This window comes from Panthera tigris, chromosome A2 (genome assembly GCF_018350195.1).
Source record: "Panthera tigris isolate Pti1 chromosome A2, P.tigris_Pti1_mat1.1, whole genome shotgun sequence".
In the NCBI taxonomy this organism is placed as follows: domain Eukaryota; kingdom Metazoa; phylum Chordata; class Mammalia; order Carnivora; family Felidae; genus Panthera; species Panthera tigris.
In genome coordinates this window covers 75284767-75428945 of record NC_056661.1, presented here as the reverse complement: position 1 = coordinate 75428945, position 144179 = coordinate 75284767, and the positions used below count along the sequence as shown (strand labels likewise).

The 144179-nt window shown below is 37.7% G+C and overlaps 1 long non-coding RNA gene and 1 pseudogene across 1 annotated transcript; both read right to left on the bottom strand.

The window, feature by feature from the left end:
* Positions 1-51615: 51615 nt before the first annotated feature.
* LOC122236430 lies at positions 51616-117064 on the bottom strand. Its single transcript, XR_006214482.1, has 3 exons — positions 116951-117064; positions 64813-64880; positions 51616-51647 (listed from the first exon to the last, which is right to left on the bottom strand). It is a non-coding gene; the product is annotated as an uncharacterized LOC122236430 (long non-coding RNA).
* A 24569-nt stretch (positions 117065-141633) lies between these two features.
* LOC102951085 lies at positions 141634-142525 on the bottom strand (annotated as a pseudogene).
* Positions 142526-144179: the final 1654 nt, after the last annotated feature.

Genomic DNA, 144179 nt, shown 5'->3' with positions numbered 1-144179 from the left:
TGTGAAAATACAGATTGATGGTACAATACCCTAAACTGTTGATTTGGGGTAACTCCAGTGATTCTTTCTTTTGCAGTTTTCTGATTCCCTAATAGGCATATATTACTTCCATAATTAGCCTTTTTAAACTGTATGAAGGGGTGAAAAGCAGTACTTATAATGTACAAGAGGTGTTTATGATTTATGACAGGTGAATGGGGAATCAGAAAGAGCACACGGGTATCATTTTGGTTGCCTTGAAAAGCAATGCCCACATAACAGGTGAAGAGCAGTCCAGTTTTGGTTTTTGTTTTTTGCAGAAATGAGGAACAAGACAAAATATCTTTGGCCCTTTTTCAGGCCTTTGGATTTACTCATTTCCAGGCCTGAGCCACCTCTTGTGTTTTCCTAGTTGAGTTTGGTTGGCCTAATGGTTCTTCCCAGGATCTGGCACCAGGCTGGCTGCCATCCTTGATTTTCCAGCACGGATGTGCCACTCACCCCGGGTCTGGGTCTACAGGGGTGTTATAGAGACAGGCTGAGTGAGGCTCCATCAGGGACTAGCTAGACATCTCTTACACCAGAAATATTTTTAAATGTTCTTGTTAAAAGGGTTAAAAGTAAATGTCCCTTAGAAGTTGAGGTCCTTGATGTCTGCTTTCAGAGTGTCCTTAGTCACTCACTATTTGTCTTGTTAACAGCTATGGCTGCTATTTTTTAAAATTTCAAATCAAGATCATTGTTCCCAAAAGACATTTCAGAGATAATACATCGTTAGGAAGGGGTTGTTACTAATTCCAAAACATTTTCACCCTGTTAGACCTTGTATTATTAGCTCATATGTGCTTTTATTTTGACCCATGATAGATGGGATGATGAGTGGGGAATTTCAGGGCAACATTTTAAAATAAGTTCCTCTGTGCAATTTACCCTCATCTTTCTGTTGAAATCTTTATTGGGATCATAAATCTCAGTTCTCAGAACAAGATGTGAGAATTAGATCCTGTGATTGCTAAAACACCCCATGGAGCTCAGCTGTGTGGGCGCAGAGGCAGTAACTCTGCATGGGGTTGTGAGGTAGGGTGTGTGTTTGGAACCCTGAGGGTGGTGAATGGAAGACCGCAGAGCCAAGGGCAGCTGTGGGAGCCAAGTCCAGAGCTTAACATCAGGGAAAAGGGGTGAATATTTCTCTTGTGGCGGAAATAATATTTAACTTAACCATATGCATTTGTATCATGTTACTCTTCACAAAATGCACCAACTCGTTGATAATTAAGTTCCTTCATAATAAATTTTTTACATAAGAAACCTGTTTGATAAATTTACCTACTATTCATATTCATACCTGAAAGTAAGTTCTTAAAAGGACAGAACGGTTACCTAATATTACTTTATGTATACTGCTATTGAGAACAAAGACAAATTTTACTCTCTGAGCACTGGGGTCTAATTTGAAATACATAGCAAATTAAACATGGCTTATGTTTAGTGGAGCTATCTACAAGTCAACCGAAGGGAATTAGGTGCAACTAGGCAGTTCTTTTCCTGAAGAAGTGTCTGTAACTTCTTACATTAGATGGACTGAGATGGGAAGTAAGAGTTGTTGTGGGTGAAAAGTTCAAGATATGCTTAGAAGCAGATGTTTAGAATCTTATGAAGAAAGGTTAAAGAACAGCATGTTCAGTAACTGGAAGTTGATGAGCTGAAGATAAGGAGTTTTCCCGAAGGCACCTGAGTCCTCATTCAGGTTGGCTGGAACTGTTGACAGTCAGTCAGGTGAGCGTAAATTGGTGGCTTTGAGAAAAAAAAACAGTGAAGTCTCATTTATCACATCTGTGTAATGAAAATAACACCTACCTTATAAGTTGGTGAGATTTAAATGAGAAGATATTATACACACACTCACATGCATCCTGGATATAGCACAAGTTCAAAACCCTGCAGTGTGTGATCAGGTTCATGAGAGATGCCATATGTGGCAAAAGAATCATCAAAACTAGCCCTCTAGTTGGCTTCAGGGACAAGAGAGGGGTCCAAATACATGCAGCATGTGTGAACGTGCCCTCTCTCTTTTTTTCATGGGTAAAACTGAAATTCGGTTATGATCGAAAGACCTTCTCTTCAGACCTGCATTCCTAGGTGATTTGGGACACTTATGGAGTTTTTTCCAACAGTGGTAAAATAAAAGACTGCAGTTCCCTCTTCTTTCTCACAGCTAGCACAGAAAACTGACCTCGGGCTTTTTTTTGGTGGGGGTGGGGGTGGAGGTGGGGGTGGTGGTTTTCATCTGAGGATGAGACCATGTAAGTCACAGAAGACTTTGTCAGTTGGGTGGAGGGTAAATGCAGGCCCTGCATGGCTGGTCGGGGACTCAATCACCGGCTCAACTCCAGCCATCCAGGGGTCTGGCGGTTGAGGAGGATCACAGGGTGATCTGATAGAGAATTGCCGAAGGGGAGGATCAAGTCAACCTCTTCCAGGTTCATCACAGTCCCCTAAAGCATTGATGACCTTTTTCTTAATACTTATATGGGGAAAATTTTAGTTCATTGACCTTACAAATAATTATGATTCTTTGGAAAGCTTTTGTTCATGGAAACCGGGCAGCACTTTCAGACATTTCAATGATGTTTATTATCTTAATAGCACCTGTCCTTTACCCTGCCTGCATACTCCAAAAAAAAAAAAAAAGTTAACTAAAAGAGAGCATGATTCATTTTATATCCTCATGTTTTCTTATGACCACAGCTGTGGCCACTTCAGTGTCCAGCAAAGTATTTCTTTGGCGAGTGATTTAGGGAGGGGTGGAAAGTGAAATGGAAGCAGTCTCTGGAAAATCTTTAACACCGGGGCGTATTCTCTCCCTGTTTGACTCCAAGGAATTCCCACTCGTGGAATCTGGCCTATCATAAAGAATTTCTCTTTTCTGTATTTGATTCAACTTCAATAAATTATGTCAACCAACTGTGGCGAATGATGTGTGTCCTTCACGCTACAGAACAATAGTCTTCCTAGTTAAACTTCTGGAAGGGTCTGAATCTATCAGTTCCAGTCCCCCCATGCTGGGCACAGTCTTCTGTGTCAGCTGGATCCGCTTGTTCATAGCCCCTCCCCTAGAACAAGTTCTTCTTTTTTTCTGGCACCTAAGACACCCTGACACTCATCCCTCCTCGAACTGCCTTCGTTGGCCTTAATTCTGAAATAACATCTCCTCAAGATACAGAAAATGACTCTTGTCATCAAAAAAAGCAAATCCTCAGTGAGAATAATTTGTCTTTTAAAAAAATCATGCCCAAATCAGCCAGATTTAGAAAATGCAGAAACTCTTCCACCCTTTTTAAAAGTAGGCTTTAGAAAATAAATTTGTCCCATGAAAGAAATGGTAACTGGTGCATGAGATGGTATGAGAATGAAAAGTATTTCCTTTATTCTTATCAATAACAGTCTGTGTGTCTGTTCCAACCATATTGCAAATCGTCCAATTTTGTGCCATCATAGCTGATATATCTGAATCTTTCCTAAATAATCACACTGTTTCCAAAGATCACAACCCTTTATTTCTAAACCAAATTTCTCCTGGAGTCTGTGTCCACACAAAGGTTCTCTTACCAATTTTCTTCCAATAACTTTGTGCTTAGTTTGGCTCCCCGCTAAACACACCCACCAGTATCTCCAGCCTTGTACTTCATAACCACTCAATCACGGTCATTGGAATTTTACTTCATTTCATGTCTACCATTTTGTTTTTCTTCTGTCATCATCCTGGCTCAGATATACAGGTGGTCCCCGTGTGCATGGAAATGAGAGACCATTAAAATGACTACACGAACAAAAACCATGCAAAGCAACCTTACCAACCAAAGGAGGGGTGGGGATTACAACTGTTTTGGGACCTTTAAGATTTTTTTGTCGACACATTAAAACCTCTTTTGCTGTAGGTTATAAACCTGTAGGGAAATTTAAAGATAGTAAAACTAATATTTAGTACACTGTAATGTAGTTATGTTTTATTTTAGCACACTGTAACTTAAAACATTAGAAACACTTAGCAGTGAAGTGTTGGCTTTTTCTGTGTAGAAGTCATACTGAGCAGTTTGAGCAGTGCTAACCCTCTTGTTCCCATTGTATTGCATACAGTATGGAGTGAGCATCTCCATTAGGCCTTGGCAAACTGTCATACTCTTTTCTAAATTTGGATCGGCTTCTGACTATCCATTGTGTCTTCAATGTCAGGGAATACCTCTGAGAGTTTCTTTAATGCAAGTGTTGTGTGTGTGTGTGTGTGTGTGTGTGTGTGTTTCCAGTGTGTTTCTTCTGGGATATCTTCATCCTTGTCATTTTCTTCATTTGTGTCACTAAGTTTGCCTTTCCTGAGTTCTTCTGGTTGCACATCTGCGAGTCTCTCACACAGTGACAACTGTCAGCAATTTCTTCCAAATCTCCATTATGTTCAATTTGAATTTCACTTGCAGCTTTATCAGTTCTTGTATCTTTGTTGCACTTCCTCTCTTAGCCAATTTCCTTTTATGGTTACCTGTCTTTTCAAACATTGTGTAGGTTCATCTGGAAGACAACTGGGTGACACAACTTCATGCTTTGCTACCTGTGAGCTTAGTAATAGATATGTGGTGGCCAATCATGGGTAGACTTTGCAAGAAGTGATGTGACTGGTCACTGATCATGATATGCATTTCTTATTTATGCAGTGGTTTTCACCTTGATGATGCAGCAATGAAGTTTCTACTTTATGCAGTTAGAGTGGTAACTGAAATCTGTGAACTGTCTTGTTGGGATACTGGTATCATTTAACTAAACTAGTAACTGAAATCTGCCTATTATTGGAACTGTGCAAAGCAAGCATGGCCTGATGATAATACTAGGACAAATATCTGCTTTCTTTTTTCATCTTTAGTGTTTCTAATACACCTGCTATTCACTGGTCCAGAGTTTCCTCTAGGATAACAACTGCCTTATTCATCATATAGCCATATCTAGCAAAATTTTACATGTAGTTTTTACCCCAACATAGGCGGTGTATAATTATAACTTTCTCCCTGGTTGGCCTAAGCCCCTGTACTTACATTATGAGGTTGCATTATGGGGTTGCTCTTATGCTCCCGGGGTAACAGGTGTTCCTCAACCCTGCCACAGGATTACAGAATTGAGGGTGCTTTGTTGCTGTTGTTCATGATGACTTCTATAGGAAGTGAGTTAGAGGACTCTTTGCTAAACCTGTGTTTTCTGGCTGTCTTGTTTGAGTGACATCTCCAGTAAGGTGGATCCCAAGAACTGTCTCTTTGGTTTTCGAACCTTCTGCACAAGACTTGGTCTCCAAATACCCCTGAGACTGTGAGAGTGACTGCTGAGCTCCCAAGTGATAAACACACAGTTAGACTTTTCAAACTTGTTGCTTTGTAGTCAACAGTAACAGAGGCACTCTGTGATGGTTTGAGAGGCCATCTCCCAAACCAGAGTCTGGGAAGAGTAATTTCGCCTCGGTTGTTTACTTCAGCTTACACCTCTCTTATGTACTGTTGTAGTGAGGTACAAATGCCTCCTTTTTCATGGTCTCTTTTTGGTTCCTGGGAAACAGGACAATATCCCTGAATTTTTCTTTGTATATACTGTAAAACATCCTCTGAGAACAAGAGGTGAAGAGGAAGAAGCTTTCTGTCTTCTTATTCTGAATGCCCACAGGAACACTTGTAGAGTCAAACTGGACAGACCTTTGTGACTATCTCAGCCAACAGAGTATCATGGAAGTGATGCCACATGCCTTCTGAGGCTAGATGATAAGAACACCTTGCACTTGTGCCTTGCCTTCTTATGACACTTATTCTTAGAACCCAGTTGCTATGTATGCTGTGAGGAAGCCCAAATTAGCGCACAGGCAGAGGCCATGCATAAGTAATTTGGCCAGTAGTCCAGCCAAAGGCAGCATCAACTGCTAGACATTTGAGTGAAGATGTATCCAGATGATTCCCACCCTCAGCTGTTAACTTATCCCAATCTTTGAGTCTATCCAGCTAATGCCCCAGACATGGTACAGCAAACATAAACAGGCTTCCCTGTGTCTGGACTAAATTGCTGACCCACAAAATCAGTGAAAACAACTGTTATTTTTAATACAATTATATGCCACTAAGTTTGGGGTGGTTGCAATAGTAACCGGAACAGAAATGCTGGACTCTGTACAACTCTTTAAATGATCTGAGTGGCGAGACAGGTGAATTTGTCTCTTCTTAGCTATGCTTTCTAACATATCCACAATGTACATGGGTAATGAGTGCAGTCAATAGGGACATAATGAAGTGACTGATTAGATGTGGTTGAGAAAGGGAAGGGTCTGGGATGCTGCCCAGATTTCATGTCCTTGGATGCTAGCAAGAAGAGGCTGTTATGTGTTGTTTCCCTTACCTCATCTATATAAAGGACACTGATAGGACATTATTTCTTGTTAAATAATTTCTTTAGAAATAGCCCCCAAACTGTTATAAAATGTGATCTGGTAATTTTCCACCCTCCCCAAATACTGCCAAGATTTAGAAGTTCCTTATCCCTTGTAACAAAATGGTTAAACAGAGGAGGGGCCCATCTGAATTCTATATACCCCACTCAGTGGTCCAACTGTAGACCACCTTTCATTTTCCCTGTCTCATCTCCTGATTTTGTGGTTGAATTGATACACATGAAGATTTAGGGTCTTTGTGACAAAAATCAAGTGAGTCAGCCAGATAACTATGGCCCTTAGAAGGCAAACAAAGCCATCCGACTAACAAGTTAAGGATCAATTTGACTACTAGTTCACCAAAGTCAAAACATTACCATCCAGGAATAATACAATTGCTGGCATAAGTGCAGGTGCCAAGAGTTGCTGGTTTCAACTAATAGCATTCAGTAAATCACTGCAACTAGATGGCGAGGTGATTCTAAGTACTTCGTTTATCCTTAGTAAGTGAATATAACTTACTCTTCCATCTCATGGGGGGAAAAAGCATTTTTCATCTCTGAAATGGATTAAGAGGAGACCCCCACAGCATCAGCAGAAAACAAATTCCATGGGCAAGTCTCTCGACCATCAGCACTTTGAAATTATATTCTTTTGTTTTTTAAATGTTTATTTATTTTTGAAAGAGAGAGAGAGAGGGAGACAGCGTGAGTGGGAAGGGACAGAGAGAGAGGGAGACACAGAATCCAAAGCAGGCTCCAGGCTCTGAGCTGTCAGCACAAAGCCTGATGTGGGGCTCGAACTCAGGAACCGTGAGATCATGACCTGAGTTGAAGTCAGATGCTTAACCGACTGAGCCACCCAGGTGCCCCAAAATTATATTCTGATGGTACAGTTTAGAAAAAAGAAAGAAGTAAGGTTTTACCTATATGATAAATTAGAGGCCAAATGGTTTCTTTCCATATTCTTATAATCTTAAGGGAGATAGTTTGTGACAAATCTAAAAAGTTCTATCTTGACCATTTGGGCATAAAATAGGTGGAGATTGAAGGCAGGAATGACAAGGCCTTGGAGGGATAAAAAATGAAAATAACCAAAATTACATCTTTGTTACATGAGTGGCCAAAACCAGAAAGCTCCATACAAGTTTTTTTGTCTTGGCAGAAATTATTGCCCTTACACCATCGAATGTCATTGCAATCATATGGTATCAATAACAAATGAATTGTGGCCAGAATGTCTAAGGTCTGTTCTTACAGACATTAGATCTGAATTCTCCTTCTCACAAATCTCAAAAGCTTTGTTCATTCTGAACTCTGGCCAGTTTTTTGACCTTTCTGCTGACCTGAAAGGGTTATGCAGCAAGGGTAAGACACAAACTAGTGCTTGGAACACCCCTCAGAGTGGCCAAAATATTTTCTTTATGACTATGAAGCAATTTCCAAATCACATTGCTTTCTGTTGCAGAGCTTTCTGGAATTGTACCGTATATCCCAGTATAATGGTTTTCAATTTCTGTCTCAAGACTTGCATTATGCTCTTTCAAGATGGCCTAAACACTCTACCAATTGATAGCATTATGCTGGGCCTACTGAATTAGATTTTATCCCAGAGGCTAGACATGGGAGCCTATGTCTATTACTTACACCATTTTTATTGGTCTTTGTGTGCAGCATGGTTAAGCCACAAAAACTTTCACCAAGGTAGTAGGAATGGAGGAGAGAAAATAATGTGAGAACTTAATGACATTCTGAATGTGGGCTGAAGGGGAAAAGGAAACAAAGTTGACTAAGTCTTATGGGTAACTGGGCTAATAATAACATACATTAGGTAACTCAGATGATTTAGTTTTGGATAGTCTCTTGCCAAACTAAAAAATAATGTATTATTAATAAATTTTATTAATAATAAATACTATTAACATGCTTTAGCCAGGTCCTAGATTTATTTTAAAAACATCCTTCATATAGCAAAACTGTTGTCAAACACTGTTGTAATTTAAACACCTCCTTCTAAAACAGTGACATATATTTCATGAAGAGTGTATATTCCAGAGTTATTTCCTGCTGGATCTCAAAACTAAACCATCTCAAAATTAGGTTACTCACCAAGTGTTCTAAAACTCAGAGCCAATGAAAATGTCCACACTTCCAGCTTTTATAAAGGCCCCTTTGCTTACTTAGCAACCCCCAGTGCAGGAAATTCTCCTGTTACCACCAAAGACAAACCACTTTTTATTTATATTTAAAAATACTGTATTAAAGTGAAACTAAACATTTTTAAACTTACATTGATTTAAAACATTGATTAAAAGTCTGTTTAAACATCATACTTACTGGTGAATTATTAAAGGAATTCCCACTGGGAAGAGGAAAAAGTATGACTACTTTCACTGATATTCAATATTGTTCTGATTTTATTCCCAATGTAATATGACAAGAAAAATAAGGTTTATATTAGAATTAAACACAGGGGCACCCGGGTGGCTCAGTTGGTTAAGTGTCTGACTCTTGGTTTCAGCTCAGGTCATAATCTCATAGTTTGTGGGATTGAGCCTTGAGTTAGGTGCCATACTAACCGTGTGGAGCCTGCCTGGGATTCTCTCTCTCCCTTTCTCTCTGCCCCTCCCCTACTCTCTCTCTCTCCCTCTTTCCCTCTCTCAAAATAAATACATAAACTTAAAAAAAAGAGAATTAAACATAAATTACTTGGCACTGATATGATTTCCAGGATGTGAAAAAAGCAGTAAGTTAAGGGAACAGATAATACAAAAGTCAGTTCTCAGACTTCTGGGAACATGGAAGAGTAGGAGGATCCTAAATTCACCTCATCCCATGGACACACCTATGTAACAGCCCCAGCAGTGCAATTAACCCAGAAAACAACCCAGAGACTGACAGAACAGACTTTCTACAGTCAGTCATAGAGGGGCCATGGAAAAGAGTAGGTGGGGTAGAGACTCAGTTGGGAACCAAACTCCTGGACAGAATAACCACAAATGGGACAGACATCACAAACATGGAGAAGGGAGAGGAGCAGACCTCACCCTAGGCACCCATGGTGTGGGGGAACTACACTGAGAAGATGAGCCCCCATAACATTTGGCTTTGGAACACAATGGGGCCTAACTTCATGAAGTTTCACAGTCATGAGGGCCTAACTACAGATACTTTAAAAATCAGCAGACTTAACTCTGGGAGTGCTAGTGGGTGATAGGAAACTTAATCCTCACCCTTAAAGGGCCAGTATAAAAAACAACCCTGCCAAGATACAGCATAAGAGCAGAAGTTTGAAAAGTGCCTGGGGTATACATGAGGAAGATTTATTTACTAATCTCAGAACATTCACTGGATGGGCAGGGATCTCTAGGAAACTTTATCAATAACAAAAGAGCAGGTGGGTGCCATTTTTCCTCCCTTACCCTCTACCTCTTGCCTAGATAGCTGGATACTTGTGGGAACCAGCAGTAACACTCCCCACTGACCTTGCTAACAGTTGCTATATCCTGCCCTGGCATTCTCCAAAGGATGTATCCCATCCAACCTGCCCCACTCATGATGTATCCCTCCAAAGTGGCTCCTGCCCTGGGGAGAGGAGAAGATAACCACACACTGGTGCAACTGCAGCTACAGCAGACTGGGGATAGGCATCTGGTCTGCTAGCCCCACCCATCAATAAAAACCACTCAGGGGGTAACACAGGGAAAGAGCCCTGAAGTTTGGGTAATTGCAGCTCTGGCAGATGGCCTGAGGGCAGGCATCTGGTCTGACTGTTAACACCATACAACTACAAACCCATGGCATTCCAAGACTGGCCCCTTAACAGCACAGGGACCAAACTTGTCCAGTGTGCCTGCTAAAGGCAAACTGGGCCATTGCAATATATTGGACTGAAGATAGAAGACATCCCTAGAGCACCAGGTTCTGATGAACAGGGGACATTGCGCTACAGGGCACATAGAAATGTTTCTTTTTCTTTCTTTTTTTTAAAAAAATATTTTATCGTTTTTATTTTTTAAAGCTTATTTATTTTGAGAGAGAGAGAGAGGGAGAGAGAGAGAGAGAGGGAACATGAGCGGGGGTGGGGGCAGAGAGAGAGGACAGAGAGAATCCCAAGCAGACTCTGTGCTATCAGCATAGAGCACAATAAAGGGCTTGATTTCACAAACTGTGAGATCATGACCTGAGCCGAAATCAAGAGTAGGATGCTTAATTGATTGAGCCATCTAGGTATTCCCAGAAACTTTTCTTTATAAGGCCACTACTTTCAAGATCAGGAGACATAGATGACTTTCCTAATACATAGAAACAAACAAAGAGAATTAGACAAAATGGAGAGACAGAGGGATATGCCCCAAATGAAAGAAAAGGATAAAACCACAGCAGAAGAGCTAAATGAAATGGAGACAAGCAATATTCCTGATAAATAATTTAAAGTAATGGTCATAAAATACTCACTGGACTTGAGAAAGAGTGGAGGATCTCAGGGTAATCTTCAAAAAAGAGATAGAAAATTAAAAAAAAAAAGAACCAATCAGAGATGAAGAATTCAGTAACTGAAATTAAAAATTCACTAGAGGGAAGCAACATCAAATTAGAGGATGGAGAATGGATCAATGAGCTAGAAGATAGTAATGGAAAGCAACCAAGCTCAACGGCAAAAAGAAAAAAAGAAGAATAAAAAATGATAATAGGTTAAGGGAGCTCAGCAACATCTCAAGTGTAATAATATTTGCATTATAGGGATCCCAGAATGAGAGGAGAGAGAGAGAAGGGAGCAGAAAATTTATTTCAAGAAACAATAGTTGAAGATTTTCCAAATCTGGGAATAAAAGCAGACATCTAGATCCAGAAAGGATAGAGAGCCCCAACAAAATCAACCCAGTGAGGTCCATACTAAGACAAATAATAAATAAAATGGCAGAAAAGTAGTAATAAAAAGAGAATTTTAAAAGCATCAAGAGAAAAGAAAACAGTTACATACAAGGGAAATCCCTGTATGTAAAATCAGCTATCAGTTGATCTTTCAGCAGAAACTTTGCATACCAGAAGCAAGTGGAATGATATATTCAAAGTACTGAAAGGAAAAAAATCTGCAACCTTCTTGGTTGCTCTATCCAGCAAGATTATCATTCAGAATAGAATTAGAGATAGAGTTTTCCAGACAAACAAAAGTTAAAGGAGTTCATCACCACTAAACTAGCCTTATGAGAATTGTTAAAGAGAATTGTTTGAGTAGAAAGAAAAGGCCATAATCAGGAGTAAGAAAATCAAGAAAGAAAAAATTTCACAGGTAAATGCAAGCATTATAAAAGTGGAAGATTAAACCAGTATGGTGGTTAAAGCACAAAGCAGTAAAATCAATTATATCTATAAAAACCAGTCAAATGACTCACAAAACAGAAGGATGCAAAGTATGACATCATATATATAAAAAATGGTGGAGGAGTAAAAATTTAGTGCTATTAGATTGAGTTTAAACTTGGGGCACCTGGGTGGCTCAGTCGGTTAAGCGGCCGACTTCGGCTCAGGTCATGATCTCGCGGTCCATGAGTTTGAGCCCCACGTCGGGCTCTGTGCTGACCGTTCAGAGCCTGGAGCCTGTTTCAGATTCTGTGTCTCCCTCTCTCTCTGACCCTCCCCCGTTCATTCTCTGTCTCTCTCTGTCTCAAAAATAAATAAACGTTAAAAAAAATTTAAAAAAAAGAATGAGTTTAAACTTAAGTGATCAACTTAATGTAGACTGCTATATGCATAAGATATTATATACAAACCTAATAATAACCACAAATCAAAAACCTGTAATATATACACACACGAAAAAAAATTAAAAAAGAAGGAAAGAATCCAAGCATTTCACCTTTTGTTTGGCTTTGTTTTGCTTCTTTTCTTTAATACAAGAGGTCTGGCAAGTTGACACTCAATGAGGAAATATCACTCATAATGTAAGTGGTAATATAGTTGGTACAACATTTTGGAAGAATGTTTGGCAGCACCTACACTTTAAAATGTTCTTAATTTTTAACCTAGCAATTCCACCTGTAGTAATTTTTTCCTACAAAATAGACACGGAAAAAAAAATATATATGGAAAGATGTGTAATCACAAAAATTGGAAACTAACTTGCATGTGTTATAATTCATTTCAGTTACAAGTGGCAGAAAAACAAATGTAGCTCAAAGACGAGGGATATCCATTTCTCGCTCATGTGAAAGCTCAGGTAGACAGCCCAGGATAAGTCTAACACTTGATTATCTCAGGGCCCATATTCCTTATATCTTGTGGCTCCACTGTGTAGGCCTCAACTCAATATATTAGATGGCAATCTGAGATTATAGACAGCAGGATGGAGGAAGGGAGGTAGAAAGGCAGAGGTATAGTCATCCTGTCTCCTAGAAAGCGTTCTAAAATCGGCTATTTGATGCTCTATCTACACTATATTGTCCAGGACTTAGTCACATGGCTACATCTAGCTGCAAGGGAGACTGGAAAGCACAGTCTTATTCTGGAAAGTCATGTGCCTAGCTAAAAATGTGGAGGAAAAAAGGGATAATAGAAAAAAAAAAGACAATAGATTTTACGGAACGACTAGCAGTCTCTACCACGTGACTGGATGACCAATAAGGGGGAAATATGATATAGAATATCATACAGTTAAATATTATACAATTATAACAAAATAAAGTAATTCTATGTGGATTGACATGGAAGGCTGTTACAGAACTGCATTAGTCAACAATTTCAAAAACGCTTGTGTGAGAAATGCCAGCATATGTTCACCCAAAGACACGTTAAAATGTTCATTTCAGCATTATTTAAAATAACCCCTCTGAGGAATAAGCTTAGGAATTCCCTGAGCTTGCATCAATGGGTTAACAAGGCATAAAGAATTAGAAAGCAGTAGGGTGTACACACCCAAGTTTGGGTAAACAAGATTAGGTAAATAAAATTAGGTAAACGGGGCAAAGGCCCCCAGTATAGGACAAAGGTATAGAAATAGGAAACCTGTGGATGAAAACATCCAAGATTAGGTAAATAAGATTAGGTAAATGAGGCAGAGGCCCCCAGTATAGGACAAAGGTATAGGACAATAGCAGAAAGCTGCTTTCACAGGAAGGAAGGACCAATTAGGTAAATAGGGCTATAGATGGCAGCAGGGCGAAGTTGCCCAGAGTGCAGCTAATTAGCAAAAGAAAGGTGCCTTCTTGACCCTGAGGTAGCATGCTCTGTCTTTCTTGTCCCCTAGACCAGTTCAGATAAACAGAGGTGGTGCTGCATGTTTGCTGTAAACAACCTTCCATCCAGCATGAGAATCTTGTTTTCTATTGGCCCAAACCCCTAACACCACATATCTCCAAAACCCCCTTTTCCCCACATCCATGAGTTCATGGTTTGTCTCTTTGTGCACATCCATCATGCTTATAAGCCTTCTATCATGTTTATAAGCCTCTGATCCTAATAAAAATGGAGCAAGGACCCTTACTCTTGTCTCCTCCCAGACATTAGCCTCTCTCACATTTTCAATCCTGCATCCTGCTTTCTTGCTGGACAAGAGAGAACTCCAGACCCAGAGTCTACAACAAACCCCAAAGTGAAAATTCTAAAAATGTCCACTAACAGTAGAATGGTAAGTATGGGATATTTGCCTCGTGAAATGCTATAGGTGATGGGAATGAACAGTGTTACCATATGCAAAAATAGGGATGATTCTTAAGACACAATGTTAAGCAAAAGAAGCCAGGCACAAAACACATAATGTATATTCCACTTTAGATAATTTCAAAATCAGGATAAAGTTACCTTTAAGAGATGGTAGTGATAAGAAAGGAGCACGAGGGAGACTTTTGTGGTGCTGGTAATATCCTATTTCTTAAACTGAATGCTGGTTATTAGGGGATATTCACTTTCTGAAAATTTACCAAGTTGTACAATTTTTGTGCAATTTTTAGTATACATGTAACATGTCAGTAAGATTTTTAAAAAGCATATGTATATTTGCACATTTGTAGAAAATCTAGAACAGTATAGGCCATATTAGATTAGAAGTTGACAAACTTTTTCCTTAAAAAAAACAGATAGTAAATATTTTAGGCTTTGCTGGCCATACAGTGTCTGTCACAACTACTTAGTTTCACCACTGTAGTGCAAACCAAGCCTTAGACAATACATAAATGAATAGGTATGGCTGTGTTCCAATGACATTTATTTATTAAAAAAAAAAAAAAAGGGGGACAGGCTTTAGTTTGCCAGCCCATGTATGAAATTGTCCATAGTGGTTGTCTCTGGAGCTAGAGGAGAGAAGGATGCTTTTTTTACTCTTTCCATGTTTCTATAATGTGTAATATTTTATAATTAGCATTTTATTTAAAGCATCTACTTTTATTAAAAGCTCATTCTTACGAATGTTTTCCTGCAACAAACGAAAAGAAACGGATCTAAGTGCAACCAATGGACACCTTAAGGTAGCAATAAAAATCTGGTGCAAGTCAATCAGCAAAGTATTCAGCATATATTTGTCACCTAAAATGCCCACAAGGATATAGAAAATTTTGTTGCCAATTACTGACAGAATTAGCATCTGTTCATAATAACAAATCTATTCACCAAGATTCTTTATCTATACTTGTAACATTCCAGTGAATCACAGATATTAGCCATGACATTGCCATAGTGTCAACTTTCCATGTTGTAACAAGAAAGTCATTGCTTTTACTCTGTATTTGGAACATGTGTTTTGATCAAGGTACAAGCATGCCAGGAGCATCAATGTGCATATGCAAAGGAAAACTATGATTTATGGGCTAGAAAGTATTCACAAGTAAACTCACATTTGCTTTTGAACTTTGTCAAGGTACATTTCAACTATTTTGCCTTAGTAATAGGAAAACAAATGTAAGCCAGAGCCCATGGCTTCTAAGGATTTAAAATCCACTTACAGACCCAAGATATACACAGACAATAGATAATTAACCTTAGACAGTCTGTGCCTCTTATTTTGGCAGGTATATACCAGTACTATAAAAAACAAGAAAGAAAAAATATTGTGACTCAGTGTAGAGGAGACTGACTTTTCAAAGAAGCAAATAAGATTTGGGGAAAGGCAAAAGAAAACCTGATTCTCCATGCTGGGGGGAATAGCAGGGGAAACAAAGAATAAGGTTCCACATGAGCATGACCTCCTCAAAGGACAGTGAAGCCAGTTTGCTTTGGGGGAAAGCCAGTTTAAAGAATATAGATAGTCTCCAGAGTTCAGTGAGAAGGCAGTGGGAGATTGAGCAAGGAATTAATGAGTTCTTAAGATTAATTTTGAGACTATGTGTACAGCTCATGACCTTCTCCCTCACTCCCTTCCAAATATCCAGCCCAACAACTGTAAAAATTCAGGCCAGTATTTTAAGCCTGAACCAGAAGCCTAGAGGCTCCAATCAGAATAATGTCAGTACAAATGGCTAGAAAGGGCAGGTAGTTTAATTTCCATGTCTAAATGACCAATGCTTTTAGCAAAACTGTCATTGGAGAAAGCAATAGTCCATGCTAATGCCATTCTTTGTCAACTAATTTATTTTGATGTAAGTTTTTTCATCTCTATGATTTCTATCAACATCTCTAAGTTTTATTCAACCTCAAATCTTAAGAACTTCTAACAGGTCAGATCTCTAGCAAAAGCATTTCTTACGTACGATGGTTTTTTTGGTAGCAGTTCATTCTTTTACCCCCATAATATACTGTGTCCAGCCTTCTGGACCTGAACAACATTAGAACTAGGCATAGTCTCGCTGAGGCTTCTCTCCTCCCCAGGAAGCTGGTGTTTTGTTTCTAATGTTTTCAGGGATAGTTCTCTATGACAGTAGGAGAAGGTTAACCCAGCTGTTACCTACACTGATATTCTACCCTAAACTACTTAAAATGCCTATCATTCCTAACATGTTGAATCAAGCAAGACCCAGGTCAAGACATTTTGGGGAGGAAGAGGGAAAGGACCTAAAAGAATTCTGTATTCTCTCATTAATACAGATTAACCTTTCTCCTTAGAAGATAGAGGTATAAATACGAGGATCAAAAATACAGAGGGAAATGGAGTCAAAGCATGGCAACAATAAACTTCAGGAAAGAGGCAGCGCAGCCTCTGCAGGGGGGAAGCATATCAAAATGAAGTGCCTTGGGCAAACAGATACGTAAGGCTCAGGAAGGCAGGGGTGAAAGGGACTGGGTGCAGTAGCATTTTTTTCGCCCATAGATAACACTAGTTTTTCAAATCCTGGGGAAAAAAAGGTTGTTTTATCTTCAAAGAGGAAGTCTTTTGGAAAGATGAGATGGTGGGAACAAGTCCAAACTGGTTTGCTGTCTTGAGAGACCATGGCTAAACCATCTATTTCAGCCAGCTTCCAGCTTCACATGGCCACATAATTACAGCATAAGGTGATGGTTCAGTTCTATGGGATCATAGCTCTGACCACGGCCCTCACTAACCATTCAACCTCTGGAGTTCCTGCCATTTCCAGGTCCTTATTCCCAGGCTCTCTGAAGGCTATTGTTCATTAGAAACATTTTCCCATTAAAGTTAGGATTGTTTGCATGATATACATTGTTCCATATTTTTACTATTAGATTACCTATACTATAAAGTGAGTTTCTTACAGACAGCATATAGTATTGTCACATATTTTTATTCACTTTAACAATCTCTGTCTTTTAATTTATGTGGTTAGACCATTGACATTTAATATAATGTTAGTATTTTTGCCATTTTAATTATTTATTTTCTGTTTGTTACCTTTTTATTATGGTTCCTCTTTTCTATTTCTTTAGGGTTATGTGAACTTTTTGGTGTTTAATTCCACCTATTGTGCATTTTACTCTGTCTCTTTGTATAGAATTTTTTTATTGGCTAATCTAAGGATTATAATATACCTACTTAACATTTCACAGTCTACTTAAAATCAGTATCTTATCACATCAAGTAGAAAGTAGAAACAATATAATAATATAGGTTTCACCCTCTTCTCTTTGCATTATAGCTGTCTTATGTATTATATCTACCTAATATTGAAAACTCCATCAGATAGTATAGATGGTCTCTCACTTATGATAGTTCAACATGCAATTTTTTTTGACTTTACGATGGTGTGAAAACAGTATGTATTTAGCATAAACCATAATTAGAATTTTAAATTTTGATTTTTTCACAGCTTGCGCTATGTGTTACAATACTCTCTCATAAGGCTGAGCAGTGGCAACAAGCCACAGCTCTCAGTCAGCCACACAATCACAAGGGTAAACAACCAATATATTTACAACCATTCTGGAACCATACAACCATTCAGTTTTTCGCTTTCAGTATAATATTCAATAAATTACGTGAGATATCCAATGCTTCATTATAAAATAGCCTTTGTGTTAGGTGATTTTGCCCAACCATAGGCTAATGTCAGTGTTCTGAATATGTGTAAAGTAGGCTAGGCTAAGCAGCAATGTTTGATAGGTTAGGTGTATTAAATGCATTTTTGGCTTATGATATTCTCAACTTATGGCTTTATCAGGATGTAACCCCATCATAAGTTGCTCTCAACCATCAAACATATTTGAATGAACTCAAGAGGAGAGAAATAATCTATTAGAATTACCCAGATATTTACCATTTCTGTTGCTCTTCTTCCATTCCTGAAGTTCCAAGTTTCCTTCTGATACTATTTCCTTCCATCTGAAGAACTTTCTTTCGTAACTCTTTTAGTGTAGGTTTGATGGAAAAGAATTCTCTTCGTTTTCTCTCAGCAGATAATGCCTTATTTCATCTCCATTCTTGGAAGATATTTTGCTGCATGTTGAATTCTGGATTGACAGTTCTTTTCTTTCAGCACTTGAGAATTGGTAGTTCACTTTTGCTTGCTTTCTCCATGGTTTTTGATGAGAAATCCAATTATTAAAATTACTGTTTCTCTGTAGATAATACGCTATTTTTCTCTGGCTATTTTTAAGACATTTTCTTTGCCTTTAGTTTAAAAAAAAATTGGTTATGTTGTGCCTGGATATGGATTTTTTTGTTTATCCTGTCTGTACTTTGCTCAGCTTCTTGATTCTGTACATTTATGTCTTACACCTAATATGGAAAATTTTCTTCAAATACATTATCTTCAGATGCTTTTTTTGTACTGCATCTTTCTCTTCTCTTTCGGTTTCTTCAGTGACATAAATGTTAGACCTTTTGGTATTATCATTCAGGTCCCTGCAAAATTTTTCTTTTCAATTTTTTTTCTCTTTGTTATTTGATCTGGATAATTCCATTATTGTTTTATTTTCAAGTTAATTGTCTCTTTCCTCTGTCACCTCCATTTGACTACTGAGTTCATCCAGTGAATTTCAAAAAGTTTATTTTTAGTTCTAAAATTTCCATTTGGTTTTCCTCTGTATCTTCTATTTATTTGCTGATGTTTTCTATCTTTCCTCATTCTAAGAGTATTTCCCCTTACTTTCCAGAGAATTTTTATAACATATGCATTAAAGTCTGTGTTAGATAGTTCCAATACTTGTGTCATCTCAGCACTGGCATCTGTTGATTGTCTTTTCCCGTGTGAGTTGAGATTTTGTTTCTTCACATGCTGAATAATCTTGGATTGTATCATGAACACTTTGAAAATTATATTATAAAATTCTGGGTCTTGTTTAAGTCCTATGGAGAATGTTGGTATTTTGTTTTATTAGGCAATTGATTGGTTGGATTCATGTTGCAAGATCCAAGCAGTCTCCCGTGGTTTCAACATCAGTTCCATTTTTAAAGCCTTTGCAAAGCTATGTAGGTCTGTCTTGAATGTGTGCCACCCAGCGGCCAGTTTGGGACATGGGCAGTGGCCTATATCTCTTCATTCAGTTCTTAACTGAACAACTGTTGGTGGGCTATTTAGGATCAGATTCATGTATGTGCAGCTTGGGAATGAGCCCAGGAGTTCATAAACTTACAGGGGTCACTTACCCAACTCCTCCACCTCCATGATTTATCTATTACATTTTGGTCTTCTGTGGCTCCCTTTTCAGTCCTCCAGACAGAAATCCAGGGTTTTATCTTCCCTATTCTGCTGTACACTTTCCACAGCTCAACCATATTTCAGCTAAGAGGTAGGAGAACAGAGAATAAAAAAGCAATGGGAGTTCACCCCACTCTCATTGCCGGAATCCAGCTCCAGCAGGTCCAGGGGGTCCCGAAGGATGAACGGCATTGGCAAAAAAGTGAAAATAAAATAAAACAAAAATAAAATGGACACAGACAACAGCAGTGTGTTAGACTGGCTGCTTTATTGGGGCAAGCGTGGCATTATATGTGTTTGCAATTTCCTTGTAGCATGTGTCATCTTTGTTTTCTGGCATTACCTAATTCTAAAAATGTTCCTTTGTGTAATCACCCATTAAGGAACAACATGGTTATTTTCTTGTAACGTTCCTTCCTGCCCTTTGCTTATTGATTAATTTCTTTCATTGTTTTCATTTTGTATCTATGTTTATCTATAATCTATAAAGCATTTGCTTTGCTGTTTTCATGAAAGGTCATTTATCTCTCAACACCTCAAGCGGAACAGTTACAGGGACATGACCTCTTACTTGTTTCCCTGAACCACTTGTGGCTTGAGGAACAAAAGTGTTCACCTCAGTCTGAGGTTTCAGGAGGGAACCAAGAGGGCCTTAGGAACCCATGCCTTATGCATTCTCAGAGAGACAATGCACCTAGGAACTAATGAAACATTCTGTAGCTTAACCGACTAGGTTCAATCATCATCTAGAATGCCTCCTGGGGGCCAAGTGGGCCTAGGGGTTGGAGTAACTTGTGCCCATAGATACACTTCTTTGCCAGAGTGGGGCTTTTTTTAAAAATTTTTTTTAACGTTTATTCATTTTTGAGACAGAGAGAGACAAAGCATGAATGGGAGAAGGTCAGACAGAGAGGAAGACACAGAATCTGAAACAGGCTCCAGGCTCTGAGCTGTCAGCACACAGCCCAACGCGGGGCTCGAACTCACGGACCGCGAGATCATGACCTGAGCTGAAGTCGGACGCCCAACTGACTGAGCCACCCAGGAGCCCCCAGAGTGGGGCTTTTAAATCCATTTATTCCTTCCTTGGCTGGGAAATGTATGGGGTTATCCTTCTTTTGGGTAAAAGAGTCTTTATAGGGGGTGGCGAGGGCTAGATGTAGGGCCGCACAATTTCCTTGCGGAACCTTATTTCCTTCCCCAATGGTTCCTTTCCCAGGGGACCTGTCGAGGGCAATTCCCCAACAGACAATTTTTTTATTGTACTTTTATTAAGGCCAAATTACCTAAAAGCAGGAGTCCAAGAAGCTTCACTGTCGGTGGGTCGCCCTGCAGTCCAGAACCATCCACCACCTGGGCCCTGCCATCAGGCTGGTTGGACAGCTCGGCCTCTGGCATCTCATGAAACCACAGGTCTTCTCATTGGAGAGTAACATCCCCTTCCCTCAGAATTTAAGACACCTGCAGGTCTCTGCTGCGCTGGCTGTCCCTACTGTCATTGCCATGGAAATGGGATATGAGAGAACCAAAAAATAAGACAAAAAGAAAGAAAAGTAAGGAATTTTCTCAACTGTCCCTGAGGTCTCAGAGATGCCTTTCTCATGTCTTAGATCAGATCTGGAGGATTTCTCCTATAGCTCATTCTGTGTCAACATCCACCTCTGGGTTTTAGGCTGTCTTGAGTCCAGGCTGGGGGATACTGGAGAACACAAGAATTCATTACTGGTTCCATAGTATTCCAAATTTTGGTCTTGTCTAATCTGCCTGCCATTTTACGCTTTTGGAATCTTCAAACAGCTGCTCCAGGCATTCTGTACAGGTTTTATGGGTTCATTCAGTTAGAGAGATAGGATGGATTGTATTTTGTCTCAGTCCAATATATTTTTTTAATAACTAACATGACACAGCATAAAAACAAGGATGAAGTGAACAGTGTTGCATACCAGATTTAGTTGCAAGTAAAAAATTGACATTTTAGTTCTAGGTGCTAAAACTATCTTAATGTTCTGTCATCTGCACGGTAAGTGGTGACAGGAGCCAGATCTGGATTTCCTAGTTCCACAAGGCAGCAGAATTCTTTATAAAAACCAGCATTCATTACTCAGGCTTACTAAATTAATTTATTTGCTTAGGTTTCCTGAGCAGTTTAGTCTTGCTTTGGATCTGCTCTATGCTGGGCACTTTCACATGCCGGAAATCACTTGTTAATCACAACTCCCTGATTAGGTGGTGGGAATTGCCTTCAGATTAAGTGACTTGCTTATTAAGTGACTTATTAGGTGAAAAATGCTGCCAGATGGATGGGGGGGGGGTGTGACTGACCTACTGAGTGGAAATGTGGAAACTAGGTAACTAAGCCTTTTTCTCATCCCCTGAATGAAGTGGGATTTACTTGTTGGCATTTACTTTCTATCATCATGAGCAATCCAGATGCTGCAAACAGTATAAATGGATAAAAAACTAACTACCTCTACAAGATCAGAATGTGCTGACCTTGCTCACCACCCCAACTTGTCCTTATGCTTCTAGACTCTAAACTTTCCATGTCTGCTAGCTTCTCTCTGCCTTAACTTGATCTGCCTTTCCAGGTGGTCGACTTCTCTGGCACTAAATGCTACTCGGTACTTAGCATTTTTTCATGGTCATTTGTGTTTAGTGTTTAATAAGAAAAAGAGACCACTCTAGGTTATAAGTAGGTGTTATGAAACCAATGAAAGCCTAAAGTAGCAAAAGTCAGTGGTTTTCGGGTTAGGGCTATAGACAGACAGCGTTGCTGCCAGTCAGCAATCTTCAGAAATCTGCCACAGGTTTCAGAACCCCTTCATGGCATCCACAATGGTGAATGCAGCTACAAAAACTCGTGCTTGGGAAATCCACCTGCACCCATGGTCACAGAGTAGAGCATGAAAATACATCTCATTGGTGGGATCTTCAATAAACTCAATACCCTGCTGGCAAGGGAATCTTGGAAGTGAAGCTCCTTCCCAGGGTTTCCAGTCCTGGCCACTCAAGAAGAGAACTAAAGGCATATGAAGAATATTGAGTGCCAGCAGTGAGTAAAACTAATAATGTTTAATTCCAGGATGCAGCATTCTGTTATTGGTATTAAATGATCTGTCTGCTACAAACTGGTGTAGAAGACCTCTAAAACACAAGGGGTCTATAATTGAAATTATATTTCTGGAAAATAGTGGGAAACACCTGAATTCACTGTAAATTGAGTTAATGTGGATATTTGTGATAGAGAGTTTTATTTAAAATTACTTAAAGAATAAAGTGCACCCAGAGTTCATAGTAAAATATGCTAATTATAGAAGTACCATAAAGAAAGCATGATGCATATGCACATGTTTTTCTGTAAATAAGGGCAGTATTTTTTTTTCAATTTTAAATATCTGAGCAACAATAAAAGAAAAATATTTTAACTTGTGGGTATTTTATTCCTATAGATGTGCAAATTCCAATAGATTTGAGTAACCCTCATATCACATTTGAATTTAACCATTTAAAATCTACCATGGTTTAAAATAATGATGAATTAAAAATAATTAAAAATTATTCTAGTGGCCTCAAAATGAGTATTCCAATCCTTTAGCAATCTTCCAAAACAGGACAGTTATTCATTTTCTACTATATAAGAGAATTATTGAAACATTTAGTACAGAATGGAATACATATGTACATGCAGGTGAAGCATTATGAAATTAAAATACATTCTGGAGGAATGTTAATACTGAAAATAAGATGGAAGGATTTCACTTACTACATTAGAACAGTATAAAATAACATAAAGAGTGGATACCATATTACTAAATGTATAGGCACGTTTATTTTTTAAAAGGGATTATAGCAAAATAAAACACAATTTGTGTTTCTATAGGTCAAAGTAAACTAAGCAATGGACAAGCATGTAAAAACTGTAGTTTGGTGCAAATATGTTCTTAGACTTTAACTTCAACAAAACTATACACAACTTATATATTGACTTATTGATCTTGGCAGTTTGTTTATTCAACACAATCTTCACTGTAAAATTGCCTCCTGAAGTCATTTCATACTGTTTGCTCTAGCTACTCTACAGAAAGTGTTGAATGATCATTTTCTACTACACATTACTAAAAGACTAGGTGCACCATACCTTCAGCAAAGAGCTGATGACCATTACATAGAAACCGTTATCCAAGTTAGAAAAACAACAACAACAACAACAACAACAACAGCAACAACAACAACAACAACAACAACACCCTTCAGGATACAAAATATCAACCAAGACAGTACTAACTAAATCTGACCTTATAAAAATTTTCTTAAGTTAGTGTATCATAATTCACATTTTTTATTTTAAATTATTTTAAGTTTATTTTTTGAGAGAGAGATACAGAGAGAGTGAGCAGGGAAGGGGCAGAGAGGGAGTGAGAGAGAGAGAGAGAGAGAGAGAGAGAGAGAGAGTCCTAAGCAGGCTTGATGCCAGGCTTGAACTCATGACTGTGAGATCACGACCTGAGCCGAAACCAAGAGTCGGACATTCAACTGACTGAGCCACCCAGGTGCCCCGTATTTCATATTTTGAACTTTAACTTATGCCTCCTAAATCTTTCCACTGTGGTTATAGCTTGGAAACAAGGTTGGCAGAGCTGCTAAGATGGCCTACAAAAGGTAACATGTTAATGCACAGAAATAGTATCATATTCAAAATAGAATCTAGTGGATATACTTAACTGGAACTACTTTTATGCTTCATGCTTCTTTAGTTTTCCCTGTGAAGAGGTCTACACATGCCATACCCACATGACTTGTGCTCTGTCTCTACTCTTCAATATCAGTGGATGGTCAACATCTCCCAGGGTTACAGAGCACGAAACTCAGAACTGAAGGGACTGAATCTTGAAGCTAAAAGTTCTCCTATGACACTCTAATAAATGGTGTGGGTAATCATTATTCCTTTAAGGATTGTTGGACTCATGAAAAAAATCTAGCATGGGCCCAACCTATGAATTGTGGTGTCAGTGGATCCCCTATACAAAATCATTATGTCCTTCGATTTATTGCTGAACCCAAAGACCTTCCTCCTTAATCTGTAGATCTTAGTCCATCCAGGTAGGCAGAGTCCCTCGTGGCCTTACACTATAGGCTTTTACAGCCTCAGCAGTCCTAGCTCTGACCCAGGTCTCCCAAAAGTTTGAAAGCTCTGTTAGCATTGATGGCGGCAAAGAAGAAAACATTTCCGATGAACCGTGTCCTGGTTTTTTCAGAAATATGAGCACATAGGTTTCAGTTTGAAGAGCCTTTTCCTCCCAGTTGATTCTGGAGTTGTGTGAGGCAGATGTTGGCCTGTTTGACAACTCATCCAAGAAAGAGCTGTAACTTAATTATCCTACATGAGATAGTAAATAATGGATGGTCTTGAACCCAGATCTCCTAACTCAAAGATCTCATGAACTGTCCACCACTGATATCGGTTCTCAAATCTTGTTTCCATTTTGTTGACTACTCCTATTGAAATCCATGGAAAAGGTATTAATATTTCCCTACTCTACCCTCAAAAATTCTCCTAAGAATTTCTTTGAAGCATACGTGAAAACTATCCACAAGTCACGACGCCAATGAGGGATGCTGTTCTATCATATGAGGACACCTCTAATCATGCTTCCACTAGGGCTTGGGGAGTATTTGGAATGTGTGTGTAAAGCCAACAATCGTGGAATTACTGTGGCTAGCCTCTCAGACTTGACACATGATGACCTCCCACTCCACACTGTAAACAGTACTTCACTAAATTCCTGAGTGTCACCTCTTTCCTCTGTAGTTTTAGAAAGTCCTAGAGAGTTCAGAGAATTTGCTTCAATGACAATAGAGCTCCTCAGGAGCACTGTAATGACATAATCAGAAGGAGCTGACCCTCATAAGTAGTTACCTTCTTATACCACAGTGATTATGAATCCATGAACTCTTTTGAGTTTCCAGACCCAAATTAAGTTTTAGTCATGGCCTGCATTCACATCTTGTTCCTACCTTTAATGGGAATATTTCCAATATTTTATTGTTAAGGGAATACTGAATGTTGATTTAAGACTGGCTGTTTATCATGTTAAGAAAAGAGCTCTCCATTCCTAGCGTATGAAGTTTACAAAAGGAATGGGTGTCTTATCAAAGGCCTATTTAGGATCTTGACTGACTCACACATTCGGCTAATCCCTAATCCTAAACCATTTTAGTAGTAAACCCTTACATAATCTAATTTTCATTCTTTTAATATCCAGCCTCCTTTATGTCATTTGTGACAGCTTCATGAAATAAGTAGGAAACTTACAGATTTTTATATTCTGCAACATTGTCAACATTGGAATTATTACATAAACATTATGAAGAATTCATCATTAAATCTAACCTTGGTGTATTGGGTGTGCTTTTTTGCTACTACTTGTCCAATTTATATTTTCATCGTTGCTCATTATTTTCCCATATCCTTTCCTGATTCCCATATAATTTTGTTTTCTGAACCTTTTATTATGCCTAGTTTCAGGCTCTTCTTTTGGGGGAATCCAGGCCAAAACAGTATCTTCCAACATACCACTGGTTATTTATTCTTTAGAAATAATTAAGCAAATAGCTTCCTCTGTACCCTGGCACAGTTGAGAAAAAAGTGAGTTTCTATACAGAAAATAGGAGCTTAAATGAAAGTCAACATGATAAATGGTGAAACCTAGAGGTCTTCTCTTTAACTAGGTACCAGAATCTATTATCTTGGCTGATACACTGTATATAGAGGATTGAAAATTTTATTTTTAGGGAAGATTCTTTTTATGACTAAAGAAAAATGCCTACAGATATTGATATTGTGGATTTCTCCAAACACTGGCCAAATCCTGCTCTGCCACCCTTCAGTGAAACCCACATGTTAATGAGTCCTATTCTTACACACATAGCTCACAATCAGCTTTTTAGTGAAATTCCTAATTAGAAATGGATAGGGACAGACTATCAGGCTATGCAGCACCAGAAGGCAGCACCAGAAAGCATCTAATGTGAAAACAGAGATTAAACCCAACAAGAAAACAGGAAAAATGAATATGGAAGCTCATAGGCAAAATAGAGTGCCCATGGTGTGTGTGTGTGGGGGAAACAACTCCAAATAAAATCGTAACATTCTCAAAGATAAGAATATATAGGCACCTGGGTGGCTCAGTTGGTTAAGCATCCAACTCCTGATTTCGGCTTAGGTCGTGATTTCATGGTTCGTAAGTTTGAGCCCCAAGTTGGGCTCTGCACTGACAGTGTGGAGCCTGCCTGGGATTCTCCTTCTTTCCCTCTCTCTCTGCCACTCCTTTGCTCTTGCAAGTGCTCCCACTCTCTCTCTCTCTCTCTCAAAAATAAATAAACATTAATAAAAGAATATACTGCATCCATAAAACAAGACATAGATGCTATACACATTTTTAGAGAATAATCAGAAATAAGTAAGATATTTTAAAAATTGGTTGTAATACAAACAGAGAAGAAGTGATATAGAAATTATGAATAGAGAATAGGATGGAAATAGAAATGGTAGGATAGGGGTAGGAGATAGAATAAAAGAGGAGGAGTCAGAGAAATATGGTTAAACAGAGAAAATGAGAAAAAGGGAGAATACAGGGACAGGAGAGGAACAGTGAAGTAATGAGGGTGTAAATCTACGGGGAAGAGAGGAAACAGAAATCAAATGAGGTAAAGAAACAGGAAAAGAGAGACAGATGGAGGAGCTGGAACCGATGTGGGAGAGACAAGAAAGGGAGGCAAAACAGTGATGGGAGAAAAAGAAAATCAGGGAATAGAAATAAGTGTGTATCAGGAGGAAGGGCAGAAAGAGACAACAAAACATGTGGGAACCAGAGACAGACATTGAAAAAGAAAGCATGAAAAGAGAAAGAAGCATGAAAACAGAGTAAGAAAAACCAAAGAAAGGGAAATCAGAGAGGGGAAGAAAACAAGTAAGGAAAAGAAAAAGAGAGGAAAATAGAGGGGAAAACAGATGGATGGGAACAGATTGAGGGGAGAAACAGAGACAGAACAGATTGAGGAAAGAGTTTTACGCACACACACACACACACACACCCCATATCCATATATTCTACCAATAAGACTAGGGTATTATTATTATTTTTTTATTAACAGAGGGTTGGAAGATGAAGCTGAGGAAATTTCACAAAATGTCCAACGAAAAGACAAAGATAAGGAAAACAGGAAACAATTGAGATTACAAAGCAACCCATGAAGTGAAACGTGTGAATAATGGAAGTTCCATAAGAAAAAAAAATGTACAAAGGAGACAGGGAGATGAAATTATCAAAGAACTGATACAAGGTATTTTCCTATAATCGAATGACATGAACTTCAGATTGAAAGGGACCACCAAGTGCCTGATATGATAAATGAAAAATGACAAATAACTAGGAATGAATTAAGTAGATCCCTAAATCTTCCAGTGAGATAAAAGAGGTCAAGTTCAAAGCATCCAGAATTAGGATGATTTTCAACTTCTTAACAGCCATCTAGAAGAAGACAAAGTACAAGTGCTTGACAATTTGTGCAAGTGATTTCCAACCTAAAATTCTATGAGCAACCAATGATATTTTGAAATACACACATTTTGTAAGATTTACCTTCCATGTACTTTTTGTCAGAAAGCTACTGGACAATAAACTCCAACAATATGAGGGAATAAACTATGACAGAAGAAGGACACGGTCTAGGACACAGGGAATCCAACAAAGGAAGTAGGCATAGGGAATTTCCAGAATGTGAATGAAGGGAAGCCTTGGGACAACAGTTGTCTACTTGGGTTCTGGTTAAATTCTCCCAGTGGAATTTTAAATAGAGTATTTGTTAGAAAAGTTTTAGACTATAGAAGAACTGAGAAGAGAATACAGAGGATATCTATATATCTTATGCCCAGTGTTCCCTATTATTAATATCCTGCATTAGCATGGTATGTTTGTTATAATCGAGGGACCAATATTGATAACCTTGTTATTAAGCAATGTCCATATTTTTCATATTTCCTTAGTTTATACCAAGTGTCCTTTTTCTGTTTCAGGATAGCACATTACATTCAGTTGTCCTGTCTCTAAGCTATGGCAGTTTCTTGGACTTTCCTTGTTCTTGATGATTTTGACAGTTTTGAGGCATCCTGGGCAGGTATTTCATAGGTTACCCACTATTGCAATTTGATGTTTTTCTCATGATAAAATTGAGATAATGGGTTCCTGAGAGGAAGATAGCACAGGTGAAGTGCCATTCTTATCACATAATATCAAGGGTACTTATTACCCTACCTGTATGTTGATGTCGATGTTGACCTTGATCACCTGGTTGAGGTAGCATTTTTCAGCTTTCTCCACTGTAAAGCTTCTCACACTGCCTCCATCTTTGGAAGGAAATCATACTATACACACCCTGATCTAAAGAGTGAGAAGATGCACTCTCTCTCCTTGAAGGTGGAGTACCTTCATAAAATATTTGGAATTCTTTTGCATGGGAGATTTGTTTTTTCTTCCACATTTATTCATTTATTTGATCATGTATTTGTATCAGTTCAGATTCATGGATATTCATTTTATACTTTGGATTATAATACAATACTACTTTATTAACTTTGTTGCTCAAATTGTTCTAGCTTTGGCCACTAGGAGCTCTTTTTTGTTAACTCCTGTGTACTTTTGACATACCCCCATCAATGCGCGCATGCGTGCGTGTGTTTCAACATTTCCTTACTTGCTGCGTGTGTTTGTTTCCTTACTTCCTTACTTACTGCCTCTAAAAATGCTTCAGGCACATCTTGTATATTTTCTGTCTTAGTCCAATATTCAGTCATTTCTCTGAGGAGACTTGGTTCCTTTTATTGGAGAATGTTATTAAAAAACAAGATCTGAGCACTAAGTATGCTTTTTGCTAGTGGGTTATCATTTATTTGGGGGCTTTTCAGCTAACAGCACAGAAATGTACATATGTAAACTAACCTGTTGTATATAAACATATCTGCGATTATGTTCTATTTAACTATCTGTATTTATAGTAAGTTAAACATGAGCTCATTCTGATGTCTCCAGCTCTACTCCATTATCACGTGGATCATTCAGGCCTCCTTTGGTTACTTATCTGTAAACTCCCATTGCAGCAGTGAAAAATCTGGCCCCCACCATCTGCCATCCACTTGTTCAATTGTTCAATTCCAGTATATATGGGTAGCAGTAAGGAAATTGGTAACAGATAGCCCAGTGGGAGAAAACTTCATCAACCGAATGAATATAGTTCTTAAGTGCCGTTAGTCTTATAGACTCCTCTTCCTACCAGAGTTACTTACATCAGCACCTGTCTCCTCCAGCCCTGCAGCGAGATTGTTTCATATGTTTTCATACAGTTAGTTGCTCTTGTCACAGTCTGAATTCCTTCCTAGCATCCCCAAACCTTCTAAGTGATTTTTTTAAAATATCATATCGAGGCGCCTGGGTGGCTCAGTCGGTTAAGCGTCCAACTTCAGCCCAGGTTGTGATCTTGAGGTTTGTGCATTTAAGCCCTGCATCAGGCTCTCTGCTGTCAGTGTGGAGATACTGCCTCTGTCCCCATCTCTCCTGCCCCTCCCCAGATTGCACTATCTCTCTCAAAATGAGTAAACATTAAAAAATATTGTATTATTAATGTTCTTTGTGTTTTTAAGGTCCATGTATTTTGACAAAAGCATTCTCATGTGTCCACCTTACAGCATCCTACAGAACAGTTCTATTGCCCTAGAAATCCTTTGTGCCTCTCCTATCGTAGACCCCTTGGAAAATTCTGATTATTTTACTATCTATACAATTTTTCCTTTTCCAGAATGTCATATGATTGGATCATACAGTCTCCCTTTTTGTGGTTTGGTAGCTCACTTGGTTTTATTGCTGAATAATATTCCATTTTACAGATGTACCACAGTTTATTTATCCATTCACCTATTGAAGGATATCCTTCAGTTTTTGGCAATTATCAATACGCTGCTATCAACATACGCATGCAGATTTTGTATGGGCATAAGTTGTCAATTCAACTGAGTAAAACCTAGGAAAATAGCCAGGAGCATGATTGCTGGACTGGATTGTAAGACTACCATTAGCATTGCATGAAAGTGCCACACTGTCTTTCAAACTGTCTTTCCATTTCCAACAGGAAAGAATGAGAATTCCTTGTGTTCCACACTCTCACAATATTGTCAGTGTTTGCTACTGTCTGTTTAAATTTTTGCTTCTAATGGGGCATAGTGTTATTTCATTGTCGCCTTAATTTGCAATTCCCTAATCACATGCAATGTTGCATATCTTTTCATAAGGATTTGCCATCTGTGTGTCTGCTTTTTTGGTGACGCGTTAGTTCAGATCCTTTGCCCATTTCTTAATTGGGTTGTTTGGTTTTTTATGGTTGAGTTTTAAGAGTTCTTTGTATGTTTTGGAAACAAGTCCTTTATCAGATATGTGTTTTACAAATATTTTCTCCCAGTCTGTGGCTTGTGTTTTGATTCTCTTAAAAGTGCCTTTCACAGAGCAGAAGTTTTAAATTTTAATCAAGACAGCACTTTATTTTATGGATTCTGGTTTTTGTATCATATCTAAACACTCATCATAAAACTCAAGGTCTCTGAGGTTTGCTTCTAGAAGTTTTATAGTATTGTAATTTATATTTAAAATCGTTTAATGTTTTTATTTATTTTTGAGACAGAGAGAGACAGAGCATGAGCAGGGGAGGGGCAGAGAGAGAGGGAGACACAGAATCTGAAGCAGGCTCCAAGCTCTGAGCTGTCAGCACAGAGCCTGATGCGGGGCTCAGACTCACAGACCATGAGATCACGACCTGAGCTAAAGTAGGCTGCTCAACCGCCTGAGCCACCCAGGCGCCCCTGTGATTTATATTTAGATCCACATTTTTAAATTTTTAGTTAATATTTTGTGGAAGGTGGAAGGTCTGTGTCTAGATTTATTTATTTTTGCCGATAATTATTCAATTGTTTCAGCACATTTTGCTGAAAACATTATTATTTCTCCACTGAATTACCTTTGTTCTCTTGTCAAGGATCAGTTGACTTTATCTGTGTAGGTCTACTCTGGGCTCTTTACACTGTACCACTGAACTACGTGTCTATTCTTTTATCAGCACCATGCTGACCTAAGCAAGCTTTGTAATAAGTCTTGACATTGGGTAGTGTCAGTTCTCTGACTTTGTTCCTCAGTATTGTGCTGGCTATTCTGGGCCTTTTAACTTTTCTATATAAACTTTATTTTTATTTATTTATTTATTTATTTATTTATCATTTATTTATTTTTGAGAGACTGAGAGGCAGAGCATGAGTCGGGGAGGGGCAGAGAGAGAGGGGGACACAGAATCTGAAGCAGGCTCCAGGCTCCGAGCTGTCAGCACAGAGCCTGATGCGGGGCTCAAACCCACAAACCGGGGGATCATGACCTGAGCTGAAAGACGTTTAACCAACTGAGCCACGCAGGAGCCCCGACTCTCACCACTTTTATTCAGTATAGTACTGAAAGTCCTAACTAGAACAATTAGGTAAGAAAAAGAAGTAAAAGCCATACAAATAGAAAAGGAATAAGTAAAACTCTCACTATTTGCAGAGGATATGATTTCACATATAGAAAACCCTAAAGACTCCACATGAACTGTTAGAGCTAATAAACAATTTCAGTAAAGTTTCAGGATACAAAATCAATATACAAAAATCAATTGTGTTTCTATACACCAATAACTATTGGAAAGAGATATTTAAAAAAAATCCAATTCACAAGTGCATTAAAAAGAATAAACTCTCTGGGAATAAATTTAACCAAGGAAATGAAGGACTTATACATCGAAAACAATAGGACATTGATGAAAGAAATTAAAGAAGACACAAATAAATGGAAAGATATTCTGTGTTCATGAACAGAGGAATTAATATTGTTAAAATGTCCGTATTACTCAAAGCAATCTATAGATTCAGTGCACTCCTATCAAAATTCCAATGGCATTTTCCACAGAAATTTAAAAAAAATCCTAAAATTTGTATGGAATCATAAAAGACTCCACATAGCAAAAGCTATCTTGAAAAATAAGAACAAAGCTAGAGACATCATATCCTGATTTAAAACTATATTACAAAGCTGTAGTAATCAAAACAGTATGGTTTGGGATAGATACCTAAATCAATAGAATGGAATAGAGAGTCCAGAAATAAACCTATACATCTATGCTCAATTAATTTATGACAAAGGAGCCAAGAATATACAATGGGGAAAGGATAATCTATTCTTTAAATGGTGGTGGGAAAACTGGACAGCCACATGCAAAAGAGTGAAACTGGACCATGATCTTATACCAGACACAAAAACCAACTCAAAATGGATTCAATACTTGAACATAAGACCTAAAACCATAAAACTACTAGAAGGATTTTTAGGAAACTCCTGACATCAATCTTGGCAATGATTTTTTGGATTTAACACCAAAAGCAATAATAAACAAGTGGAACTACATCAAACTAAAAAGCTTCTGCACAGTGAAAGAAACCACCAATAAGATGAAAAGGCATACTACCAAATGAGAGAAAATATTTGCAGACCACATATCTGATAAGGAGTTTAATATCCAATATATATAAGAACTCATATAACACAATAACAAAACAAACAAACAATCCAATTAAGAAATGGGCAGAGGAAGCGAATAGACATTTTTCCAGAGAAGACATACAAATGGCCAACAGGTATATGAAAAGGTACTCAACATCACTAATCATCAGGGAAATGCAAATCAAAGTCACACTGAAATATCACTTCATTCTTGGTAGAATGGCTATCATAAAAAAGACAAGACAGTAGAGGGAAAAGGGAACTCTTGTGCACTGTTGGTGGGAATGTAAATTGGTACAGCCACTTATGGAGAGCAGTTATGTATGGAGGCTCCTCAAAAAATTAAAAACAGAACTACCTTATGGTTTTGTAATTCCATCTCTGGATCTACCTCCAAAGGAAGTAAAAACAAGTTATTGAAAATATATCTGCACCCTCATATTTATTGTGGCATTATTCACAGTAACTAAGATGTGGAAACAACCTTAGTGTCTGTCAACAGATAGGTGGATAAAAAAGATGTAATACATATAATGCAATATTATTCAGCCATGAAAAAGAAGGAAATCTTGTCATTTTTAACAACATGGATGGACCTTGAAGGCATTATGCCAAGTGAAATAAGCCAGGCATAGAAAGGCATATACTATATGTGGAGTCTTAAAAAAAAGATAAGTATATGAGGTGATGGATGTCTTAATTAACTAGATGGGGGAAATCTTCCCATAATGTATACATCTATCACCATGATGCACACTTTAAATGTTATATAATTTTATATATCAATTATACCTCAATAAAGCTGAAATTTTAAAAAGAAAGAAAACTAGAGAATCTGTAGTGACAGTGCTTTTTGGAAGTATTAAGGAAGAGGTGCAAAAACTAGTACAAAGGGTTCATTGATATTTATAGTTGCAGAGGAGTTCTTTCAGTAGCCGCAGTAGGATGGTGTATCCATCCTTTGTCTTCATTTCTAATACCCAACTATGGGGAAGAGAGAATTCACAGTCTCTCATGGGTGGCCATGATTTTTCCTGTCTGGAGCTGACCAGAGCTGATCATCATGATCTAGAGATATAATTGTGATGTCTCTTGGGCTGGAGAGCAGTGAAAATTACACTGTTGCTAATGAGCAGTCAGGAAAACACCAGAGAACCAAGAAACATGTGTTTTCTCAGGCTCTAACCTCTGGAGAATGCTCCTAGATCTGTAATGTGGTGATCATTCCAAACACCCCAATATGCTAAAACCTCTGTCAAAAGTGGCTATTCACACATACTTCACATTTCTTGATAAGGCTCCTGGAAATCTAGAGCTGTGATGGTCTTACTTAGCTCATTCCAATGTTAAGATCTTTTCCTACCATACCTCTTTTATCCAAAACACTGCTGTACTGTCAGCTCATTTCCTTCTCTACCTTTGTGCTACCTGGAGTCTAATACATTTTTTTCTTAGTGTTAATCATGTAAGGAAAGTTTAGAAAACTAAGGTAAACCTGTATACATTGTTGCTTCTCTGAAATAAAAATCCCACACAGCCTGAGGCACACCCATTATCTGGTGTTCAGTTCATTCTTCCCAAGATCTTAATGTACCTCAAATATTGATCTCTGATTTGAGTAAAGTTTCTTCAGTCTGCGGTAACACTTGGCAATTTGTTTGTTCATTTTACAGCTTCTACATCTTATTCTAAAAAAGCCAACTCTGGAAGTGTGATGAGATAAAATTTAAAGAATCCCAAATACAATCCTGTCACATTCTTTTTATCATATCAAGATAAGTGTCTACTCTGGACTAGCTATAATAGAGAAGGTAGAATATTTTTCAACAAAGATGACATTGTTTCAAACCTTTTATCTTCTGTGTTCTCTTCCAACATACCCCTAAATCACCAGCTCACACACATCTCTTTTTTTTTGGAAATAAAGTTATGGTATAGGGCAGCCTTTTAGGTGACCATTGAATTTTCCTCAGTGTTTGATGCTTCACTGATGGTCTGACTCAGTATTCACAACGCTGTGTCAGTGTTTCAGGGTGTGTTTGGAAAAGAACTTATCCAAATTCTCCATTTTGCCTCCACTCCATTGCAGCTGGTGGTGTCATGGAAATTCTCTTCAAGGTAAACATGAAGAAACCCGAAGGCGATAATACTTGCCCTTCAGTTAGAGTAATTACCTGGCCTTTACCAATTGTAGATCTTGGGTGTTGAGAGGAATCATTCGGCAGGTTCTTTTTAAAATAGGCAATGATTCTTTAAAGGCTGAAGCCCCATTTCATAACATGCAATTTTGTAAACCACTCTGTTTGGAAAACCGGGCTCCCTCTGGTTTCCCAGCCCCGGTAGCTCCTCTTGACGCATGAGCTTGGGGCTGCGTCGGTCATGCCTCTTTAGATTACTGGATCTCACAGGATGCTACAAGGCAGACACACCCCAGGCTGACTCATTGAGTGGGAAGTTTAAAAAGATGGTTTTCCTCAGCCATCAATTAGATAAACCACATTTTCCAGGAGAAAAACAGCATCTTGAAAAGTTCTTTACAAACAAAGCTCTCTTGGTCATAATGCTTTTGGTCATGTTTTCTTGTGAAGGGAAGTATAACTTTAACCTTAATTGCACTTACAAATTAGCAAGTAAGATATAATGCCACCCTTTCCTCCCTTCCTTCCTTCCTTCCTTTCCTTTTTTTTTTTTTTTTTTTTTTTTTCCTCAGAAGGAGTCACTTTCATGATTTTAGCTCTGGTAAAATTAGAGCATTCTCCCTCTTTGCCTTTCCCCTCAAAGCTGTGGTTTTGACCAATCACATGGTGAATAAGTTATAGATGCAGGCCTGAGTTCTGTTTCTTCTCTCCTGATGACTCTCCTTTATACATTTTTTTTCTACCTTTTATTGCAACAGTCTTGAAAATACGCGGAGGAGAAGGCATTTATAGATTGTGCCTTTTTGAAAATGGTAGTTTGGATTTCAGATGTATGTCAGGAAGAATCAAGAACCAGATGGTGATTTGAACCTCCTTGTCTCATGTTTTTCCAGGGCTGGCTGCATGTTTGGAAAGTTCTGGGTAAGAGTCTCCATTGTACTATAAGATTCTGAAGGACATAGGATATGTTTGTGGTTTCTATCTTCTGGTGTACAATGTACCTAATACGTATTGAGTAACATTCAGAAGCAGACCTTCTTTACCATGTAAACAAATAAGAGAAAAACCACACACCCAAATATTCTGCACAAGATAGGACATAGCAGGCACTGTCCCATTGGACGGTAAGTGGACAATACAGTCACCTGCAGTGTGTGTTTACCTAGAGGGAAGGGATGACCCAGGGGCATCAGTAGCTCTGCTCACAAAGGACTCCATGGTGCGATAAGGTCCTGATGGAGCAAAGGCTGAGCACGTTTTGGAAACCGATTCTGTTCCTCTCCTCCAAGTCCTGAAGGTCTCTCACAGGCTTCTATCCTACCTGTCTCCATCTTTCTCTCTCTCCCAGCTACAACAATCTACCAAATACTTATGACTAACTGCTACACACTTTCAGGTAGCTTTACAAGACTGTTTTAGAAGTCAATGCTGAACACTATTTTTGATGACTGTTTCATCACAATCATCCTAACATTCTCCAAGGTAATAGATGGATTGGGGGAAATTCATGAATGAGGAAAAGTAAAGGAAAAAAAATAAAGAAAATCACATTAATATGTTCTAAAATATCACAACTTTAGGACTCCAGCTTGGATCACAATCCAAGGCTCCAGAGGATCTTACCCAAGCTCTTTTCCCCAACACATTAAAGGATTTTGAGTAACATTATGTTAGCATCATGTTTTCAAAAATTGCTAGGTTCCCTCAGACTCTCTCCTGACTTTTGAGTTAGCATCAATAATTGGTTAAGACATCCACTAAGAGGTAACACGTTTTTGTTGTAAAGGTAACTAAGGCAATTTAGCAACGATGACATCATTATTGGGTCCTTGACCCCAAAACAAAGTAGATAGATATATTATTTAATGCTTATGTCAAGGAAACAAAGGACCCTGATGAGTGACCTAGCTAAGACCTTAAGTAGCTAAGACCGCTGACTGGGTAACTTCTCTTGCTAGTTAGTTAATAGTTAACTTCTCTTCCTAAAGAGTTACCATTCTGGGTCCTAACCTATTTTGAGTTGTCTGTAGAGTAAGTTGTCATTTTTTTTTCACAACAGAATTTTGAAGTATCCTGAAAAGCAATACTGAGTAATAAAATGGGAAGAATGAAATAAATATCTGACTGCCCACTCCCCTCCTGGGATTTTTTTCTGTACAGACCCTCACCACTGCCCACCCTACCATCCCAAATCTCAGCTCCATCCAGTTATGTGCTCTTGGAAATCTACATAATCAAGACAACCTGGCCCAATTAAAGCTTCTTGTCCAACTATAGTTTGGTCCTGGATACCTTCTGGAAAAGATGCTCTACTCCCAACTTAGCATTCCTCCTTAGCCATCCTACTTGCCTGCCATGACTGCCATTTTGTTTGTCTTTCAGAATGTATTTTCTAACATGACTTCCTCATTTGTCCTGGAAAAATTGATATAGATAACATATAGTAAGCACTTACCATGCTCTAATAGTTATCATCACAATGATGCTTGAGATAGGAACCATTATACAGATGTGGATGCTAGTTTCTGAAGGGCACTAGTGAGCGGCAACTGTAAGTGGCAGAGTCGTTTTACTAACCATGGTGTCCCTCTCCAGGATCCCAAGCTCTAAGGCACCTATAAGCTCTACATATCTTTCTTTATTCTCTTCTGATCAAAATAGATATGTCTTCTCTGAGCCCTATAATTGTTACTTATATTTTTACTACACATTTGTTATCAGAATCCTGTTCTCTGAAATTCTTTGTAATTGCATTTGTCTTTCTCTGTGAAGTGATTTCTAATGAGATGCCAGGAATTCCGCCATAGAAGCAGAAATATTCAGTAATCTCTAGCCACTGTTGGTAGAAATTCAGTAAGTATATTCTCTCTCATAGATAATGATGTTGGGTGTAATTTGGTAAAGTAAAAGTACTATGATTCACCTGCCAGTGAATTAGTGTCTCAGAAAATACCAAGAAGCACGTATTTTCCCTGAGTAAAGATGATTCAAAGTCAATAAAAATTTTTCCGCAAAGAAAACATCAGACCCAGACAACTTTACAGAGTAGTTCTACCACACATTCAAGGAAAAAATAATTTTAGCCTCACAAAACTCTTCCAAGAGAAGAGAGAAAGAGAAAATAACATCCCATCTCATTTTATGATGAGCATTTTGATGTTCAAACCTGACCAGAAGAGTCAAATAAATAAAAATTACATAACAACTATACTCTTGAACAAAAATGTAAAATATTAGTAATTAAATAAAATATTAGCCATCTGTATACAGTAAGATATGAGAAGTTAATACATCATAAGGAAAGCTTATCCCTAGATTGCAATGTTGGTTTAATACTAAATCAACTAATACAAATTTTCACATTGCTAAAGGGAGAGAGACAGGTTATTATCTTAATATATGCAGAGAAAACATTTAAAAATTCAATATTCAGGGGCACCTGGATGGCTCAGTCAGTTAAGCATCTGACTTCAGCTCAGGTCATGATCTCACAGTTTGTGGTTCCAGCCCCATGTCAGGTTCTGTGCTGACAGCTCACAGCCTGGAGCCTGCTTCAGATTCTGTGTCCCCCTCTCTCTCTGCCCCTCCCCCGCTCCTGCTCTGTCTTTCTTTGTATCTCTCTCAAAAATAAATAATAAACATTAAAAATTAAAAAAAAATTAAATATCCATAAAGACCTAACTGTGAAATCTAGGACCATAAAATTCCTAGAGAAAGCATAGGCAGTAATCTCTTGGACATTGCCATTACCAACATATTTATGGATAAGTCTCCTCAGGCAAAGGAAATAAAAGCAAAAATAAACTATTAGGACTACACCAAAGTAATAAGCTTTTGCACAGCAAAGAAAACCATCAATAAAAAAGAAAAGAAACCTAGTTAATGGAAGAAAATTTTTACAAATGATATATCTGATAAGAGATTAATACCTGAAATACATAAAGAATATACACAAGTCAACAACAACAAAAAATACAATCTGATTAAAAAATGGACAGAGGAACTCAATACAGTTTTCCAAAGAAGACACACAGATGACCAAGATGCTCAATATCACTAATCATCAGGGAAATGTAAATCAAAACTACAATGAGATATCACATCAGTCAGAACTGCAAGTATCAAAAAGACAGAAATAACAAATGTTAGTGAGGATGTGGAGAAAAGGGAACCCTTGTGCACTGTTGGTGGGAATGGAAATTGGTGCAGCCACCTTGGCAAACAGTACAAAGTTTCCTCAAAAAATCGAAAATAGGGGCACCTGCCTGGCTCAGTCAGTTGAGCATATGTCTCTTGATTTTGGCTCAGGTCATGATCTTGTGGTTCATGAGATCGAGCACTGCATAGGGCTCTGCACTGACAGTGTGAAGCCTTCTTGGGATTCTCTCTCTCCCTCTCTTTCTCTTTGCCCCTCTCTGCCACTTGTGCTCTGTCTCTCTCAAAATAAATAAAAATAAACGTTAAAAAAATTAAAAATAGAAATACCATATGATCTAGGAATTCTCCTACTGGGTGTTTACCATCAACCCTCCACCAATGAAAATACAATTTGAAAAGATATATGCATCCCTATGTTTATTGCAGTGTTATCTATAATAACCAAGACATAAAGCAACCCAAGTGTCCATCGATAAATGAATGAATAAAGAAGATGTAGTATATATACATACTGGAATATTATTCAGCTATGAAAATGAGATTTTGTCATTTGTGACAACATGGATGGAGCTAGAGGGTACTATGCTCAGTGAAATAAGTCATACAAAGATAAATGCCACATAACTTCACTTATATGTGGAATCTAAAAAACAAAACAAATAAGCAAACAAAATACAAATAACCTCTTTTTTTTTTTTTTTCAAATAGACTCTTAAATACAAAGAATAAACTGAAGGTTTCCAGAGGAGAGGTACGTGGGGAGATGGACAAAATAGATAAAGGGAATTAAGAGGTACAATTTTCCAGTTATAAAATAAATAAGTCACAGATATGAAAAGTATAGCATTGGGAATATAGTCAATAATATTGTAATAATGTTGATTTATGACCGATGACTATACTTATCATGGTGAGCACTAGGTAATGTATAGAATTGTTGAATAGATATATTGTACATCTGAAACTAATATAACATGGTATGTTAATTTTATTTTATTAAAAATATTCATTATCTACACATGATCTAAGAAATATATTAGCAAACTAGAAAAGCATAAAAATTCACTAATTTTATAAAAGGCAAACATATAAATAGGGGAGGCTGGGTGGCTCAGTCAGTTGAGCGTCCAACTCTTGATTTCAACTCAGGTCATGATCCCCAGGTCATGGGATTGAGCCCCATGCCTGGCTCCACATGCTGAGTGTGGAGCCTGCTTACGATTTTCTCTCTCTCTCCCTCTCTCTCTCTCTCTCTCCCCCCTCTGCCCCTCTCCCCAACTCATGCTCTCTCTCTCTCTCTCTCTAAAAAAAAAAAAAAAGAAAACAAACCATACAAATAAAAAATGCATAGCAAACATCAAGATGAAGAAGAAAAGGATGCCTGTTACCATCACTTCTATTCAAGCCACTGACCGTGAGACCTACCTAGTGCAATGGAATTAGAAAAAAAGAAATAAAAGTAATAAAGAAGAAAAAGAAGAACAAAAAGTCTCATTTTTCTGAAGAGGGCATAATTTCTAATCTTAATATAGAAAATCTAAAGAAATTATAGGAAAATTAAGACATTTAATAAGAAGGTTTGGCAAGTTCTGAAACAAAAATCAGTATATAAAATTCAGTTGTATTTACACATTAGATACAAGAAGCTGTAAATCAGTTTTAAGAAGGGCATTTTCAGTGGCAACCAAAAATATAAAAGTACCCAAGGATAATTATATCAAAAGGCATGCAAAGCCTTAATGGAGCAAATTATTAAATGTTGATAAAAATCATCAAGGATAAGGAGCACCTCGCTGGCTCAGTTGGTAGATTGTGTGACTCTTGATCTCAGGGTTAGGAGTTTGAGCCCCACACTGGGCATGGAGCCTATTTAATAAAATAAAATAAAATAAAATAAAATAAAATAAAATAAAATAAAATAAAATAAAATAAAATAAAATCTTTAAAAAAAATCCTCAAGGGTGTCCTAAACAAGTGGAGAGAAATAACCTGTTCCTGTAGAGTCTGTGATTCCTAAATGATGCTATATAGATGCAGTGAACTTCCAATAAAAGTCACTAGATGTTTGTAGATGGCACTGTGGAGCCAGTCAGCATGTGTCACCAGGAGACACATGGAACTGGATTCTGAAGGTGCTGGTCAGATCATAAAATTGGATAAAGAGGAGTTTTTTGATTTGGGAGCACACTTCTACTGTGTAAGGTAAGTCGTGTAAGACTTAAACCCTCCACAAGGACTGCAGGAAACAGTGGTAATACACAGCTAGGCTAATTCTTGGGTGCCTGGAAAAACCAACAGCGCCCACTAAGTGAAATACGGGTGCCAGAACTGCCATAGCAGAAAGCAGAGGAAGGCATCAAAAGTTCACGGAAGTAGACCCTCAAAAGTAGATATAGTATAAAGACCAAAAATCCTGTCAACTGACTATTCTACAGGAGGGCCTGGAGAACACTCCATTTATTAGAACAATAAAGAATGTGCTAATGAGACAGAAACCAGCATCACTGAGAAGCTCTTTGATTTTGAGTTAGGAATTGTCACTACAGGACTGGGCTCACAGATAGCAATGGGGATGATCCCAAAATACTACAGGCTAGGAGGTGTGGCTTCACCATCAGAATGGAGGTGAGCACAATTGTCACAAAGGTAGGTTCCCGAGGCAGTCAGGAGAGACACGGAGATATTTAACAGAATATAGTTTCCCTAGGTGCCCGAGAGATGGACACTTCTCTGATCCAGACCCACTGGGCTTAAGCAGAGGCTAGATGGCTAGAAGATAGGACCCCACACCACCACAGCAATCAGTAGTCATTTTTCTAGGCTTCCCTCAAAGGATGTAAAAGCTATTTAGCAGTGGGAAAAGGGGAAAACTCAAACATATAGAGGTCTGTTGGGCACAGGGACTGAATTGATCTGAAGTGGTAAATGGTTCTCCTTTTGGAATGAGAGCATATAGAAGGGAAGTAATAAAAGGAATCTTGACCCAAGTCCAGCTCACAGAGTGTCCACTGAGTCTATGATCCAGTCAGCAGTCACTTCTCTCCATCCTGAATTTAAAATGGAAACAGTATACTTGGTACTTGGCATAACCTTCACATTTATTTTTGATCAAGTTGAAACCTCTGAATGTTCTCTCCTTTCTCCCACCAAAATAGTAAGTTACAAACAATATTGTGTCTTAGAATTGAGGGTGGATGCCAGACATGAGTGCTGCTCTTAAAATCCTAACGTGTGCAGAGTTGGTGGTCCCTGCCATACACTCATTTAACTCACCTTTGTGGTCCTTCAAAAACTAGATGGATCTTGGTGGATGATAGTTGTCTACTGTGAACTTAACCAAGGCGTACTCCCAGTCACAGGTGCTATGTCAGATGAGGTACCTTTGCTAGAGCAGATTAACACAGCCTGAGGTACACAGTATTTTAAATTCACGTGATAACACCTATCCGTGAGCATTCACAATATAAGAAATGCTAAATGGGCAACAGATGGATGGTGTGAAAAACTGACCACAGCCAGCCTCTGCCATTGGTCATGTCAGTGCTAGCACAATGGGCTCAAGAATGAAGTCGTTTTATGGTTGGCAGGGGTGGAAGCTGTGCATGGGTCCAACAGCAAGTGCTTCTACTCATCAAGGCTGAGCAAGCTACTGCTGCTACCAGATGCCCCACCTTCCAGTAGCAGGAAGCCATCCTGAGCCCCCTGATTCATGGACAACATACCATGGAAAACAAGCAGCCACTTGAGGGGCATACTGATTACAGCTGTCCTGTTGTGGCTTGAATTGTGGCTCCCAAATATATATGTAGAAGTTCCAACGTGGTATCTGTATATGGGACCTTGTTTGGAAATATGGTCTTTGAGGGTGTAATGAAGATGTAAGTTAAGATGAGGTGGGGTAGAGTGCGTCCTTAACCCAGCATTACTGGTATCCTTATAAGAAGAGACAAAGAGACACAGAGGCAGACACAGAGAAAATACATGTGAAGACATAGACATATGGGGGTAAGATGGCTATGTGATGACAGAAGCAGAGATTGAGAGTTATGTTGCTGTAAACAAAAGAACATGAAGGATGGCTGACAACCACAAGAAGCTAGGAGATAGGGTCATGGCCCTGCTGACACCTTGATTACAGACTTGTATGTAGCCTGCAGAATTGTGAGAGAAGAATTTTCTGTTGTATTAAGCCATCCAGAGTGTGGTAGTTTGTTATTGTGGCCCTAGAAAACTAACACAGGACCACTTTCACCCTTGGCTGGGGCAGCAATTTATCTCACCTAGAATTGATATTATGGGTACAATACCTGCAGGACTTTGGCCAGCACAACTGAAGGCTCACAGTGACTGGCCAACATAAAACAGAGAATACTATCCACTACTGTCATGGACCAAGGGTTCCACTTCACAGAAAAGACTTTACAACAATAAACATGTCCGTGGGATCCTTGGATCCAATCACAAAATACACCATCCAGAATGTACTGGCCTCGCAGAGCAACTGAATGGCCTTTTGAAGGTATAGGTGAAGCATGAACTTGAAGTTGATACCTAAAAAAGATGGAATGCCATCTTCCAAGATATATCTCTGCAACCCGTAGTTTCTGTTTCCCAAAGGAGAAGTGTTTCCACTACAAAAACAGCTAGAGCTTGATTAAACTTTAAACTATGGATACTGCCCAATCCCTGAAGACTTCTTGTGTCAAGAGAAAAGCAGACAAGAAAAAAAGGATAATCAGCTTTAATCATATGCAGGAGGAAGTAGGGCTGTGTTATACAGGTAAGAAAGAACAGATTTGCACTTACGTAAACCACTGTATCATCTTTCGTGACCCCCTTGCCTAATTTTGACAGTAAATGGACAAGTACAGGAGCCATGTCCTAAGAAGGCCTTGATAATCACAGTCTCAGATATTTATGGGCATTAAAAGGCCTGGCCCCTTGGGGCACCTGGGTGGTTCAGTCAGTTAAGCATCTGACTCTTGGTTTTGGCTCAGATCGTGATCTCATGGTCCATGAGATTGAGCCCAGCATCAGGCTCTGTGCTGCTGGTGCAGAGCCTGCTTACGATTCTCTCTCTTTCCCTATCTCTCTGCCCCTCCCCTGCTCTATCTCTCAAAATGAATAAATAAACTTAAAAAAAATAAAAGGCCTGGCCCCTTTATCTCAATTTAGGACATCTCTGAAGGGAACACCCAGCTCCAGGGTCCCCAGGATATCCACTGAATCCTCTAACAAGCTGAACCACAAAAAAACTTCCCCATTTGCCCCATCTTGCTTGTCTCACTCTTTCTCAGGTATTGGCTATAAGGCATAAACTCCTGGACATGAATCCCTATCTCAGAGTCTATTTCCCAGGAAAGTCCAGACCAAGTAAAGATTTACTGTGGAGGAGGGAAAACAAATATTGTTAAAATGTCCTAATTACCCAAAGCAATCTATACATTTAATGCAACCCCTACCAAAATACCAGTAACACTTTTTCACAGAATTAGAACACATAATTCTAAAATTTGTATGGAACCACAAAGACCCTGAATAGCCAAAGAAATCTTATAAAAGAATAAAACTGAAGGTATCACAATCCCAGATTTCAAGATATATTACAAAGCTGTAGCAATCAAAACAGTATGGTACTGGCACAAAAATAGACACATAAATCAATGGGACAGAATAGAGAGCCTAGAAATAAACCCACAATTATATGGTCAATTAATCTACAACAAAGGAGGAAAGAATATCCAATGAGAAAAAGACAGTCTCTTCAACAAATGGTGTGGGACAACTCGATGGCTACATGCAAAAGAGTGAAACTGGACCATTTTCTTATACCATACACAAAATAAACTCAAAATGGATTAAAGACCTAAATGTGAGCCCTCACACCATAAAAATTCTAGAAGAGAGCACAGGCAATAATTTGTCTGACATTGACCATAGCAACATTTTTCTAGACATATATCTAGAGGTAAGGGAAACAAAAGTAAAAAACAAAAATGAAAACAAAACTATTGGGGCTACATCAAAATAAAAAGCTTCTGCATAGCAAAGGACACAATTAACAAAATGATAACCTACTGAATGGGAGAAGATATTTGCAAATGATATATCTGATAAGGGGTTAGTGTCCAAAATATATAAAGAACTGATACAACTCAACATCAAAACACCCAAGCAAATTAATTACCCAATTAAAAAGTGGGCAGAAGACATGAACAGACATTTCTCCAAAGAAGACAGATCGCCAACAGAGACATGAAAAGATGCTCAACATCACTCATCATCAGGGAAATGCAAATCAAAACCATAATGATGTATCACCTCACACCGTTCAGAATCTTGCCATTTGCAACAACATAAATGAATCTAAAGGATATAATGCTAAGGGAAATAAGTCAGTCATGGAAAGACAAATACTATCTGATCTCACTCATATGTGGAATTTAAGAAACAAAAAGACAAAGAAAAAAGTAGTTCGTGAGTTTCTGCCCCTTCTCTGCTCCTTCTCTCTCTCTCTAAAAATAAATACACTTTAAAAAATACTTACTATAAAAATGTAGGAAAGAAGACAGTATAATTTTGCTACAAATAAAATCTAAGTGGATAATGGTTTAAATGCAGAAGACAAAGATATAAAACTTTCAGACGAGAACATAGGAGAATATCTTTATGAATCAGGGTAGGGAAGAGTTGCCAAAATAAGACATGAAAAGCATAAACCATAAGGAAAAGACTAATAAGTTTGACTATATTAAAATTAAGAACTTCTTGTCCATAAGAGGCACATAAACAAAATGAAAAAGTAATTCACAAATGAGAAAAATATAGATGAATTCATACAACTTCAAAGGATTATTATCAAAGATATATGTAATATTATACATATTACATATTTACATAATATTTTACATATATACACATAGATATACATATAGATATATACACATATATGTGTATATATGTGTATATATATATACACCTCCAATTTGGAAACAAAAGATGAGCAGGTATCATTTACAACCTGAATATAAATCTTTAAGAAATAATTTACAATGAATTGAGAAGTATCTAAAAGTCTTTATACCACCCAGATATATACAAGTTTAGCCGAAAAGATGTTTGTTGGTTTTTGGACCCTGAATATAGACCACCATTCATTTATTTTGTTCATCTATGTACATTTCTTTATAATTTTCCAGTTATTCCAATCATCATTAAAATATCACCTTAAAAATATTTGTAATATATTATTTAACTGTTAAGCAAAATGTGATTCCATTTCAACTAGATCTCAAGTACCATTCTTCAATTAAAATTAATCAAAATTAATGTAATTAAAATTCTTAAAGTCTTTAAAATTAATTAAAAACTAACATTCTTTCACTGTGCTTACAAATCATATACATACATATGTGTGTGCATGTATGTGTGTATAATAGCTATGAAAATCCATTTTATAAGTTTATATGCTATATATATTAGAATACATGTTTAAACATCAGTCCACAAAGAATTCTTGATTCAGTAGATTTCAAGTATGGTATAAACTACCCAGGAAATATCAACGAGATATGAAGTATTTGACCATACCCCTCTCACTTCTGCACACAGTGAATGCCACCTTCGAATGCTAGAAGAGTTTGTTTTTGTAGAAGCCAATCTTATTTTAGTCCTAGTCACTTTAGTCACTGTAACCAAAATTATGTAAACTTTCTAAATAGACTAAATATTCTAAAAATACAGTGAAACACCAACCTCCACACCAACCAAGTCACAATATGGGTGTCTGGCCTAAACCCACAAAATGAGAATGATGGGAAGGTCATTTATCAAACAGCAGTGACCATAACGTGCTCCCACCACTGTGTCAAAAACAAAGGCAACCAAATGGCTATTACTCAAAGTTATTCCGTTATCGCTGGGAAAGCATTTCGTCCCTTCATACCCTCAATGCTTATCATATTAGACCTACAACTTAAGTTCAATAATTATAACCATGTGTCTTTGAAACATTTCCCCATACCTTGGAAAATGGTGGAACAGTTTGTAGCTTTGTTACTATGTTTTTAGGATTTCCCTTGAAATATGAGTGTGTTCTGTGCAAAAAGGATTTGTTCCAATCTGTTTGTTACCACTTATAGTGCAGCCTTGGGTATTTTGAACCCTAAATGAGCTGCTTTGACCATTAGGAAGAGTTGTGAAGACACATATGTCAAACGTTATGAAGCAGGCCCAGTTTGTCCACATTTGCTCCCCACCTGCAAACAATTTCCATAAGGCCTCTTTCTCTAAGCATTAACGCCATACCCATGAGCTTACGAACATATCCACTCAGCTGCCATATTCTGACTGTTGTCTTTTTCTTCCTCCTCTCCTCCTCTGGTCTTGGCTACTAGAGGTCCCACTACCGATGCCTTAAAATTTTTGGAGCATATTCAGTAAAATAGAGAAATTAGTTTTCCTTTTTCTTGTCACTTGCTATTGGAAAAGCAGCCATGCCAAGCTGCTGCCTTTCACCTGCTGTACCATATCTATTTTAAAATATTCCATTTTGGATAATATAATGTATGTGTATAAGCCATCTGCAATCTACAACCTGGAAAAGTTGGTTAACATTTGCAGTTTCCTAACCCTGACTTCACACTTCAGGGTAGGTTGGTTAGCTTTTGAGAGACCCTATCAGGTATCCACTCTCCAGAAAACAATACACAGAATACTTTCAATTGAAGTCAGTTAAGCTTCTATTTTGGCTCAGGTCATGATCTCACGGTTGGTGAGTTCGAGCCCCGCATTGGACTCTCTGCTGTCAGCACACAGGCTGCTTCAAATCCTGCCTCCTTCTCTCTCTGCTCCCTACCCCCCACTGCTCATGCGCTTATGCGCACTCATGCTCTCTCTCTCAAAAATAAACATTTAAAAAATGCAGTCTAAATCTCGACTATTGCATTTGCTGATTAGAAAGGAGTTTTCACTGGTGAAACGACAGGTGATCAAGATGTGAGATCACCAAGGAAATTAGCGTGGGCCCCTCTACCCTGTCACAAATAGGGTATGAGAATCGGGTGAGCCCAACATACTAACACTTCTGCAGCAAACAAAGCCTTAGGACCGTAACTCCTTCTGCCACCACAGCCCCACCCTAACATCACAACCACTTAAGGGAGGATTTTGTCATCTTTGCTGATTGACGAAGAAGCGATCTTGTTGCCGAAATTTTTCTCACATTTCCCTTGCGATAGACCTTTAAAGAAAGGTGCTCTCGGAGTGTGGTAAGGACAGAGAGTAGAAATTTTAGATTGTCTACAGAACAGCTGCACTGTTCTGGTGACTGCTAATCAGTGCGCATGTGGAAAATTCAGTTCATGATGTTTTCATTGTAACAGGTCACCCTGAGGATGGAGTAAGGCAGTCATAGTTCACTCTCTCCTCTCTGGTTTAAGGCTACTCGGAGTTATCAAAGAATCAGAAATTGTCCCATAACAGTTCTCAACAACTCTTATATAACTATAAAAATAGAAAATGAGTAATAATATCTATTGATGACACAGATATGGTGGCAATATAAATGGTTACCATCTTTTGGGAAAACAACTGAAAATATCTATTAAAATTAAACCTTTGCATACACTTCAGCCCCATAGTCTAATTTTTGGGAATCGATTCCATGGGTATGAGTATCAGAATATATAATGGAAAATACAAAAAAACAAATTACTGCAGCACTGGTTAAGGTGGCACAAAATAAAATGCAAGCCAGATGAATGCCAACACATGGAAAACACTTAAATAAATTATGCATGGACTTATAAAACATTAGCAATTATTATTAAAGAATAATTAAGTTCTGTGAACTGATGGGTGACTTGGGGGTATTCCAAAATGTGTTGAATGAGGAAAATGACGTGAATGGAAGAGTATTTAATATTCCACTTCTGTAAACAACGACAAAAAAGTGTATGGAATGTGTACGTACATTAAATTACAAAAGGATACAAAATGTGAGGAGTGAAAGGGACAATGAGAGCAAAGGATAGAGAAGGTGGGGAAGTAAGGTAAGCAGAAAATTAAAGTCGGGAAGAGACTACTAATGAAGAACCATAATACGATATGATGTGTGTGAAATTATAGGTGTATATGTATGCTTACAGAAATTAGAAGAGCAAGATGGATCTCTTATGAAGATGTCCATAACGTATTAAACAGAAAAAAGTAACAATTAAGTAATGGGTACTTTCTGATTCTATTTCAGGATAAAGGAAATAAATAGCATCTCTATACAGATATATCTATGGCTATGTGTTTGCCTGAGCAAGAATAAGGGTTTGGAAAGATACGGAATCAGATCTCCAGGGGATGACCTTGGGATGGGGTGGGTTAATTAAGAATTTGGGCTGCTGGGGCAGGTGAATGTTAGCTTTGCCCACTTTTAAACTGCATTATGTTGTTTTACTTATTACAACCCAAAAGTATTACTTTGGCAATTTGAAAAGAAGAAAACATGCAAGTTAGAGATTCTGGATAATTGAACAATTTTCTAACTAATTCATGGGGAAAAATAGTTCTTAAATATTTTTGAATTAATTTTTTTTAAATCATTTATTTTAAACTATTAAAGCTTCATTAAATTCACCAATGTACCGAATCCTTATTGGAAATCCTTATTTTGGTCAAAGAATTAAAGTTACTTCAAATATAGTAATGAAATTCTTAAGCATCTATTTAACTAAAGCTCGCAAAGTAAATCATATTCACTGTCATTTTTGCATAGGAGTAACAGTTCTGGCTTTTGAGAGCTATCAAAAATTGCATTTCATGGAGCCGTTACTATATGGCAGACATTATGCTTTTATTTGTTTTTTTTTGAGCTATAATTTACATACATAAATTTTACATAAAATTTCCCTTCTATTCCCTCAAGAAACAGATGCCAAGATGAGAATAAGCATGCATTATGTTGGCAAAGGTTGTTGTCGTTTTTAATTTTAGCTATTGTAATAGAAGTTTAGTTACTTCCCATTGATAACTTTTACAAAGAACTACATGAACAGCCCTATTCAGCAGGTGAAATCTCCCCAATGGACTTATTTTAAATAGCTTGCCCATGGCAATTCAGAGCTGGTTTGATCTTGAAAATGCTGCCTGTAACCACATGTGACCTATTGTCTGCAAGGATCCTAAGTCTTTATTCAGTGATGGTTGGTTATGCAGGTGGCTGTTCAAAGTCAGTAAGGCACAGAGTGTATTTCCTGGTTATTTCCTCAGTTTAAGGAGGTGATCAATATCACCTTTTGAAGCTTTTTGCAGGTTTATCTTTGGGTAGTGGGAATACAGAAAATGCAAATAAATAGAAAATAGAGATAAAAAGTCATCCACACCCTATTTAGTAAGTATGTAAGTTTAAACTCAGTTTGATGGAAGTTGAGGGAAAAAAATTATTGAAAAGTAACATCAATCGTAAGCTGAGACTTGTATATAATGAGTTAAGTTTATTAAGGTAAATTTTCTCTCTGAAGTGCTAAGTATGTAGTGAAGACACATTGGCAAAAATCAGTTTTTGTGTTTTAGGACTCTAGCATAAAATGAAGAAGAAACAAGGATTGTGAATGATGTTCAGTCCTCCATCTTTATGATTCTGATTTGTGTTACATCAGTAGAATAATTCTACTGAAAACCAGCATGATTAACCACGATGTGACTTTTAAGGAATTCATTTGGTGGAAGGTGGGGTGAAAAGGAAGTTAAACAAAACCTTTGTGGGGTCTTCTTTGATGTTATTTTTTAGTCTTTTGTTTTTGGCAGGGGTTGGAGTGCAGTTAGGGAAAATAAGTGGTAGAGAAAGGGATTGTGTGATTTAGGAATAAATAACTGAGTAATGTGGCCCCAGTGAGACCCAGAGGTTGGGATTGGAGGGTGGGTGTGAGGGCATGTGAACTGAAAGGTAGTCCATTTTCATTTTTTGTATTTTTGCTTTTTAAATCTAGGGTTACATCCAAGGCTGTATTTATCTCTCTAGAAAATTATCAGTAGAATACAGAAACAAAGAATACAGAAACTAGGCTCTATTTCCACCCTCTTGTGTGTATGTCTGTGTAAACTGGCAAGCTATAAGCTTCCAATGAGCTTAGAAATGGCATACCAGCTTCTCTCCTACCATAGCATCAATGTTTATCTACCTCTCCCACAATTAAAATCAGATGTCCGACCACAAGCAAGAGTGAGGCTTTGCTTACCTTAATAATGACTGCTTGTAACCTCACTATTCAGCCACTTAACTACTGGCCCTATGAATCAAATCAGCAGAGAGGAAGAAAAGTGTCAGTGTCAGAATCCACTTTGGGCATTTAAGCTGACTCCACATTTACAAAAACATTCATAGAAACAAATTCCAACCTCAAATCTTTTTCTCCGACTTCAAGTCCATCAGATTGCAAGTTAATTACTAATTCTAGTTGACTGCATAAATCAACAGACCAAAAATGTGTAACCATTTGCTTAAAGGGCAAATGATTTGTGAAATTTCACCTAGCTGTTTTTATTCATGTCATGCAAAATTATGTATATTACCATTATTCACCATTTAATCATCAGCCACATTCTAAACAGTTTGAAATATCAAGTCAAATCTAAATTCTCTGAATTTTAAAGTGTTTAATTACACGAGGAATAGCAAAACAGGAAGAAATTATTCAAAGCTAATTTTGCAGATCCTTGCAAGAATGGAAATGACAACCGTATTTCCAATAGGTCCAAAACCAGAAGTTAATTTTATTTCTCAAGTCAACAAAACTCTTTTTATTGAAATGCCAATCTGTTCACAGAATTACAAACTTACTGTATGCTAGAAAAAGGCTTAAAGAATGAACACAAACAGTTAAAAGGAAATCGTTGACAAAATACAAAATGAATGCATTCTAGGTAAGTGATTCTATTCAATTGCACATCTAATTGAGATATTTTGGATTCCTAAGCATAAGCTTAATTTTTTTCCTCCCAAGTTTGGTCAACTTTGATTTAACAAGCACTGCGTGCCTTGTCCTACCTCTTCGCTCTACTCAGATATCAGATTAATGTAAATTTAGTATTTGTTTTAATTCTATAACACACTCTTACAATATCTTCTGTCTATGCATTGAGCAAGAGAACTATTTGCAGACCTTGATTCTTCATTAAGTGGATGGAAGCATTTCTCCAGAGGTGTCTGATATATGGCAATAATGAAATAATATGACCAATTTGGTAAATGTTCACCAAAAGACCTCGAGACATTTACACATATGCAAGAAAACACAATGCATTATAGAAGAAGAGAAAAAGTAAATATAATGAAACTAGCTTATATAGAAATAATTGCCTCATTGGTTTGTGTCTCAACGTATTTTAAGGAGGACACTATTTACAATGATAATATAGGATATTAGCATTCTTTCTAAAGTTAGGGAACCCAGTTTTATTTTTAGCAGGCTCTTAATATTTGTAGAAAAAGAGCTTAGCTACACCCCCCCATATTACATAATCTAGACTTATAAATGGAATGACTTCACTTTCAGTGATTGAGGTCTGAAGTTAAATTCATCAGTTTGTTATTCATTATATTTTGTCAAGACAAAAGAAAAAAAAAAAAAAAAAGCTTAGTGTGCTGGGGCACCTGCATGGTTCAGTTGGTTAAGCATCTGACTTTGACTTAGGTCATGATCTCACCATTCCTGAGTTTGAGCCCCATGTCAGGCTCTGCGTCGACAACTCAGAACCTGGAGCCTGCTTTAGGTTCTGTGTCTCCCTCTCTCTCTGCCCCTTCCCCACTCACACTGTCTCTCAAAAATAAATAAACGTTGGGGCGCCTGGGTGGCTCAGTCGGTTAAGTGGCCGACTTCGGCTCAGGTCATGATCTCGTGGTCCGTGAGTTCAAGCTCCGCATAGCGCTCTGTGCTGACAGCTCAGAGCCTGGAGCCTGTTTCAGATTCTGTGTCTCCCTCTCTCTGACCCTCCCCCATTCATGCTTTGTCTCTCTCTGTCTCAAAAATAAATAAACGTTAAAAAAAATAAATAAATAAACGTTAAAAATAAATAAATAAGCTTAGTGTGATTCCAAAAGTAAATAACTCATTTTGAGGTAAATCACTGAGAATTTAAAATTAAACTAAAATAGACGCTTTTGTTTTATTAATGGAATAATTAATAAAGGAACAGTAGTTTTCACATTCTTTCTGCATCACAGATCTCTTTTAGAATAAAAATCTGATGAAATGTCTGGATTTTCCCAGAAAAAAAAAATGTATATTCTAACTAAATTTTGTATATGGTTTCTCTGTAAACTTGTCCTTTCACACCAAATTTTAAAAACCTTTAACTTGGGGTCAAGTTAAAGAATACCTGCATGCAATAAGGATCCTGTCATAATTATGTTTATTGTTACCAGACTGAGCCACAATTTGGCTCAGATTCCTAGCAGCCAGGGGGAAATAGAAAGCCTGGTTATGATGACCTCATTAGAAAAAAAGAAACAGGGAAAACAAAGTTTTGCCTAGCAATGAATTATAAATAATTTCCCCTGGAACTGTTTTTGTAAACTTTACTTTGGAAACTGTGCATAATCTCACTTGCAATAGTAAATTTCATGTAATTTCTTATTTTAGGCACTTAAGAAAATAAGAGGACATAAGATTACTAGGAAACATATAGCCTGTTGGTCGTCTGAACCATAGGAGAATATGCATTCAGTTCACCTGGTAGTTAGTCAATTCTATCCTTAGACTTTATAGACCTTAGGCTTATATTCCTTAACATTTTACTGCTCATTTAAAGCTGGGCTTTTAATAGGTACAGTTCAGGTATCAGCCCTCTGGAAATCTCTGATACATTCAGCCTTATGAAAGATAGGAAAAGAAGAAACAACATGTGTATAATAAAGTCCCCAAAGAAGAAAACCAAAACAATAAAATGAGATATTTTAAAAATCTATAATAAAAAAAACTTTCCTAAAATTAAGAATATATATGCATAAGACAGTACATGTTGAAAGGACACACTGTGTACCTGGGAAAATAAAATGAGAACACAGGAAAGTAAGGAAATTACTGGTTGTTGACAAAATTGAGTAAATTCTCTTGACATCTGGGAAACATCTTGAAATCTAAGTCACTTATAACTGACAGAAAATAAAATTGTGAGGAATTTTCAATAGCAACATTTTATGCCTTCTAGGATAAAGCAAAAATAAAATCTGGACCAACTGTTTTCTACTCAGATAAGTTGCTTTTCAAGTATAAAGCCAAACTCTTTTCAACATCCCATGAGTTATTCCTGATGTATCCATTCAAGAATAACCTTCAGACAATTAAAATGACTGGATAGACATTAATTTAAGGGCATTTGGTGAGCATTAGCATATAGTTAATTATAGAACAGTGAGTAAATAATGGTAATAAGGGAAGAAATACAATATGTAATAATTATAGGTACCAATCCTAATGCTGACATCTCCCCTAAGGGTACAGAGTGAATAGGATGAAGGAACAGGGATAGAATGTAGACTTCTTTCAATATACCTTGTTCTATGGAATTGACTTTGAATCTGTGTAAGCATTTTATATAATAAAAAATTAAGTCCCTAAAAATTGAATTAAAATGAGAGAAGTGAATCAAAACCAGTAACTAGTGCTGGCATAACCCCTCAGAAACGAATCCAAATATCTTTTCGTTTGTATTTATTTTTTTAGAGACAGAGCAGGGGAGAAAGACAGAGGGAGAGAGAGAGAGAGAGAGAGAGAGAGAATCTTAAGCAGGCTTGCTCAGCATGGAGCCCAAAGCAGTGCTTGATCCTATGACCCTAGGGTCATGACCTGAGCTGAAATCAAGAGTCAGATGCTCAACCAACTAAGCTACCCAGGTGCTCCAAAATATTTTTTAAAAAACAGTTTTTGATTGTACATCCCTAATATATGCCTTAAGGACAAAAAAAAAAGCTAGAAAAAAAATGGTAGTTTTCAGTAATCATAGTATAGGTGATAGCAATGATTTTGTAACTCAAAAATGTTGTATGCATAAAGTATAATTCTGCGATATTATAATCCTATTATCCAGTGTCCTTGACAAGCAAGATTCTTGACAAGGGAGAAAGGAAAAACTGATGTCAGAAAGAAGAGATTAATAAGAGCTTTTAGTCCTGAATTTGAAGTCTCAGTATAAACTGACATTTTCTGCTTGAAAGAAACTATTTGTAGTTTTTTCAACTGAAAAGTCTAAGAAACACTGATGCACCCAGTAGCAAAATGTCCTAGAAGCACTCTTGCTCCCCAGGATGTGGTGTTGAAATCCAATTTCCTTCTGAAAGGAACAAGAGATCTTTGGAGAGATGGCTAATTCTAGATTCAGATCCAGGACAGGAAATATACAAGCTTGTCTTGGAAACTCTTGTCACATCAGATAATGAGGAAGCTATCAAAGATTATTAAGTGTGTGCCAAAAACTTGAAAATCAGCTCTCAGAGACTGTCAAAGATGAAGCAATATGAAGATCAATGAGAAAAAAAAAAACCCTTCAAAAGATTGAAATTCACCAGGGGCTCCTGGGTGGCTCAGCCAGTTGAGCCCTGACTTTTGATTTTGGCTCAGGTCATGATCCCAGGGTGGTAGGATTGAACCCTGCATTGGGCTCTGCGCTGAGTGTGAAGCCTGGGTTTTTTCTTTTCCCCTCCCTCTGCCCCATCCCCACTCATACTATCTCTAAAAAAAACAAAAACAAAAACATATTTAAATTCATCAGTTTAAATCCATGAGTTCATAATGATACTTACAACAATAATTGGTCAGCCATCGGAAGACTCTAATGAACCAACTCATTACTTTGAAAATGTATAAGCAAAGAACCACTGAGTAAATTATGGTAGGTCAGCAAATAAATGAGAAAGAAATGACAGAATTGGAATATCATCCATTTGTAACACAAAATGTGTTCGTGGATGTAGGCATTAAGTATCAATTATTACTAATACCAAAAACAGAAAGAAAACCAGATATTAGGTGTCTCCTGAGAGAGGAAGGAATCTTTCCAAAAAATCAAACCTGAATCTGGTTAGTCTTCCTGATCCATTTATTAAGTCACAGACAAATCAGAGGAAGAAGGAATATGCTAAACCCTGCTATGGAGATGTGATCAGGACAAAGAATTCTACAGGACACACAATTGAGTTTCTTCAAATAAACTGAAGAGAGGAAAAATAGATGGAAGGGGAACCCCCCATAGGTGAGAAAGGAATATATTAACCAATAATGGCATGTAGGCCTTGTTTGGATCCTGATTCAAACCAGAAAACTTTCTGACATTAAAGATATAGTTGGAAATGTAGACACTGACCAAATATTTGATGGCATTCAGAATTATTTTATTTTTAAAGCTACCATCATGGTATTGTGGTTACGTAGAAAGAAGAGTCTTCTTCTTTTAGAGTTACACACTGAAATGTTTGTTGACAAAATGAAATGTCTGAATTTTGCTACAAAATCATCCTGGAAGGTGTACATGGTAAGAGGTTCATGTTACAACATGAAATCATTTTGTCGAAGCTGGGTAATGGCACAGAAGTTTATTACAGTATTATATTTTATTTTTTAAAAAATGAGATGTTTAAAATAAAAATGTGCATTTGGTCGCTTTGCCTGAATGGCATTGCTTTGCTCTTATGGCACTTGAGAGACTTGAAATTTTCTGCATTAGGAGAGATTTCTTCTCCCTCCATTTCAGTGCAAAGCAGGCAGTGCTGCATGTGAGCCCAGTGAGAGTTAAAGACAGCTAGCAGCTGATACATCTGGGGAACATTAGCTATATTAAGGACAAGCCAGCATGAAAAGGTAACCGGAAGAAGCAGCTGAGTACTCTCTGGTCAAGCCTTGAGGTCATCTGAATTAAGGGATTGCGGTTCCCAGTCTAGCAAGGGACGTGTATCATTTCAGCTCTCTGTTTTAAGCCCCAGCACAAGATTCCTTTGGTTTGGAACTGGATCAAAACTGAGACCAAGACTTTTCTATTCTCAATAAGCAAGTTTCAATGTCTTGTATCACACAACACCTTTCAGGAAACAATGAACAGGATTTACATTTATAGTAACAAAAACTCCATGACTTTTGGATTTTTTTCCGTTGCAAAAACTTCTATTAGCCATATCTGTGTATATGACGAGAAACACTTCTTTTGATTGTTGTAGGGATCAAAAGAAACCTGCAGTATTTATTATGTGGTGGCACTGTAAAAAGCATAAGAATTCCTATAAAGGCATGGTAGAATTATCGGGGTCCTATAGCTTCAGGAAAGACAGGACTTTGAAATCAAACTGAAATTGTGTAAAATCTAACTGCCATTTCTCAGCTTGTTGGGTTAGGCCATGTCTATGGTTTAGTTCCCTCACTTACAGAACAGGATTGTAGTGAGGTGTAAAGATAATACCTAAGTTGGGGCGCCTGGGTGGCTCAGTTGGTTAAGCATCTGACTCTTGATTTTGGCTCAGGTCATGATCTCATTGTTGTGAGATCGAGCCCTGCATTGGGCTCCACGCTCAGCAAGGAGCCTGCTTGAGCTTCTTTCTCTCTCCCTCTTCCTCTGCCCCTCCCTGACTCGGGCTTGCTCACTTGGTCTCTCTCTCTCTCTCTCAAAAATAAAATGAAATCTTAAGACAACAACAACAACAGGTAATACCTAAGGCAGCTACCCCAGAGTATACATTCAGTATGTGGAAGAACTGCCATTTTCACATTTGCTTTCTTATGAGCAGCAATTTCTGCCACTTGCCTTTGAATAAAAGCATGTTTGAGTGAGTATTAGGCATCTTTCTCCTTATGTAAACACCACTCCTGGACATTCCCCTAGCCTACCAGCTCAATCTCTCTTGAAGACAAACCTGAAACAAGCCAATAATTATTACAGATTCATTTTCCTTTTATGGTGAAACAATTTTTATTAAAAGCTGAAGGCTGTATAACAATGTGTCAGGAAGCCTCAAGTACTGGTTATTAGGAAGACTCTAATACACTGATAATTTAACTAATACTAACAGAGATGCAAAAATAAGTGTAATAGACATGCTGTTTGAGAAAACGTAGTCCTAATAAACACAGAATACTGAATGTGCCACACTTTGGCCATTTATAGTTTGAGCTAGAAGACGGTCTGTCTTCTGGGTGCCTTGTCTTTTACAATTAAAACAGCAGTGAATAATAAAAATGTATAAGCCATTTTGATGTAATCTTAAGGTACATAACCTGATGGCATGCTTCTAACCAGCCATATATCTATATTGTAAATTTCACTTGAAATACATGATAAAATGAGCCTGTTTCACACATGGTAAAAGCTAAGGCCAGCAAGAGTTTTCCATCAACCCGTCAGGCGTTTAAGGTAGGACAGAAGAGGTAGGAAGCAAGAGAGCTGGTAGCTCAGGAACTAGTAAAAGACTGTGAAGTCACTACACAACACTGTGGACCTACTCTCGTTCCTACTAGTCATTTCACTGACTAGAAGCTGGGACATTGGGAAATATACTTTCTTGTGTTTTCAGCATATTTATTATATAATCAATCCAAGTCCATTGTAGAAGAATTAGAAGTTGTAAAGAAAAACAAAATTGCCTAAAGCCCTACCATTCAGAGATAATCCCATTATTGCATATTGATGTACCTCTATCTAGATTTTTGTATGAACATATAAATAAATATATATTCCATAACTTATTTTTTGCAGTTGATATTCTTTTATGAATATTTTCTGTGACACTTGGTAAAGACCTACACTAAGAAGTGTGATAATATGGTATTGTTTTCTGTTGCATATTTGTTTTTGTTGGTTTTTTTCTTTTACAAATGTGCTTGAATATATATCTTTATACAAAGGAAATATGATGTGTGAAAATTCCCACAAGTGATATCTTAGCATGGTATAAATTTGACTTCCTAATATCCCAGCTCGTGCTCCTTGTGAGAAGTAGTCCTTTATTCACTTCCCATGGCAGACTTTCTTATTTCCATAACCGACTTTTCTATGTTGGCAACATAGCAAATTAATGGAAAAGCCCACAGAAGGTTGATGGAAATAGGTATTATTTTTTGTCCATAATCCCTCTTGAGCAGGTTTCCTATTAAGTGAGAAAATATTTCTCCAAATACATGGTGTGGCCATTGGTGACGAAGCTAGGGAACAGACAAGGACACTGAGAGGAGATGCCTGCTGTCTTCACTGTGGCTTCACAGGAGCATCTGAAACCATCTCTGGGTTTAAGAGTGAGTCCATCTGACCAGATATTTTAGCAAGTTTTTCAGCAGCCAAAAGTCCAACTCAGATATAGCTTAGTTTTTCACGAAGCTGACGAACCCTTAGCCATTTTAAATTGTATCTATTAAATGCAATTCATCAGACCTTGCAATGGGTGCTTTGGCATTATACATCTTTGGTTCTTATTCATAAGCTTCTAACTTTCTAATTCTACTCTACCAAAGTCAGTCATTTCCCATGAAGAAAACCAGAATACGATGTCTTGTTTCAATTTCAGAATCAGGTTACATTTCTGGTTTCAGTGAGTATGCACAAGAAATACATTTTGGGTGACTGAAGCTCTTTAATTTTTAGTGACTAACTATAAAGAAAATATTTACAAAGAAAAGTCTTAGTGGATGTCTAAGTAGCTCATATACACTGATGGCCCTCAGAATCTATTCTATACACGTTCTCATGTTATAATACATTGCACTACCTACCTCGGGCACCTAATTCAGGAGCAATCCACATGTATAAGGAGTCAGCTTGTGGCCAAAATCAGAATGAGGCCAAATTCTCAACAGGCTGCTCACATGAGCCTCTCTGCTCATGGTTTTGATTCATCTGCATTTGGCAGAAGAAAATAGCGCCAACCCCAGCAGGTGAGGAGGTAAAGGAAGAACCCCAGAGTAGACAAGGATGTCAGGAAACCGGAATATCAGGACAGTACAGAAATGCAGAAACACACATGAACAAGGTTGATGCCAATGTCAGTGAAATCCAGACCTGGTGTCGGAACAGCTGCCGAGATAAAAAGGATCCTTTTTGGAAAAATGCTTTTCCCAGGTCTGCCCTACCTTGTTATATACCACATGAACGCTCAGGGAAAGTCTGACCAACCATTTGCTAATCATTTGTTAGTTGTGTTAACACTGATCACATACGTCCCTCTGACAATTACTGCTGGGTCATAGGAGGAAATAGAGATGCATAACTAAACCAAACCAAACCAAACCAAAACAAAACAAAACATCATTCCTCCTGCAAAGGCCAAGGTCCTTTTCAGTCCTGACTGAGTAGTGCACCGGTGAGCAGCTGGGGACACGGGCTACTTAGCTACGGGAGTCTCTGGGTCTCCAGAAGCACCGCTGGTAGGAGTTTCAACAGAAGGAGGAGTCTCAACAAGTCACGTCAGTCGTTGAGTAGCCCTTGCAGCAGAGAGACACTGGTCATACCTGCTCCTGCTGCTGGCCTCACTTCTAGCATGGTAGAAAAGCAGCGACTTGTGTCAAAGAAAAGGTTAGAAGACATTCAGTGTGTCACCTGGGTAGGTGTGCTTGAAAGGGGGGTGTTGTCACAGTGCAGGCAGTGCTGCAGGTACCTGAACTGCGGGCCTTGGGATCGAGCACATGTTGACTCCATCGGTGGCAAGGGACCCACAGTGGGAGAAATCCCAGTTAACTATGGGACTGGAAGCTGCAGCCCCTGTAACTTGATGGGTTAACATCATCCTAGAACTTGCTACCAGCACAGAGAATGACGGTTTTGTCATTGACCCACAACATCATGGTGCCTCAAGAAAGGTAGTCAATGACCCAAAGAGGCAGAAGTAGAACTAGGTAAAAGCATGTGTGAAGGGTTTTGAAACTGACAAATAATCTAGGCGGAGCCCCTAAAATATGTAATGAACTTGGTGTGCCAAACCCAATCAGGACTTACTTACTGTGCCTCCATTCAGCCCTGATGCCAGTTAGAGATCTGGAAAATCCCCTGGGACCTCCAGGGAGGGAGCTTTACGCCAAGGTAACCACCTGTTGAAATGCAGGGCTCAGTGCACTGCAGGTCAGTCTAGGATGACCCAAGTGAAGAAGGGGGTGGAAGGATACACACGAGGCTTTATAGAGACCAAGATCCAGGCTGCCACACAGGCTGGGAACAGATCTTACACTAGCATTGCTCTAGCGGTGGTCAGTGAGCACTATTATGTAGTAGGAGTGGACTGGAGAAAGCCCAGAGGAAGTCTCAGTTAGGGCAGGCCCTGGGGAGCCACAGCTTGTCCAAGCAGAAGAGAAAAATGGAGCCCAGTAGTCAACCCTCAATTTTAGTGGATATGGGGAAGTTAAAGACAGATCCATTTTTGATGATAAAATAGTGAGGATAATCTGCCATAATCTTCCCCCATAACAGCTATACCTCAGTGGGATGGTAGAGCCACCTGAGGACATTTTGGAAATTTTAGGAGGCTTGTATTTCCCTTTTGCCACACTGATTGGGAAATGCTGTGGACATTCAGTGAGATGGGTTAGGGATACAAGGTGTCCCGCAATCAAATAATTGTACCACATCCTGCCCAACCTTCACCTTGTCTCACTAGAAATTTACATAGATGAAAAATCTACCTAGAGCCTACCTTCCTTTATATTAACACAAAGTAGTTCTGTACCGTTTTAATATACATAGAATCTTTGGTAATAACTGTAACTGGAGAGAAGACTGCATTTGGTTTCACGGGAATGATTCCACAAACCGTTCCCCGTCTCAGAAGACCACATCACTAACAGCAAGGCTGCGCGTGATTTTGAGGCCACCCTACACAACATACCTGGGTGGTCAGAGTCTGTACGTGTCACGTTCATGATGATTCTGCACATAGTTGCACATCTGGATGCCTAATTATATGTTATGGTGCAGTCATATCTGAGTCATTATAAATTAAAAGTAACTAAATTAAAAGTAACTAAATTAAAAAGCAAACAAATAGAGAAAATAAAGCCAAAAGTTAATTTTGAGAAAAGATTAATAAAATCAATCAACTCCTAGCAGGACTGATGAAAAATAGAGAAAAGGCTCAAAATACCGATATCAGAAATGAAAAAGGAGTCATCATTAGAAATCATGCAGGCATTAAGAAGGTAAGAAGAGGCTATTATTTAGAACCCTAGGCAATTAATTTGAGATTTCATGTAAATCAGTTAATTTTTTTAAGTTTATTTATTTTGAGAGAGAGAGAGAGAGAATAGGAGGGGCAGAGAGAGAATCCCAAGCAGGCTCTGCGCTGTCAGCAGAGAGCCTGACGTGGGGCTTGATTACAGGAACCATGAGACCATGACCTGAGCCAAAACCAAGAGTCAGATGCTTAACCAACCTTAACCACCCAGGCTCAAGCTCTTCCTGACAATAGAGAAGAGGAACCCTTCCCAACTTCTGTAATGAGTGAGCATTTCCTTGGTCTCTGTAACCAAAGATCTTTGTTTTTCTAAAAAGGAAAATGTAAAACTAAGCTTTCTCTTCAAGTTAGGTAACAATTCTAAACAAAATAATAGCAAACATAATCAAGCTCTGTATAACAAGGATACTATATCATAACCAAGATGGAGTTATTCTAAAAATATAATGTTCAGTTAACATTTGATAATCAAGCAAAGTAGGTTAGCAATTAACAGAAAAAGGGGAGAAAAATAATAGGTCATCTCAGTAGAGGCAGGGAAAGCACTTGGTAAAACTCAACACCCATTTGTGATAATGACTTCTACAAGAAGTAGAAAGGTCTTCTTTATCTGATGATATAAAAAAAAAAAAAAACCACCAACAAATAATATAAATATAAACCAAAAAAAGAATCTTATCATATTTAGAGGTGAAATATTGAAAGCTTTTATTAAGAGACTGGGAGTGAGACACGGGTTCCTCCTATCACCATTTACTATATTGGGCAATCATCACAAACCCCAGTGTCTGTAAGGTTCATGGCAATAGGGAGGGGTGGGGTCTATGGAATTTGAGAATCTTCTGCCAAAAGTCATTCAAATTCAATTACAAAGCAAAACCAAACAAAACCAAGACAAAACAAAACAAAAATCACTGAGCCAGCCAAATAAAATATCTGCAGGCCAGATTTAGTCTGCAGTCTGCAAATTGGTGAACTTGGTTGGGGTTGTTTTGGGCCCAGCTGATAGGATAATAAACTTCACGTCTTAAGTGAAAACAGTAATCAAGTATATTACTACCTGAAGGAGACCCTGTGTTTTAATAGATGTCAAAGTCTCAAGCTAAACTTTGTGTAATTTGGAGGAGAGCGCTGAAAAGGCAAGCCATACAATACTCAGAAGGAATAAACAATACTAGGGTGTCAATGGAAAGAGAGGCTCACATCGTGGGACTTCAGGAGTAGCGATAAACAGCAAAACCACTGGGTTATGAATTATTCCAAGAAATCCCCAGGGCATCTCTGCTTGAATTTATCACATTGTACAAATGTGAAAGAAGACAGATTAAAAAATGCAGTAGTGAGTTGACTGTTTTGGTAAATACTCCCATTAGAAGTACTTGCATGTAAGAGGCACTGGTGAAATCTTTGAATTTGAATAGTGTTCTTTCCTGATATCTGCTGTCCTAGATGCCCTAGGACATGAATGAATGAATAGGATGAATAGGAATGGTCCTTTATGCCCTTAGACTGGTGTCATCAGCTTGCTCCTGGGCCCAGAGTTGCAGACACAGGAAAGCAGAAGGCAGGCAGGCCAGTTTGCTCAGCAAGAACCCCTCTTGGGTGGTCCATTTTGCACATGTGTTAAGAACTGGCTTGACCCAGAACTGCCTCCCTCATTTCTGCAGGGCGAGGTTTATGGAATCTTTGGTGCAGTGACTTTCTGAATCTAAACTGACCTTGGCTTTTGTGTTTCCTTGGATAACCGTCTCTCCGCTTTGCAAAGCAGATGAGCTCTCTGCCTCCCTTCCAGATGAGGTGGAGATTGGAGAAGATAACTGAAAGTTTAAACCTGACACCCCTCTGGTGCCTTTGCTGCTTGGTGTGGGTTTCCCAGGTCAGCCAGTGAGACAGCTCCAGGAGCTCACCCAGAGTCCTTAAAGGAAATCTTATCCCTGAAGCAAGACTCATGTCAGTGGAGACTGACAAAACTGACTGCCCGCGCAGTGGTCAGTCTGGCTGTCACCCACATGCCCAGTGCCCAGCATGGCACCTGGAAATGCCTATTTTCAGAAATGCCAGGGTTTGGGGAGTCCTTGACTGTGTTTGTATTTATGATCACAACTCTATGTTTTAGATGATGTGGCTTGGATTCGTCTTCGTAGTTGTCTTCAGACTTTTCTGCCCTTCAAAACAGGAGCTGCTACCAAGGGCCTAAGGAGGTGATACTAGGAGCAAAGGGAGAGCATTAAATGCTGTTTAAGTTGACAACTCCAACTTACCTTTGGACTCGGTCCTTATCAACCACCTCCAATCATCTCTAATTCATTAAGCTGCTTTTTGCTTCTTCCTGAAAAAAAGGGATAACAGAAGAAACATATTTTTTCTTTTACTATAAGTTGTTTCAAGAACAGTGCCAGGCAGCACTACCTTGGCTAGGGTTTCTGACACAAGTTAGTTTTAAGGAGTTTATCACATTCACTGTTTTTATTTTATTTTATTTTATTTTATTTTATTTTATTTTATTTTATTTTATTTTATTTTATTTTATTTATCTTATTATTATTTGATTTTATTTTAAGTTTACTTATTTATTTGGAGAGAGAGAGGCAGAGAGAGAGAGAGGGCAAGACAGAATCCCAAATAGGCTCCGTGCTGTCAGCGTAGAGCTGACGCAGAGCTCGAACTCATGAGCCATGAGATCATGACCTGAGCTGAAATCAAGAGTCAGTCGCTTAACCGAGCCACCCAGGAGCCCCACAACATTCACTATTTTAGTTTTTAGGTGGCAGAAACCTTGCCTGGGTGTCAGAGTTTATGTGCATGCTCTGTTTACTAAAACATGAGTCACAACTGAGGGTTTCTCGTTGCCCTTTGTTATGAACAGTGTCACTTGTATCAGACCACACTTTCCGGTTTGTGCCTTCAAATACAGCTTTGGTTACCATGAAATACTGAACTTTTGTCAGTGAAATTTAAATTTCTTACATGGGGGAAAATCTAAATCACATCGGGGAGAGAAGAAAGAGATCTGAAGTTGGGGAAAGTCCAGAGACTTGAATTTACTTGTTAATTAATGTATCCTATGCCTAAATAGAGCATAACTTAGTAAACGGTTGTTGAATGACTTAGTGGTGGGGAACTTTACTTTTGGAATGAAGGTATCTCATAAAGAATCCTTTTGGGGATAAAAGGAGCCCAATACATTAGCTAAATAATCATGGGCCACATTTAAAAAAAAATCACATGTATTAATACTTTATTAAATAGAAAAACAGATTTGAAAAAGAGCACTGGTTTTATTTTTTTTAATTTATTTATTCATTTTGAAAGAGAGAGAGGGTGCATGCTAGTGGCGGAGGGGCAGAGAGAGATGGGGAGAGAGAACCCCAGGCAGGCTCCACACTGTCAGAGCAGAGCCTGATGCAGGGCTCGATCCCGAGAACCGTGAGTTCATGACCTGAGCTGAAATCAAGAGTCAGATTGATTAACCAATTGAGCCACCCAGGCACCTCGAAAAATAGCACTGGTTTTAAATCACCAAAGTTTCCATAGACGGGGAAGAAAACCCAACATGATGCACCACAGATTCCAGTGGGAAGTGTGGGAATACCTGAAAAGGAGGCAGATTTCAGTAGTGAAGACAATCTGAGTGTCTTCCAGTTCTGGTAGCTACACAGTGGTGTCAGAAGCACAGCAAACACTTCCCTAGCAATAGATGTTTATCACAGCTCCACTGAGGAAATATTTTGCAATGTTCATCAGCATAGCACCACTTTGGGGAAAGCCCTTTCCACATTCTTTAGTCTATGTGCTTACAGTGGGGCTGACCCCAGCCCCAACTGCACAGGTATGAAAAACTAGAGTCAATCCAAAGACGTTTACCGATTACATCAGAAAAGGGGTGCATTTGTTTGCACTGCTAGGAGGGATCTTAAAAGTTCTCTTCGCAAGAAAAGCATCTGTGACTGTGTGTGGCAATGGATGTTAACTAGACATACTGTGGTGAGCATTTTGCAGCATATACAAAATCCAGTCATTACACTGTACACCTGAAGCTAATACAGTGCTGTAATATCAGTTATATCTCAGAAATAAGCAAATACGCAAAACTGAAAGATAAAGTAAACAAAAAGGAAAAGGAAAGGGGATGCATCTGTTTCACGGGAGTTGGAGGTAGGAGGAAGACTTGAGTTACTCATGGTCACATCTTATTACCAGGTGGGAAGAATCTTTCAGAGAAGAATGATAATGAAAAAAATATTCAGGGGTGCCTGGGTGGCTCAATCGGTTGAGCATCCGACTTCAGCTCAGGTCATGATCTCACAGTCTGCGAGTTCAAGCCCCGTGTCAGGCTCTGTGCTGACAGCTCAGAGCCTGGAGCCTGCTTCGGATTCTGTGTCTCCCTCTCTCTCTGACCCTCCCCTGCTTGTGCTCTGTCTGTCTGTCTCTCTTTCAAAAATAAATAAACATTAAAAAATTTTCAAAGATAAGATATGAATACAGATGGTTTTCTGGTCATATTGTGAGAGCATCTAGATCCAGCTATACCTGAAGCGTCAGATTTCTGTAGTTTTCATTTAGTGAAAAACTTTTTTAAATCCTTTTTTTTTCTGGCATTACCCTCTCTGTTGCTCTTCCTCAGTTCTCATCCAACAAGGTAATGTTTTCCTTTAAAAAAAAAGTCAAAAATAATTTTTATACATTACTAACAAACGATCCATGTCTCCATTAGGTACCTTTAATGTTCTACTTTTTATTTTATTATTTTATTTTTTATTTTTTTGGAACGTTTATTTATTTTTGAGAGAGAGCAAGTGGGGGGGGGGGGGAGGGGAACAGAGAGGGAGTGAGACAGAGGATCCGAAGCAGGCTCCATGCTAACAGCAAAGAGCCCAGTGTGGAGCTTGAACTCACAAACCATGAGATCATGACCTGAGCTGAAGTCAGAGGCTTAACCGATTGAGCCTCCCAGACACTCCAATGCTCTACTTTTTAAAACAAAATCTCAAGCAGCTCAGAATACTTTTATACAAACTTGTTAAAAATGAGAGTTTGGTCCAGTTCTTTTTAGAAGACGAAGAGCCGTCTGCAGGAATAAGAAGATGAACTTGCATGTAAAAATAGAGTTTTTCTGAATTAAAAGCAATAACATAGGCACTGAAAACATCATTTGCCTTGTAGTCAGCCTGGTATTTTTAGCCCCTCCTACACAGTGTTAGGTCAGGGGAACTGAGAGCTCCATTCTCTCATCTTCATGCATCCACAATTCTAGCATTCATTTAATTTCTGACTAAAAGACACTAACTGCCAGTCCAGCAGGCTCTTGAGAGAGCCTCAGACCTTGTTCTTCCCCAGTGTTCTCTAAGGTTCCTGGAGGTGGGACTTCCACTTACCACCCATAGATCCCAGCCTTTCCTCCCTTTGCTATTTCAGCTTCCTTTGAAAATTTGATTCATCTTTACAATTTGGCTGGCTTATTCTCAGCACCTGGCTATCAGACTTGGGAGCTGGTGGGGACGTATCTATTTCTTGTATCACACTGTGCATCTTTATTTAACCCAAAGCCCTACCAGTTGAAATGAGGGATTGAATAGACAAATTACACTGACGTGACTTGTCTATAAAAATTGCCCCCAAAGAACCAGCTTCTTGCCTTTGGGTTATTGTGTCTAAATCTGTCATTCTCTGGTTCCCTCCTCCCCTTGAGAATGTTGGCATTTGCCTCCAATTCTAGTGAGACTGGTGAGTTCACACCAAAAACATTTCTGAAAAATATGTAAGATGAGCTAAAGATTTAAGTGGTCACGCTGATCAGAAGGAAGTTCAGCAAAACTTAACACAGCTTCTCTGACTCCTGGAAGCCGTAGTCAACATCCTGCCCGTGCAAAGTGGCATCTAGCCAGGTCTGAGAGCTTTACTTTACACGTCTAGTTCAAACTAAAGCTTTATGATAACTTATGAGGACTTTGAGAATAAGTCCTCTTGTCTTATATTTCTTCTTTAAAAATCTTGGCTCTCTGAAGTCCTTTGCATTTGCTTATTAAGTTTAGATTCAGCCTGTCGAATTAAAAAAAAAAAAATCCACAGGAGTTTAGATTGCAGCTGATTGAGTGTTTCAATCCCTTCATATTCTACAGCACAATTTAAATTTATTTTTTCTTCAATTTCTTTTAGTGTTTCCAGTTTTATGCATAGAAGTCTGATACAACTTTAGTTAGATTTATTCTAAGTATATGGCATTATGATGCCATTATAAAAGCATTTACTAAATTTCATTTCCTAACACTTTCCAATATACAGAAATGAACAGATTTTTAAATATTGATTTCCTATATAGCAACCTAGCAAAACACTCTTTAAGTCTCATGATATATCTGTGAATTATTTAAAATTTTCTTCATATATAAGCAATTACTTCATATAGAAGTTTGCTGTTATTTTTTCCACTTCCAAAGTTCATGTCTTTTTTGTTGACTTACTATATTACCACGAACTTGAGCAATTTGTTGACTAAAAGTGATAACATCATTGCCTTGTTCCCAATTTCAAAGGGAATAATTTCATTATTTCACCCATATGTATACTTGTTAAGGTTTTGTTTTGTTTTTTAGGTATTCGTCATTAGATTATTAAATGTTCTAACCTGGTTTCCTAAGAGTATTTGTATTTTTCTAAATCATACATGCGTGTTATAATTTCATCATGTACATTTTCTGCATCTGTCAAGATTATCATGATTTTGTCCTTCAATTCATGAACGGGCATGTTGCTAGAAGCCAGATACCACTCAAGTGCTGATGGAAAAGAAAAAAAAGTTCTGCAAAGGGGAAGTGCTCAACTTTGTCAAGGGGAGGCCATATTGTTTGCACTACTGGCAGTTATAAATAAGTGCATGTAAATCAGAGCATCGGTTAGTTACAAGGTACTTTTCAAACACCAAAGACCTGGATATATGTGTTGAGAGGAAAAATTACAAAAGCAAAAAGAATGGCATTTTAAAACATGTTCTGAGAGAGGGCCTTACTATTATTCTAACTCATTAAGCACTTTCTACATGAATTATCTGACATATCCTCAAAACAACCCTATCATTTCCACTTAAGACACAGGAAACTGAAGCTCATGGTGGTTAAATAACTCGCCCAATGTTACATAGCTAATAAGTGTGATTGATGCAGTTCCAACTGGCTCCAAACCCAAACTCTTAAGTTTCTTTCAGAGGAGGCAACATGATATAGTGGGTAAGGATTTGCACAGGGTTTGGTTTTGATAAATGATGTTTTTTAAGTGACAGTTTTATAGATGGAAATAATAGACAAGAAGGAATTGTACTCTGAACTATTTTATAGAGATTATTCGTGTGCAGAATTATAAAGTCTGAAATTCTTTTATTCTGGAAACTCTCACATTAAGCTTCTCTAAATGAAAGAACTTAATGGTGTGGCTTTGGGCTGAGCAACGGGTCGAATGTTTGCATGTCTAGTGGTGAAAGAAATTCTTCAGTTTTCCTCATTCCTTCCTACGTGAAAACTCTAAATGTGCTCATAGTATTCCCTAAAAAACAGTGTCACTTTGGACACTGTTAACTATGCCAACACTGTGATGATGTTCTACGATAACAACGCATTCTTCTGCTTTTTTCAGCACTTCTGTTCCTTCTAACTTCTTTGTGGGCTGCTCCATCCATCTCTTAAATGCTGATTGATGAACACACTCACTTCCTGGAAATCTCATTATCTTGGGATCTCGTACCTTATCTACCTAGCAGCCGAAAGCAGAAAATAAAAGTGACGAAATTTACACATCATTAATACATATGTGTGTGTGTGTGTGTGTGTGTGTGTGTGTGTGTGTGTTTTCAATCCAAATGGTTATTTATTCTAAAACTGGAAGCTACTTTGCCTACATTTTCCCCAGAATGTTTAAATGAGAACCGGGAAGGAAAAAGTTACAGATGTAAACATTGACATAGTTGCTTTTTTTAAAAAAATATCAAAACCCTTTTTATTAGCCACTTCCATGAATGCTTTACAGGTTATGCAAAAACATTTACAGGCTCCACATGGTGTTTGCTTTTCTCACAAGTTTTTCCATCTACTACAAGAACAACAGAGGTCTGATTATATGTGTATTACAACATATAATATAATTATATAATCTGTTAATTGTATAATTATATAAACATATAATTATATGTGTATTATATATAATTATATAACATATTAATTATATACATAGTAATGTAGAATCAATATATAATATTATTATATATAATACTAATATATACCGACATATTACATACTGATATATACCTTATACTATATATAATCAGTATATAATACTATGATATATAATCAGTATTATTTTCAGAATTTTTTTTTGCTAATCAGGCTTAATTTTTTTGAATTAACTTTTTATTAAGACTTCATTTTTTTAGAGCAGCTTTAGGCTCACAACAAAATTGAGGGGAATATACAGAGATTTCCTATATAGCCCCGTCTCCACAAATGCCTGGCTTCCCCCATTATCAACATCCCCCACCAGAGTGACACATCTGTTACAACTGATGAACCTGTACTGACACGTCATAATCACCCAAAGTCCACAGTTTACATCATGGTTCACTCTTGGTGTTTTACATTCTGTGGATCTGGACAAATGTAAAATGCCATGAACCCATCATTATGGTATCTTACAGAATATTTTCACTTCCCTAAAAAGCTGTACTCTGCCTATTCATCCTCCCACCCCTCCAACCCCTGGCAACCTGTGATCTTTCTGTCGTTAGTTTTGCCTTTTCCAGCATGCCATATAGTTGGAATCATCTAGTATGTAGCCTTTTCAGACGGGCTTCTTTTACTTCGTAATATGCACTTAAGATTCCTCCATGTCTTCTCATGGCTTGCTAGCTCATTTCTTTTTAGCCCTGAATCATATTCCATTGTCTGGATGCACCATAGTTCGTCCATTGACCTACTAAGAGACATCTGGATTATTTACACTTTTTGGCAATTACGAATAAAAGTGCTATTAACATTCATGTGCAGGTTTTTGTGCGGACATAAAATTTCAGCTCCTTTGGATAAGGAGCATGATTATTGGATCCCATTGTAAGACTATATTTCGTTTTGTAAAAGACCACCAAACTACCTTCCAAGGTAGCTGTTCCATTTTGCATTCCCATCAGCAATGAATGAGAGTTCCTGTAGCTCTATATCCTTATCAGCATTTGGTGTTTTCAGTGTTCTGGATTTTGGCCATGCTAGTAGGTATGCAGTAGTATCTCACTGTTGTTTCCATTTGCATTTCCCTGGTGGCAGACAACGTACAACATCTTTTCACCTACTTATTTGCCATCTATGTATTTTCTTTGGAGAGGTGTCCGTGGCCCATTTTTTAATTTGGGTTGTTTTTTTATTGCTGAGTTTGAAGAGTTCCTTGTATATTTTGGATAATAGTCCTTAATCATATGTGTCTTTGACAAATATTTTCTCCCAGTCTATGGCTGGTATTCAGTATTATTTTTTTATATTCTTCAGTATATAGAATTCAAATATTGCAGAAAATACAAGACAAGAATTACAAACAGAAAAAAGTTTAAGTGCATGAAAAATAATATTATATGTATAACTCTGAGGAGGGAGACAGAGAAATAGGGTCAGTGCATGGGGTTTTAAAATTCAGATTAAAAATTATTGACTAAAATTAGGTAACATTTTATATCAAGTATGTCAGATTACGTTTTTCTCCATTCTTTTCTATGTGTTTGAAATAGTTCAAAATTTAAGGAGGAAAAAAACTGAAATCAGACCAGGTTCTAGTGTTTTAATACAGATGACATTAGTGAATCCATTACTTCCATCTGATCTCTTTTCAGATGGAAAATAATCTCTTATAATCTTATAACTTTTATAATCTTATTTATAAGATTTCTTTCCATTATAATACTCTGAGAATGCTTTTTTGATGGCATGTCTCCCTACTTTCTTTGGTATATCCTAATTCACAAAATATGAAACTTCAAAAGATTTGCTTAAGCTGTACATTCAAATTAGCTCTTTTATAAAGAGGAAGGCAAACATATTGTTACTGCAGTAATTATTGTCTTAAAACAAGTGCCCTCACTTGAATTTGGACTCTTCTGTTAACTTAGTAAATGAACTCATGGTCAGTAGCTTGAATCAACTCTAAATATAGGATGTTTACACCACACCCAGATTGGGTCAACACTAAAACGAGGTATATACAAAGGAATTCTTCCCACTTCTCTTGAAAACACATATTTCCATCGGGCTCATAAATCAGGATTTGCCATATGTAGTGCACTTAACCCCAAGCTAAGATTTCTAGAAAACATTTCGAAAATTATTTAGCAAATCATGATCACTACATTTCTAAGTGGCCACTTGGAGTGGACAAAAGAGAAAACATGGGCTTCTGGACTCTTCCTGAAGCCTCCAGCCATACTCCAGGGTAGTAGGAGCAATGAGCTGGGCCAGAACTTTCCTCCCCAACACCGACCCAAACTCAAATCACCTGCAGCAATTGAGCTCCTTAAAATATTCCCGAAAATGAAAGCGTACAAAAGGAATCTGGGATTTGAAACATTCTCACAGGCCCCAGAAGTGAGGGACTGAAGAATTTTTGGCCCTGCTCAGTTTCTCAGTGGACGAGGCAGTGTCAGGGCCTCCTGACTATGTGGGTCAGAACTCGCTTTCCACAGAGATACGAAGAAGGAACTGGTAAGACTTTTTTAATTGCCTATGTGAAGGAAATCACTGAGGACACTTGAGCTGAAAAAAGGGAAAAGGAGGGAAAAGAGAGAGGCTATGGCGTGAGAGCACACTTCACTGCATATGCCTTTTCTCTGCTCCCCGTGTTCCCACTGTAGTGTGGATCTGAGATGGTTCATGTGCTGATCTCTGATTGTTGGCTCATCATTCCAGCAGGAACGAGTTCTTTTGAGGTCTTTGTTTCCTCTTTGCCCACCTCTTTCATCTCATCCTCCACTTCTTACGTTCTCTAAACCATAAAACGTTGATCCTATCAGAAGTTTGGAGTGCCATGGTAGTCCGCAGATTCAGGGTAGGAGATACTGTCTTAATTCCTTTGAACTGGGGTTGGAAATAAGGACGGGCAAGAGATACTTTAGGGACACTGAGCTAGTGATTGAAATGCTTGGGTATGTTATAATGGGGGTCTGGGCCCAGGACCTAAAGTAGACTTATGCGGACTTAATAAGAGAGAAATCCAATATTTTAAAGCATCACCATCTAATTCTGGGGAACCTGAATTTTAAACATATAGGACACATGCCCACCTACTACCTATTGACTATTCAGTAGGAAGAACTGTCTGTGACTCAAGACTTTGCACAGTCCTGTCTGAACTATCCTCAATAGGAACTTCCCTCTTTTTAATGGTCCAAGACAGCCACAAGGCTTCTTTAATAAGAGGCTGGATCCCTGACATCAAGAAGGGCAGTGGAATTTGGAAGGGGAAAGATGTTTATACGTTTTACTTTTTTTTAGCACTCTGCACCTGTACATGGGTGGCACTATGAAGAACAAACTCTGGGCGTTTGCCTGAGCCAAGAGAGCAATGAAACTCAATCCTGATCCCATAGAGGGTCTCTCATCCTGCCTCCAGACATCCCACTGCTTTTATTATGCTGCTTCACTCAACCTCATGGCTCTATGGGCTTCTCTATGAGTTCCATGAATGGTTCATTGCATTTAGGTTAAAAAATATATACCCCCAAACTGAGAATTTCTCTCTCCCTTGAGAAAACTAGTACGTTTTTAATTTTTTCTTGGGAGTCTATAACTTTCTTCCCCAAAGTAAGTAGTGTAAACAAATTATTTCTGTCAAACCTATATTATTGGTATCTTTAAGAGGTTCCACAGGATAATTGTGAATTCAGCCTGATTCTACAGAAGTAATTCAATACTTCCTTCACTGCCACCCCTGCCTCTGCTGGTTTCTTGTCTCTCCTTCCTTCCTTTCCTTCTCCTTTCCATCCCCACTCAGCTCTTAGAAATTTCAGTACTGACAGTTGGTCTCCAACTCCGGCTTGTCTTCTTGATCTTGCCCTGTCTTCTCCAACTAGACCTAGTGTGTGTTCTCTATCCCAGCACTGACTCTTGGCAGACTCCTGTTTTTGAGTTGCTGGTGTTCTGTGGCCAGTACATGAGTATAATTTTAGCAAAGGCAGAAAGGGGAAAAGTTGTGCACCTGTTTTATTCTTCCTAATCTCTCCCCCAGGAGAAATAAATCTGGGAAAAAGAATGGGGAGGTGCAACGGAAAAGGTCAGCCCAGACTGCTGTGCTTTCTGAGAACAGAGAAGACAGCTGTACTGGTCCAGAGAAGCTGGCCCCTGAGTTAACCAAGAAAGGCCTACAGCCTTGTTGCTGTGACCCTTCCCCAGCCCACCTCCTTGAGTTGCTACTTCTGGCAACGGAGAGAGTCAAAGTGATCCATTCAGGAACTGTGTGGCCCTGGTTATTGATATTCCATCACCAGACACTGCATCAACCCAGACCTGGAAAGACTGGACAGATTAATAGCTTCTTCACATTTCTTTGGGTGGTAATACACAGCTATTCTTGGCTTATTGATTAATTACGATGTCAAATTAAGTTAGGATAAACTTTCTAGCTCATATAAAAATTGGCCCCTACTTATTTTGTGTCCATACATCTCTATCAAATAATACCTGGCTACACTGTTATTCTCATCTCTGAGTTGTTCCTGTTTAAGCAGGTATTATGTCTAACAACACTAATAACAGCCAAATGCATAGGACTTTTTATGGGCCAGCAGGTGTTGGAAGTGTTTTACATAGACTAACTCATTTAATACTCATAATAACCCTAAGAGGAAGGTAATTTTATCCTCATTTTATGAATGACAAATCTTAGGAGAGAGGTTAAATAACTCCCAAATCTCCTGCCAATGACCAGTGGTGAAACTGGGATTCAAATTGAGATGGTCTAACTCTGGAGTCTAGATTTGCAATCATTAAGTCATTAAATTGTATTTATATAGTCATCAATGTCTAGCACAAAATGTTAAACAAATAAGTGTTTAATAAAAAAATCTGAGCTCATTATTCTAGTTTGGGGGTATTAATCCTGGGATCCATAGCAAGTGCTTTAACATGACAAATATTTTATTTCATACATTTTCCACCCATATGACAAAACTAAGACTTTGGGAGCTCCAGAGCCCTGACCCCATTGGATGGGATTCAAAGTCATTGTCTAACTCCATAACCAGCACTCTGCCTACTCTGCCAAGTGATCTTTCTATGAGGCCCAAGGAGCTCTGGGATGTCCTGGCTCTTCTGTGGCTGCAAGGGCTGTCCTCTGAGGCTCTCACGCAGTGGATCAGCCAAAGAGCCCACCAGGCTCTCTTTGCATAATGAGGGATAAATGCAGAGGGAGACCCGTGGTTCCCATGTAACTGAGGTGGCCGCTGGCCCTCAAGTGGCCCTACCTGAGCCTCATCCAGTGGTTTGACTCTCAAATCAAAGTGGGGAAGTCTGGGTTCTGTTCCTACTTCACCAATAATCCTGTGCTCTTGAATCACTCCCTTCTGAGTAAGAGAAGAGAGAAAGAGAAAAATCAGGGCTGGCTCTTCAGCCTCCAATCCTGTTTTTTGAGAACAGGGAACTGGACTACCTGGGCCCCTCAGGAAGGCTTGAACACAGAAGGTGAGACACTCCCTTCCCCTCTCGGGATCCTCCTGAAGACCACTGAGCTAGATGGTCATTTCCAATGACTGTTTCTGCTTTTCACTTAATGACAAACAAATCTTACCAGGCCTAGAGTTAAGATGTATTTTAAAAAATGCTTTAAATCTGTTTAAATCCTCAACAGATATAGCAGGGAGAGTTTCACCGTAAGAATAAAGGTACAAGGTTTCTAAGCTACCACTTTCCATGATTTTTGCCAAGTGATATCACTTAATTATTCCTATTTTGCCAGTGAAACTACAACCACCCTATGTACTGATGAGGGAGCATAAGGCAAGCCGACAGGCCACAAACACCCCCGACCCTGGTGGGATATGGGTGATATTCCTTGGGCATTCCTGGCTGCCCAAGAACAAAGGAAAGGGGAAAAACAAATGGTTAACTGATAGAGATCATAGTCCTGCAGGACCTAAGTCTCCATCACCCCTCCATAGTGATGTGGGAAACAAAGGCAGAAGGAAATGGCAGATAGAACTAAATTTCCTTATAACCTGCAGCCCACTGACAGATACTTGAGGCTGGCAGAGTAAAACGTTTCTCCAGGAACTCCTTACTGTCTTAATGTTAATGCTCTGCTAGAGGGAAAAACCACCTTAGCTTGACAATAGCTTGGCCTCCAGTATCCCATGAGTCTTCTTTAGCATATGAAAATCTCACTGGAAACTTCCCCTGGACTTTACCTCCCCCAACTGCACAGTATATAACCAGTCTCTCCTCATGGTCCCGGGGCAGCTCTTCCAGCCTATGGGTGTTTAATAAAATCACCTTTTTGCACCAAAGACCTCTTCAAGAATTCTTTCTTGGTCATTGGCTCTGGACCCCATGAGCCCCACAATCACCCCTAAACCTCATCATGTACCTCATGTGGCTTTAAGGACGATTGGAGGTGAGGCATTTAGTTAGCAGTATTGTTTTACCCTTCCACACAAACTCAGGTTTCCCTTCTCCTGGGTGCTCTATGCTCTATTCTTTAGTAAAAATGTTCCATGAATTTTTGTAAAATAGAGAGCCAATAGTTTTGGGGGATTTTATGAGGTGGCTTTCTAATCCAGGCACAGGACTCCAGTCTGGGTCTTTGTTTAGAGAGGAGTTTTTCACAAGCTTTTTTCTCCACAGACAGCACTTTGGTCATTTCACATGTAACCAAAGCTCTCTCTGTGGGGAGACGGATCATGTCGTGGCGCTTCCAGCCAGGCAGTTACATGGCCGTTCTTCCCACTGATTTCAGGGAAGGAAACTCACGTTACAGCTCGGTGTTTTCATTTCAGTCTCCCTACAGCCCCATCACAGGAAGTCTAATAACAAAGATGGGCTAACTGTTAGTTATGGAATGTTAGTTGTAGGAGAGCTAGAAAAGTTAAAACACCCAAATTCAACCACTGGGGGGATATTCTTATAATTTTGTAGCGTTGGTGACTATCAGATAGCATTCTATATAAATAGTACTCAAGAGTATATTTTATTAAAAAAGAATATATATATATACATACATACACACTGTATATACATACCAATCTGACTCTACGGGATCCAAAATGTGCTATGTCTCTGTGAGACAGATACATACACACACATTTGAGTGTCTTGTGTGTTTTACAAATACAAAACCTGTATGACCCTCTTATTTTATAGTTTTTTTTCTTTCACTTAAGAACACATTACATATTTCTTAGCCCGGGTGTCTGTAAACAGGAGAATGGATGAACAAACTATGGTGCATTTATACAATGGAGTAATCCAATGGAAAAGTATTCAGCAAGGAAGAGAAATAAGCTACCCACGCACACAACAATATGGACGAATCTCAAATAATGAGGAGTGAAAGGATCTTTACCTAAGAGTATATATTGTATGAATTCATTTATTCATATGAATTTCTAGAACAAGTAAAGCTCAACTTTGATGGAAAAAATCAGAAAAGTGGTTGCCTTGGCAGAATGGGGCAAGGAGAGAGGAAGGGGCAAGAGTGAACTTTTGGGGTGGTTGTAATGATCTATGTCTTGATAGAAGTTTGGGTTACATAGCTGTATGCATGTGCAAAAACTCATCTAATGGTCCACTTAAGACTTGTACATTTCATTGCATATAAATTTTTACTTAAGGAAAAAAACAACAAATATCGAACTCTAGTTAATAATATGAATACAAAAGTACTTAGGGGAAGGGAACCGATGTCCGCATTTTACTTGGAAATGCATTTTGAAAAAAGATCAATGCTACATAGAGGGACAAATATGATAAAGTGGGTATCGTAAAATGTTAATTACAGCATTTAGGTGGTAGTTCTTTGGGCGCTCTCTGCACAATTTTTTCAATTTTCTGTAGGTTTGTTATTTTTCATATTAAAATGTTAGCAAGAGAAAGAACATATGACATGTTCTCATGTCCAATATGCTTCCAGAGTGTTTTAAAGGACTGATTAAATCGATATCTATAGACTGGAATAAAATCCAATCACTGTAAAACATTTAGATTGTTTATATTTTTACAGTGCAAGCTGTATTACAACAACTATCCTTATACTTGGATATTTGGACACTTGTCTTATTAGATACTTAGGATAAATAAGCATGATTGCCAAGTCTATAAGGAATTAAGGATTTGGGTTCCTATTTTGATCTAGAAGATTTGGCACAATTTCCTCTCTTCTAAAGAGATGGATTCTATTTTCTCATATTTTCTTAGAAGATGTCCATTTCCATAAGATTCAGTTCTTTTTTCATCTTTGCTAATCAATCCAACATCTTTAACGGAATATTCTTACAATTTATTTTCTGGTTCTCTCCCACAGCATTTTTAGATCAAGGGGAAAACACTTAAAAGACAAGAGGAGAATTTTCCATGCCCAGTTTTGAACTAACAATCTGAATCATGGACTCCAAACCGTGATATGTCTTCAACCTATTTCCATGATTTGATTTGTACTTAATCAGAGGTTGAAAGTAAAATCAGTTTCTGGGTATTCTATCTAGTCTTTTCTTTCTGTGAACATCCAATGAAAGTACACAGGATACAAGAACATGGGAGGTGTTTACTCTTCATGCCGTGACATCACTATGCTTTGACAAATTGTAATGTGGAGTCGTATGTTCTAACACCTTTTGGGTTATCAGCAAGTTGCATAAAAACCCAACATATGTTCAGGTTCTAAATGATGATTAGAAGCCCAAGAAATCTGCGCGGCAAATTGGGATGCCAGAAGGAGCAGCACACAAACAAAACATTCACTTGGCTGTTCTTCCAATCCCGCTCATTGTGGTGTGGACTACAGTCCTGTTTTATTCCTTTCTCTTGGCTCCTTCAGCAGTAGATGAAACCACTGAAGCCACTCAGCAGACAAACACGCCAGATCACGGGCCAGAGGACAATTTCCCTTTCCCAGCAGCAGCTCAGGGCCCTTCCCTGGACTTTCCAGATGACCTTTATAGCAGCAGCTGATTTCTTGAATAGTTTTTATTTTGATGGCATACAGCAAAATAACAATGCAACGTTGCCTAGTGGAAAGCCTGAGAATCAAATTTTGGGTCTCTCTCTCTCTCTTATGGCTTTGATTTGAATATAAGAAACTTTAAGAAGGCAGTAACGGTGAATATACATGTGTACTTAACGTCTCATGGAGGTTTAACCAATTGGTGAGCAACAGGTGCATTTTACAATTTCCAAAAATGATACGAAGTGTTAAACAAGTTCTTGACAGTATTCCACTCAGTATCAGCTTTCAAGTGGGTCAGCCCATCTCATCCATTTGAAACTCAGGTTAATGGATTCTTTATAGAAATTGCTACTGTTGAAATGCTGTTGGGATTCCATTTTCTGATTTCCTTAATATTGCACTTTCCTGTTTCCCACCTACTTCCTGCAAAGTCTCTCTTGACTGACTTATTTATTGTAGAACTTATAAATAGTTCTATCCAAATTTCAGTCTTTAGTTTTACATTCTATCTCTACTTTTTCCTATAACATTTTGAGAAAAAAATCAGTTCCACATTGTTTGGACGGGTTCCTAAAGGTGGAATTAAAATTTTAAAATGTTATAATAGGTATCTAAATTGATATAACTTGTTGATTCCCACCACCTGCAGATTGTAGCAATTTCCTTACATAGTTGTCAAACAAGTCCGTCCCATTCCCAGTGTTGGGTAGATTGATGGATAAAAAATGCTATCCCATCCAACCAGTTGTATGGACATTCAAGTTCTTTGTCCATTTTAAAATGGATATGTTTATCTTTTCTTATTTATGTCTATTTTTTAAAGTTTATTTATTTATTTTGAGAGAGCAAGCAGAGGAGGGGCAGAGAGAGAGGGTGAGAGAGAATCCCAAACAGGCTCTGCACTGTCAGCACACGGCCTGATGCAGGGCTGGATCCCATGACCCTGGGATCATAACTTGAGCTGAAATCAAGAGTTGGATGCTCAACCAACTGAGCCACCCAGGCACAAGATAATTTATATAACAGATTACGAAGTCTGATATTACTGAATTAGTTTCTTCTTCAAAATATAGGCAATACTGGGTGAATGACAGAGAACTAGACTGTGACTAAAATAGACTGAAGTCAGTTGCCCATCATATTATATGAATATTTTAAAAGGCCATTTTTCCAAGTTACTAAAATGTTCCATTTCATTGAACTTCATTCCCATGAACCTTTATAAATGGTAAATAACAACCAAATCAATGACAACAATAGTGAGGGGTAGAAAGAATGCTATAACAAGATGCCAAAATCTCAAAATATGGATTTTTTTAACAAAAAATTGGAAGAACAATAGTTTCTAAGTGTGGTTGTGAAACTAGGTCATCTATATCTTTTGGGATGTAGAAAGAAACTGTGTTTGTTGAAACAGAGCACTGTGGTGAGAGAAAGATATAGCTAATGCAAAGAAGCAATGAAATGGTTAATAGAAAAAGTGTATGTACAGGTTGAAGACATGGTGTATAGAAAAGTTACACCATGTATCACAGGTTGTTTTAAAATTACTTTTAATCTAGAAAGTTCAGTTTTGTTTTAATATGATTTACCCAGTTGTGATTTACTTGGCACATTTAGGACTCAGCATAATCTTTGAGTCTGAAAATTGATTTCTTTATTCTGGAAAATTCTCCTTCATGAATCATTTTTATACAGTGTATTAGCATTCTTTCCATTCTTTCTTCATGAAACACCTTCAAGACCTCAGTTGATGCCTCCTGTCCTATTATTTATATTTATTAATGTCTTTTTCATATCTTCTGTTGATCAATCTTCCGATATGTCAACTCTATCTAGCTGGTAATTTATCCATTGAGGGTGTTTAATTTACTGTAGTTTTCAGTTTTAGTGTTGAATTGTTTGTTCTCCCACTTAGTGCATCTACTGAAGCATCCTCATGGTGACTTGTTTACAAATGTGGTTTCTGATTTTTGACTACGTACCCCTCCCACAGAGGTTGTCCTACAGGTTTTGGAGACATTCTCCAAAGCCTTTGCTTTTATCAGGAGCCCTTATGGGTCAAATGGTTTTAATGTATTTTAATGTTAATTTTTTGGCTTGAGTGTACATGGGTACTATGTTTTATACACTATACCCTAGCATGGCACAGATTTTCTGTTTTAATGTCTTAAGGTAATTCCCTATTCTATAAGGCCTTAGGCAGATGATAAGAATCTTGTAGTTTCACAAGTTGGTAAGGTAAAATTCTACGAGGGCTTAGCCCTTGAAATAAATGGTCTGGCATGAATCCCACCTTTATGTAGGAACCTCAGTTCTGGCTTAAACTCCTTTTCTTAAACTCTAGCTTTGTGTTTCCATTTTCCATTTTTAGGCACCTAAGAATTTTCCTCTCTTGCCCTCAAACTTTGTTAGGTATTTTTAAAAAATGTGTTATTCCAGGCTGTTGTAAAACTGGAAAGCTCTCCAAATAATTTTATGGATTCAGGATAACTTTAAAACTAAAGAGAGACAGAGAGAGAGAGAGAGAGAGAGAGAGAGAGAGAGAGAGATTGATCTTGTTTATTAATATAGACATAGATGCATAAATTGCACCAAATATTAGAAAATAAGTTTTTTAAATGTAGAACCACAACTACAGTCCTAAAATAAATCCTACTTACTTGAGTTTACTATTATTTTGATACATTGCTAGATTTTATCAGTATATTTTATTACATTAAAATTTTTAAAGGGAAAATTCATATGAATATAACAACTGGTGGTGAAAATATGATTGTTACAATTCAATAGACATTTCTTCCAGAAATTCTGAGTAAAATTAGAATGCAAGGAAAAGACTAAAATATGACTGATCCTGTAAGTGCATTGACACTGCAAGTATATTTTCCTCTTCCTTATGATTTCCTTAGTAACATTTTCTCTTCTCTACCTTACTTTATTTTAAGAATACAGTATATGATACATATAACACACAAAACATGTGTTAATCAACTTTTTATGTCACCAGTAATGTTTCTGGTCAACAGTAGACTATTAGTAGCTGAGTTTTTGGGAAAGTCAAAATTTTGTGCAGATTTTTGACTTATGTAGGGAGTTGGCACCCTTAACCCCTGAATTGTTCAAAGGTCAACTGTATATGTATAGATACTGTATGTGTAATTTTCAAATTGTAATTTCCTATATAAATTATATTTATATTTGTATTTTACGCATTTTTGAAAATTTATAAAATCCAATAAAAAACACATGTAAAGGAAAACTATTTACATATTAATTGCATGGTGGGCATACTAATTTGGTACTCAAAATCCATACCACTATCTTTCTAGTGTGTTCTAGTTTGCAGAGTCTGGAGAATTAAAAACTACATTTTCACAATCCCTTGCCAAATCTAGGATCCTGGATGTGAGTTACGTTTGGTTGACCAGATATACTTGTGTAAAAGTTAGAATCTTCTTGGGATATCAGTTTTCTCTATATCTTTAAGTTTCATATATATATAACTTATTATATTACATATATTACATATCAGGTGATATTACTGTCACCCTGATTGCTATTCTCTGAGGTTCTTAAACCTGTGTTTTGGTATCTGTCATTAATTGTGGAAAGTTCTTGGCCATTGCCTCTTCAAATATTTCTCGTGCTCTGTTCTTCCTCTCGACTCTTTTTAGAAATCCAATTACACATGTTAGATCATTTGGTATTTTTGCACACCTCTTGCACACTCTCTTCTGAGCTTTTTACATTTGTCTCTGTGTTTTCTTTCCTTGGCTATCGAGACTATTGAAGACATTCTTCATCTCTCCTACTGTGTACTCATTTCTAGCTCTTCCAAATGATTGCTTTTTATTCTTTTCATCTCTTTGTTGAAGTCTCTCATCTGATTCTGCATATTCCACCCTTCCCACCAGAAATTTAAGACATTAATCTCATTATTTAAAACTTTCTATCTGGCAGTTTATAATACCAGTGCCATTTTCAAGTCTGGTTTTATTGAATGTTTTATCTCTTGAAAAGTGTTGTTACTTTCTTGATCCTTTGTAATTTTTGGTAGAAATATGTCCTACACCTTGTGTAGTACAGTATAGACTGAAGTAAACAATTTTTGTGCTGGGAAATGAGCACATTTTTTCTTCTACTAGGGACTTAATATGAGCCCTGTCAATTCTGTAATGAGTTGAGCTAGGTTTAATCTTTGCTGTTGCTATGGTTACTCTCCGTGCACTACAGATTTCAGGTTTCAAATACTTTGTTATAGACCGAATATTTGTGCCTCCACATCCATATGTAAAATCCTAATGTCCAATGTGATGGTATTTGGAGGTGGAGCCTCTTGGAGGTGATTAGGTCATGAGGGTGGAGCCCTATGAATGGAATTAGTGCCCTGATAAAAGAGATCCCAGAAAGTTCTCTTGCCCTTTCTGCCATGGGAGGTTACAGTGAGGAGATAGCCTTCTATGAAGCAGGAAGTAAGCTCTCACCAGAAACTGAATCTGATGGCACCTTGATCTGGGAATTCCCAGCTTCTGGAACTGTGAGAAATAAATTTGTTGTTTATAAGCCACACAGACTATGATATTTTGTGACAGTAGCCTGAACAGACTAAAACATACCAGCAGTGTTAATTTGTGGTTAGGATGGAGGCTGGTTTGCTACCTTATTTTCTCAATGTCTGCTATACCCTCAGTGTTAGTTCATCCCTTTATGTCTCTGAGAAGGTCTCCCTTCATGCTTCTGTCCCTCTTCCAGAAATAGACTGTTACTGATTAGACTGAATAGACTGTTACTATTAGAGTTCTATCAATAGGTTATGAAGAATTTTCATAATTTACTGTTAAGGGAGATAAGTAAGATGTAAAATAGGTGTACACAGTATGATCCAATTTTATAAAACAATGACAAAACCTGTATTTATGTATTTATACATCTATGCATAGTTATAGAGGCATGAAGGAAGTGCATACATACTAGGTCACTGCCATAGTTCCTGGGAAAAGGAAAAGGCCTTTATAGGTGGAAGGGGAAAAAGCGGAAGGAAGAAAAGAGAGCTAGGAAAAAAACATGAAAAAAAATTTAATGAAAAATTAAACATGTAAGTTATAATCAAATGTTATTTAAAATAATATATATGTTGAAAAGTATGTGTGACTAATCTAACAAGATGTGCAAATGAAAGACAATCAGAATATTTAAAATATGTCACTGAGGCTGGGAGGCTGGTGGAGTAGGAAGCAATAGGAGTGTCTCCCCACACAGACAAAAGTTGTACTGGCAGAATGTGTCTGATGTAACAATTTTAGAACTCTGGGGTATGTTGAAGGCTTGTAACTTCCAGGGTGAGGCATGGATGGTAAATTGTGTTTAATTTCAGTCAATGTTAGCTCTTAGCAGCAACCACCCATACCCTACCTCACCTTCACACCCCCAGCACCATGGCCAGAAGTTATACACATGTTCCTGGAGTAGCTTGCATTAAGCTTGAGGGAGGCACACTTTATTTGTCCTTCAAACATCAGGGATCTATGTTCAAATATTAGAGATTATTGTTGCTCCCTGTTCCCCATTGTTGCAAGACCTCCCTTCTTTGGCTGAAGCAATTGTAAGGGATTTATAAGGCCAGTATCCATTTTTTCCCTGCCTTTATATTTCTCTTTCCCCCCTTTTTAGAGACAGACATTAAAGAAGAAGTTGTTCAAAAAGCAACTCATATCCAAGGGAAGTTAAAGGCATTACACATGCTCAGGGAAAGTCGCAGGCTTGAGAGACCTGAGAAGACCTTAAGCTTACACATCAGGCTGATACTTGACATGGGAACAGCCTACAACTACCTAAAACCAAACCAAACAAACCCAGAAAGCAGAAAACCCCAAGGAAAGGGGAGAATCTGATTTCCAGAGTGAATTACCACACTATTAGATTCACATGTCCAGTTTTCAACAACTAGAAAAACAACAAAATCACAAGGCATGCAGAGAAACAGGGGCATATAGCCAATTAAAAGGGAAACAAAATGAACCAACAGAAACTATCTCTGAGAAAATCCAAGTGGCAGACTTACTAGATACAAACTTTTAAAAAAATTTTTTAATGTGTACTTATTTTTGAGAGAGAGAGAGAGAGAGAGCAGGGGAGGAGCAGAGAGAGAGGGAGACACAGAATCCAAAACAGTCTCCAGGCTCTGAGCTGTCAGCACAGGGCCCAATGCAGGGCTTGAACCCACGAACCATAAGATCATGACTCAAGCTGAAGTCAGACGCTTAACTGACTGAGCCACCCAGGTGCCTCATGGACACGAACTTTAAAACAACGCAAGGAACTAAAGGAAGATATGGAGACAGTTCAAGAAAACAATATATGAGTAAAACAGAAGTCACAATAAAGAGATAGAAAGCCAAAAGAAACCACAGAGCTAAGCAGTACAATAACTAAAATGAAATTTTCACCAGAGGGATTTGAGTAGGCAGAAGAAAGAATAAGCAACCTGGAGATCTGGCAGTTGAAATTGTTGAGTCTGAATAATAGAAAGAAAAATGACTGAAGAAAAGTGAGCAGAACCTAAGGGACCTGTGGGGACACTGTTTGGCATACATTCATTTTGGGAGTCCCAGGAGAAAGAGAAGAGAAAGGGGAAAAGGGATTATTTGAACAAATAATGGCCCCAAATTTCCCAAATTTGATGAAATCCATGAATACAAACATGCAAGAAGCCCAAAGAACTTCATGGAGGATGGACTCAAAGCTATTCACCACAAGACACCTTCTATTCAAACAGTTGAAAGCTAAAGTGAAAGAGAATCCTGAGAGTAGCCAGAGAGAAGTGACTTCTCACATACAAGAGACCCTCAATCAGATTATCAGAAAATTTCTCATCACAAACTTTGGAGGCTGAAAGGCAGTGGACGAATATATACAAAGTGCTAAAAGAAAAGAAAAAAAGAACAGAAAAAAGATCAACCAAGACTCCTATATCCAGGAGGAAAACTGTCTCTCAAAGGTAAGAGATAAATTAAGACATTTCCAGATATTTAAAAAAAACCCTAAAAAAAAAACAACTAAGAGAGTTTGTTGCTATTAGAACCGCCCTCCAGAAATCCTAAAGGGTGTCCTGCAGGTTGAAAATGAAAGAATAGTATCTTAGAGCCATATGTAGAAAATAAAGACATCAGTAAAAGCAAATACATAGGCAACTATAAAAGCTAGTATCTTGACAATTTGTAACTCTATTTTTGTTTTGTACATGACTTAAGAGACTAATACAATTTTTAAAAAATTATTACTCTAAAAGCTAGTATTATCGTAACTTTGGCTTGTAACCCCACATTTTGTTTCTACATAATTTAAGAGACTAATGCATTAAGGAAACAATTATTAGGTTATGTTTTTAGACACACAATGCATATGTAATTCTGTAACATCAGTAACTGAAAAGGATGAAGACCATGCTATAAATGACTTGAGGTTTTCTTTTTAAGTTATTGAAGTTAAGTGGCTATAAATTTAAAGTAGAATGTTATACCTCATAGGATTTTAAGTGCAATGGCCACAGTAACCACAAAGAAAATAGACAAGTGTTATAGAATCCACACACACAAAAAAAATAGAGAAGAGAATTAAAACATTTCACCATAAAAATCAACTAAATACAAAAGAGACATTGATGCAAAAAGAGAGGAACAACAACAACAAAAAGCTATATTCCATATAGAAAACAAATAGCAAAACTACAGGAGCCTCAGAACTACAGAAGTCCCTCATTAACAGTAATTACTTTAACTGTAAATGGATTAAACACTTCTATCAAAAGAGAGGTTGGCAGAATGTATTTTTTTAATTGCACCTATACGCTATTTAAACATCCTCATTTTAGATCCAAATGGAATGAAAGTATGAAAAAAGATATCCCATGCAAATAGTAACCAAAAGATAACAGGGGTGTCTATACTAATATTAGACAAAATATACTTTAAATCAAGGAAATGTATAAAATATTTATATATTAATAAAAGCTTCACTACAGCAAGAATATATAACAATTATAAACATTTATGCACCTAATAACAGATTATCAAAATGTATAAAGCAAAAATTGACAAAATTGAAGAGAGAAATAGGTACTTGTATCATAATAACTGAATACTCCAATACCCCACCTTCAATAATGGATAGAACCAGACAGAGATAAGTAAGGAAACAGAGGACTTGACAAGACAATAAACCACCATATACAGATCGAACTCTCTACCCAATAACACCAGTTTGCACATTCTTCTTGAGTGGACATGGGCTATTTTACATATTGACAATATATTAGGCCACAAATTAAATCTCAATAGATTTGGAAAGATATATGTCATATAAAGCATCTTCTCTAACCACAGTGAGATGAAGTTAGGGATCAATAGCAGAAGGAAGACTGGAAATTTCACAAATTTTTGGAAATTAATATAATACACAAACCACCAATGAATAAAAGAAATCACAAGGAAAATTCAAAAATATTAAGGCACAAATAAGAGTACAGCACACCAAAACTTACACAATGCAGTGAAAGCACTGCTGAAGGGGAAATGTATAGCTATAAATGCTTACAGTAAAAAAAAAAAGAGAAAGATCTCATATCAACAACCTAAGTTTACAACTAAAGAAATTAGAAAACAAACAAACAAACAAACAAAAAAAAAACAACTGAGCCCAAGTATAAAAGGAAGGAAATAATAAAGATTAGAACAGAGGTAAATAAAATAGAAAATAGAAAAATAATAGAAAAAAATCAATGAAACAAAAAGGTGGTTCTTCCAAAAGATCAACAAAATTGGCAAACTTTAGCTAGATTGAATAAGGAGAAAAAAAAAAGAGAGAGAGAGAGAAAGCTCCAGGTACTAAAGTCATAAATGAAAGTGGGAACTTTACTACTGACTCTATAGAAATAAACAACATTACAAAAAAGTACTATATGCAATCACACTCTAACAAATTGTATAACCTAGATGAAATGGACAGTTTCCAAGAAACACAAATCCCACCAAGACTGAATCACACAAAAATAGGATAATCAAATTGGCCTATAACTAGTTAGGAGATTGAATCAGTAATTAACAAATCTTCCATGAAGAAAAGTTCTGGCCTTGATGACTTCACTGGTGGATTCTACTATTTAAGGCAGAACTAACAACACTTCTCAAACTTTCCCAAGAAATTGTAGAGGAGAAAACCCTTCAATAAGGCCAGCATTATGGGTAGCAGAGGGATGGGGGAGGAGATCTTAATCCCAGGAAGCGAATCCCCCATACTGAATAGAATCATTACCAACCCCCTCTCCTCCACTCCAGGACTTGGTTTTTCTAACTTTAAACTCTGCATAACAGAGTTATTTAGCGGATTAAACTAGGAAGTGAATAAAATTCTAAATGCAGTGTCTGCCTAGAGAGGGTGAAGTAGCATTTTAGTAACTAGTAAAATTTTTATTTCATGTGTTTAAATAGAATGCTTATTTTAAAAAGTTTTTTTTTTTTTTGCTTGTGGAATATCCAAACACAGAAAATAGTTTCCCATAAAATGTGACTGGCATAAAATGTTAGGCATAATTTTAACTGTCGTCTTCTGCTGTCCTTAGCAGAGGAACAGACTGCGTAACTTTTGAACGAAAAACGTCCCTTTAGGCGCTCCTTCTGGGCTACCTCAAATCCTCAAATTCCTTCAACACAGAAATAAATATGCCAGTTCATCTTCAAAACAGCACTGTGGTGAGATTAAAGGGTTAAGAGCTTCATAGGATATGGTTGACCTGAGTTTGTTATTAATGGCTGGTCACATGGCCTTTGGCAGGCCAAGTGGTAACACTGGCTTCCAGGAGAGAGGATGTTTTGGAAAATGATAATGTATGTGACTATCTGTTCCAGTCCACCCTGTGTTGGCAGTGCCTCCCATCCTCCTGTCTGCTTCCTTTGGTTTGGTTTAACCTATTTTTTAGTATCGTCAGTTCAAGTTCTTTCCTGGACTCTGGGAAGGGAGTTTCACTCTTTGCTTAGGATCATATGAGATTTTATTGCAAAACCTCAAACCATATTAAATTTGATTGTTCTGAAATATGCCATTGACTTTGAGTTCTGGGGATCTGCTTAAATATTGCCTCTTGGTTGAAACTTTTCCTTAAAGGAAGTAGACAATTTTTTCAGCCTCCAAAATGACAGACCCAAGTGGATAGGTCTTCGTGTAGAGGCTGCTGTTTATAGAGTTACTTTTGTAACTCTAAGATTTCTGTTAGTCAGAGACATGGTCTTTGGGTATAACATCTCCTACAGTCACCAGAATGTAATCTGGCACTATAGGATAGAAATTGTAGTATTTATAAGGCTCTGTAACAGTTTCCATTTTCTAGGAGCACCTGGCTGGCTCAGTGGGTAGAGCAAGTGACCCCTTGATTTCAGAGTTGTGAGTTCATGCCCTATGTTGGGTGTAGACACTATTTCCCACTTCCTTGTCACCAAGGCTCATAGAAGATAGGCAGGGGAGTCTGGGAGGGCAATATGGGATTGATCACCTGTCCAGTTTTCATTCATCAACTTAACGACAAGATATACTGCAACCATCAGTATGAATCAAAGAGAAGGTGAAATTACACTTCAGTATAAGCCCCATCACCTGGACTTAACAATCAGGGTCCAGAAATAATTTCTTTCCCCACAAGTGTCATCTAGCTTAATTATTAGCAGTTTATATATTTAGCAACGACAAGGCACCTCCTATCCTTAGTCATTTTGAGATGAAATAGGCATATAGGCAGTCACCTCTAATATAACAAAGCTTATAAGAGATTGAGCATGACAGGCCTAAGCACGGACTATCATACTTGCGCAAATTTCTTTATCTCCATGGAACCTCATGTTCTTCAACTGTGATGGTACCTATCATTTAAGCTTGTTAAAAAGATTTGGAGTAATATTTATTATTTATGGAATATGTATGAGGGTGTGGGGCATCTCAGCTTGAGTCAGAGGCTGACACATATGTGTGGTTGTTCCTGATGAATCTGTGGGGTAGGGCCAGAAGAAACCCACTGGAACAGGACCATAGTACCTTAAAAAGAGATTCTTGAAGGAAGATTCAAGAACACTCAGCTTGATCCAGTAAGGCAGCCTCAACACTGCATTTTCAAAATCACTTAGAATCATTGAGATACAGTTTTACCTAGCTCACACAGTGGACTCTTATCTAAGAATCTCACTGAGCTCAGGAGGGAAACTCAAAATAAACTGTATCCACTGTGTGCACTCTATCCACTAGTCAAGTACGGTGCAGATATATGATGCAGACTATTTGTGAGTGCACCAGAGGGACTCAGGATTCTCCAAATTACCCACCAGAGAATTTGGATAGTACTAGGTCCTGTGTTAGAGAGACAAGAACATTAGTTAGTGAAATGTGGGCTATCACTGTTTAAACTTATCTAATTTTTACCCATTGGCCAAAAGCCTGGAGTAAATTTTATTATGTGTAAAATACATATCATGGAATACCTTGAACATAGATAGACCATGGTATTAAAATGTCATTTCCCATTAATGAATATGTGTTTCATACATTAACTAAGAGTATTTACTCTCCTATAGAACACAAGATAAATGGGATGTATAAAACTTGAAAGTCATGCTAAGTATGGATAATAAATAAGTTAGTAGTTTTAAGACATAGGTGAGACTCATAAAATGTGCTAAATAAATAATCAAATTGCCTTTATAACATGGACAGGGGCGCTTGGGTGGCTCAGTCAGTTAAATGTCTGACTTTGGCTCAGGTCATGATCTCATGATTCATGAGTTCGAGCCCTGCATCAGGCTCCAGGCTGACAGCACAGAGCCTGCTTCGGATGCTCTGTCCACCCCCTCTCTCTGCCCCTCCTCTGCATTCATTCTCTCTCTCTTCTCTCTCTCTCTCTCTCTCTCTCAGAAATAAACATTAAAAAAAAATGCACAGAAGTCCTTAAGTGTCTCAACATAAATTATCAAGTTATTAACTTGTGAGACATGTTAGACCATAAATACAGTAAATAGGGACGGAAGGACCAAGTGGCACCTAATACTTGTGAAACACTAATACAGGAGACGTATTAAGCACTTAGTTATTCACGAGACCTTATATTGATCATCCATTGTTGACACCCATTCTGGCCCCGCTGGCCACAGCTGCTCATTGGGCTAACTGGTGAACTACAGCTGTGACAAACACTTGTCCTTGTGTCTTTTTGCTGGAGCAACTGTGGGTATGGTTAGCTCTGGGTACCTTCCATATGCTTAGCCCCCCTCGTTCAACCTTAATTCCGGTTCTCATAACTCCAAGATCAACAAAGACTGCTGATGCAGCTAAGGGAGGAGCAAGCCATACCAATGTCACTTAAATTAGGATCTAAGTCGTGCGGTCGTTCTGCCCTGCTTACAACTTTATACTTAATGTGTTAACCTACCACTCCTTTTTCCTCTTTTTATGTTTTAAATAATTTAATAAACTGAATGATGCAAGTGTCTGAATTTATTCTGGGAGCCTTTTTGGAGTAACCTGATGAAAAAGTGTATTTGGAGACTACTGTTCATCAAGGCAGTTTTCCTCATGACAAGGTTCCTAATATGTGTTAGTAAGTCTCTCTTAGGAGGAGAGACTTAACTAGTAGATTAGAGAATAAACTACAAGTAACAAGAGTCACAAATCAGTCTGAGGTGAGACCATTGGGGTTGAAAAAAAACAATGTGTAGATGTCCTTGCTTCAGTATGCATTGTGGGTCTGTGCTAGTAGAACAGGGAGTTAACTGGGGTTCTTTCTGGTTTTAGAAAAGGTTAGTAACTCAAATCCTCTGATTTAATCTCATATTCACTCATTCCCCTTCCGTCCAAGGCAAGCATTATTTAGATGTGTCTAATAGCATATTATGGCAATTCAAATAACTTATTAGAACAGGCAGCAAAGATGAACATCACTACTACAAATTTGTTAAATGAGGTCATTCCATCATTGAATTTATTATATTTATTTATTATATTATATTTATATATATTAAATATTATTATATTTATTTATTACATTTGCAAGCTCCTCTTTGGTATTCTTACCTTAATCAACAAAGTAATTCATTTTTTGATCTTTAAATTGAGGTAACATTCGGTTTTAATAACTAACCATTTTAGGGGCACCTGGGTGGCTCGGTTGTTCTGACTCTTGATATTGGCTCAGGTCATGATCTCATGGTTCATGAGATTGAGCCCTGCATCGGGCTCTGTCCTGACAGTGTTGAGACTGCTTGAGATACTCTTTCTCCCTCTCTCTCTGCCCCTCCCCTGCCTGCTCTCTAAACAAACAAATGCATTAAAAATTTAAAAATACTAACCATTTAAAAATGTATAGTTCAATGGCATTTAGTATAGCCACAACATTGCATAGCCACCACACCTCCTTCTACTCCCAATACATTTCCATCACCCCATACTCCTAATCATAAATAATAATAAATCCCATACTCATTAAGCAGTCACTCCCCTTGTTTTTCCTCCCTCAGCCCTTAGCAATTGCCAAAATGCTTTCTGCCTCCAAGGGTTTACTGACTTTGGATATTTCATACAAATGGAATCATACAATATGTAACTTTGCATCTAGTGTCATTCACCTAGGATGTTTCTGGGTCATCTACATTGTAGCACCTACCTGTACTTCATTCCTTTTTATGGCTGAATAATATTCTAATGTACCTATATACCACAATCTGTTTACCCATTCATCTATTGCTGGATATTGGTTTTTTTCCACTTCTTGGCTACTGTGAATAGTGCTGCTTCGGATGAATATCTATGTACAAATATGTGTTTGAGTACTTGTTTTCCATTTGGGAGGATAAATAGCTAGGAGAGGAATTGTGAAATCATATATTAGTTCTGTGTTTACCTTTTTCAAGAACTACCAAACTCTTCCAGTGATTGCACAATTCTCTATTCCTACCAACAGTGTACTGGTGTTCCATTTTCTCTAGCACTTTGCCAACGCTTCTTCTCTCTTTTTTTAATTATTGTCATCCTAGTGGGTATGAGGAGGTATTTCATTGTGGTTTTGACTTGCATTTCCCTCATCATTGTAGTTTTGATTTGCATTTCCCTAATAACTAACTAATGATATGGAATACCTTTTCATGTGCTTATTGGCCATTTGTATATCTTTTAAAAAATTTTTTTAATGTTTATTTATTTTTGAGAGAGATAGAGCACAAACGGGAGACAGCCAGAGAGAGAGGGAGACACAGAATCTGAAGCAGGCTCCAGGCTCTGAGCTGTCAGCACAGAGCCTGACATAGGGCTCAAACTCACAAACCACAAGATCATGACCTGAGCTGAAGTTGGACACCTAATCAACTGAGCCACCCAAGCACCCTGTATATTTTTTTAAAGAAATGTCATTTCAAGTCATTTGCATATTTAAAATTGGGTTGCTAATCTTTCTGTTGTTGGGGTATAAGAATTCTTTATATACTCTGGACACTAGACCCTTATCAGATATGATTTGTAAATATTTTCTCCCATTCTCTGAGCTGTCTTCCCACTTTTTTAATTATGTCCTGTGATGGAGAGAAGTTTTTAATTTTCATAAGGTCTAATTGATCTATTTTTTTCTTTTGTTGTTTATGCTCTTGGTGTCATGTGTAAGGATCCACTGCCAAATCCAAGGTGGGTTGTTTTTTTTTTCCAGTTCTTCTGTACTTTTTTTTTAATTAAGTTTAAAAATTTTAATTCCAGTCTAGTTAACATACAGTGTCATATTATTTTCAGGTGCACAATATAGTGATCCAAAAATTCTATACATTACTTAGTGCTCATAATGGTACGAGTACTCTTAATCCGCTTCACCTTTTTCACCCATCCTCCCACCCACCTCCATTCTGGTAACCACCAATTTGTTCTTTCTAGTTAAGAGTCTGCTTTTTGGTTTGTCTCTTTTTTTCTTTGCTCATTTGTTTTTTTTTTCTTAAATTCGTATGGAATTTGTCTTTCTCTGACTTATTTTACTTAGCATTATACTCTCTATATCCATCCATGTTGTTGCAAATGGCAAGATTTCATTTTTTTCAATGGTTGAATAATATTCCATTGTGTGTGTATATGTATGTGTGTGTGTGTGTGTGTGTGTGTGTGTATGTATATATATGTAGTATACTAAATATACTACATCTTATTTATCCATTCATCTATCAATGAATACTTGGGCTGCTTCCATGATGTCAGTATTTAAAATTGCAATAAACATAGGGGCACATGTGTCCCTTTGAATTAGTGTTTTTGTATTTTTGGGGTAAACACCCAGTAGTGCAATTACTGGATGATGGGGTAATTCCATTTTTAACTTTTTGAGGAACCTCCATTCTGTCTTCCACAGTGGCTGCACCAGTTTGCATTCCCACCAACAGTGCATGAGAGTTCCTATTTCTCCACATCCTCTCCAAAATTTGTTGTTTCTTGTGTTTTTTGTTTTAACCATTCTGACAAGGTGATATCTCATCGTAGTTTTGATTTGTATTTTCCTGATGAGGAGTGATGTTGAGCATCTTTTCATGTGTCTGTTGACCATCTGGATGTCTTCTTTGGAGAAATGTCTGTTTATGTCTTCTGCTCATTTTAATTTTTATTCTTTTTAATTTGATTTTTTAGTGAGAGAGACAGAGAGATAAAGAAAGACAGAGAGGGACAGAGGGAGAGGGAGAGAAAATCTTAAGCAGACCCCACACCCAGTGTGAAGCCTGACACAGGGCTCCATCTCACGACTGTGAGATCATGACCTGAGCTGAAATCAAGAGTCAGATGCTTAACCTATTGAGCCACCCAGGCATCCCTCTGCCCATTTTTTAATGGGATTATCTTTACGGGGGTGTTGAAGTATATAAATTCTTTATATACTTTGAATACTAACCCTTTGTCAGAGATGTCATTTGCAAATATCTTCTCTCATTCAGTAGGCTGTCTTTTAATTTTACTGATTGTTTCCTTGGCTGTGCAGAAGCTGTTTATTTTGATGTAGTCCCAATAGTTTATTTTTGCTTTTATTTTCCTTGCTTCAAGAAACACATCTAGAAAAAAGTTGCTATTTCTCATGTTGGAGAAATCATTGTCTGTGCTCTCTTCTAGGATTTTTATAGTTTCATGTCTCACATTTAGGTCCTTAATCTATTTTGAATTTATCTTTGTGGATGGTGTAAGCCAGAGGTCCCATTGCATTCTCTTGCATGTAGCCATCCAGTTACCTCAACGCCATTTGTTGAAGAGACTGTCTTTTTCCCCTTTGCATATTCTTTCCTCCTTTGTCAAAGATTAATTGACCATATAAATGTGGGTTTGTTTCTGGGCTTTCTGTTCTATTCCATTGATCTGTATGTCTATTTTTGTGCCGATACCACATTGTTTTGATTACTACATTTTTGTAGTATAAATTGAGATCTGGAATTGTGATACCTCCAGCTTTGTTTGCCTTTTTCAAGACTGTTTTTGGCTAGCCAAATCCAAGGTTTTGAATGAAGATTTACTCCTAAGTTTTCCCTTAAGAGTTTTATAGTCTCAGCACTTGTATTTACTACTTATATATACATTATATACATAATAATGTACATTAAGTTGTTTTAGCCCTTATATTTGTATTACTTTCCAGACTCCTCATTCTACCCTATTGGTCTATATGTCCATATTTATGCCAGTACTACAGTTCTGATTATTGTAGTTTGGTAGTAAATTTTGACATTATGAAGTATGATTCTTATTTTTGTTCTTCTTTTTCAATATGTCTTGGTAACTGAGGGCCTCTTGAAATAGGATTTGAAGATCAGCTTTTCCATTTCTGAAAAAAAAAGACCACTGAAAATTTGATAGGCATTGTACTGAATTCATAGATGGCTTGCAGTATTATTGTCATCTTAACAATATTGAATCTTCAATACATAGACAAGGATGTATTTCCGTTTATTTGTGTCTTTAGTTCCCTTCAAAAATATTGCTGTAGTTTTTCAGTGTACATCTCGCACCTTCCTGGTTAAATTTAATCCTAGGAATTTATTCTCCTGGATAGTGTTGTAAATAGAATTGCTTTCTTAATTTCCTTTTCAGATTGCTCATTGCTGTTTTATAGAATTACAACTGACTTTTGTATTGACCTTTATTCAGTAATAATTTTATTGAATTCTTTAATTAGCTGTAGTGTTTTTTAGTGTGTGGATTCTTTGGGTTTTTCTTTATAGGATCACGTTATTTGCAAATACAGTTTTACTTCTTCTTTTCCAATTTGAATGATTTTTATTTATTTTTATTGCCCAATTTTTCTGGCTAGAACTTCCAGTACAACATTGAATAGCAGTGGTAAAAGCAGGCATCTTAATCGTGTTCTTGATCCTGGGGGATATTTTTCAGTCTTTCACCACTGAGTACAATGCCAGCTGTGGGTTTTCTATAAATGCCCTTGTCATAGCAAGAAATGTCCCTTCTATTTCTAGTTTTCTGAGTGTTTTCTTTCTTCTATTTTTTAATATTGAATTGTATCAAATAGTTTTCCTGCGTCAACTGAGTTGATCATGTCATTTTTTTTTCCTTTGTTGTATATATATGTAATACGTATTACACTGGTTGATTTTCCTGTATTGAAACACCTTTGCATTCTTGGGATAAATCCCACTTAGTCATGGTATATAATCTTTTCAATATGCTATTGGATTCAGTTCATTAGTCAGTATATTTGAGGAACTATATCTGATTTTGGCATCAATATTCATATGGATCATTGGTCTGTAGTTTCTATTTTGTTAATATCTTTGGCTTTGGTATTAGAATAATGTTGGCCTCATAGCACAAGTTAGAAAGTATTCCTTTCTTTTCTAGGTTTTGGAAGAGTTTGAGAAGGACTGGTGTTAATTCTTTAAATGTTTTGTAGAATTTACCAGTGAACCCATCTAATCCTGGGCTTTTCTTTGTTGGAAAGTCTGATTACTCATTCATTCTCTTTACTTGTTATTGGTATGTTCAGATTTTCTATTTCTTTCCTCTCGAGTCAGTTCTTGTAATTGTACATTTCCATCCATTATTCCTGTCCATTATTGAAAGGGGGATATGGAGTCTCCAACTAATATTGTGGAACTATTTCTGCCTTAAACTCTGCTATTTTTCTTTGCATACTTTGAGGCTCTATTGTTTGATGCATACATGTTTATAATTATTATGTATTCTTGATGATTTAAACTTTTTATTAATAGATAATATCCTTATTTGTCTCTTGCAATAATTTTTGACTTAAAGTCTATTTTGTCTGACATTAGCATAGCCATCCAGCTTTCTTTTGGGTACTATCTGCATGGAATATTTTTTACATCCTTTCATTTTCAACTTACTTGTGTCTTTGGATTTGTAATCAGCACACAGTTGATGTCCAACCACAAGAGATGATTTTTAAATCCATTCTACCAATCTCTGTCTTTTAACTGATTAGTTTAATCTAGTTAAAGTCATTACAGATAAAGAAAGACTTATTTCTGCCATTTTGCTATTTGTGTTCTGTATGTCATATCTTTTTTTGTGACTCAAATCCTCCAATACTGCCTTATTTCATGCTAATTTGTTTACTGTATCCTTTTGATCCTCCCTTCATTTCCTTTTCTGTATATTTTTTAGTTATTTTCTTCATAGTCACCTTAGAGATTACAACTAATATCTGGAAGCAAGTCACTACAAAATATAATTAAGATAAATCCCTCCTTTTGGAAATATTGTTCCATTTTGGCTTTCATGATACATTGCCTTTGGTCTATTTATTTTCATTTCTTTTAAGCAATTACTTCTTAACTGGACATTTCATTAATAATAACAATAGAAGAAGAATTAAGATAGACATTAATAGAGATCTGTCTACAGTGGCTTAAATGCACAAAGGTTTATATTTATATTTTTTCTTGTGTAATGAGAAGTCTAGCAAGGTTTGCAAATGCTTGCTGGCATGATTCAGTGACTCAGAGATATCAGGATCAAAAGTTCTGCTCTTTTCATCTTTCCCTCATGGTCCAAAAGGGTTCCTATAGCTCTAGTCATAATGTATTTATTCCATGAAAGGGAAAGGAGGAAAAAGCAAATTAAAAAGCATCCTAAATAGCCAATTTATCCCTCTTAAAGAAATTTCTTAAGTTACATCCAACAACGTCCTTTACAGATCATCTGCCATCCATATCTATAAGAGAGATTTGGAAATGTAATTTTTCTTTTAGCTGAGAACATTGCTACTCCTGACAACTCAGGGTTTCTATTACTAAAAAAGAAGGGGAGAATAGATATCAGCAAGGCAACTGGCACATAATTGGTTGTTAACATTTATATAATAGGTATTATGTGTCAGACATAGTTCTAAATACCTTATATATATATTAGCCCATTTAGTAATCACAGCAATCCTAAGGGATAGGTGCTCTTATTATCTCCATTGTACAACGACAAAACTGATTCAACAAAAGGATGTAACTTTCTTAATGTCTCAGACTTATTAAATATTTGAGCCAGAATTAGAACCCGGCTATCCTCTAGATCTCATTTTTGAAACTACTCTCCTATACTGCTTTGCACTGAATAGGAAACAAATCCAAAATCTAAACATCTTTTTTCCTTTTCCTTTCACAATCATCTGTTAATGTTTAGATGCCACCTTAAATCCAATATGATTAAAAGAGCCTTTATAGCTGGTTCCTTCACTGGCTTCCTACATCTGCAGCTTCCATTGCTATTTTCCTTTATGCATCATGGATTGCTGCCCAAGAATTGTAAGCAACAGAAAACTCATTTTAATGAAAAATGCTCAGGAAGTTGTGGCCCATTAGTTCTTCACTGGCTCTCTCATTGACAGTTGTATCTCTAACGTCTATCCTAGTATTTGATTACTGTGATGGCTTCCCACTGGGTACCCTCACCTCCATTCCTGGAAACTTATGTTTAGAACAGTCTAATATATACAGATTAGTTGCTGAGCAGTGGGAAGCCATTGAATGCCAGTCTGAAAGTGAAGGTCTTCAACTCTTTTTAAAGTTGATTTATTTGGAGAGAAACAGGGGTGGGGGGAGGGTGGAAGGAGGGAGAGAGGGAGAGAAAAGGACAGAAAGAGGGGAGGAGAGAGAGAGAGGAAGAGAGAGAATCCCAAGCAGGCTTCACAATGGCAGCACAGAGCCCAAGGTGGGGCTCAATCCCATGAACCGTGAGATCATGACCTGAGTCAAAATCAAGAGTTGGAGACTTAACCAACTGAGCCACCCAGGCAGATACCCCATCTTTCTTAACATATTTTGTAAATCCATCGCATGAAATGGATCCTTACTGCTCAGTCAAAATTCCTTGGGTTGAAATTCAATGTTCTAAACTAGGCTCAAATCTTTACAACTTTATTTTCATTCACTTCTCTTCCTCTAATATATTCAGTCACCTAGCCTCTCCTAGCAAAAGCATAAAGGTAGAAAGGAATAATTACAACCTCCCCTGTCTGACAACTGCCCCTTCCTCCCAAGTTATTTATTGACCCTCTCAGGTCTTACCACGTCAGCTCATGGCAAAATAGATAATGGTGACAGAAATAACTAGAAAATCAGAAGACAGTCATTGACGCTTTTGAGAAAGCTTTTCACAATAAAAAGTTAGAATGAATTTTCTCACAATAAGGGAATTTTTTTTTTTTTACTTTCTCTATATCCCCACTAAGAAATACCATTTTCATTAAGTACTATATGTATATTTATTGTTTAAATTTAAGGTGAACTGTTACAGGTAACTACTGTTGTATAACAAATGGCCCCCCAAAACTTTGTGGGATAAAATGATGATTTGTTTGCTCATAATTCTGTGACTTGAGCTGTACTTGGCAGTGATAGCTCTTCCTGGCACCATGTAATTTTGATAAAGGCAGCTCAGCTAGCACGTAAGTCACGTGATCCTAGCTGCCTGGAAGGACTTGTGCTGGCCATCCCTCTTTTTCTCTGTTTGTAATCTCTTTTCTTCCAATGGCTCTCTGTCCGTGTGGTTTCTCTCTATTGCAGTGTATTTGACTTTTAAAAAAAAATTTTTTTAATGTTTATTTATTATTGAGAGACAGAGAGAGACAGAGCATGAGTGGGGGAGGGGCAGAGAGAGAGGAGGACAGAGGATCCGAAGCAGGTTCCAGGTTCTGAGCTGTCAGCACAGAGCCCGACACAGGGCTCGAATTCAAACCGCGAGATCATGACCTGAACTAAAGTCGGAGGCTTAACTGACTGAGCCACCCAGGCGTCCTTGACTTTTTTTTTTTTTTAATATCATAGCTGGTACCCAAGAAGATAAAAATGAATGCTGCAAAGCTTCCTAAGGCCTATGCCCATAAGTCATACCAAACAATTTCTGCCACACTGAGCTGATCAAAGCAAGCCAAAGAGCCAACCTAAATTCAAGGGGAGAAAAAGGCTCTCTTTCCCTGGGGTAGGAGTAATCACTGACAGCCAACATTACAGACAATCTACCATACAAGTCCTTGCTTTTGATTTGCCTCAAAAAAGACATAACAAAAGTGTTTATCAACAAAAGAATGGTGTGAAAACCATTATCCTTGCTTTTTTTCTATAGCTACATAGCAGTTTGACTATCAAAGTATATCTTGCTTTGTGTTTCTCAAAATTCCAAATATGTGAAATTTTAGTAAATATTAAATCAGGTAGAAAGGATTCTTTCATGAGTTATGGTTTGAATAACAGCCCCTAAAATTTTGTGCCCAAACCTTAACCCCCAGGACCCATGAATGTGACCTTTCTTTTTGGAAAAAGGGTCTTTGTAAATGTAATTAAGTGAAGGATGAGAGGTCATCCCGGATTAACTGGGTGGGCCCTAAATCTAATGACAAGTGTGCTCATAAGAAGAGAAGAAGACTCAGGAATACAGAGAGAAGAATGCCATGTGAAAACAAGCAGAGATTGGAGTTACGCAGCCAAGGAATGCCTGGAACCTCCGGAAGCTAACAAGGCATTCCAGGATTCTCCTTTAAAGTGCTGAGAGGGAGTGTGGCCCTGGTGACACATTGATTTCAGACTTCTGGCCTTCATAACTGTAAGAGAACAAATTTATATTGTTTTAAGCCAACCAGTGTGTGACAATTTGTTATGGCAACCCTAAGAAACTAATAGGTAGTTCTTTATCAAACTCTTATTGAAAATATTTTACAACATACTCTTGAAAACTTCCACTTCTAGTTCATCCGATTTCAGAGGATATTCATGTTGCAGAAGAGAGTGAAAGGCCGAAGAAGTTGCATTTATCTCAAACTCAATAAGAGCTCTTTTAGCAACAAAATTTAAATATTAACTCCTGAATCGTGCAGATTTCCCTCATTGGCTTTGTGTCTATAGATACAGTATTGAAATCATCTCATCATTTATATTGGCTGGATACTTATACTGATCCATCCGGACCCTCACAAAACCTTTCTTTGTCCCATATAGTATCTCTGTGGTCTCTAATATTTATGGCAAGGAATTAAAGGTAAAATATTTCATCGTTTTCATGGTTTAAATCGGTGGCTGTCAAAGAATGGCAGTCTTACCACCAGCAGCAGCAGCATCAGTTGGGAACTTGTTAGAAATGCAAATTCTTGAATCCTACCCCTGCCCTGCTGGATCAGAAACTCAGCAATTTGTGTTTGAATGAGCCCTCAAGGCAATTCTGATACCACTAACATCTGAAACTGCCGGGGTTCTGCTACTTGCTAAGTATGTCTATTATTCCAATTAAACTTTCTGGAACTGAGGAAACAACCAGAGGATGAGACCAGGGACCTACTGGACCCACTGTGAAAGAGACTGGAGCTGAAACTCCATTGATCACTTGATCTCATAAGCCCCTGCTCTGACTGATGGACCACAGTGACATTTTGAGCCTCCATGAATTAATATCAGTTCAGAGGCAGTGTCCAGGAATCTTACAAAAACCTAATTATTTCCTTGTTTCCAATGCGCAGTCAATGCAGGGCGTGGTATCATAGTGGGGTCTGAATGTTAGTTCCTACCACTGGCCGATTGGGCACTCAGCAGTGGCTAAAGTCAGGTCAGTCTTGGTGAGTGGAAGTCAATGTCACTTCCAGGGATTATAGACTTCAAATTTTGAGTTATTACTATCTAGTAACTAATTAAATTTCTTATCTCTGGATATGCTGAACATATGTTTTTCCCCACTGATTTCTTCTTTTTAACCTGCCTCATGTACCAAGTGTTTTTACTAAGTTATGGCTGCTGTCCAACATCTGGTTCTGAAAGAAAACTACAAAAATCCATCAAAACACATTTGCTTGATTCCTGTGGGTTTCTGGGTGGGGAATAAGTTTAAACTCTGTGTGAACCTAATGAGGATAAAATAAGCAAGGACAGAAGAATGAAACGTTAGGTTGGGACTGCAGAAAACCAAACTGTAGTTTTGTGCCCTGAGCCTTTCTTCTATGACAGCCATACTGTTGGGTCCAAAGAAACTGGTGCACTATGCAACCTATTTTCCACTGCAAATACAGGTATTCATTGTGCCATAAATATCTGATAAGCATCATTGAAACCTTTGTTTTTGCCTTTTTGGATGGAGAGACCTACCTAATTAACAGACCCGATCCCATTCACTAGGTGAGTCTACAAAAATAGACTCTCTCTCTCTCCCTCTCAACCCATACTCACTATTTAAGGAATGAAGCACAAGGCAAAATTTAACGGAAACTGGATTTAGAAGTATTGCACAGAAGTCTGACAAATTTACCAAAAAAGTTCCAGAATGTACTACCAATTATGTGAATTATAGGATTCTGTCACTCTTTCCACACTAGATTTTCAATCTAGTTGTTCTGCTTCTAAGAACATATATATAGGAATCATATATCTGAAGACTGAAATAGGAAAATTCATTTCTAAGCACTTGGTAATATATATATAGTCCCTTCCAAAGGTTAAAAGTTAATTGATGTTTAGTAATATGTAACAACAAGCTCCAAGTCTTCAGCAAAGAAACACTTCGTACTTTTTATGTCATCTCTTTATGTGGCAATTTTATCAATCACATTTCACTGAAACTGTGATGCTATCAATTGTAAAATGCATCATTGTTTTATATGTCATTAGAAAGAAAAAAGTTGTCAATTATATCATATGTTATATTTTTATTTTACATTAATTGAAAGAACTCTCTTAGACATATTTAGAGGTAGAATTTTATCATATGTAACTCATGCTTACATCACAAGAAAATGTTAGCAAAATAAGTTGTTTCTCATTCCTAACGCTTCTTCCCCTTCAAGTTCAACTCTTCTGAATCAGAGGTGTTGATACCCAAGCTTTCTCCCATACCACCTCGGGCCATCAGGAGATGTGCTGCTACATCATGTACTAATAAGAGGGTCCACTCTGGTCTCTAGGCTTTTCTTCCACACTACTGATGCTTTTCAAATATTTGATGATGACAGTAAAAGGTCTACTGGAAGAAATCAGTGGAAGGTTTTCAAACAATTGGGTCCCACATTACTTTTTAAATGAGCATTAAATATTTGTTGACTAATGTGTTCAGAGCCACAATTGTCTAGTCTTAACATTGGACATAGCAACAGAGTTATTGTACTTTGTGTTGAGCTTTTCCTTTTGCTCTCCCACTGCATATCAACAAAACTAAACAAAAAGCACGCTTGGGGTGCCTGGGGGCTCAGTTGATTAAGTGTCCGACTCTTGATTTCAGCTCAGGTCATGACCTCACGGTCCATGGGTTCAAGCCCCTCATCGGGCTCTAGGCTGACAGCATGGAGCCTGCTTGGGATTCTCTCTCTCCCTCTCTCTCTCTCTCTCTCTGCCCCTTCCCCACTTGCTGTCTCTCAAAATAAATAAATAAACTTAAAAAAAATGTAGCATGCTTGATCAGTAATGGAGGGCCTCTATCTCATCAATTTCATACTTGATAGGTAGGTATCCCACTTCACTTTCTCTCCCACTATGAACCCTAGAGGGGTCTCTTTCTGGTCAAAGAAATATGTTTCTTTTTTCTTGTTCCTTTGAAGGAGGGACTCTATTCTGTCCATTTTTTCTCCCCCTCCACCAGGCTTTTGACTAGTTGTGTATTACTGAAGTGACAAGGTGAACTGTTATGCTCAAGTTCATCCACATGCAGGCAATGACAATTTCTCACCTGCATCCTTGTCCTCAGTAACTATAAGTGACAAGATGTCATCAGCTAGATAGTTGGCATGACTGAGGGCTCCCCATTTTAGATATGAAATGTCAAAATGTGGGGGAAAGTATGAATTTTATATCTGAAAAAAAGTAATTGTTTGATCTTAGATTTCTTCAAGGGTGGTGATCATGACTTATATATCTCTGTATCCCTGGCATAATCACTGCTGTATTATTCAGAGATCAGTAATTTTATTTGTTGAATGAATTAAGGGTTCACAAATGGGCAGGAAAAAAGTTTAAAATGCGTACCAACAAAGCATGACCCTCCCTTTTGCTTCCCTAATGATAGAAAATAATGAGTATTTAAGCCAGATGTTTCTTTAAATAAGAACATTCCTTTCCTATAGCAGTTGTGAATTAAGAGTAGAGATTTATATATGCCATAAATACTATCCTCAAAATTAAGTGATGCAAAGACTTCTGTGAGAAGAAGCCCCTTCCTCTTACAGTGCCCTCCCCACCCCCCCACCCCCCCACCCCCGCCCCCAGCACTCTCCCGACAGGGCCAAACACTATCCAGCTGGCAAGGAGAAATGTTTACAGGGTCCAGCCCAGCATCACAAAGTGGGGCAAGTGGGAGTAGATTTGGAGCTGGCATAGCAGAAGATTATATTTTATTAACATATCAAAACAATCTGGCTAAATACAATTTGTCAAAACATCTCATATATCCTGTGAACTTTCAAGCAAGTTGGACAGAGGCAGATTTCTGCAGATGTTTTCTCACTATTAATATGGCAAGAAAATCCACGTATAACAACGCACTTTTGCAAAACTATTAGCCACAATGATGGCTCTCCAAATCTCCTATGTGGACATTCACTGGTTCCTTTTACTTTTATTCTTAGGGAACCAGGCATTTTTATAGTCAAATAAAACAATATTTGTCACTGAGTGTGGGGAGAAATTAATCAAGTTAACCAAAACTCCCTGCCTCACTTTACCCTCAAATAATTTATCTCATTATCCAACCTTCTGTGAATATAGATTTTAACTTACTACAAATTGCTATTTTCTTTTGTTTTTTTTAATTTTTTTTTTAACGTTTGTTTATTTTTGAGACAGAGAGAGACAGAGCGTGAATGGGGGAGGGTCAGAGAGAGGGAGATACAGAATCTGAAACAGGCTCCAGGCTCCGAGCTGTCAGCACAGAGCCCGACACGGGGCTCGAACTCATGGACCGCGAGATCATGACCTGAGCCGAAGTCGGACGCTTAACCGACTGAGCCACCCAGGCGCCCCCAAATTGCTATTTTCAAAGAAAACATTCTCAATTAGTACAATCATTCAGGATGAAGTAAGAAGGTAAAACCACACCTGTGAACAGGGCAATTTTAATATAAAAACATAGTAATGGGATTAACTACGAAGAGGATTCTAAAAATAGGCAGTGTAAGGAACAGCCACTGGTTTTGGGCTGTGGGAAACAACTCAAGAAAGAAGGAAGCTGAGAAGAGCACCCACCCCACCCCCAAGCACTGACCAGACTTTCCAAGAAGCCACCCACTGGGGCTGGCATCACTGGTCTCCAGCACACCCCTGACAGAGGAGCTGCCCACGTCCAGGAAGTGTCACTGGCAAAGAAGCCATCCCCAGCAGCAATATCCCAGGATCAAGAAGGAAAGCACCAGTATAAGGAGAAGAAGGCCCCTCCTCTTACAGTGTCCCACCAGCACTCTCCTGACAAGGCCCAACACCGTGCTAGCTGGTAGGAGAAATATTCAAGGGTGCAACGCCGGTATCGCAAAGGTCAAGAAGGATGGATTTGGAACGGAAAGACGATAAATTGACAACTGGCATAATTAGCTTACCTTTTTGTTGTTCTACACACGGCACAAAAACTCTACCTTTAGAGCCGTCCAGCACCTGGTGCATAAAGACTGGTGCGGGAGAAGGGGAGGTGTCACAGCTTTATAGATCGTTGTTACTGCGACTCTATATACAGCATCTATTTCCCCCTGGGCCTTAGCTGCCCAGCAATGCTGTCACGTTCATGACCATCTCTTCCCCATCCCCTGAAAATATCCATTTTAAAATGATTTCCTCATGTCTCTACTGTTCAGCAAGACTGAGGAGTTTTTTTTTAAATAAATGATCTTGTTGCTTATTCTAAAGAGAATTAAAGAACCCTTCAGAACGAACCGCAACAGGTTCTATTGCCGACCCGGCTCCTTTCCTTGTCATAGAGGAGCAGGTGTATTCTTCCATTATGATGCTTATTCTACCACTCAGTCTCTGGACCCCACTCCCTCCCATGCCTCTCTGCACTAGGTCTTACCAGTTTTATTCTTGTTTACTTTCCCTGTGCTGAAGTATTTCTAAAACTCTGGTCTTTCCAATACACACCTCACACTGACCTGGCATACTTACTTAAACACAGATTCCAATGTTCCATCTCAAATCAACTGAGTCAACAGCTCTGTGAGGCAGAACCCAGAAAACTCTTTTATCTGAGTGTCCTTGACAATATTTGTGCATGCTACATCTTGGGAACTAGTGATATACTATCTTTTTTTTTTTTTTTTTTTTTTGCATGCTTACTGCTTCTAACTCATTAAAAATACTTCCTGGCTCTTCCCTCCTCTGATTTTTATTTCATCTTTCTTTTCCCGTTCACAACACAGACTCTTTTGAAAGGCTTGTTCATAGTGGGTTTCAGAGCAGACTAAGAATCACTGTCTGGCTTTCACTTCTGAGATGCTAGAAATATTCTCCCAGGTCATCATGACTTTTTCGTGATAAATTCAAAAGATTTTTTTAAACTTTTCAACTCTTCTGTTGAAGAAAAGATTTCTGCAGTGTTTAACACTGATCTTTCCTTTATCTTGGCTTTTACTTTATTTTTCTTAATTTCTTCCTCCTCCTTTATCTTATGCCTTTATTCTATGCCGAAGCTCAGACTTATCTGCCCATCTCTTAAATATGGATATATCCATCGTTCAACACCTGACAGTTTCCTTCTCTTCCTACACACTTCCTAAGCAATCTCTTAAACCTCTATTTCTGTACCTACCGTTTACATAATAATGTAAGACAAAAATCTCTCTTCTCAACTTCATACCGACATTAAATTCAACTAAATCCTGGATAGCTTAACCTAGATGCTCCATTTTAAGCTCAATGAGTTCCGGTTTTAGGCCTGGCTTTCTTCATTCAAGCCCCAATTTTTCTTCCTACACCTTTGTGAATAATACTATAATCCCTTCAGATGTTAACGCAATCATTAATTATTTCCTCTCCCTAAGCTCACATCCAATAGTCATACAAACTATGAAATCTCTCTTTTAGCTAAGTTTTTTGCAATGCCACAATTTTATTTTAGATGACATCATGCGTGTTATGCAGATGCCTACTGAATTTTCTTGCTCCCCAAGCTTCCTCCTCTTCTACTTTTCCACTGTCAAGAATTTTTTCTAAATATCAACTGTGATCATGTCACATCCCTTTTTAAAAACTGTTTCCATATACTGTACCAACAACAAATACAAGATAAAATTTTGCAAAGCATACACTTTGCAATATAATTAAAAATATCAAATACCTAAAAATAAATAGTCTGAATGATGTGTAATATCTCTATAGAGAAAAACCTTATGTAGAGAAAACAGATAAGACCTAAAGAAATGGAAGCTATGCCACATTAATGGGTAGGAAAGTTCAATATTTTATAAGCTTGTCATTTCTCCCAAAATCAATCCATACATTCATATACACCCAATCAATACTGCAAAGTTGTTCTCTAAAAATTTTACAAGCTGTTTCTAAAATTTATGAAAATATAAAGACTCAAGAACAGTCAAAGCAGCTTAAAGAGCATATCGAGATGAGTTTTTCTACTTTTATTCAAACTCATAAAACTAGAACAAGACAATGGAATGTTAGTCAAAGGACAGAGAGGTATACAATTATTATTTGATGATAAAAACATTTTCATTCTTTCCCGTTCTTAATTTTGGCTAGTTCTGCCTCTCTCTTCCTTTTTTCTTGATCAGTCTTGCCAAAGCTTATCAACTTTATTAGTCTTTTTAAAGAACAAACTTTTGGTTTATTTACTTTCTATTTTCTAGTTTATATTTATTTTCTAATTAATTAAAAGTGAGTTTAATTTGTTGTTCATTTTCTACATTCTTGAAAAAGATACTTAGCTTGTTTTCAGCTTTCTTTTCTAAGTTATATATTTAAAGCTACATCTTCCTCTAAACTCAGTTTTATGTATATGCCATAAATTTGAAGATTTTTATTAACATTTAGTTCCAAATACTGTCCAATTTCCCTTCTGATTTCTTCTTTTAGTCAAGGTTATTTATAAGTATGTTAACTGCACTTCTAAATATTTGGGGATTCTATAGTTACCTTTTGTTATTGATTCCTAGAGTACCTGCAGTGTGGTAGGGGAACATCCTCTGAGATTTAAATCCTTTATAATTTGTTGCAAATTGTTTTATGGCTTAGCACATGACCAATTTTGCCAATTTTGGTAATTGCTTCCTATGCTCCTGAAAAAGAATATGCATACTGTCCTTGCTGGGTGCAGTTTTCTGCATATTAGTCAATATGGTTCATCATATTTTCAGATATTTATATGCTTACCAATTTTTTTAAGGCTGGTCTATCAGCTATTGAGAGAGGCACGTTTAAGTTCACCACTGTGACTATAAATTTGTCTTTTCTCCCTTAAATTATAACCATTTTTGTTCTAAAGCTTTATTAGTTATCAGATACCTACAAATTTTGAATTGTTTTCTTCCTGGTAGATGTACCTACTTAGCAAAATCAAATGTCTCTCTTTGGCTCTATTGATATTTTTTGCCCTCAAGTCCACCTTGTCTGGTATAAGTAGAGCTACACATGGAAAATCTTTTCCTATCCTGCTGTAATCTTTTTATGCCTTTACATTTAAAACTTGTATCTTGTAAGGAATATACAGTTTTATGCTATTTTCTTATTCAGTCTGAAAATCTTTGTTTTTTAGTTTGACTGTTTAGTCATTCATTGTTTAGTCACATTTATAGTGCAATTCATAGTGTAATGATTAACAATATTGTTTTTATATCTACCAACTTGCTGTATGTTTTCTGTTTATACAATTTATTTTATGTTCCACCGATTATTTTATTATTCTAATTTTCCCTCTATTAACCTGTGAGATATGTAAGTACATGAATAGATGTATATATTTTATATACCTCTATATATCTAAATATATTTACATATAGATATATAGTTATGCATTTATGGGGAGAGAGGTATAGTTACACCATATAGTTACACACACATATATATATACACACACATATATATACACACACACACATATATATATACTTACCTATACATATACCATACATATAGTTATCTCAGAAATTACAAAATGCATCCTTTGAAACCTTCACTCATTATCACCTCATATAATAATTTTTACTACTTAACAATGAGAAAAAGTTATGATTTTTTAAAGTTCTTTTAACACCCTCAGATATTTTGTTATTATTATGCATTTAATTCTATGTATAACATCACAAAATATTACTATTTAATTTTTATTATAAATATCATTTTATATTTATACATGTCTTGCTCAATACCAGTGATATTTTTCCTTCTTGCATTTCTGTTTTTCTGTGTCAGGGATCATTTTACTTCTGTCTGAAAAATCTCCTGTAGTGTTAAAAATTTTTTTCTTAAACATTTATTCATTTTTGAGAGATGGAGTGAGACACAGCATGAGCTGGGAGGGCCAGAGAGAGAGGGAGACACAGAATCCGAAGCAGGCTCCAGGCTCTGAGCTGTCAGCACAGAGCCTGACACAGGGCTCAAACCCATGAACCGTGAGATCATGACCTGAGCCAAAGTCCGACCCTTAATTGACTGAGCTACCCAGGCGTCCTTCCCCTGTAGTGTTTAGTGTAATATTTGCTGATGGTAAATCCTGTTTTTGTCCACATGAAAACTCTTTATTTCACTTTCAATTTATAAAATCTATTTTCATCTGGTGGAGAATTCTAAACTGGCAGTTATTCTCTTTCATCGTTAAATATGTCATTACATTGTCTTCTGGCTTCCATCATTTCTGTTAAGGAATCAGTTGTCCATCATATTGGTACTGTTTTAAAGGTAATGTATCTTTTTTCTTTGCATACTTCTAATATTTTCTTTCTTTCATTTTCAGCAGTTTTATATGCCAAAGTGTGGCTCTCATTGTATTTATCCTACTTGGACTTCATACACTTCTTGAATCTATTATTCAGTATCTTTGGTCAGATTTATAAAATTCTTGAAAAAAATATTATTTCTTCCCTATTGTCTTTTTCCCTTCTGGAACTCCAATTTCTTATAGGATTTGCCTTCACTGAAACTTCTTTTTAAAAGATGTACTTCCAGAAGAAGGAAATGCAACCTAAAAGAAGAACTTCAAAGTAAGAACCAGCAGTAAAATAAAGGAACTGACAAACATTGGGGTAAACAGAAACAAGAATTTATTACATAAAATATTATCATTATTATTTACAACTTACTTGAAGAATATAACAATGGGTCAAAACTAAAATAAGGAAATGTTAGATCTGGGGAATGTGGCATTTAAGTGTTCTAAGAATATGTGCTTTTCGGGGCGCCTGGGTGGCTCAGTCGGTTAAGCGGCCGACTTCGGCTCAGGTCATGATCTCACAGTTCGTGGGTTCAAGCCCTGCGTCAGGCTCTGTGCTGACTGCTCAGAGCCTGGAGCCTGTTTCGGATTCTGTGTCTCCCTCTCTCTGACCCTCCCCATTCATGCTCTGTCTCAAAAATAAATAAACGTTAAAAAAAAAAAAAAAGAATATGTGCTTTTCAAGTGAGGGATAAAAATGCTGATTAACATTCAACTTTTCAGTCACATATGTGTGTTTAAAATGTAAGACTGTTTATTTAAAGAAGATAAGTAGAACACAAAGCTTTATAAATATTATTGGAGCAATAGGGTTTTTAAATAAAAACAATCTACTAAAAGGTTGAAAGGAGGGGGGAAATGGAGCACAGCGTAAAAGCAGATAAACAAAAATCACAAAATAAGATGGAAAAAATAAAGAATGAATACATCACTTTAATTGAATTTGACAGTTAAATAAAAACTAGGGTTGGATGAAATAAAATGGAACAATCTTCTGTTTAAAAGAGACACATTTCAGTGTGCAGAAAGATTACAAGTAAATGGATGATAAAATATATACCATGCAGTCAGTAATCAAAAGAAATGTTCTACATTTTTGCAAGAATCAGCAAAATTTTTCTGTAAAGGGACAGATAACAAATATTTTTGGGTATATGTCACAACTACTGAACCCTGCGATTGTAGTAAGAAAGCAGCCATAGACATTACGTAGACAAATGAGCATACATGTCTTCTAATAAGACTTTATTTACAAAAACATGTGACAGGCCATATTTGGCCCACAGGCCGTAGTCTGTTGACCTTTGGTCTATTGAAAGGTCACAATCATGGGCCTGATAGATATACAAAAAAATATTTTAAGATATCATGATTTTATAAGAAAAATCAATCTCAGAAGCTAGACTAGGTATTCAATAAAAATACAGAAAAAGGAATTGAGCAAAAATGGTAGACAGCCCAAGTTTTTACTCTCTTATTCATCTTAACCCATCATTCCTTTTCTTTTACCTCACTCCCACCTCATACCAGTTCTAGACAAAGTAAATATTAAGACAGAGGCTTAGGAAAGTGATATCAGATAGAAGAGTTTATCGGAATAGAATCTCCAAAAAGTATAGGATGGAATTTAGGTGATCTTCTGGCTGACAATTCTGAGGCAGTGCTTCTGAAGCCACCTTTATGATATCACAACTTGTGTTAAAGAGGTTCCCAAAACTGAGCCCACCAGCATCTATGAATAATTATTTAGGAAACTATTAGAGGACACTGATCACCCTTTATACTTTGAATTACAATAATAAAGCCTTGGAATAAGTAAGCAGCAAGACAGTATAAACATGCTGTTTTACAGTTTATTTATTTACAGTTACTTACTGCCTCTTAATTATAATTATTACCACTAGGTGGCACTCATCCAAAGCTGTATTTACCCAGGAAGGTGAATTAGAGGTTGCAAACTGACATGGCCCGACTCTAGCCCACATAATGTGTTTTGATTGGCCCATGATGTTTTCAGAATTTTGTATTACTGGTATATGTTTAATTCCATATTATAAAACTGTATTTCTTGCTTCTCCACCTGCCAGCAGCCAGCTGACTCTACCAGGCCCTTTCTATAGAGACAGTATGCACTCTCACATGAGACCCTGCTTAGTTTTCTCATCTTGTCTGCTTTAATCATTTCTAGTCCCATCTGGCCCCATAGGTGTTTAACTGTGTGATCTTTATCCTACAGTTGCACCAGAAAATCTCAAGCAATGGCTGTTTATTAAAAAAAAAAACAACCTAAGGAAAATATAATTTAATACTGAAATGTATCCTAGAAATATAGATGTAAAGAGAAAAGATATAAGACTGACATTAAGATCTGGTTTCTACCTTACAGAATGAATACTGAATTGGAGAAAGTAAAGGACACTTGGAGTGAGGTAAGCAGTAAGACAGTATAAAAAGGTAGAAAAACCAATAGCATCCAGCAAATGTCAGTTGACTGGGTCCAGTACTGGGCTAAGCAACTGATTTAGATTCATGCATTAAATTCTCAAGATCATTCTATGAGGTGTGTTCTTCCTTCCCATTATACAGATAAGAAAGCTGAGGCCCAGAGTTACATAACTTCTCCAAAGTCAAACATAATAAGTGGCAGGAGTGTGTTTACCCCCAGGTAGGTCTAATGCAAAGCTCAACCTCTTCTATTCTAAGGTCCTTGATGCAGACAGATTATTTGGTAATCAGTTTGGCATATAGTTTGATTTGTTCTGCCATTCATACTGAATCTTCCTGAGTCTTAAAACTGATTATCCTGATGTTTCCTGTTGAGTAAGGAGATCGTTCCTGAAGGAAAACAGTCAATGAGTGTGCTCCCCTGTCTTCTCCTTTTGAAGAAGTGCCATGGTCCATGTAGACTGCAATCATTCTCTCCCTTTTCTTCCAAGGATTCCCCCTCCTGTGAGATCTTGAGAGCTCCCAGGGATGTTTACCCATGCTTGAAAGAATCAGAAAACCTGGTCCTTCAGGGGCAGAGGCCATTCCTTTTTATAGTTGCTGCCGCATGGTGTCGCTATTGAAACGCAGGGAACACAGCCACCCAGGTAGGGTCCCTGCTGCACAATGTTGTTGCTGAGTCCCAGGCAGGTGCTGGGGCTGGAGACCTCCGCAGAGAAAAGCCTTGGTGACCGACAAGCACCACTGCCATCCATCATTTATCTATCATTTTCCTTCTCTGCAGGGAGAAGGCTCTCCTTAGTGTCTCCTACAACTATGATGAATCTATGCCATTGTAGGCCTGTGTGCCCCATGACTTCTGTCTTATTTATAAGAGACTATTTCAGTATACACATAAAGACATTTTTCCAAGATCCACACTTAATCTCCAGGGTGGCTGAATCTGGAGGTGTTCTCAGTCTCGGCCATGTAATTGGCCAGAATTACCACTCCTCCCTCCCCCCTTCTTTACCAACCCCTAATGTGAAAGAACTTCTCCATCTTTGTCCCAGTGACCATCCCCTTTTTTATACAAGGGAGAACAACATTCCTTTATGGCAATAGTTCACCTTGTTGCAAAAGCATGGTCCATTTAGACTGAGTGACCTTAATGCCTGTAAATCTTTTCTACTGCTCATAGAATTACTCTGCATGGATTAAATCACCTTGCATGCATTAAAGCAACATATTTTGCTTTCGGAGATTTGATGTTCACTGACTGTGTGAAGCATCCTCAGCAGTTCAATACCAAGTGGATGATCCCCAAATCCTTTCTTGGTAAAAAAAAAATAACTGGTGTCATTATTATTTGCCACTTAAGAGCTAGGGGAGCATGCAATGGAACAACAAATGATATTTAAATAAAGTTTCCAATTCAGCAAAATCTTTCCCTCTTATAATTCGATTGTATGCCAGTGTTCTTTCTCATGAAAGTATTTCTGTGTCGTTAAGTACAGACATGAGATAAAAGAATAAATACGAAGACAATGCTGAACATAGAGTTGAGGATTGCCACATAATTAGATCAGAAACAACCTTGGTAAATTATCCATTTTGCTGTGGACATATAGTAATATAGACATCTGGTCATTCAACTCTCCACTAATCTGAACAGAGAGAAATTCACAAATAACCCAAAGTCAAAGTTCAAATAAACTGTGCATCATCTTCTGCTGCTTCCCAACTCCCTTCAACCGACCTATAAGCAGCCGATCCCCAAGGTCTGGCTCAAATTTTCCTAAAGCCTCCACCCCAGCTCTGATCCCCTGGGGAAGGGAGAGGGAGTTCCAGCGAACACCAATGGTAACAAGCAATAAATAATCACTGCCTAATTCCTGAGTCCTGCCTCATTATTCCCATAAGTAGGAACTCAATTACTGTATCCCACTGCAAGTGAGAAGTACCTGTATCCTAATCTCTAAGATCTTGCAGGGAGTAGAATTGCATATCCCCTCCCGTCAATCAGTTCTAGAGGTAATTAGCCAAGGAAATCATTTTTTTAATGTTTATATATTTTTTGAGAGAGAGACAGAGTGCGAGCCGGGGAGGGTCAGAGAAGGAGACACAGAATCCAAAGCAGACTCCAGGCTTGAGCCTGAAGCGGAAGTGGGGCTCAAACCCACAAAATGCAAGATCATGACCTGAGCCAAAGACAGAGGTTTAACTGACTGAGCCACCCGGACGCCCCTCAGGGAAATCATTTTTTAAAAAATTAGTATAGTATTAATTTCCCTAAGAACTAAGAAAAATAATTTCCTGACAGGTCATATATTTTTTAAATGGAGGGTATTAAGTAACTAGTACTTTTTACACCAGTGATATAACCCCTCTCTAAACAAAAAGGAAAAGTTTAGAATTTTAGGAAGGTCTTATTGACCATGAAATTCAAACAGTGACTTTTTCACTTACAGATAAGGAAACTCCTTGCCATCAACATTAATTTTCTCATCTGCTAAATGAAGGGCTCCAAAACGATTTGACCTCAATTGCAGAGTTACTTACTGGGGTGAAGAAAAAAAAGCTAAAATTCCTATCTAAGGCACTTTCTATCACCACACGCTGCATTAGAACTAATCAGTCGTTGTCTTCTAAGACCACATGCCCCTCCCCCCGAAGTCAATGGTCTTCTACATCAGAATTCCAGGATGCAGCGTTTAGAACATTTGGCTGGAGCGGAGAAGGAAAGTTGCTGGCATCGTGGCTATTCTTTTGTGGTCTACAGGCAATCCAAACAACAGTTGTGTGCTGTTATATTTCAATTCTCAAAGACTGGTGGGATCCCATGTTATGGTATGCTTAAAATAAAAACAGAGAGACCTCCTTTCTGAGGCTGTGGGTCGACATGCAGTTTTGTGCCACTTCATCAGAACTCTGTCTTTTGACCAGAGCGTTTATTACAAAGTGCAGCAAAGCACAACACAACCGCAAGAGAAACATTAGAACTCTCTCCCCCTTGGGAATTAGTCTGAAGAGATTTTCCTTCAGAAATCACATGTCTGCCTCGGTGCTCACTATGCCCTGAACTCTTTTCCCTGCATTCATCTCCCATGGGCTTCTGCAAAGAAAAAACCTTGGTGAATTGGGAACCAGGCTAATACACATTTTATGGCTTCTTTCATTGAACGTCCACCCTTCTTTGGAATGCCAACTATCTCATCAAGTTATCTTTAGGAGTGAGAGTTGGGTTGGCACAGAGGCACTCTTAGTCCTAATGAAGTTGAGATGTGGGACAGAATATATAAACGAAGATATCCTTCGGTGACTGGGAAAAAAAAACTGAGCAAGTCTAATATTTTGAAATTAGAAAAACTGAAATAAGGGAATTTATTGTATATGGAGTTAACTCACCTATGCACAGAAGGCTTCTGAACGTCTGTCACTGGCTTCCCAAACAGCTCCTGTCCCCCTCCCGTTGGTTTAGGTTCAGGACAGCCTACTTTGCATCTCTATTCTTTTTCTGTGATCCTGAGAAGGTTAAAGATAGAAAAGGATTTCAATTTGCTTTTTTTATTTTTAATCTCTATTTTCCCTTCTTAAAAAAAGAAACGTTGTACTTGGCTGGAACTTCTATTCCATAGTTGCCTGAGGCTGGGTTGGAGCTGCAAAGTTGCAAAATAAATCAGAACAAGCTGTGCTCTGGTGTTTCTAAATTATTAAACATTTACATTTGACTGGTCAAACAGCGTCTTTTTTCTAAATGTATACACCCTTGATTGAGCGGCAAAGTTTGGTGTCGGTAATTTGGAGGGTACCTCATTCCATCAGAAGACATAGTTTAGGCCCAAGTCAGCTAAACTCTGCTGATGGGATAGAAAATTTAAGTACAAGGGTGGACTTTTAAAAAAAACTTACACCCATAGAGTACATAAACACTCTAAACCAGCAAAGCAAAGAAAATGATGTGTTTATGATGCTAATTACTGAACTTCACCAGCTCAGTTCAAGATATATTAAAAAGTTGCTTAGACTGGCAACGTACCTTGTTCCATTGTTAGGCTTTAGCCTTATTTCCCCCCTAATGTCAGAGCACTAGCCCTGAAGGAAGAGGCTAGGAAACATGAATAATGTTATGAAGTGATCCAAGAATAAAAGAATGCTTAAGGTAATTTCTATTCTTTCGGGATCCTAAGGTCATACGCTCTTTAGTTTGAAAAAAGTTCATGAAGCTTTCCAAGATGACAGCTTTGTAACCAAAAGAGAAATGGAGTATGGTGTAGTCTAGTGTCTGTGTGAGTTGTAGGTGATAATATTTAAGGGTACACTGTACATGATGGAAAACCAAAGTAAATGCTAATAATCTGCTCTGGAAGAAAACTCATTTAGATTATCTACTTTCTTGTTGCCATTTTCCAAAAACTTTTTTTGTGAATATTCTACAATTTGCATACTTTGCAGATTGGGAAATATAGTGGTTATCCACAATAGTTAATGAGAACAACCCAAGATTTCCATTTTTTCCATAGTGTTTCAAAACCTCTAGGCTAAGTCATCCTCTCTTTGACGTATCTTTAAACACTACACCTAGTATCAGATTATTCCATCACATAGCATTTTGTTAAAATACATTGAAACAAGTATGTAATATGATATTTCCTGCGGTACAATATTCCCACCTTGCAAATGTTCCCACTAGCGACCACTCGTAATCACATTATGTCCGAGTGGTGATTGAGGGAATGTCTAATAGATTAACTTTCCCATTCTCCTGCACAGTCAGCTGTTCCCAGGCTCCCATTAATGGTATGCTTTTAACCAGATTTCTCTTGAATGATAAGATAAAAAGGGGCAGGGACCAGAAAAGTTGTGAATTGATAACCACTGTACTGCTTTAGCCCCAAGTATGGATCCAGGGCATTGATGAAGAGACAGTTATATGGGACAGAAATAATTCTTTGGGTCTTCATCTTCTGTCCTTAAGCCCCAAAATCAGTCTGTTCAATTTTGATCTGAAGAAGGCACTTGGGTCTCAGAAGCCATAGATTCCAATATCTCACCCTACCACCACCTCCTGACTTTCCTTTTCTCAGAAGATCTCGTTTTTACCCCAGAGACCTCCCTCTCCTTCATTCCACATCTCCCCTCACCCAAGTGTGTGTGTCCTCTCAATAGTAGCTTTCCTACTGACACTGAATGTCATGATTTACCTTCTCTACCTTCTCACCAGCACCTCCGTTTACCTCCAATCTATCCTCCCACTACCCACTCTGCATACCACCTGATCCTTAGATGAAAGACAAGAAATAATCCACCTTTTCTCCTATTCTATCTAGGGGACTGAGCCCTAAATTGAACAACACTGCGAGTTGAGGAAACCAAACTTCTGGGCTCTGACTTCACAAGCCATGGGTGCCTCCTATCTGCACTTTTATTAGCTAATGTAAGTTTTCCCTTCCATTCCATGCAATGGCTCTTCTCAATGTACACCACCACTTTTCTGCCATTAAATTCACAGCCTAACTCCTTGTTCTCATACCTCTTCTCGATGTTACCTTCTACTCAGACCATGCTCAAAGCTTTCACTGGTTTGTTTGCTTGCTCTTTAGTTTTTTTTCTTCTCATTCTGAACTTTCCATCCTATCTGCAAATGTATTTACCACCAATCCATTTTTACCTTTTTTCCTCTGGTCTAAGTTCTCCCTATTCAGGTGGTCAACCACCCAGCCCTTGACCTCATACACTTCCTTCAATCATCTACTGTCTCTCTTATATGTTCCACTTCTTCTGTTCTACCTGCCTGTTTACCACCCCCCCCCCCCGCCCATTACCATAATTAGTTAATGATCCACAGATCCCACATTGAAGGGTGAGATGTGCAATATATTTGTCATCTAGATCTACTGAATTCTGGCGCCCCCTCTCAGCACTCCACTGAAGTTGCTCTTGTCGGGGCCCATAATAACATTTTCACCAAATTGAATAGTCATTTGTAGTTTCTATCTTACTGGATCCCTCTACTTTAATAACACTGCTAATCCTATTCTTTTTAAAATGTGTTATGCCCTTGTTCTCCAAGACATACTACTTTCTTACCTCTATCCCCATTTCTGTAAGTGAATCTCTTTCTTTTACATATTCTTTAACTTTGGATGCTTTTCTCAGTTCTCTGACTTAATCCCAGACTCAAAAAAAAACTATGTAAAATTAACTCATCTTATGCCATTTTTAACTATCATCAGAATGCTTTTGACTTCCAATCTGTATTTCCAGATTTCCAACTCCCTCCCCTTCTTGTGATTTTCACTAGCTAGCTGAACATGATTATTAATTTTTGAGAGAACTAAATCCAGTATTTCTAAAACTAATCTCTTCCCACTGCCCTGGACCCTTTCCTCAAGCCCTTCTGCATCCCCAATATGCACTGGCTATACGGCAGCCACCCTAACTCAAGCTTAAAATCTGACGTACCTTTCAGTCCCCTACTCCCTAGCTGTTTACAGCACATTCTTAACTTAGTCATGGATTATACCTCAAATATTCTGGTACTGGAACCCTCGTCTCCAACTGCACTGTACCTGCCAGGCACCAAGCTGCGATCACAACCTTCTCAGAGATGCAAGAGATTCCTTCACGCTCTCTCTGCTACTCGTTTTGTCCCTTCGTTTTCACTGTCCACAAGGGTTCCAATCACTCTTCTTAGATGAAGGCTGATTACATCATTTTCGTGTTTTGTACCCTTCAGTGACTGTCTATAGAATAATGCCTGGGCAACTTACCGTGGTACTTCTTTAGGATCTAACCCTTGCCTACCTCTTCAGCAATGAATGTCAGAACCCCCTGCCTTGAACCTGCTGCTGCTGCTGCTGCTGCTGCAACATGGAAATGGATGGTATTTCCCATGTTCTTAAAACTGTTTCTCTCCTTGTTGCTTTCACTCACATGATGCTTTTTCCTTTTTTCCTTTGAGTGGAGGATTTCTAAGGAGAATATCTGGTTGAAATTGTATTGTGAACGATTTCCATAAACAGTGGGAGTTAGAGGTAAATGTTCTCTGATAATTTTTTCCCCTTTTGTCCTCCAGGATTCAATTATATACCAGCCCTCTATTATTCTTTTTCTGTAAAATGAAGCTATTCAGCAAAAGTTTGTCCATCATTTATGTTGGAATAATTTCCCCTAGTGGATATATAGAGTACAGTAATTTTGGCACACACAGGATCTAATACTGATTCAGAAATTATAATCCTCTTCTGAGATGTCTGCTAAAGTACAGATTCTTCAGTACTTGTGGAAGGATGCTAAAAATCACAAGGAGCTAAAAGAAACTATGACAGACTTCCAAGGACAAACGTCCCCGCTATAGGTGAAGACAACACGTGTTACTTGTCCCTTCCCTATCTCCTACTGCTGGTCCACTTTCTCACCGCCATGTTGTGAATTATAACAGCATTGGATGGATACTGAAATTTGGAGGCAATGCCAAAAAAATGGCAATGAGAAGGGAGTTTTGTGTGTTGTTTTTATATCTTGGTCTAAAATGTATTCCTTTGAACCAGATTTAAGTGTCGTGAGGAACTGTCATCACCTGAGGCTCATTTGGATGTGTTCTAGTCCTTGTAAAGGCAGGTAACAGCAAGCAGGACCTGTCTTTGCTTTTATTAAGCTTCTCTTGTGTCTCGTAGGAACCATAACTGTGGAAGGAGTTTCTCTAATGTCTTTTGCCTGAAGTTTCCTACCTCATTCTCTGTATCAGATGCCACTTGTGCCTGCCTTACACCTTCTCAGCCTCATGTCTGATTTCAGCCATGTCACGGCAAAGAGCTCTGTGAACATTTTGTCTCATGGCATACTAACAGGACTAACACCTCAAGCACCCAGGACTTCTCGGTGTCACAACAGATGACACAGAAGACCACTCTGCGTGAATACATTTGCAGCCAAAAGCTCAGGGAAAAAAGCCAAAGTTCCTGTTGAGGAACTGTCAACCAATGGGGGTCAGGGAGGGATGGTGAATCACTGCTCTCTGTTACTCCTCAGGAGGATAATTCTAAGAGGCATCTATCACTCCTCAGGGATCCAGCCCCAGTAACTCATGGAGATGACTTACAAACTTTTGAGCGCACAGCAGGAGTGAATGAAAAAAAGAGTGGTGGGACTTCTGCTAAGGATCAGTTGGTGCCATGCTGGCAAAACAGGAAGAATGGGGGGAACCACATAAAAGAAAACCAGCTATTAGCCACCCCATCTGTCAGTACACTGCATCCTTCCCTTATAATCAAAAGAGAAAGACTGCAGTAAAACATGCTATGTCTACCGAAGGCTCACAGGGAAATGCAAATGAAGATGAGTACACAACCAGTAATCACGATACATCTGTGGAAAGACTACAAAGCAACGGAGTTAATACAGCAAACTACATGGAACTTTGGAAAATGTATAAATGGAGACAGCTTCCTCCCAGAGAGGCTCAGGAAGACTTTGTACCCCTCAAATATTCAAATAGAGATTTAAAGTATTTAAAAGCTGATCATTACTTTAAAAGAATACTCTAGAGATTGGATACCCAGAAAAATGAACAAAGCTAAAAGACAATTAGTGAGCTAAAGATCAAGCTAAGGAATTCTCCCTAAATGAAATCCAAAGGAACCAACTGATAGCATGGAAGAAAGGATAAGAGACATAGCATGTACATCTTTAGAGATTCCAGAGGCACTTCCAGAAGAAGACAGCACAGAGGACAAAGTGGGGGGGGGGGAGGGGGGGTGGGAGTGGCACATAAAATAAATTAAAGGAAATAAAAGAAGACAATGTGTGAGAACTGAAGAGGCTTGGTGCAAGATTGAACGTGTCTGCTTAAGTGTCAAGATTAAAAATCTTGATTAAAAATAGATTAAAAATAAATCATACAGAAAGCTCCAGCTTTTGTACACACAAAAGTAAAATATCAAAGCATCAAGGAAAAATTCTAAAATGTAGAAGATAAGGAAATATAAAATATTAGTCATAAAATAATAAGGATTAATTTTCCTAGATGATGAGAGGATTGTGCCTCCTAGAAGACTGTCCTTATTCTTCAGAGAAGTATCCTGAATAATTAAAGGTGAAATCCGATGATGGCTGCAACTCACTTTCAAATAAATGGTTAAGCAAAAGAATGCACACACGTAGAGAGAGGGGGACACCAGGCAAATACGGCTAAATGCTCATGTGGTGGCAGGTACCTGCATATTTCCTATACTATTCTTTCAACTTTCCTATTGATTTGAACAGTTTACCACTATGAAGTTAGGGAAAAGTTCTCAAGATCTTGTTGACTGTCAACTAACCAAAAATTATCTACCAACAACCAGGTGTCGGATTGAAATTAGGCATCTTTCTAGTAACACTAGATACAAGAGGATAATGGTGTGGTATCTCTGAAGTTCTGAGGCAAATATCTTTTGGCTTTCCCAGCTAGAAAAACTGTTATTCAAATATAAAGGTGAACTATATTTCAATACAATTAAAATTAATGCAGGTAAGATAAAGTCAAATTAAGCACTAATATGTGGAGTCAGTAAACTATTCATCTAATATCCCTCCTAAAAATATCCTATAAATAATATTAGAGGAAAAAAGGTCTAAACTGACAAATACAAAGAGAACATGGGAAGGGGAAGGGGGACAGTAATGGAGGAGGAATTTCCAATCAGTTTCTAGAAAACAACATCTATGGATTTAATGAGACTGAGGAAACTATGGTCACAAAGCCAGACGGTGCATGAAGAGCAACAGTTCACTTGCTAGTGCTGGGAGGGGCTTAGGGTTAGGAGAATGAAAGTACAGAGGCAAGTGATGAGGACACGCAGGGCAACACTGAATTTCTGTGGACACCACAAAGGTTGTACACAGTTAACTCCTCCATCCTCCTTCCTGTGCGACCCAGTGAGCTAAGCTCCTCCCATCTCCCGCCTTGGGCAAGAGACTGGCAGTTTCTTCTCTGCAGAGCTTAGGGGTCCTTGGGATATACCTCTACTAATGGTATTTTGTGGAACAAGAAAAACCTTCAATGAGTGAGTAGTCTTCAAGCTAAACCACACGTGGCATCCAATTGGCTTTTCAGAGTCTCTCTATGAAATATTCATGGGAATAAAATTTTAGGAAGCATTTGAGAAAGATGAAAATAGGGAAAAAAATTTTCATATTTTCCAATAGGAAAAAAAAAATCTTAGAGCTTTTTAAGGTTTTCTTCAAAACTGTTATCTTTATTTAATATCCTCAGAGCAATCCGAGAAGATATTCTATAAAACAAGAACACAATGCTATGGAAAATGAATTGAAGAACAAAAAAAGGGCTCCTAGAAATAGAACTATTTAAGGACAATCACAGATTTAACTGAAAGATGAAAATTAGGGAAATCTCACAAAAAAGCATGGCCAAAACCCTATGATGAGTGGGGAAACATGATAAAAAAGACAATGAGTTGAAGAGGTCCAATATCTTACTAATGACACGTTCATAAAAAGAGTAGAGAAAAAGGAAAGGGATAAAATTTTAACAGAGTAATGAAATCAAATTTCCTGAAGAAATTTTCCCACATCAAAATGGCCCACAAAGTATCTAGCACAACAGGTGGCCTTTTATTTACTTAATATTTTATATTCAATTAATATGTCAGCAGATATAAAGGAAAAATATTAAGTACATTAAATAACTAAATTTGAATCACTGTTTGTAACAAACTGCCTATGTCTCAAATTAAGAATTATGGTATTAAAAAAAAAGAATTATGGTATTTTAGCTTTGAATATCAAAAATTTCAGAAAACTCTTCCAGAGTTAATGAGCTAAAACTTCTAGTCCAAATCCAATCTGCAGTCCTTGTCATACAGCCTAAAGCTAAGAAGGGTTTTTACATTTTTAAATAGAAAAAAACAAAGAAGAATATATGACAGAAACCATACGTGGCCCATAAAACCTAAAATATTTGCTACCTTGCTTTACTGACCACCTATACTAAGCATAACAATGAAATCTATCTGCTGTCTTTCCATTATGTTAGTCCTCTTCCAGAACATGAAAGAGGTTCTAAAAGACTCCATCCCTAAGACACTGAGAAATAGGGGTATCTGAGATTCACGGATGTCTAAACAGCCTCTGCCAAGTGGTACCTTACACCACAGGGGGTCTGAATACAAATGATTTGGTGCTGGGTTTGTTAGTTACATGAGAAAACACCTACGGTTGTCAAATGCCCAGGAGCAGTGGACTGGCCAGTAAGGAACTAGAGAGAACATACCTGAACTAAAGACATTCACATTAAAAACACACAAAAAATGTGCTGTTGCTGACTAATCAACACATCCTATTTGTATAAATTGGTGTGATTTGTACTGAAGTCATTGCCATATGGATGGATGTCAGGTTCTAGAATTTCTGCTGCCTCTGTAACTTAATTTGCTCATTTTCATCGATACCTAAGAATGAAAATTTTGCTTATACTGAGACAATCCCCTCTTCTCATATATTTGTAAATTTCTTGGATTAAAAATATTTCAGGATGAAGATTTTCATGAGATGTGATAGAAAAAATATCTTAAGGCAAAAGGAGATGTGGCTTTGGGCTGAAGCTTATAAGATCTAATGCGATAGACCAACTTCCCGATGACCCCCAATAATCTCTGCCCCGTGCTAGTCACACTCTGAGTAATGTCCTCTGCTGGAATGAGGGCTGGACCTCTGACTTGTGCCCACTAGGCATGGATTAGGTTACAAAAATGATGACTTCTGTCTTGCTGGCAGACTCTCTTGCTGGCTTTAACAATATGTCTGAGAAGCCCACATGACAAGGAACTGTGGGCAACCTCTAGCCAACCATCAGGGGAGAACCAAGGCTTTCAGTACAACAGCCAGTGAGGAAGTGAATCCCACTGATGTCCACTGAAATAGCCTAGATTCAGGCCTGTCCCAGATGAACGTGGGGATGGCTGCAGGCAACATCATGATTACAGCCTTGTGAAAAAAAATGGAACCAGGGGACCTAGTTAATCTGGGCCCAGATTCCTAAATAGAGACTGTAAGATAATCAGTACGTGGTGTTTTAATTTTGTAAGTTTTGGTGTGATTTGTTACACAGCACTAGATGACTAATACACATTATCATAGGAAGAACATGTTTTGCGTGTTGTTCTAGGACCAGTTTGTGATTCTGCCAGTGTCTCAAGATGGTGAATATTCTACAGTACGTGTGAGGAGCTGTGCCACACCAAGTCTTTAGTTCAGTTAAATTCTGCACCCACACATTACTTCCTCTTTGACTTACCCATTTTCTTATTACTATAACCCACATATCTAAAATTAAAAAAAGTAAGAGTTATCTCTAGTCTCGGTGGAAATTCATGTCTCTTTGGGAGATGAATTAGTACCTTGCCAGATACCCCTTACCAATAACAGATCCTGTGATATGTAGAACATTTATTTTAGAGTATTTTATTACTCTTCAAATAAATAAGGAGATAGTGTTATCAAGTAATATTCATTCAAAACATTTTAATACTGAAAAGTGTTCAGTACTTTTTATTTCCTCAATCACATATTTGAGAGCTTAATAAGACTCATGTGACAAAGAGATAATATTATTTTATTCTTTTCTTCTGTTTTAAAAGATTACAGTCCACAGTGTGAGACTTCACATGGTTTTGCTTTTTAGATCATGTTTATGTCAGTTTCATATCCTTTAAAATGATATTTTACCTTATTTAATAAGATCCCAAAGTTGATTAAAATTTTATTTAGTGATATGATTCTGTAATTTGCTACAAAATAATGCATGTGGCAGAGGAAGAAAAGGAATGGCTTGGGGGCTAGGTTGTTGAAGCTGGTGGTAGACACATTATACTAGACTCTAGTTTTGTATAATATTCGTAATTTTCCATGTGTGTGACAAACTTTTATATAAATATTTCATTTTTCCCAAGGATCCTCCTATTGTAGTATTATGTGGTTTTGTTTTTCTATAAAACCACATGCTGCTTTCAAGTTTCTTGCTACACCAACCAGCAAAACAAACACATTTAACATTCTCTATTTCCAACAAGACTGCTCATTTTGCAGGGGACATGCTGTAGAGGCAGTTTTAGTAACAGCTTTTAATAATGACTAAATTTTATTGGTGACTAACAATGGAACAGACACTATGCTATATGCTTTACATGAATTATTTCACTTGAATCCACAAAGGGATAGATTTATCCCAGGGGTGAGAGGTGACTAGGAACTTACCTGTGTAATTTACCTGAATAAGTTACTAGTACAACTTCTACGTGAGAAACTTATCTCAGAAGCTGAGTATAAGTCAGAATCTCTGTGAAAGACAGTGTACATTGTAAAGCATTGTACCCTCCACTGTGGCCTTATTTTCTCCTATCGTATAATGCTTCTCTGGAAAGTTCTTTGATGTCCTACCAAGTTCGATACCTTTTCTTTAAATACTTGGCCACTGCGCCTCAAAATACTTCCTGGCACAGATTCTGGTAGATGTTTATATTTTATCTTTGAAGGGCAAAGAACATAAATGATTCAGTAGCTATTTTCACTGAGATCCTGCCTAGGGTGGTATTAGAAAATTATACACCTGAATAGTTTGATTTAACATTGGTTAAAAGTCTAGTCAACACAAGAGACCACTAGATTTCAAAATGGTTGAAAAGAAAAATCTGCAACAATAAGAAGGTAGTTGACATGAGGATCTGTAGAATTCAAAGCAGTGAGCAAGCTATTTGGAGAAGCCACAGAATACTTAAATCCTATTATTCTGTATACTGGCATAAAAATTTTGAGTTTGTTTTTCCAAGAAGTTTTCCTATGGTCTGCTTTTGCATAACAAAACACCAGAAAACAATGATGTTTATTTTGTTTTTGTGGGAAATTGTATTGATTCATTGTTTGTTTTCTATAGTTAAACTTACTCATCACCCTTGCAGAATTCAACCCACTGTCCGTGACGTCACTGGTGTTGCTATAATCAACACAACCGCCAATACAAAAGCAGTGTAGATTCTCTAGGAGTTAGAATAAGCACTTGTAAGCTTTTCCTTTCTCGCATATATTGTGACAGATTTGTTGTTTTTTTAAATTTTTTTTTCAATGTTTATTTTTGAGAGACAGAGGGAGACAGAGCGTGAGTAGGGAAGGGGCAGAGAGAGAGAGGGAGACACAGAATTCAAAGCAGGCTCCAGGCTCTGAGCTGTCAGCACAGAGTCCGATGTGGGGCTCGAACCCACAAACTGTGAGATCATGACCTGGGCCGAAGTCGGACACCCAACCGACTGAGCCACCCAGGCGACCCATGACAGATTTGTTTTTAAAATACAATGTAAGTTCTCAAACTTTCGTCTCCACTTAGTTACAGAGTTTGCCGTCCTAATAAATTATCTGGGTTTGGATCCTGGCCCACCTTATACTCTATGGCCATGGGAAAGCCTCTTGGCTTTTCCAAGTCTGCTTTTCAATCAGTGAAATGAAAACCCGGGCCTTGATGTGAAGACAGTTATATGGCATATGGCATAAGAATCATAGTAAATGCTCAAAAAAGATCATTTCCTGCCTTCATATAAGGGGCATGTTAATTTTCCTTTTATTTCTGTAGAAACCTTTCTTTTAAAGAAATAATAGCAGTGTTTAATAAGGAATTAGAATTCTCATTTAGTTAAAAGACGCTGGGTAGGCAATTCAATATGATTATATTATTATTACGGAAGATGAGGCAGAGGGGAAACTTAATGGGTATGAATCTGATAAATCATCATCCTCAAACTTAAAAAAGATTTAAGGTATCAACTAGACATTCCTTACTTTAAAAAATGGGATAGTTATTTCTAAATACACGTATAATATTTGTAAGTTGAGTGCTCTATTACTTTTTTTTCTCAGAAATATTTCCCTATATTAGCTCCATGTTTCCAAACTTGCCTGATCATGAGGCTCTCCTAAGTTAAAAATAGAGGTTCAGATCCCCTCCCCCGGAGAGGCTGATACATTGGCGCTGGGGCAGGAATCTGTACATTTAACTGTGGTTCCAGGTGGTTCTTAGGCTCAGGCAAGGATAGGAAAGAGTGCATCAGCTGATCTTCCCATTTTGCTGATTGAGGGAAAGTGTATACGTGCAAGTCAACCACTAAAATTACATTTTTCCTAAGTCATAGCATACTTAAATTCAAACACTGATTCCTCAGAGTTAACAGCGGGTTAGCAGCCTGCAGAGATGAAAACTTAATTACAGTGAAGACTGAGAAGGTGATTTTGCCTCACGGTCTTTCCGAGCCAGGGTTAGATTTCAGAGTTAATGTACGTGCTTTCCAAGCAATTCTCCCACCCAGGGCTTTCTCACTAGTACACTGAGGACCTCTCTTCCTCCGTCCTAGCCTCCTTTCTTCCCTCTGTCCGTCCTTCCTTCCTTCCTTCCTTCCTTCCTTCCTTCCTTCCACCCACCTATTCACCTACCTAGCAAACACTAATGTAGAAATAAAGACTAAAAGAAGCTGTCTTAGTCTGTCTGGACTGCTGTAACAAAATACCATAGACTGGGTGGCTTATAAACAGAAATTTATTTTTCACAGATCTGGATGCCAGGAAGCCCGAGATGAAGTCTCCAGCAGATCTAATGTTCGGTGAGGGCCCGCTTCTTCATAGGCCACCATCTTCTCACTGTAACCTCACATGACAGAAGGGGCTAGGGAGATCTGAGGGGTCTCTTTTATAAGGGTACTACTCCCCTCCATTAGGACTCCACCCTTATGGTGGAAGCACCCCCTAAAGCCTCGACCCTAACACCATCACACTGGGCATTAGATTTCAGTATGAATTTTGGGGAGACACAAATATTCGGGTTGCACCAGAAGGTTTTGGCTTCTGTGTCACAGTATGGTCAGGAGACATGCTTACCAAGATGAGATCAACATACAAGAAAGAGACAGGAAGCCAGATAACAAAAGGGAATGGGTAAAGAGTGGCAGGCTCACTGAAACAGAATATATATTCTCTCAGGGCACCTGGGTGGCTCAGTCGGTTAAGCATCCGACTTCGGCTCACGTCATGATCTCATGGTTCGTGAGTTTGAGCCCTGCTATGTGCTTATAGCTTGGAGCCTGCTTTGGCTTCTGTGTCTCCCTCTCTCTGTCCCTCCCCTGCTCACACTCTCTCTCTGTCTCTTGCTCTCTCAAAAATGAAAAACATTAAAAACTTTTTAATAAATAATAAAAAATATATGTTCTGTCAAGTCATGTTGTCCCTCTCCTCCATTCGATCACATATTTATGCACCAATTACCAGTCTGATTGCCCTTTATTAGTAACACCTGTGTATAAATGCCGTATTTGTGTCTTGCCAAAGTGCTAGAAAGCCCTAAAGGACATGGCGTCTTCCGTTATTGTATCTGCCTATTGTAGCTACTCGGCAGAGGACCTGGCACATAAAAGATGGTCTTATGTTTTTGCAAATTTTAAAGTGCTACACAAAGTGATTCACATCATTAAATGTGAAACAAAAATGTTAATGATTAACCGTGCCTATCTGGCTCTCACCCTCCACAATCCCCTCTCTTCCCAGGACCCCAATATTTATGGCACTAGAATAAATTTTAACCCTGGCCACAATTCCTTATCTCTTTTGCTAACAGTCTGCTGTGGCAGTTAAGTGATCCTTGATCTTGCTTTGGTTCTGACCTTTTGTCCTGATTCTTATAACTAGACTCCTGTCTTATTCTTTGTTCCCTAGAACATTTCTGTGTAAGCTGACCACTACTTCTCTGGTAACTCTTAGACTGGGTTTAGTCTTTGTTATGGGTTGAATTGTGCACCCTCTAAAGTTGTGGTGAAGTCATAACCCCCAAAACCTCAAATGTGTCACCTTCAAGTGTGACCTTATTTGGAAATAGGGTATTGCCAGAATAAGATGGGCCCTTAATCCAGTATGATCAGTGCTCTGATGAGAAAAGAAAGATGACTGAAGACAATACAGAAGGAGAGCACAATGTGACGACAGAGGCGGAGACTGGAGTGACACAGTCACAAGCTAAGGAACACCAAGGACTGTGGCCACTGCCAGAAGCTATGAAAAGGAAAAGAAGGATATTCCCTAAAACTTTTGGAGAGAGCATGGTCCTGCTGACACTTTGATTTCAGGTTCCTAACCTCCAGAACTGTGAGATGAGAAATTTCTATTGTTTGAAGCCACTCAGTTTTGGGGGTACTCGGTTAGGGGAGCCCTAAGAAACTAATGGAGTCTTGTTGCTAGTTTCTTTGTAGATGCTACCGACAAGTGCTGAGTGTTAGCAATTGCTTATGCCTGCTGCATGCACATACATCAGAACACCCATAACTAATGGAAATCTGGGCAAGAAACCTTTATTCATAGGAGTACTCCTTAGATATCTGCTGGGCAAAATACCTTTTCTTCAACTTCCGCGATGATTGTGTTCTCCAAGTATGTCACAAATTCCACGGCAGGGCGGGAGGGGGGCAAGGTCCAACTCTAAGTCCTCCAAAACATTAAAATAGTGCCTAGCCATGTATCAACACATTTTCTTTTTCCTTGCTGATGTTTATTAGTAGCTTTAAAGTTGGAAGAACAGGAAGAAAGCACACAAGAAAAAGCAACAAATATAAAGGCTCATCTACATGAATGGAAGCCTACTTAGCCAAAGATGGATTGATTTGTAATTCAATAAATAGCTGTCTGTCCTCTAACCTGTCAAAATGTGATATGTAACATCTTCATGAATAAAAGTGATTTCAAAAGAGAAAAAAAAAAGGAACAATGCATCACTATCTTTGAGAGAATGGAAAGTATTGTATTTTATATGCAGGGAAAATGATAAATAACTATTGCATAGATGTGAAAAATCACAATGCATCTTTTTTTTTTTTTGATAGTAAATCGAATGCTCCTAGTGAAGTTGATAAATTGATGGCTCAGCACATCTAGGGACTTGTTTACTCTAGTCTGCAATTGTCCTTGCCACAAAGGCTAAATTTTGCTCGCTCATGGTTTGCAGGATATAAGGACATAAAATAGATTTGTAACTCCTGGGTCACAGAAATCCCCTCATTCTTGTATCTAACTATGAAACCCTTAGGACTAGGCTAGTGTGCAATACATTCAATCAGTCATGTACATGTGTGTATACATACGTAAGTGCACACTTGTATATGTGTACTGTAGTGGTAGCGGGATAATTTCTCTCTTTTTTTAAAAGTTTATTTCAGGAGAGAGAAAAATGCATGCATGCAGAGGGGAAGGGCAGAGAGGGAGAGAGAATTCCAAACAGCTGATGTGGGGGTCAATCTCACGTGAGATCATAACCTGAGCCAAAAACCAAGAGTCCGATGCTTAACCAACTGAGTCACCCAGGCACTGCACCATTTTTTATTTTAGAGAGAGAGAGAGGGAGAGAGAGAGAGAGAGCACACAGAAGCAGGGGAGAGGGGCAGAGAGAGAGAGAGAGAGAGAGAGAGAGAGAGAGGGAAAATCTTAAGCAGGACTCATGCTCAGCACAGAGCCTGATGGGGAACTCGATCCCACGACCCTGGGATCTTGACCTGAGCTGAAATCAAGAGTCACATGCTCAATGGACTGAGCCTTTGAAGCACCCAGGAATAATCTTTTTTTTTAAAAAAGTGTTAAAATATATCAACATATAAACATTATATTACATGAAATATAAACACGCACCCAGATGCACACTAACACATCCCACCTACACATACATATGCTGCATGCAGCAAGAGTAAAATTATTATTTGAATTTAATATTATAGTAAATTACTTTTTCATATGAAGAAGACCATGAAGTGATAAAGAAACCAAAGCAATTCCTGTAGAACCAATTTGTCCCACCTGCGAGAACTTCCTCACCGTTTTAAAATAATAGACAAGTTCCTTATCTGAAGACTGACTGAAGGATACCATTCTCACTCTAAAAGCTAACCACACGCTTCTCTGTCCATTCTAGGGCTGAAAAAATGCTTGGAAACTCCTAAAAAGTGGAAGCTTGAGAAACACAGAATCATGTATATTAAACTTCAGGCAGAGAGACTAGTTGAATACCATCCCCCCACCAACAAATCTTCTTGGGCATATTATAAGTAAATTGTGGATGTACTGCTAGTCATGTTTGAGAAGAGATACATGGGTAGGGAGAAGTAATTGAAAAGGGAGGTAATGATATTGTGATAGATGGATATTTGAAAGCCTGAGCAATGTCAAAAACCTAGAGGTTAAAGCAAAATGGAATAGAAAACTAGAAAGGACCTAGCCTATGATGATTAAGATTTAGTGGGAAAGATGGTCAGTCAAAGCATATATATGACTTCTCTTCTCTCTAATGGCATTCTTCTAAAAGTACCCAAGAAGTGTGTGTGTGTGTGTGTGTGTGTGTGTGTGTGTGTGTGTGAGAGAGAGAGAGAGAGAGAGAAAGAAAGAGCAAAAGAATAACCTGAATTATTAGTACAATAAGTTGATAAGAGATGCCAGCTCCAGGGAACAGACATTTGCTAACAGTCACCCTAGATCTAGAAACCTCAAGAATATTTACTGTACATGGTGCCAATAAGACCAGATTGGAACTGAAACAAATAAACAGAAATGCTCTTGGGTTCCAAAAATGTACTCCAGTTATGAAGACAAAGGCTGGAGGCAGGGTTTGAAAGACTGAGAGAGACTCAGAACAACTGCCTTGGCCAGGGAGAAGGGGAAATTCAGGGACGACTGGGTAATGAAGTCAGATGCAGCAGAGGCTTTCCTGGGTAGCAGGCAACGGGGGCAGCAGCTCCGAGGTAGTGTCTCAAGTGTCCCTCATTGATTCACTGGCAAGCGCCTTGTTGAAATCAGACCCCAGGGAACAGGCATTTACTAAGAACAGCAGGCCACAGACAATGTAGCAATGACTTTGAGGTATGGTTTTCCCAGGTGATCAGGCTATTTTGCTAATATATTGAAGAACTTCTTGGTAAATTAAGCAGGGGGCTGAGTATTATGTGTAGTGACATCATAAAGCAGGCCATCAGTGGTGGCAGAGTGAGGACCACCTTCCTCAAAAGACAGGGTTGTTCTACACGAGCCAAGAGGTCTGTGCACACTGGGCCTAGGATCTGGCAAGGTAACATTGCCAAACAGGAAATGGGTGGCTGGAAAAGGACAAGAACTAACAGATGCATTAATGGTATGGGTCTCTCTCCTACTTGTCCAGGCAATGCTGGAGAACTAAGAGAATGCCTAAGATAGCATCAAAATGGAAAATGAGAATCCAGGAAGAATCCACTCACCTGAGAAGATCAGACCAGGGTAGAAAACTCCCTGAAGAATAATTAGGGGGAAAAAGCAGCCTATGGAAAAGGTTTTGTGGCTTAAAGAGCACTTAGGAAAGGAGATAGAAATGACTAAAGAAAACAAAATTTTAAGAATACCTTCTCAGTATTAAAAGTCTTTCACAGGAATTACAGAGCCCTTTGTGGCTTAGCACCGTATACTTTCCTGATCTCACCTTGTGCCACACTCAGTCACTTCTGGAATTCTGTCCCCCACCCAATAATAACAAAGCACCCCTCCTTATTCCATAACCACGTAGTGTCAGAGAAGATCCACCGGGGAGTTAGACACTCATCAATTGTGAACGCAACTCAAATGGAATGAAATTTGGAATGAAAGAGATAGTTTTAGCAAAGAAATAGAAGATATAAAAGGGTGGAAACTTTATAACTGAAAACCACAATAACTCAGTGTGTGGGATCAACAACTATCCCTTCTGAATAACATACAGAGAACAGAGACTGAAGAAAAAATGATAAATTATTACAACACTGTGGGACAAGATCTTACATTGCTGTAATCAGAGTCCTGGAAGACGAGGAAAAATGTGCAGAGCTGAAAAAGTCAAGAAATAATGGCTGAAAACATCCTAAATTAAGCAAAATACATACTTCTTACACATCTGAGAGCTGAGGGAATGCCAAAGAGAATGAACCAAAAGAAATCCATACCAAGATATGTCACAGTCAAACTTATAAAAACTAAAAACAAAGAAAAAATCTTGAAAGCAGCGAGAGAGAAGTGACACCTGACTTTTAAAGGAAAAACAATTCAAATGGCGGCAAATTTCTCATCAGAAACAAAGAAGGCCAGGAGGAAGAGACACAATACTTTTCAAGTGCTAAAAGAAAACAACTCAACTTAAATGGCATATCCAGAGACAATATCCCCTTCAAGAGTGAAGGGGAAATTAAAACATTCTCATATGAAGGAAAACTAAGAGAACTGCCCACAGAATTATCCTCAAAGAATGGCTAAATAAAAAATAGAAATGAAATGATAAGAGAGAGAACTTTGGAACATCAGAAGGGAAGAAAGAATACAATAAACAAAAATGTGGGTATGGGGCATCTGGGTGGCTCTGTTGGTTAAGTGTCTGACTCTTGATTTTGGCTCAGGTCACGATCTCATGGTTCTGTAAAATCAAGGCCCCTGCTGGCTTGGGATTCAGCACAGAGCCTGCTTGGGATTCTCTGTCTCTCTCCCTCTGTTTCTGCCCCTCCTGTGCATGCACTGAATAAATACATAAACAAACATTTTTTAAATGGGTAAATACAATAGACTTTCTTTCCTCTGAGGTTTCTAAATGATTTTTGTTGGTGTAATCAAACATAACATCAATGTGCTTTTAAATGTGTATAGAGGAAATGTTTAAAGCAACTATATTATAAATGGAGACAGTAAAGGGATACAAAGAGAAGTGACTTTTATATTTCACTCAAAGTGATAAAATGATGACACCAATAGATTGTGATAAATTATGCACAAATATAAAGTAATACCTGGAGTAACCACTGTAAAGGCTATACAAAGAGCTATGCCCCAAAGTACTATAAATAAATCAAAACAGAACTCTTAAAAATGTCCGAGTCACCCACAAGAAGTCAGGAAGAAGGAAACAGCAAAACAAAAAACAAAAACAAGCATAAAACAGGAAAACAGAGTTACAGACTTAAGCCTTACCATATCAACAATTAGATTAACTGTAAATAGTCTAAATAGGCCAATTGAAAGAGAGATTGTCAGAGTAGACTGAAAAACTTGTCCCAACTGTATGCTGTCTGTAAGAAACTCACTTCAAGTATTAGAAGATATGAAGGTTAAAAGTAAAATGATGAAAAAGATATATTCTCCAAATATAAATGGAATAAAAGTAGAAGAAAAATAAAAGTGACAGCATTAAGTGGACTTCAAAGAGAAGACAATTAGCAGAGATGGAGAGACACATTTACAAATGATAAAGGGCCAAATGCCATGAAGACATAGCATTCCTAAATGTGTGTGCACCAAGAACTGGTAGAGCCAAAATGAGAGATAGATAAGTCACAAGAATCATTTGAGACTTCAACATCAATCTCTCAAAACTTGACAGAATAAATAAAAAAAAAATCAGCAAGGATCAGGAATAACTCAACAACACCATCAACCAATGGTATGTAACCAGCATTTAGAAATGACTTGCTTTCAAAAACACCAGAATGCAAGTTCTCTTCAAGTGCACAGGAATCATGTATCAAGATAGACCACAGACTGTAAAACAAATCCCAACAAATTCAAAAGAATTGCCATCATATGGAGTGTGCTCTCTGACCACATTAGAATCAAAGCAGAAGTCAATAACAGGAAATCTTGAAAGTCTTGAAAACTAAACAATACGTCTAGACAATTCGTAGGTGAAAGAGGGAGTCTCAAGGGAAATTAAAAAGCGCATTAAACTGCATGAAATGGAGATGCAGCACATCAAAAATTGAGGGACATAAATAAAGTAGTGCAGAAAAGAAAATTTATAGCATTAAATAATATTAAAAAAGAGGAAAAGTTTTAAATCAATAGTCTAAGGTCCTTCTTCAAGAAACCAGGAAAAGAAGAGCAAAATAAAACTGAATCAAGCAGAAGGAAGGAAATAATAAAGGTAACAGCAGAATTCAATAAAACTGAAAACAGAAAAAGCAATAGAAAACACCAACAAAATAAGAGATGGTTCTTTTAAAATATCACTAAAACTGGCAAACTTCAGCAAAGTTGATAAACAAAAGAGATAAAAGATACAAATTATCTGTATCAGGATATCTCTACAAAAGGATAATAAGGAAATACTACAAACGACACTACACTCATAATCTTGACAATTTAAATGATATGGACCTATTCCTTGGAAATACAAATTACCATAACTCACCATTATGAAAGAGTTTGAATAGTCCTATAACTATTAAAGAAATTGAGTGTGTAACTTAAAAGAAATATCCAGATCCAGATGGTTTCACTGGAGAATTATAAAGCTACACCAACCAAGACACTGTGTTATTTGTATAAAGACAGACATACAGATCAATGGAGCAGGATAAGGATTCCAAAAATAGACCTGCATAAGTAGAGCCAATTGATTTTCAACGAAGGTGTCAAAACAATTCAATGTGGAAAGGATAGTTCTTTCTTTTTTTTTTTAATGTTCATTTGTTTTTTTTGGGGGGGGGGGAGCGAGAGCGGGGAAGGGGCAGTGAGAGAGGGAAATGCAGAATGCGAGGGAAATGCATAAAAGCCCAAGCAGGCTCCAGACTCTGAGCTGTCTGCACAGAGCTTGATCCAGGGCTCAAACCCATGAACCGCAAGATCATGACCTGAACTGAAGTCGGACATTTGACAGACTGAGCCACCCAGGTGCCCCAGGATAGTTCTTTCAATAAATGGTGGTGGAATATTTGGGCATCCACAAGGAGAGGAATCTTGATCTATAAAAGTTCTAGAGAAAAACACAGGAGAAAATCTTATTGACCTAGGGGTAGGCAAAGATTTCTTATATAGGAGTACAAAGTGCACAAACAAAAAAAAATAAGTAAATTAGACATTATCAAGTCATAAAGTTTGGCTCTTCCAAAGACAGTCAAGAAAAATGAAAGGCAAACCACAGACAAGGATAAATTATTTGCAAAACCTATATTCAATGAGGAATTTATTTCCAGAATATGTATAGAACTCTGACATCTCAGCAATCAGCCAAACAACACAATTAAGACTTGAGTAAAAGATTTAAGCAGACACTTTAGAAAAGAAGACTCAGGGGTGGCTAATGCTTGCCTAAAAAGAAGTTCAAAGTCATTAGTCACCGGGGAAATGCAAATAAAACCACAATGAGCTATCACTACATGCGTATTATCTTGGCCCCAACAAAAATAACCAACTATCAAGTGAAGGAAATAAAAGATTAGTATAAATTCTTGTCCACTGAGCAACTGCAATGTTCACAGATTGCTGATGAGAATATAAACCGTACATTTTGAAAGTTTGGTGATTTTTTATAAAGTTATACAGACAGGCACTATATAACCCAGCCACGTACTCTAGGCATTTACTCACAGAAGATGAAAATTTGTGTTCACATAGAAACCTGCACGCAGATGCTTATAACAACTTTAATAAACATCCAAAGGGGAAACAACACAAATAACCAAATGGGCCTTTATATACAATAGAATACCACGTAACAAATAAAAAGAGACAAATTAAGGATACATAAAACACTGTGGATTCATGTTTAAAGCATTATGCTAGATGAAAGAAGCCAAATAAAAAGTAGTACATACAGCATCATTCCATTTTTATGATATTCTAGAAGCGAAAATTATGGTAACAGAAAGCCAATCAGCGGGCGCCAGGGACTAGGGAATGGGAAGAAGGATTAATCACAAAGGGCACAAAGAAACTTTTTGGGGTGACAGAAATGTTCCATGTTATGATGATGAATATATTTGTTGATGTAATCAAGCCTGCACTCACAAGTTTATGTATATTATATCTCAATAAAGTTAACTCTCTCCAACACAAAACAAGTGAACCAAACTCTTCATCAATTTAAAAAACACAACCACATGGGAAAAATATAATCATTTCAAATAATTTTGTAATATATTACTCTGACCAAATACACTGATGCATAAGAATAAATCTTAAACATCATATTGAGTAAAAAAGAGCAAACAGAAAAACAAGTAATTCACTTATATTACCTTCAGAAACAGAAAAAAAACTTAGTTTTGTTAAAGGCTATAAACATAGGGGGGATAAAAAGTAAAAATAAGGAAATAAAGAATTAGTATAAATTCTTATACACTGATAATTGCTAAAAAAGGAGGGAAGGAGAATAATCCAGGAGGGCCCCATAAAAAGATTCTGGGGTGTGATGATATTTCTTTTTTTTTTTTTTTTTGGTCTTGGTATTGGTAAAGATGTGGACATTTCATAACTGTTCTTTAAAAGAATGAATATGGTCTCATAAACTTCACTGTAAGAATGTCATATATCTCTGTATTTAAAAAACTTAATTATAGCCATTAAAGAATAGAGATATAATCAATAGCTTCCAAACTAATAAAGGGGAAAAAGTATCATAGAAATTCTATTGATCCAAGGCAGGGAAGGATAAAAAAAAAAAAAAAAAAAAAGACACAGCTGAGACTGAAAACAAGATAAACATCTCTTTGAAACAGAAACTGAAAAAAATGCAAGCGGTCAGCAGGGCTGAGCCTACGGGCCTGCTGAGCTCTGGGTATGGAAGCAGCAACTGGGAGTTTCAGCTATGTAAGGTGACACACCAGAAAAAGATCCATCCAGCACAAGGAATTAGAGAGCTAGAATCACAACTCAGTGCCAGGGACTGGGGTGGAGTTGCCCTGGTCATGAAAGGGCACTGGGAAGGAAAAAATCAACAAACTGTGGCTGACCAACACAACATGTGGCTACAGCTTTTAAGAAGCTACGGGCATAAGGAAATGGGAAGACACATAAACAGCCTCGTAAACACGAATGGAAACCAACCACCTGCTGGCTCAGATCATGATCTGCATTCTGTCTATGCCACAGAACTTGCGCATTAAGCTCTCATTATATTACATAAGACCTGGTTCTGGACTGGGAAGCCATATGATTCTAGTGAAGGCAACCAAACATGTGAGACTAAGAGACTGAGAGACAGAACTTCCCACTCCAAATGAAGCTGCAAACTACATCCCAAAACATATGAAATAACTACACACAGTCAACAAAATCACTAATTAGAATGTTTTGACAAAAGCTTTAAAATCAGTGAGTTTTGAATGTACCTGAAAATAAAAAGGAATGAAGTTCTCATACATGCTACAAAATAAACACCCCAAGACATTTTGCCAGGTATAATAAACCAGACACAAAAGGACAAACACTGTAGGATTCCACGTAGGTATCTAGAATAGACAAATTAATAGAGACAAATAGCAGATTAGTGATTATCAGAGCCAGGGGGAGGAGGCATAGGGAGTTGTTGCTTAATGGTTACAGAGTTTCTGTGTGGATTAATCAAAGTTTTGCAAATAGCCGTGATGGTTACATAACACTGTGAATGTAATTAATGCCACTGAATTGTACTCTTCGATACTGTGAAAATTGTAAATTTTATGTTATACATCTTATCACAATAAAAATAAAATATATAAGGCAAAATAGAGCTCAAGGAAGATATACACATCCACAATTATAGTGGGGGGTGCTTACATGCACATTACCTATCATAAAATGATAGAACTAGTGAACAAAAATTAGAAAGGTTATAGTACACTTAAATAACAGACCTAAACTGCTTGATTTGTGTAAACTGCTTACACACATGTGTATATAAAGATTGTTCCCAAGAAATACGTAAAATATATTATTCTAATGTGTACATAGCATATTTAGAAAAGTTGCAATGCTTTGGGTATTCTTTCTTGGTATCTGGTCAAAAGAATCAATAGTGTATAAATTATAATCTCTGCAATAAAATTAGAAATAAATTTAAGATTGTTTAAAAGGAAATTTGCCTATAACCTTTCATATTTGAAACCTTTAAAATGTAAAGAGGATATCATAATAGAAAAATCATAAATGAACACATGTGAAAGTGCTACATATCAAAATTTATCAGATGCAGTTAACTGGGATTTAGAGGTAAATTTACACAATTAAATATATATACATATATACTATGTATAGGTGCATAGTATATACATATATACCTACATATAATCAAGTGATTTTAGGGTGCCTAGGTGGTTCAGTTGGTTAAGCATCCAACTTCAGCTCAGGTCGTGATCTTACAGTTCATGAGTTTGAGCCCTGCATCAGACTCTGTGCTGACAGCTCAGAGTCTGGAGCCTTCTTCAGATTCTGTGCCTCCCTGTCTCTCTGCCCCTCCCCAACTCTCTCTCTCTCTTTCTCTCTCAAAAATAAATAAACTAAAAAATTAATTTAAAAAATGAAATGATTTAAAATTAATTAGTTCAACATCAAGATCAAGACATTAGAAAAGGAACAAGAATAATCTGAAGAAAATAGAATATAGAAAATAATAAATATGAGATCAAAAATCAATGAAATGGAAAATAAAAAAAAAAACAAGAGGGAATTCACAATCTTTTTTTTTTTTAGTTTCAGGTGTACGATTTAGTGATTCATCACTTATATACAACACCCAGTGTTCATCACAAGTGTCTTCCTTAATACCCAATACCCATTTAATACCCAACACCCCTCCCACCTCCCCTCTAGCAACCCTCAGCTTTTTCTCTACAGTTAAGAGTTTGTTTTATGGTTTCCATCTCTCTCTTTTTCCTTCCTCCTCCCATATGTTCATCTGTTTTGTCTCTTAAATTCCACATATGAGTGAAGTCATATAGAATTTGTCTTTCTCTGACTGACTTATCTCACATAGCATAATATTCTCTAGCTCTATCCATATCATTGCAAATGGCAAAATTTCATTCCTTTTTATGGCTGAAAGTAGATTTATACTTTTATTATGCTAACAGATAGTTGTTGAAGTGAGATCTATAAACATATACAGAATTATTATATTTAAATTCATATAGAACAATATTCACATTTTTAAGTTACAGCTTTGAAATCAGAAGATGAAGTACAGCTTAAGTTTGCAAGAAAGAAAGAGAAAAACACAAAATAAAAATAGACAAAGCAGTAAAAACATAACTATCTGTTTCTGATACGTAGAAATGCTCAGAAAGCTACATCTTCTTAATCTTATTGTCCAAATCATTAAAATATGGATGATTCAGTGCCATTGTGCCAGAAATTCATTTGGCAGGATCATAGACCAACATTTTTGAGAACAGATCCAAGCCATTTCCATCCAAGTTTTTGACACGGGATGCCAGACTTCCTGGTTTCCCCTTGGGAAATGTATTCTTATAGTCCTATAAAGATTCCACCTCTGGCCACACTTCATTATTGGGGGTGGCCAAAGCTCTGAAAATTCTGAAGAGTTAATCAATTTCTGAATCCCCATGGAAAAGTGGTTTCTTAGTTGTTAATTCTGTAAACATGGTGCCTAAACTCCAAATGTCAACTGGAGTTGAGTAGTGAGCTGACCCCAGCATTACTTCTGGAGATCTATACCAGAGCATCACTACCTCATGTGGTATATTCTAACAGGTATTCCAAAAGCTCTGGCAAGGCCAAAATCAGCCAGTTTAATTGTTCCTTTGTCATCAATCAATAGATTTTGAGATTTTAAGTCTCTGTGCAGAACTCTTCTGGAGTAGCAAAACACAGTCCCTTGTAGGATTTGGTACAAGTAACTCTTAACAAGTGAAGATTCCATGAACTGACCAGGAGGGATGGAATCTAAGTATTTCTTGACATCCATGGAAGAGAATTCAAAGATGAGATATAAGCTGGAAACTTGCATAAGCACGTCTTGAAGACTGACTATATTTGGATGACAAAGTTCTTTTAATAGAGAAATTTCCTGAATTGCAGTACTAGAAACCCTTCCTCTTCACTTTCTAGTCTGATTTTCTTCATGGCTACCACTTGACCTGTAGTTTTGTGTCTACCCTTACACACAACTCCACAGGTACCTTCTCCAATTTTTTCTATTTTGGTATAGTCTTCCATAGTTAACCAGTGAGGTGGTACGTCCCGGCTTTTATCTCATGACGAAAGTGGTGGTGGCTACCACATCAGCGTCACTCTCGCCTCAACTTCCAAGATCCAGGTTTTTCTTTTTTTCTTAAGCACTACGTTTTTAATATAATTGTTTAATCACGAATAGAGCTTAGTGATTGAGAGAAAAACTGTGCCACTGACTAACAACAAGGAAAAGTGTAATTCAGACCTAAAGGGAAAAATACAAAAACCTTAGCATCAAACAGACCAGGAGTCAAATCTGGACTCTACCATGTCCCATTGGCGTGACCTTTAGCAAATATCATTTCTCTGATTCGGAGTTTCCTCCTCTGCAGAGTAAGGATCACACTGCTCACCTCACAGAGAGCTGGGAGAATTAAATGAGAAATCAGGTGTTCAGAGGTCAGCATTACTGCCCAAATCATGGTAGGGGTTCAACAAATATTAGTTCCCTCCTACTGCCTCCCATGCAACTTTTATTAGCAAGCATCATAAAGGGGTTTGGAAACTGCTAAAATGTATTTTCTCATGTCTGGATTCACATTATATATATATATACCACAATTTCTTGATCCATTCATCGGTCTACGGACATTTGGGCTCTTTCCATAATTTGATTACTGTTGATAATGCTGTTATAAACATCAGGGTGCATGTATCTATCCCTTTGAATCGGTATTTTTGTATCCTTTGGGTAAATACTTTGTAGTGCAATTGCTGGGTCGTAGGGTAGTTCTATTTTTAATTTTTTGAGGAACCTCCATACTGTTTTCCAGAGTGGCTGCACCAGTTTGCATTCCCACCAGCAATGCAAAAGGGTTCCTCTTTCTCCACATCCTCACCAACATCTGTTGTTTCCTGTGTTGTTAATTTTAGCCATTCTGATGGGTGTGAGGTGATATTTCATGGCAGTGTTGATTTGTATTTCTCTGATAATAGTGATGCTGAGCATCCTTTCATGTCATATTGCTTTTTGACATTAGTTCGCTAGTTAAAACAGTAAGGAAAAATAAACATAGGATATTAGAATTGAGAAATAAGAGCCCAAACTGTTTGTATTTCAGATTTGACTATTGTCTACATAGAAAATTCAAGAATATCTATAGATAAACCCTTAGAATCAGTAAATGTGGTTAGTGATGCTACTAGATACAAAGAAAAGAATCTACAATCCTCATATATCTCCAGTTATAAAGTAGACTTTTTTCTACTACTATTAGGGTAGTAGAAAAAAATATTCCATTTATAACAGTGACCAAAATTTATGGGTGTCCACAAAGAAATCTAAATGATTTTTTACAAAACAAACTACAAAACATTATTGAAGGATGGAAAAGAAAACATAAATTAAGAGGAAAAAATGCCAACTCCAAAAATTGGAAGACTCTCCACCAAAGACGGAAATTCTCTTCAAATAAATCTACAAATTAAATATAAGCACAAAGCCCCACCAGAGTTTTCCATGGAAATTGACAAAGAACCAAAAATCTCAAAGACAAATTTGAAGAACAGGAAGGGAGACATGTTATAAAGCAACAGTATTTAAGACTGTCTAGTATTAGCCCAGGGACAGATAAATCAAGCAAATAAAACAGAAGTGAGCAGTAGACTCAAAATAGCCCTGCTCACATATGGAAACCAT